Here is a 120,658-nt window from a genome sequence, read left to right on the forward strand (position 1 = left end):
AGAAAAGCCGAAAATATAGCACAAATCTACTTATTACTCCCATGTCTGAGTCAGAATTTCTTTCCTGACTCTTACTACTTGGTTCCATGTATCTTATGGTTTTCTTCCAAGTTCCTAAAAGTATACTTTTCCTTTCAAGGCACCTAGATGCCATCGATGTAATCTTTGTGCTTACATTCTAATCGCTAAGAAAATGGTTTTCTCCCGTTTGTTTTCCTGGTGACCTCTCCTATTTATTTTCCCTCTTCAATAAAGCCTTTCTTGTCCTCACTTACAGCTTTTCACATGTCAATTCTTACAAATCACATTGTATTATACTTGTATATTTGTCTGTGTTTGAAGCAACAGATGAGTATTTCCTTGTATATGGTTGGTATTTCAGCACTGTTCTCTGAATTAAGAAATTAAGTCAGATGGGTAAATTTCAGAACTTGATGAAAATTGTCTTTTTATTCTTTATCAGTAAAATTATTAGAAAACATTGGCTGTTTTATGGCTTTTTAATGGCTTTTTCTTTAAGGAGTGAACCTGGTTTACATAGGAAGAAGTTAAAGGAAGGTGAACATGAAAAAGGGACATCAAAAGGATCTGTGATCACACCAGTGTTGAAGAAGGCCGATTCCCTAACTGGTGGTCCACTACAAAAGAATGATGGCAGCCATTTCAGTGAAAAGGATCAGCATGAAAGCAGGTAAAATCTATAAATTCTTTATGTGCCTGTGAAGGCATTTTAGCAGTGATTACCTTTTGTGGAAATACGATGCTGTAGTGTAGGTAGGTCCAAGCTAAAGCAAGAAATACTCAACATACCAAACACACTGCTTGAAACGTTATGATGAGGGTAAGTGACTTTGTCAAGGAGCAGTTTCAGTAGTCACCATGGAAGCATGGAAGATGAGCAAGTGTCAACAACTCCTTAGAGCATTTTAATTGGGAAAGGTAATAGAGAAATGGATGATAACTGGAAAAGAATGTGAGTTGCAAAGGCATTTTCCTCCTCTTTTTATTTTAATATGGGAGCTTTTAGAGTATGTATGCTGTTGGAAATGATCAATAGAGATAGACATGGTTAGTTAATTTAACTTTGTTTGCGTTTCCAAATTAGGAAGTTTGTTGAGTGTATTACAGTATCTTTTAAAGATTATAGTCATTGTCTCTAGTACTCCTATTCATGTAATTTTGTGGAAGAAGTTGGTTTATTCAGAATTGGTTCCACAATGGGGTATTCTCCTGTAATTGAATGTGCAGATGTAAAATATATATATGTATGTATGCAAGTATGTATATATATATATATATATTTATACCCGTGTATAAATTCTATATGTGTATATAAAAGTATATGTGTGTGTATATATATACATTCACACTTAAAATAAATGTATGCAAACACTGAGGCCATTCTGAATAGAACTAATCCTTCCTTGATGATTTTAGATATTCAGTGCCTTTGATAGCGTCATGAATAGCTATGATTTTGTTAGGGACGTGAAAGTATCTGGTTATATCAAGTTAATATTTATTTATGTTCTGGGGAAAGGGGAAGATTTTGTTTATTTACAATTGGAAAATAAACTAGTAACCCATCACAGATTATTCCTTTTGGACTGGAAAGCTCTAAATTACAAACACCATGCTTCCTGTACCAGCAGTGTCACTGACACAGATTATATGTTCAATAAGTATGTGTTGAATGTGGGAATAAACAGTTGAATGAACGAATGAATGCCTGTTGATGAACTTCTCTAGAAGAAGCAAATCTGTAGTTTATTGAAAGTAGATTTCCAATATTGCCTAGGTATAAAGTCTCTTAAAAGAATGTGTAAGATTCAGAAATTGTTATGTACAGCTATGGCTAGAAATAGAATAATAATGTAGATTCATTTGCTATTATATTAGTTAGAAACACTTAAGTATTACTTTAACCACGTGTTATGAAACACATGCTTTGAAGGCACATTCCTGGGTTTGAATTCAGGGTCTGTTCTTGGCCAGCGATTAGGGCTTCTTGGGCAAGTCACTTCGAATTTCTGTGCCTCATTTTCTTCCTGTGTAAAATACCTACTATAATAACCTACTTCATAAGATTGTTGTGGGGCTTCAAATACCTTGAAGACATGTAAAGTGCTCATAGTAATGCCTAGAGAGTAGTTGCACAGTGAGTCGTCAACACGGTAATATCACGATTGTTAAAAAGGGGTCCTTTCATATAGGGACTTAACTTGCACTTTCCAAGTAGGTTTTAGTGCTAGGAAAAGTTTATTTTTAGTAAAAATGACAACAAAAACAATGGTATCATGCCTATCAAATAATGCAAGTCGCATTAGGATTTTCCTTTGCTTTTGTTAGTTTTTATCTAAATTTAGTACTTTGTTGTTCTCACTTCAGCAGCACATATATTACAACTGGATACCTCTAATCCTTTGTTAATATTAGTAATAGTATATTTTCTATGCTGTTTAATGTTACTCTATTGTTTAATCCCGTTTGTAGAAAATTAGTTTCAAATGCAGAGATTTTATATCAGAAACAATTGGGTTAAATATTCTTTGCATTTTAAGTATTTAATATTTGCCTGAAAAGAATTGTTGGGTTTTTTCAGGCCTGCAAAGAAAATTTCTAAGAAGAAGAACAAGGTAAGAGAAATAGACAATGTAATTTTATTTTATTTATTTATTTTATTTTTATTTTATTATATTATTTTGATAAATATTTATTAAAGATATTGTTCAGTGGTAAAAAAATACTTTATGAAAGATGTGAAAAAAAGGACAATCTTCCTTTGTTGTAGAGACATTTGCTGTGAAAAAGGTACTTAGAAATACTAGCTATTGATAACGGTGTCTTTTTGATAAAAATCCCTTCTTTTAAAAAGTCTCTGTGCTTGTACCCCAATGTTCATAGCAGCACTCTCAACAATAGCCAAATTATGGAAAGAGCCTAAATGTCCATCAACTGATGAATGGATAAAGAAATTGTGGTTTATATACACAATGGAATACTACGTGGCAATGAGAAAAAATGAAATAGGGCCTTTTGTAGCAACGTGGATGGAACTGGAAAGTGTGATGCTAAGTGAAATAAGCCATACAGAGAAAGACAGATACCATATGGTTTCACTCTTATGTGGATCCTGAGAAACTTAACAGGAACCCATGGGGGAGGGGAAGGAAAAAAAAAAAAAAAGAGGTTAGCGTGGGAGAGAGCCAAAGCATAAGAGACTGTTAAAAACTGAGAACAAACTGAGGGTTGATGGGGCGTGGGAGGGAGGAGAGGGTTGGTGATGGGTGTTGAGGAGGGCACCTTTTGGCATGAGCACTGGGTGTTGTATGGAAACCAATTTGTCAATAAATTTCATATATATATAAAAAAATAAAAAACATAAAAAGTCTCTGTGCTTTTGCTTTTAAATGTTTATTCACTTATTTTTAAAATGCATTTTGAGAGAGAGCACGCACAAGTGGGGGAGGGGCATGGGGAGAGGGGGAGAGAGAATCCCAAGCAGGCTCCATGCTGACATTGTGGAGGTCAACATGGGACTCAATCTCAGGAACCCTGAGGTCATGACCTGAGCCACAATGGAGTCGGATGCTCAACCGACTGAGCCACTCAGGTGCCCCTGTGTTTGCTTTTATAAAAAGATGGGTATTTATCACTTGTCTACACCTTGTATATTTTATAAATATTTGGGGGACATTTTGAAATGGTATTCTTTATTTGTAGGTCAAAAAGCAAATTACTTCTAAGGATGACCTTGTCGACCTCATTCAGTCATCTGAAACAGCCTCAGAGGATTGTGGGTTGCCTTACTCTAAGAATTTCATGTTGCTGATTGAACAACTTGGCATGGATTGTAAAGGTAGGAGGCCTTTTTACGTATATGGCTGTAGTCATATGTGCACACCTTGCCTAGTACTGCACCATAGAACACTGCTGTATTGTAGAGCTGCTCCTCTCAGAAATATGTTTTATATTAAAATCAAAGGAGAACTATTGTATCCTCTCAGCCAAAGAGTCATCATTTCTACTGTACCTTTCTTAGTGGGAATGGCACATCTAATGTGTTTGTTAACTCTGCTTGTCTTCTGTGCCTTCACCCAGGTCAGGTCATTATTTTTCTCCTAGATGACTGAGATAACCTCAGGACCGTTTTCCCTGCCGTTCAACCTCCCAGGACCTTGGTCTGCACTGCAACCATAATTAGTATATACTTAAAAAAATGTGTATTTCATCATGTTGCCTCCTTGCTTCAAGCTTAGCTGTTACTTCTCATTGCTATTAGGTTAAAGGCCACGGTCCTCTGGCTTCATCTTGTATTGTTTGACATCCTTCTTTCCGTCTGTGTCTTATCCACTGTTTTAGACGTTTCTTCCTGTGAAAGAGCTTGTCGTTTCCAACAGCTTTGGTTAGGTAAACTGCACATATATGAAATGTGTCATTTGATAGTTTTGACATATGTTTACACGTATGAAACGATAACCGCAATCCAGACAGTTAACATATTCATCACCCTGAAAAATCTCATGTCCCTTTCTATTCCCTTATTATGAAGCTGCCAAATCGTTTTCTAAAGGAGTTATACCGTTTTCCATTCCCACCAGCAGTCTGCGAGAGCACCAATTCCTACATACATATTCATGAACACTTAGTATTGTCAGCTTTTTAAATCCTAGCCATTCGGATGGATATTTTCTATATCATTATGGTTTGAATATACATTTTGCTAATAACTGACGATGTTGACCATATTTTCACATGCTTGCTTGCCATCTGTATATCTTCTTTGAATTGTCCAAATCTTTTTTTTTTTTTTTAATTTTTTTTTTCAACGTTTATTTATTTTTGGGACAGAGAGAGACAGAGCATGAACGGGGGAGGGGCAGAGAGAGAGGGAGACACAGAATCGGAAACAGGCTCCAGGCTCTGAGCCCTCAGCCCAGAGCCCGACGAGGGGCTCGAACCCACAGACCGCGAGATCGTGACCTGGCTGAAGTCGGACGCTTAACCGACTGCGCCACCCAGGCGCCCCCAAATCTTTTTTTTTTATTTTAAGAATTTGTTTGTTTTCTTACTTGTTGAGTTTTCAGAATTCTTTGTATATTCTAGACACAGTTCCTTCTTATTTCGTTTTCTTTTTGTCTTTTTGTGGTTGTTTTTGTTTTTGTTTTCCATTGAGGCATTTTATTTGCACATACGTATTACATCCCTAGAAAAAGAATCCCAGGATTTCCCCTTCTGTGTGTTTTCATCTTGCTTCTTCATGGTCCATGACTGTGGCTGAGGTGGTCAGTATAATGAAACCAAACTGAGCAGATTATTCTGCCACTTTTCTAGATCTTTGCATTGTCCATCAGTTCTGGGGCCAGTCACTCCATGCTTGCTTAACCTGCCTGTGAGGTTCACAACAATTTTCCCAACTCTGTGATCATCAATTTTTAAATTCACCAGTGTAACCATGCTTCATCATCACAGTTAGAAAGTGGACAATGTCTTTGGAGCACGGCCTAGTAAGAACCTGGCGTTTGCTTCTCTTTTCAGTATTGTGATGCTTTGGGGAGCATCTGCCACGACATTCACATGCATCATGATGGTGGCACAGAAAGATGGTGGAAAGAGCTAGATACAGTTCCTTTATCACCTCTCTCTTTTTTTTTTTTTTTTTTGCAAGGTTTTTCTTCTCCCAGTCTGTGACTTTTCCTTCTCTCAATAGTGTTTTTGAAGAGCAGTTTTTCTTTTTGGGGAAGTCCAGTTTATGCATTCATTTGTTCTTGTATGATTGTTGCTTTTGGTTTTCATATCGAAGAAATCTTTGCCTAGCACAAGGTCACAAAGTTTTTCTCTCATGCATTCTTTTAGAAGTGTTATAGTTTGAGGTCTCACATTTAGATCTATGGCCCATTTTATATTCTTTTTTTTATGATATAAAGTATGGATACAAGTTCATTCTTTTGCATATGGATATCCAGTTGTTCCAGCACCATTTATTGAAAAGGCTGTGTTTTCTCCACTTTATGCCATTGCTCCTTTGTCATAATCAGTTGGCCATATATGTGTGGGCTTAGTTATGGGCTCTATTCTGTCTCATTGATCTCTTTGGCCATCTTTGTACCAATATTATGCTGTTTTAATCACTGCCAGTTTATAAGAATTTTTGAAATTACATGGTGTTAGTCGTCCTGCTTGGTTCTTTTCAGTGTTCTTTTGCTACACTGGATCCTTTGCATTTCCACGTGAATTTTAGAATCAGTTTGTCAGTTTCTTAAAAAACAAACAAACAAAACCCCAACTCTGGTGGTCTTCTGGAAATGAAGTTTAGATTATGTTGAATCTACAGATTTATTTGGGGAGAACTGACTTCTTGACAATATTGAATTTTTTAACCCCTGAACAGAGGATATATCTCTCCCTTGATATAGGTCTTTTAAAATTTTTCTCAGTAATATTTTTTAGTTTTTAATGTATAGGTCTTTCTGTCTTTTATGATATTAACTGTGATTATTTTTTATTTTCAGTGCAGTTGTAAATAATATATCTTAAATTTAAATATTTTTTTGTAATGTTTACCCTTGAGAGAGAGACAGAGCATGGGTTGGGGAGGGACAGAGAGAGAGGGAGACAGAATCTGAAGCAAGGCTCCAGGCTCCAAGCTGTCAGTACAGAGCCGACATGGGGCTTGAACTCACCAACGTTGAGATCATGACCTTAGCCAGAGCCCAGCGCTTAACCAACTGAGGCACCCAGGTGCCCTGAAATTTTAATTTTTGATTCTTTATAGCAAGTATATAGAAATACAGTTGATTTTTGTGTAATGATTCTGTATCTTCCAACCTTGATAAATTTATATGTATACATATATTTAAATTTTTTTTAACGTTTTATTTATTTTTGTGACAGAGACAGGGCATGAACAGGGGAGGGGCAGAGAGAGAGGGAGACACAGAATCGGAAGCAGGCTGCAGGCTCTGAGCCATCAGCCCAGAGCCCGACGCGGGGCTCGAACTCACGGACCGCGAGATCGTGACCTGAGCTGAAGTCGGCCGCTTAACCGACTGAGCCACCCAGGCGCCCCTACATATATTTAATTTTAGAGAGAGTACATCAGCAGGGGAGAGGGGCAGAGAGAGAGAGAGAGAGAGAGATAGAAAGAGAGAGACAGGGAGAATCTTAAGCAGTCTCCATGCTCAGTGCGAGCCTGACATAGGGCTCCATCCCATGACTCTGGGATCATAGCCTGAGCTGAAATCAAGAGACACTCAACCGACTGAGTCATCCATGTGCCGCTATAAATTCATTAATTCTAGTAGCATTTTTCTTAATTCTGTCAGATTTTCTACATAAGCAAAGTTCATTAAAATTCATTTTTAATTACTATTTTACTAACAATGGTAAATATTGCAGACTTGTAGCCAATACATTCTCTGTCGCAACTAAACAGCTTTGCCATTGTACTATAAGGGCAGTCAATAGATACTGCATACATTAATGGACATGGCTGTATTTTGATAAAATTTAATTTACCAAAACAAGTAACGTGGCCCACAGGTGGGAGTCTGCCAACTTCTATTTTGTGACCATGTCATTGCTATAGAGACAGTTTCACTTCATTTTCTATTTGGATGTCCTTTGTAGCTTTTTCTTGTTTGCGTTGGCTAGAACTGCTAGTATAGTGCTGAAGAGAAGTCATTCAGTTGTGTTACGAGTCTTTTTGTTGTGATTCTTTTAGACAGAGTGTGAGTGGGGGAGAAGGGCAGAGGGAGAGAGGGACAACCTCAAGCAGGCTCCAAGCTCAGTGCCAAGCCTGATGCAGGACTCAGGCCCACAACCCTGGGATCATGACCTGAGCTGAAGTCAAGCGTCAGATGCTCAACTGACTAAGCCACCCAGGCTCCCCTCTTATGAGTCTTAATAGCAATTTTTATTACATGTTGGGGCCTAAGTGTTTGGTAAAACGTGATACTGATACTTCAGGAAAGATTTACATACAAATATTTGCTTTATGCACAACCAAAATACCCGTGGGCTATTGACTCAATTTGGCCCCTGGATGTGTTTAGTTTCCTCCATAAATTGAGTCAACGTTTAAAATGATGACACTCATGCAGAAATCTGGATTTCAGACTTTTCTTACAGAATCATACCGGGTACTTTGAGCCCATACTACTGTTTGGTATGCATTCCAGCGGCTGCCCTTTTTATATGAGGCGTGTGTGTCTCCAGTTTGCTACTGTCCCACTTAGGTTCTTCACTTACTCGAGTCACCTACTTTGCCTCCATAAGCATTGCGTTTGCAATTACTGTTTTATGATCTCTCTCTCTCTCTCTATATATATATACATATATGTATATGTATATATATACATATACACACACACATATAAATATATATACGTAAATACATACATGTGTATATACATATATATATTCTTAGACTGTGCTAATCAGATCTCTTTTGGGACACAAAGAAACCTTGGTAATTTTTTTTAAGTTAATTTTGAGAAAGAGAGAGAGAGAATCCCTAGGAGGCACTGGGTTTGAACTCATGAATCATGAGACCATGACTTGAGCCAAAGTCAGGAGTCAGATGCTTAACTGACTGAGCTACCCAGGCGCCTCTGTTTTATGGTCTATTTTGATAAAGTTTTCAAGGTTTTGAAGGCAATCCATATTGATTTATAATTATATTTTGTATTTTATGTTAATGTCTTTGGAATAGGTTTGAATTTTCCAAGTTAGACTTTCTAAGTTGTTTTTGTATTGTATGTATTTTTTTAATGTTTATTGATTTTGAAGGAGAGACAGCACCTGCATGAGTGTGGGAGGGGCAGAGAGAAAGGGAGACACAGAATCCCAAGCAGGCTCCAGGCTGAGCTGTCAGCATAGAGCCCAGTGCAGGGCCTGAACTCACAAACCATGAAATCATGACCTGAACCGAAGTCGGCCTTTTAACTGACTGAGCCACCCAGGTGCCCCATAAGTTAGTTTGAAAACAAGACACTTTTTCCTTCTGTGTACTATAAATCATCGTATTCCTGGGGCGCCTGGGTGGCTCAGTCGGTTGAGCGTCCGACTTCGGCTCAGGTCATGATCTCACGGTCTGTGAGTTCGAGCCCCGTGTGGGGCTCTGTGCTGACAGCTCAGAGCCTGTAGCCTGCTTTGGATTCTGTGTCTCCCTCTCTCTCTGCCTCTTGCCTGCTCATGCTCTGTCTCTCTCTCTCTCTCTGTCAAAAATAAATAAACATTAAAAGAAACAAAATTTGAATAATCCTATTCCTATTGGAATATTTGCAAACTGTATTAGATTAATCATGGTTACAGTTGAATAGGTTACGCCTATTGCAGACAATATTCTCTTTCTCCTCAGCATTGTTCCCCCAAAAATGCAAATAATGTAGTCACTTTCATTATGCTAAACATGATCTGTAGAAACCAGTGTTTGAATTTTTATTGATAAGCCATTATATTTTTATTTCCGATTTATATTTTGCCTAAAATATAAAGTAAGTAGCTATTCCAGTGGACACTGGAATACACCTAGAATACAAACAGATTGTTTTAGTAGTAGATATGCATTAGGGTCCCAGGATTATTATAATTGAGAATAAAATTTCATATTGAGCTTCCTAACAGTTAAGATAAAACTTTAGCATTTTATAATAGGAGAAAGCCCATGGGCTATTTAATATTAAGGAATCAAAGTTCATTTGAAGCTTATCTCTTGGAGTTCTGAGCCCATCTCCTTAGTGACCCATTTGGAGCAGGAATGCCTTATGTTGACATCTCGGATGTCAGTGGATCCTGATACCACTGACAGAAGACAAGCAAGTTTGTATAACTTGGGGAAAAGCTTCACCTTTATCGGAAAGCTCTCCAAACTATATCCCTGAAACTCTGATTCCTCAAATGTGAATGTTTGCCACAAAAAGGATGGTCAAATGGGGATTGAGCAGATTTAAATGGATTTCTGTAATGCCAGACATATAATGCAGTTTTATAATATTTCTCAAACATAGGTGATCACGAAATCTTTCCATTGGGACATAGTACTTACCTTCTGGCAAAGTACGTATTCTTTGGAAGATAATTTAAGAAACACTGCTCCAGAGATCATCATTTAAGTTATTAATTCAGTAAAAGTACTTAAAGCATTTACTGCTGTGTTTTGGAGTTTGGAGATATAGAGATAAGAAATAGCCCCTGCTCTCAAGAAGCTCTTGGTTTAGACAGGGAACAATAACTACAGTATACCATCATGAGTACTGTGATAGAAGCAACGATCTTGGAACCAGTGTTTGAATTGAGTTTGGGAGAATGACTGCATATAATCTGTTGAAGAAGGTGGAGGAGGGCTATTTTATTAAAAACAATTTTTAATGTGTATTTCTTTTTGAGAGAGAGAGAGAGAGCGAGGGCAGGGAGGGGGGAGACACAGAATCTGGAACAGGCTACAGGCTGTGCGCGGTCAGCATAGAGCACAATACAGGGATCAAACTCACAAACCCTGAGATCATGACCTGAGCTGCAGTTGGTCACTTAACCAACTGAGCCACCCAGGTGGCCCAGTGGAGGAGGGCTATTTTAAAGAGGAGCAGCAGCAGGTGAAAGCACAGGGGTGGGAAGGAAGAGGCCATTTTTTATTTACTCTTTGTATTATATGTTGAAGTTTAGAGGATTTTTTGTATGTTTTAAAATTCCGTATGGAAAGGTGTAATTTTGTAAATTCTGAATTGTTTTTGCTCTTTTACAGGATAAGTTCACCCCACTTCTAGTTGCTGTAAATGAAAACAAACAGCAAATAGTGGAGGTGTTAGTAGAAAAGGTGGCAAATATACATGCAGAGGATAAATTAAAAAGGTGCAGTAGTTTTCTTTTAAACCTTAGTATGGTTCTAGAGTGGTAATAATTATTCAAGTCAGGAATACTAACTTCAGAAGAAGAAGATTGATTTATAATTATATAGTGAAAAATGTCAACACATCACCAGTTAGGCAGAAAGCAATTAATCTGACTGGGCGACATGAAGAACAGGGGAAAGCAGAATTCATATTCCTTGATGATGTTGACTCATGTCATTTGCAGGGTTTATTTTTAAGTAGGTTCCATGCTCGGCCTGGAGTCCAACACTGGGCCTGAACTCATGACTCTGAGATCAAGACCCGAGCTGAGGTCAAGAGTCTGATGCTCAACCAACTGAGTCCCCCAGTTGCTCCTGCAGTGGGTTTTTTTGTTTGTGTGTTTGTTTTTTCTGCCACACGATTTTGTGTTAACTAAAGGGATTTCATATTAGTTTTATAAAGGGTGGACTCTCAGCTCTTAATTTACTTTATGACACAATATTGGTCTTCTTAACCCTTTTATGGTATTTTTTTAAACTTCTACTTCGTAGAGGCACCTAGGTGGCTCAGTTAGTTAAGCATCCGACTTTGGCTCATGTGATCATCTCATGATTCGTGGGCTGAACCCCACATCAGGCTCTGTGCTGACAGTGTAGAGCCTGCTTCAGATTCTCAATCTCTCTCTCTCTCTCTCTCACTCTGTCTGTGCCCGATGCCCACATTCTCGCGTACACTCTCTCTCTTTCTCAAAATAATCGTAAATAAACTTAAAACAAAAAGAACTTCTACTTCATATACATTTTTCCTTCAAAGAAGTATATTGGGGTGCCTGGGTGGCTCAGTTGGTTAAGTCTATGACCTTGGCTGTGGTCATGGTGTCATGGTTCGTGGGTTCGAGCCCCACGTCGGGCTCTGAGCTGACAACTCGGAGCCTGGAGCTGCTTTGGATTCTGTGTATCCCTCTCTCTCTCTCCCTCTCCCTTGCTTGAGCTCTGTCTCCCAAAAGCAAATAAATGTTTAAAAAAAGATGCATATTAAACATAAATAGGAGTTGTTTGGTCTTCTGGATGACACTTTTCTTGAAATTGCTTTTTTTTTCTTTTTTGAGGAATACTGATGTCGTTAGGTGATCGCTAAGTGATGATTAATTGCTATTACCAGGTCTCATCAGGTGTTACCCCTTTTCATGTCCAGTATATGTACTTTTGATTTTATTTTTAATTGGCAGGAGTAGAAAGATGAAAGATAACTTTAACTGAATAGACTTTTCCTTTCATGAGGATAAGTTATAGGTGGGTGATAAAGAAGGAAGAGATGTGCTTTAGATTCACACAAGACTAAGTTGATTCATAGCTTTCCTACTGGCTAGGTGTTGTGACCTTGGGAGAGTTACGTATCATCACTATGTTTCCTGATATGAAAAGTTTGATGATAATATATCCTTCAAGGGTGGTTGTGCGTAAATAATATTTTATATACATAGCATTTAATTTAGCGCCTACCGTAGGCTTATCAGCATCCTTAACTATAATTATGCCTATTTTGTTAGCATTCGCATTAAAATATTATCATTTTAAGCCTGCAGATAGTTTCTATAATTACTTGACCTCTAGATGGCTTTGAAGTGCACTGTATCAGATTAAGGAAGACATGGGGAATTCTTTTTTTAAATCTTTACCTATTCGGATAAGTGACCTCAGCATAGTTTCTTGTTTATCAAAGGACTTAAAATTAGCAACTCTATAATACATCACCCAAGTGGGACAAGAAGCTTCCTTTTTGTCCCTTCATTTTGGCCTTGGAGATCATTTACAAAGATGAACACTGAAACATGTGAATGGTCGATTCTGAACAGATAGGCAAGATATTAACCTGATACAGCGTATGAAATTAGCTGTTTCAATAACTCTAGATTCCTAAGAGTGAAGTTATCTCTGTTATTTTAGAACAGCCTTCATGCTTGCTGTAAATTATGACGCAACAAATGTAGTCAGGCTTCTTCTTCAGCAAGGTATTGACCCTTTTCCTCAAGATGTATATGGATGGGCTACAGATGAATATGCTTATATTAAGGGTTTTAATCTGTAAGTGTTTGTATTAAAATGCTAGTTATTACTAAACTGAGTTTTAAAATAATGTAACTGTTATCTTCGTATGGAACAGATGGGATTTCGTAGTTTGGTCAGGCAGTTTGGGAATGGCAGTCGGGTAGTCCACAACATGAGCCAGAAATCAAGCAAAGGACTAGACTAGTTGGAAGTAGGAATGTGTGCAGGATTCTTTATCTCTGGACTTTTGAGACCTTTATCGTCCAGGATTATGCATTTCATTTCAAGTATAACCCCTCTGCATGGGGCACAAATAATGTTACATCTCTGCGTTTTCTAACTAGTAACCTGGGTCCTGAAATGTTCAGTTTTGTAGAAGACCCTGTACTTTCCTTTGAGGGCTATCTCCTGTACTCTGTCCCTTGAATTTTACAAGAACCTAAGGAGCACCCTAAGACCAAAGAGACAGTCCTCTTTCACAAGTCATTTGGAGGGGACAAAAGGGCATCTGATCATTCTACAGTTTTCTTTGATTCTGTTTCTGTGGCATTGCTGTTGAAACTGGTGCTGCAGTCTGGTCGTGATTGACCTTTGCTCCCAGGATTCCCTTGCTGATCCAGATTTTTCAGTGTTCATGGTGATCCACACTTAGATTTCAAAGTTACAAAGTTTCTTTTGTTCACTGCACATGAACATATGCTCAGCAGCTATCCCAAAGCACCAGCACCCTGTTGGGGCAGCTGGGCCTCCTGGCTTTCGCCATCCACCCCTGTCCCTCCACGCTCAAAGACCTTATGTGGAACCCAGATCTTAGCCTAGACTTTCCTTATGAGTTACCCTTTGCGGATCTTGTTTGTCTTTTTTTTTGGCCAGAAGATGTTAGTTGGGACCATTCTAAGCTGTCAGAGAGGTTCAAATAATGCTGCAGGAAGAGATCGGACTTCCCTTTCTCCTTTGTTAGTAGATCTGTACCCCTGCCTTTTTTTTTTTTTAAGTAGGCTCCATGCCAGCGTGGAGTCCACCATGGGGCTCGAACTCATGAGCCTGAGATCAATACCCAAGATGAGATCAAGAGTTGGATGCCCAACGGACTGAGCCACCCAGGTGCCCCTGGACTACCACTTTAAATCCTGTGGAGCATCTTTTCTGAGGTCATGGAAGGTCTCATCTTGCCCTTCCCAGAGTAATGAGCATCACCTAAGAGGCCATGGCCTGAGAGGCCACGTTTTGGGTATAATATCTCATTAAATCCTCTTATCAACCTTGTAAACTAAGGCAGTAATTTCCCTTGTTTTATAGAGGGAGATTTTGAGCCAAAGAGAAGTGGCTTCTCCAAGAACAAATAGCTATAGGTTATAGAGCTAGGACTTCTGAGTTCCAAACCCTTTCCATTCTGGCAAGCGAATTCTAATGATTCTCATTACTATTTGATGTGTATTTACTTTTGATAGAGGGAGACAGAGTATGAGCTGGGGTGGGGGGTGGTTGCAGAGAGAGAGGGAGACACAGAATCCGAAGCAGGCTCCAGGCTCTGCGCTATCAGCACAGAGCCCGACGTGGGGCTCAAAGCCATAACCCGTGAGATCATGACCTGAGCTAAAGTTGGGCGCTTAACTACCCAGGTGCCCCGGGCCAGCTAGTTTTAATTGACTAAGCTAGAATGCCCTCAATTCATGACTGGTTCATCTTCCTGTTTTTTTCTTCTTTCAGTACAGATTTAATGAAAGGCTTCTAGAATGTACAAATTTGAAGTATATGGGGTAATTCAAGTTTTGATATTTGCTCTGATATTATTTGAATTACTCTAAGAATTTGATGTATTTGGTAAATGTTTTTCATATCAGCATTAAAATAGTAATATTATTTATCACCCTTTTTTATACATAGCAGTGACGAAATAATTTGCCACCATAAAGAAGAAATCATGCTTAAAAATTCTTTGCAAAATAGCAATCCAGGTAAGACTTTACATAGTGAATTGCTCTTGGTGGTCCTAACATAGGTAAAGTCAGAGTAAGGGTGTTTTGATAATGAAAGAACAATGGAGAAAAGAACACCAATGTGTAAATTGCATGTGTATTCATTTTCTTTCTTAATTTCTTTCTTTAGAGTCTAATGTTCAGAATGATTTAAGAAGTTAACTGTAGGTAATTGAAAATATGAGGCAGTATTATCTGAGAAGAAATTCATTATTTTAGTCATGACCCCTAAAATACCATGTGACATCTTTGTATAAAAAATACGAAAATGCTTGGTTAACTGTTTATTTAATTTTGAGAGAGAAAGAGAGAGAGAGAGAGACAGAGAGAGAGAGAGAGCAGGAGAGGGGGCAGAGGGAGGTAGACAGAAGATCCAAAGCAGGCTCCACCACTGACAGCAGAGAGACCAATGTGCAGCTCGAACTCGTGAGCTGCGAGATCACGACCTGAGCCAAGGTCAGATGCTTCACCAACGGAGCCATCCAGGTGCCCAGAGGAAAAAAGATTTTTAAGTTAGTAGGTTTTATGTTTCCTCCATAAACATATTATAACAAATTGCACTTGCTATAAAAATGGATCTTTTATAAAATGTTTACAAATGGATTATATTTAGTAAATATTGTTACCTAGTGATTTGTCTCATTAAAAAATTAACCAGCGAGGGGCGCCTGGGTGGCGCAGTCGGTTAAGCGGCTGACTTCAGCCAGGTCACGATCTCGTGGTCCGTGAGTTCAAGCCCCGCGTCAGGCTCTGGGCTGATGGCTCAGAGCCTGGAGCCTGTTTCCGATTCTGTGTCTCCCTCTCTCTCTGCCCCTCCCCTGTTTATGCTCTGTCTCTCTCTGTCCCAAAATAATAAATAAATGTTGAAAACAAAAATTAACCAGCACTAAAACTTGGAATTCTAGAGTACTTTCCTGGTCCCATAAACAAATGGCAAATCATAAGAACTGCAAAACTTAGCTAGTGTGCAGCAAGCCAATGAGATTGTTTTTTACAGATAGCTGCCAGTAGTACCGAAGAAAAGCAATGCCTTGTTGAGAGGCATAGTTTATTTCACATACTGTATCAAGGTCTCACCATTATCAACTTCACTCCTCATAAATCAAAACAGAAAGAGAGGGGTGCTTGGGTGGCTGCATCAGTTAAGTGTCCAACTCTTGATTTCAGCTCAGGTCGTCATCATCTCACAGTTGGTGAGTCGGAGTCCTGTGTCAGACTTCTCTGTCGGGCTCTTTGCTGACAGCTCAGAGCCTGTGTGGCATTTTCCCTTTTCTTTCTCTCTCTGCCCCTCCCCTGTACATGCATTCTCTGTCTCTCTCAAAATAAATAAACATTTAAAAACAACAACAACAACAAATCCAGAATGAGATATGTTGACTTCATTAGAACAATGTTTTCTTCTGTTTCTTGGAGAATTGTCACGACAGTGTAATTTTGTTAGAATAAGATACTCTGTTGCCATTAGTCAAAATTTTATCTTCATAAGTATTCAAATAGGGCAACTTGGGCTCCAGGAATTATAATAAAAGCACAAAGATGTTTCACAATCACACACACACACACACACTCACACAAAATGCTACTGTTGCTCCTGAGTTGTGGCACCTAGTGCACTGCACAATCTGAAAAGTAGGAAGAAAGCTTTAACCTGGTAGACTGTTACCAAAGACCTTCTGTAGGTTAGTTCTGGAAATTACAGCAAAAGCAAAGATTGAGCAGACAGCTTTTGGATCATGAAGGTGCTCATAAGAGAATAGAGCTGTCCCTGCGGTTTTTGAAACAGAAACGTTTCTGTGGTTTTTAAAAATAATTTTCAAAGGAATCATTTTTATTCACGTCCATTTGTTCACTTCACCAGTCACTCTTAAGTGCCTTTTAGCTACTAAGTGTTATCCTGTTGTAGAATACAAACATTCAAAAACCAGTCTCTGCACCCCAGGAGTTTGTTGTTATCCCTGTCATTTGTATTATTTACTCTCTTTAGTGCTTACTAGGTGCCAGAGTCTCGTAGAGTTTATAATTATCATTGTTATTTTGTATTGGCATTTGTTCCAGTTACCGTAAGTTCACGGTGAGGAGTTTTCAAAGACTGGTTAGAATCTACGGTAAGCATGCAGGGTGAGTAGTTGAGTTTGCCAGGTAGAGAGGCAGAATGACAATGTTTGGCAGGACCAACATTTGTATGTTTGACAATGTTTGTAAACTGTCACGATTACGTGTTTGGCGGAGTACACAGCAGTGCAGAGGCGAAGGTGTCCGAGTGAACTTAGCAGGATTTATGAGCAGTTGGGTTTTGCTGGTAGAAAACGTGTGCTATGGGAATGGTTGGGAATGAGGTGACTACGTAGGTAAGACAAGCTTATGGAAGTTTATCAGTGCTATAGAAAGGAGTAGATCTTACCCGATAGGCCTTGGGAAGTTTCTTTGGTAGAATGCTTTTAGCGGCAAATAATAGGTGACTTCTAACAGCGAGGAAAACAGTAGGAACCAGAAATGTTTTGATGGTTCGGTGATGTCATCAGGATCCCAGTCGTCTCTTGTTCAGTTTTGGAGTTGGTGGTGTTTTTATTTCTCCTTTCCGGGGTGGCTAATTAGCAACAGCTCCAGGTATCATACTCTCACATGGCAACATCCAGTGGGTGGGAAGGACTGCTTTTCTTTAGGTGTTTCTTTTCACTAGGAAGAGGCTTGCAGTAGACTTCCTCTAGCATTTTAAAGACTAGTTTACATCACATACTTACTCCTAAACTGGTCCCTGGTAAATCAGGTACTGTGATTAGCTTAGAATAATCCTTTCTCTTTTTGAAGCCAGGGTGAGGCCACCTTCTTTGTGTATGGAGACAGTAATATCCAAATAAAATTGTGATTCTCTAGCAAGAATGAAGAATATGGAAGGGCTCTTAGGGAGGGAGGCGGCAGTATTTGATGCAGGGAGTTTGGAGAATTTGAAGCCGAAGACTAAGAAGATTAGATTTGAGTTAGGACACTCTGGTTATGGCATAAAATACAGATCACCAAGCCTTTTTCCCTAAAGAGCCAGTGGATATTTTAGGTGATGTGGTCTCTCAGCTCTGCCCTTGTAGTGTGAAAGCAGCCGTTAGCAATATGTAAGTGAAGACCTGGGACTATGCCCCAATAAAACATTATTTACAGAACCAGATGGCAGGTTGGATTTGGCCTGTGGCCGTAGTTTTCCGAACCCTCATATGGAGGATAGGTTATAGGAAACCACATAAAGAGACTGGGAGGCAAAGGAAGCTCTTGTTTTCTTAGCCTGGTATTAGTCCATTGTGAAACTTTCAGCTGTGTAGATTGGAAACGTCAGGGGGTTCAGTTTATTCCATTAATTTTTTTTTTCTGGGCCTTGGGTCTTTCTCATTTGTTTTGCTGAAAATTTTTTATTCATTTAAGAAATAACAATAATCTTTGGTGGCTTTTTTTTTTCCCTGTGAAAATCATCAGTTAAGAACTCATGTTTGAGTAGGGCAGTAGCAGGGGAAAGATAAAGCAGAGACAGAAACAGTACAGTTAATATGAGTTTGTGATTCCTGAATATAAAAAGTTAGGGGGTGAGAGAGAACTCTCAGAAGATTCAGAGGTTTCCAGGTTGTGCACCAGCATTTAAATTGGACATGAAGAATGAGTAGGACTTTATCAGATGAACAGAGGAGAGCAGCAGGAATGAGGAAGACCAGTAGTTTTCTGTAGATGTTGACTTTGATGGAATATCCATGTAGGATATTCTCAGTATTTGGATAATTGAATAATAGGAGTTTCCAGCTGGAGATAGACCTTCAAGATTGGAGGTGCAGATTTGAAATAATCTGCTGAGAATTATTAGGCAGACTCATAGCTTGGATAAAGATTGAGCTTGTCCATGAAGGAGAACATGGAGAATGAGAAGGCCAGTGAACAAACCCTGGGGATACCATTTTAGAGAGCATGGATGGAAGAATGGCAGTAAAGAAGACTGAGGAGTGCTAGGAAAAAAGTAGGCGAGGAGTTAGAAGTGATGTGGAGAAAATTTTCAAAAACTTCAAGCAGGAGTATTTTATCAAATTACCACAAAGAAAGTTGGATTTAACTTTTAAAAGTTCTCTGGTGGTAACCTTTTCAAAAGAACAATTTGTGAGCTAAGGCCTTTTATTTACGTGGTTGGTGCTTTCGGTGTCCAAACGTGGACCAATAACATATCAACCAAGGTCCTATCTAACTTTTTGTAAATGCAACACCTACCCAGGCAGGGTCAAGGGAAAATGGTCTAGCCTGGTGAGTATACTTGCCCAGCATTTTTCCATAATTGTCAAAACCTAGGAGTCAAGTGTGAGGAAAAGTGTTGTCGTTCTTACCTGCTGCTTGTGGGAGTACTTGAGGTTTTCCTCAAGTCCTTGATGAACTCTTCTGGATGAATACTGGGACAAAAATCTGGCAGCAACAGCTGGAAGCCACTCTCAGGCCCTGTCTCTGGAATGGAATCCCGAGACAGCTGTATTTTTAATAGCTTTAAGTTTTGATCAGAAATAGTTTCTAGAGCAGCAGACTGGAGAAACCGACCTCGTGTCAATATGTTATTGCAGAAAACTAATATCATAACAAGGAGAAAATGTCAGGTGATGCGCTGAATCTACTAGTTCTCCGTAGTTTGGGAATTCTAGTGATGTCAGTAAAAAAGTCAATACGGGATTATTTTTGCTTGTGTCTTTTTTGTTATGTTTGAATACCTGTGTATTTTGTTAGTGCTGTCTCTCTTTATTTTCTTTTGATTGGCCTTCTTCTGATATCTCTCCTTTTAATCTGCCTTTCTGAATTTCATCCCTAAAGAAAGCTCTAAGGAAAATTGTCTTGGAATCTACTACTATTAGAATACATTTCCACCATATGCATGTTGACCATGCGTATATTTCCTTAGAAGGAATATGTATATTTCCTTCTAAGGCATTGGGCTACCTAATCTCAAGTTTGTGTCATCTTTATGAGTTTCTTAGGCAAAACGACTTTCTACCTGTACACACAGTGATAGTGATAGTGATAGTGATAGTGTCAGTGGTGATCTCCTGTCAAGATTGAAAGCATTTTCTGGATTGTCAGGTAGAAATTTTTGTAGGGTACAGTTTTAAAGTGAACTGCTTTAATATTTTTTCACAAATTGGTTAAGCTGTGACTTAACAAGAATATGTGGCCAATTGGAATACCAAGTTTTGAACCAATTATATAGAAGATAACACTTTGCCTTCCCCCAAATGGGTCCTATTGATCTTCAATGCTCAAATCTGCTGTTTTCAGGGTGGACTGGATAATTCCCCTGACAATTTGGACACAGTAATTATGACTTTTTGATTATTTTGGCAATAACTGCCTTTAATAGGTGAACTATATTTTTAATTTTCTAAGAAATTAAGGAAACGAAACAAAAAGAATATAATCGGTAGTATGTTTTTATACTGGGTCTGATAGTTCTGTTTTTTTCTAGAACGATCCCTGTTACTTCTTTGATTCCTATCTGCCAGAAAAATGAACTAAGTCCTAGTGAGTTGGAGAAAATGAACTGATTTTCCATATTTGAGAGGAACTTGTATATGGTAGAACATACTGGCAACCACCAGGATTCTCTCTTATTTTTCTGAGTAAAATAGGAGTGTTGCCTGTTTCACCCTTTCTGACATCATGATTTCATCTATTCCTTTGAAACCTTTCCTCAAATGGATATATAGGAATGGAGGAATTTTCTAGGCAAATACCAAGAAAAAGAGATTCGAGGACAGGTATTCTGTGACATAATCTTCTGACTGTAACCACGTGTAAGACATCAACCCAAATGATACAAATTTCATATAACGCAGTTGTGTTAGAGGCTCCCCAACGGCACCCAGATTTGATTATTCACTAGAAGAGCTCACAGGACTCAGCATATAGTTGTACTCATGCCTGTGGTTTGGTATGGGGACAGGCTAGGAAGGCCAATCAGCAGAGAAAAGGTGCATGGGGTGAATTCCAGAGGAGACCAAGCGCAGGCTTCCAGGAATCCTTTCTCGATGGAGTTAGCAGAATGTGCTTAATTCCTCCAGCATGAAATTAGGACAGCGCAAGTGAAATGTTGTCTGCCAGTACGAGGCTTATGGGTACTCGGTGCCCAAGGTTTTCATCAAACGCTAATCACATAGGCATCTTCTCCTTAGCATGTGCCAAAATCCCAGGTTTCCAGAAGGCAATCAAGTGTACGGCCTTAATCACACTGATTGTACCAGCACTTAGGCACAGTGAGCCACTCTTAACCAGCTAGGAAATGGTGGGAACCTTCCTTAAGTCCAAGATCCCAGGGAACAACCAAGGGCCAGTCATTCAAGGAGGATGTTCTGAGGGTAGCCATCTTTGGCCTGCTGGATGAAATCTGTTCTGCATAGGAATTATAGCCCTGACTTAATTTTGGGTGGTGTCTTAAAATTGTATTTTACTAGCAAGTAATATGATGGTTACCATGGTACTGGTTTCAGTTTCATCATCCGTATGAAGTAGGTATTTGTACAAAAAAGACTAGGGCCATATTAGGTCATTATAATCTTTTTGATGTGATTAAGCTTTCATTATGATTCTTAGATACGATCAACATAATTATTTTTGATTTATTTTAGAATAAAATCTCTTAATTATATGCAAAACCCAGGTTTGATTCCTATAGGGCTGGATTCCTGTTTATAGTTATATTTGATCATATTCACCAATTGTTTTCTTTCCTAAGTATACAAGTAACTTTTGTATTTTTGTATGTTGCCTTATGTATTTTCATATAATTCCATATGGGAGACAGTACCCCTACTGTGTTACTTTCATATCTATCTTAATGTTCAAGGTGACTGTATCTTGCATTAATATATGGTAAGAGTAGCTTCAGTGGATACCGTGTTCTGTTGTTGTTGTTGTCGTTGTTGTTGTTGTTTACATTTATTTTTATTTTTATTTATTTTTTTTTTATTTTATGATTTTTATCAGATTTAAGATGTTCCCTTTCTATTCCCAGTTTTCCCAATTTATGGGTTTGTTTTTAGATATGAAATTTATTGACAAAGTGGTTTCCATACAACACCCAGTGCTCATCCCAAAAGGTGCCCTCCTCAATACCCAGAACCCACCCTCTCCTCCCTCCCACCCCCATCAACCCTCAGTTTGTTCTCAGGTTTTTTTTGTGTATGTGTGTGTAATTTGTTTTTTTTTTATTTTTTTTATTTTTTATATATGAAATTTATTGACAAATTGGTTTCCATACAACACCCAGGGCTCATCCCAAAAGGTGCCCTCCTCAATACCCATCACCCACCCTCTCCTCCCTCCCACCCCCCATCAACCCTCAGTTTGTTCTCAGTTTTTAACAGTCTCTTATGCTTTGGCTCTCTCCCACTCTAACCTCTTTTTCTTTTTTTTCCTTCTCCTCCCCCATGGGTTCCTGTTAAGTTTCTCAGGATCCACATAAGAGTGAAACCATATGGTATCTGTCTTTCTCTGTATGGCTTATTTCACTCAGCATCACACTCTCCAGTTCCATCCACGTTGCTACAAAAGGCCCTATTTCATTTTTTCTCATTGCCACGTAGTATTCCATTGTTTATATAAACCACAATTTCTTTATCCATTCATCAGTTGATGGACATTTAGGCTCTTTCCATAATTTGGCTATTGTTGAGAGTGCTGCTATGAACATTGGGGTACAAGTGGCCCTATGCATCAGTACTCCTGTATCCTTTGGATAAATTCCTATGCTGGGTCATAGGGTAGGTCTATTTTTACTTTTCTGAGGAACCTCCACACTGCTTTCCAGAGCGGCTGCACCAATTTGCATTCCCACCAACAGTGCAAGAGGGTTCCCGTTTCTCCACATCCTCTCCAGCATCTATAGTCTCCTGATTTGTTCATTTTGGCCACTCTGGCGTGAGGTGATACCTGAGTGTGGTTGTGATTTGTATTTCCCTGATAAGGAGCGACGCTGAACATCTTTTCATGTGCCTGTTGGCCATACGGATGTCTTCTTTAGAGAAGTGTCTATTCATGTTTTCTGCCCATTTCTTCACTGGGTTATTTGTTTTTCGGGTGTGGAGTTTGGTGAGCTCTTTATAGATTTTGGATACTAGCCCTTTGTCTGATATGTCATTTGCGAATATCTTTTCCCATTCCGTTGGCTGCCTTTTAGTTTTGTTGGTTGTTTCCTCTGCTGTGCAGAAGCTTTTTATCTTCATAAGGTCCCAGTAATTCACTTTTGCTTTTAATTCCCTTGCCTTTGGGGATGTGTCGAGTAAGAGATTGCTACGGCTGAGGTCAGAGAGGTCTTTTCCTGCTTTTTCCTCTAAGGTTTTGATGGTTTCCTGTCTCACATTTAGGTCCTTTATCCATTTTGAGTTTATTTTTGTGAATGGTGTGAGAAAGTGGTCTAGTTTCAACCTTCTGCATGTTGCTGTCCAGTTCTCCCAGCACCATTTGTTAAAGAGGCTGTCTTTTTTCCATTGGATGTTCTTTCCTGCTTTGTCAAAGATGAGTTGGCCATACGTTTGTGGGTCTAGTTCTGGGGTTTCTATTCTATTCCATTGGTCTATGTGTCTGTTTTTGTGCCAATACCATGCTGTCTTGATGATGACAGCTTTGTAGTAGAGGCTAAAGTCTGGGATTGTGATACCTCCTGCTTTGGTCTTCTTCTTCAAAATTCCTTTGGCTATTCGGGGCCTTTTGTGGTTCCATATGAGTTTTAGGATTGCTTGTTCTAGTTTCGAGAAGAATGCTGGTGCGATTTTGATTGGGATTGCATTGAATGTGTAGATAGCTTTGGGTAGTATTGACATTTTGACAATATTTATTTTTCCAATCCATGAGCAGGGAATGTCTTTCTATTTCTTTAAATCTTCTTCAATTTCCTTCATAAGCTTTCTATAGTTTTTAGGATACAGATCCTTTACATCTTTGGTTAGATTTATTCCTAGGTATTTTATGCTTCTTGGTGCAATTGTGAATGGGATCAGTTTCTTTATTTGTCTTTCTGTTGCTTCATTGTTAGTGTATAAGAATGCAACTGATTTCTGTACATTGATTTTGTATTCTGTAACTTTGCTGAATTCCTGTATCAGTTCTAGCAGACTTTTGGTGGAGTCTATCGGATTTTCCATGTATAATATCATGTCATCTGCAAAAAGCGAAAGCTTGACTTCATCTTTGCCAATTTTGATGCCTTTGATTTCCTTTTGTTGTCTGATTGCTGATGCTAGAACTTCCAGCACTATGTTAAACAGCAGCGGTGAGAGTGGGCATCCTTGTCGTGTTCCTGATCTCAGGGAAAAAGCTCTCAGTTTTTCCCCATTGAGGATGATGTTAGTTGTGGGCTTTTCATAAATGGCTTTTATGATCTTTTATGATCTATTGACAGGATCATATGATCCTTTTTTTTTTTGTTAATGGGATGTATCACATTGATTGATTTGCGAATGTTGAACCAGCCCTGCATCCCAGGAATGAATCCCACTTGATCATGGTGAATAATTCTTTTTATATGCCGTTGAATTCGATTTGCTAGTATCTCATTGAGAATTTTTGCATCCATATTCATCAGGGATATTGGCCTGTAGTTCTCTTTTTTTACTGGGTCTCTGTCTGGTTTAGGAATCAAAGTAATACTGGCTTCATAGAATGAGTCTGGAAGTTTTCCTTCCCTTTCTATATCTTGGAATAGCTTGAGGAGGATAGGTATTATCTCTGCTTTAAACGTCTGGTAGAACTCCCCTGGGAAGCCATCTGGTCCTGGACTCTTATTTGTTGGGAGATTTTTGATAACCGATTCAATTTCTTCGCTGGTGATGGGTCTGTTCAAGCTTTCTATTTCCTCCTCATTGAGTTTTGGAAGAGTGTGGGTGTTCAGGAATTTGTCCATTTCTTCCAGGTTGTCCAATTTGTTGGCATATAATTTTTCATAGTATTCCCTGATAATTGTTTGTATCTCTGAGGGATTGGTTGTAATAATTCCATTTTCATTCATGATTTTATCTATTTGGGTCATCTCCCTTTTCTTTTTGAGAAGCCTGGCTAGAGGTTTGTCAATTTTGTTTATTTTTTCAAAAAACCAACTCTTGGTTTCGTTGATCTGCTCTACAGTTTTTTTAGATTCTATATTGTTTATTTCTGCTCTGATCTTTATTATTTCTCTTCTTCTGCTGGGTTTAGGCTGCCTTTGCTGTTCTGCTTCTAGTTCCTTTAGGTGTGCTGTTAGATTTTGTATTTGGGATTTTTCTTGTTTCTTGAGATAGGCCTGGATTGCAATGTATTTTCCTCTCAGGACTGCCTTCGCTGCATCCCAAAGCGTTTGGATTGTTGTATTTTCATTTTCGTTTGTTTCCATATATTTTTTAATTTCTTCTCTAATTGCCTGGTTGACCCACTCATTCGTGAGTAGAGTGTTCTTTAACCTCCATGCTTTTGGAGGTTTTCCAGACTTTTTCCTGTGGTTGATTTCAAGCTTCATAGCATTGTGGTCTGAAAGTAAGCATGGTATAATTTCAATTCTTGTAAACTTATGAAGGGCTGTTTTGTGACCCAGTATATGATCTATCTTGGAGAATATTCCATGTGTACTCGAGAAGAAAGTATATTCTGTTGCTTTGGGATGTAGAGTTCTAAATATATCTGTCAAGTCCATCTGATCCAATGTCTCGTTCAGGGCCCTTGTTTCTTTCTTGACCGTGTGTCTAGATGATCTATCCATTTCTGTAAGTGGGGTGTTAAAGCCCCCTGCAATTACCACATTCTTATCAATAAGGTTGCTTATGTTTATGAGCAATTGTTTTATATATTTGGGGGCTCCGGTATTCGGCACATAGACATTTATAATTGTTAGCTCTTCCTGATGGATAGACCCTGTAACTATTATTTAATGTCCTTCATCTCTTGTTACAGCCTTTAAAGTCGAGTTTGTCTGATATATGTATGGCTACTCCAGCTTTCTTTTGGCTTCCAGTCGCATGATAAATAGTTCTCCATCCCCTCACTCTCAAGCTAAAGGTGTCCTCAGGTCTAAAATGAGTCTCTTGTAGACAGCAAATAGATGGGCCTTGTTTTTTTTATCCATTCTGATACCCTATGTCTTTTGGTTAGCACATTTAATCCATTTACATTCAGTGTTATTATAGAAAGATACGGGTTTAGAGTCATTGTGAGGTCTGTATGTTTAATGCTTGTAGTGATGTCTCCGGTACTTTGTCTCACAGGGTCCCCCTTAGGATCTCTTGTAGGGCTGGTTTAGTGGTGACAAATTCCTTCAGTTTTTGTTTGTTTGGGAAGACCTTTATCTCTCCTTCTATTCTAAATGACAGACTTGCTGGGTAAAGGATTCTTGGCTGCATAGTTTTTCTGTCTAGCACCCTGAAATTCTCGTGCCAATTCTTTCTGGCCTGCCAAGTTTCAAAAGAGAGATCAGTCACGAGTCTTATAGGTCTCCCTTTATATGTGAGGGCACGTTTACCCCTTGCTGTTTTCAGAATTTTCTCTTTATCCTTGTATTTTGCCAGTTTCACTATGATATGTCGTGCAGAAGATCGATTCAAGTTACATCTGAAGGGAGTTCTCTGTGCCTCTTGGATTTCAATGACTCTTTCCTTCCCCAGTTCAGGGAAGTTCTCAGCTATTATTTCTTCAAGTACCCCTTCAGCACCTTTCCCTCTCTCTTCCTCCTCTGGGATACCAATTATGCGTATATTATTTCTTTTTAGTGTATCACTTAGTTCTCTAATTTTCCCCTCATACTCCTGGATTTTTTTATCTCTCTTTTTCTCAGCTTCCTCTTTTTCCATAACTTTATCTTCTAGTTCACCTATTCTCTCCTCTGCCTCTTCAAGCCGAGCCGTGGTGGTTTCCATTTTGTTATGCATTTCGTTTAAAGCGTTTTTCAGCTCCTCGTGACTGTTCTTTAGTCCCTTGCTCTCTGTATCAAGAGATTCTCTGCTGTCCTGTATACTGTTTTCAAGCCCAGCGATTAATTTGATGACTATTATTCTAAATTCACTTTCTGTTATATTATTTAAATCGTTTTTGATCAGCTCATTAGCTGTTGTTATTTCCTGGAGATTCTTCTGAGGGGAATTCTTCCGCTTGGTCATTTTGGATAGTCCCTGGCGTGGTGAGGACCTGCAGGGCACTTCCCCTGTGCTGTGGTGTATAACTGGAGTTGGTGGGCGGGGCCGCAGTCAGACCTGATGTCTGCCCCCAACCCTCCACTGGCGCCACAGTCAGACTGGTGTGTGCCTTCTCTTCCCCTCTCCTAGGGGCGGGATTCACTGTGGGGTGGTGTGGCCCGTCTGGGCTACTTGCACACTGCCAGGCTTGTGATGCTGGGGATCTGGCGTATTAGCTGGGGTGGGTAGGCAAGGTGCACAGGGGCAGGAGGGGCAGGCTTAGATCGCTTCTCCTTAGGTGATCCACTTCAGGAGGGGCCCTGTGGCAGCGGGAAGGTGTCAGATCCACTGCCGGAGGTTTGGCTCCGCAGAAGCACAGAGTTGGGTGTTTGCGCGGAGCGAGCAAGTTCCCTGGCAGGAACTGGTTCTCTTTGGGATTTTGGCTGGGGGATGGGCGGGGGAGATGGCGCTGGCGAGCGCCTTTGTTCCCCACCAAACTGAGCTCTGTCATCAGGGGGCTCAGCAGCTCTCCCCCCCCTTGTCCTCCAGCCTTCCCGCTTTCCGAGCAGAGCTGTTAACTTATGACCTCCCAGACGCTAAGTCGCGCTTGTTGTCGGAACACAGTCCGTCAGGCCCCTCCGCTTTTGCAAGCTAGACTCGGGGGCTCTGCTTGGCCGGCGAGCCGCCCCTCCGCTCCGGCTCCCTCCCGCCAGTCCGTGGAGCACGCACCGCCTTGCCACCCTTCCTACCCTCTTCCGTGGGCCTCTCGTCTGCGTTTGGCTCCGGCGACTCCATTCTGCTAATCCTCTGGCGGTTTTCTGGGTTATTTAGGCAGGTGTAGGTGGAATCTAAGTGATCAGCAGGACGTGCGGTGAGCCCAGCGTCCTCCTAAGCCGCCATCTTGCAAAAAAAACACTGTTGTTGTTTACATTTAATGAGCCTTATTGTTACAGCAGTTTTAAGTTCACAGCAAAACATAATAGAAAATACAGAGAGTCTCCATATACCATACCATGCTCCCGTACACGCCTAGCCTCCCCTGTTGTCAACATCTTGCACGACAGTGGTCCATTTTGAGTAGTATGTTTTCTTCAGTTCCTTTGTTTAGTTTTGAGTGAGAGAGCATGCATGCGTGTGAGCAGCAAAGGGGCAGAGAGAGAGAGGAGAAAGAATCGTGTGCTGTCAGCACAGAGCCTGAGGCAGGACTTGGTCCCATGAACTGTGAGATCATGACCTGAGCTCAGATCCAGACTTGGACGCTGAACCAACTGAGCCACCCAGGCACCCTGACAACAGTGGTGTGTTTTATACGCACACTAACTCATCATTTTCAGGCAAAGTCTCTAATTTGCGTTAGTGTTCAGCCTTGGTGTTATACATTCTATGAGTTCTAACAAATGTGTAATGATGTGAATCCACCTTTGTTGTATCATGTGAAAGAGTTTCACTGCCTTCAAGGTCCTCTCTGCTGTGCCCCTTTATCCCTACATTCACCCCAACCCTTACCTCCATAGTCTTGCTCTTTCCAGAGTGTCATATACTAAGAATCATACAGTGGGCATCTTGAATGTTTAGAAGATTAAAATTCCCCGGTAATTGAATGTAGGCATTCAAGATATTCTTTGCCCTTGGTTTTGTTTTGTTGCTCATCAGTAGAGGATCTGATGATACATGCCTTCCATGAAGAAAAGCATGATTTCTCTAGATGTGTGTCACCTAATGGGGAGGGTTGAGAAAAATGACATCATGAACCACTACATAGCATTCACATTGGGATCATCCTCCTCTGTGATGTGCGGTGGGACTAGATAGACTCTCTAGCAATGGAAGGAGACAGTCTCAAGAGGTTAGAACTTTATCAAACTGGAATGCCAAATCCTTCTTACTTACCTTGCCATTGGAAATAAGGCCAGGGAGAGTCTGTTTGCCATGGTTTGGCCATGCTGCAAAGTACAATAGCTATAGAGCACACTTTGTGAGGGGGTGTTTCATCCTAAAACTGAACAGTCTGTACTGAAGGGCTGGGGAAGTTCTGCCGTGTTACAGCAAAATAAATATACTCTCTTTTAACTCCTCTAGTAGTGGAAGTCCAGAAAAATCATGCTAGTTTCAGTTTGACATTGTCAGCTTAGGATAATCATTCTCCTAACGATACCACTTTCCTTCAGTGTCATAGAGTCAGTCAGTGATGGTCATTGTAGACATCAGTTTACCTGTAGGTGTCACATTCTGATAAAACCCATTCTTGCCTTTGGTCAATATAGAGGAGAAAGTAAGATTTCTTAGTGCTTTAAGCCTACCAATGGTATAATTACCATTCAGTGTAGTGTGGTTTCCAGGTGTGGTCCCAAACGAATACTTTTGAACAAATCATTAGCCATACACTTGTAAGTTCCTATATTTTTCCATTGTTGATTAAACATGTATTTTGCTTTTTTCTTTAGGAACAGATAAGAATTCCGAGGAAGACTCTATAACCAGGTAGGGTTTTTATGCATTTGTAATCATGACATTTATTGGGGCACCTGGGTGGCTCAGTCGGTTAAGGGTGTGACTCTTGATTTCAACTCGGGTTTGTGAGTTCAAGCCCCACGTCGGGTTTTGCGCTGACAGCCTCCTTGGGATATCTTTCCCTCTTTCTGTGTGCACTCATTCTCACAGTATAAAGGAATGGAATGAAATGAAACGGAAAATGGAAGGAAAGGAAAGGAAATGAATGAACTGAAAGTTATGTGTTTCCTAAGGGAACGCAGAGAACAAAAGCAGTTGTTGGGTCTTCTACCCTTGACTGGACATTATATCATATGCATAACATCTGTTAAGTTATATAGTCATTGCATAGCTTTTCAAGTAGCTGTGTTATTGTAGCCTACTTTTAATTACTCTGGCAACTGTGGTTCAGGGAGGTTGATTACTTGCTCCATGATTCCATAGTCAGCCTGTGTAGCTTCCACATCTATTCTCTGGTTCCTCAGCAGCACTGAGATGAAGATACAGATCCTAGGACAGATCAACTCAGAATGTCAAAGGTAATGGTGTCGGAACTCTATTTTAGGGTTTTCTTAAGAAACCAGGTTAGTCCAAGCATTTGCCCTTATATGTTTGACCACTAGCGCTAACAAAAGTAATCAGTGTAGTGGTAACTAGTCCCTTCTTTTTACCATCAGAGATTTTAGGGTGGATGTCAGCTATGGCCATGGTGTCACGCTTTATACATAATAAGCAAGATCTAGTCAGGCAGCTCCTTAGATGTGGTGATATCCCCTCTTCTTGAGACATGAGTTTTCTGTAAGGGAAGGATATCTAGTTGTAGACCATGTTACATTAATTAAATTCAGCCTCAATTTCGAGGATATTGCTCTATGATTCTCTGTTGCCTAGGTTCCCAGTCTGGTTTCCTTTTGGGCTAGTACCCTTGACTAGTTCTAGGAAACTTTCTTTTTTTCGAGATTTCTTTCCCCATGACTTTTCTGTACTGTGTTTTGGCCTTTTTACTTTCTTCTCTGGTTTTCTTGGTATTTCTTCCCCCCCCCCCCCATTAACTTTTCCACTTCTGCCAGCTAAGGACTCTCCATTTGTCCAGGCCAAATCAAAAGTACTTAGGATCTCAATATGTAGGTAACCTCAGAGATTACTTCATCAAAATACCCTCTGGTACTTCAACCTATGTTTAACCTCCTTGCCCAATGGTTGTTTACGTGGAGAGTTTGAAACTCAAAAGAGATTGAAGTGACCTATTTGGATATGATAAGTGACAGAAATGAGATTTAAATTCGGGTTTTGTTTTCTTTCTTTTCTTTCTTTCTTTCTTTCTCTCTTCCTTTCTTTGTTTTTTGTCTTCATCTTGCAGGCAAATGTCTTAATAGAAAGCTGGGGAGCGGGTCTAATGAATACAATGAAGGATGGTAAGAATCGAATTAGCAGAGGAGATCAGGTTTCAAGAAGAACAACACTGAGTTGGATAGGAATAAGAGTTTTGGAAAAGATGTCAGAAGATGGGGGTTTATGCCAAGTGACATAAAGATGAATGACAGGAATGAAGGACCCAGGATCAGGGGAGTTGTTTAGAAAGGCATATTCAAATAGAGAGTTCAAGAGGGTCGTGACCAGGTTTCTGCTTGTGTGTGTGTTGGTTTCATTGAAGGTGCGAGCATACCTCAGATTTTCTGATGAGAGAGATTAAAAATCATTTGAGCTGCTGGGAAGAGTCTGTTTACAGCAAAGAGAAATATGATATCCTCTACTTCCACCCCCACTTAGGGAGGAAGGCTTAGATCCCCTCAAGGAATTGCGGGTGGGGGGGTGGAGATTCTGAACTACAGAGATGTATGGCCCAAGACAAACTGTCCCCTCACTCCACCTCTTTTCCTAAATCTGTGATGCCCTTCCCATGTACCTGTAGGGCTAGGCAGGGGTCGGACTGACTTGTCAAATCAGTAGGGGAGCTTCATCTGGATAGGTGATAACATGCCTATGTTGAGGTGACTGTGTGGATGACTGAGACTCCCAATTAGCTTGTTCTCCAGGAGCAGGACATGGCTCCTACCCTCGGTCATTTGAGCCCATCCTTGTTGTAGGAGTCTGTGCCTTCATAGGCTAAAGATTGAAAGGTTGGAGAATGTCACTGAACCGTGCCAAAGAGTGATGGAGGAGTGGGAGCTCATAGGGAAGAAAGTATTCAGGCAGCATAGAGAGAAATGGAGGCACAACTACCAGGACCATTTTGATCGCAGTCTCTCTCCTTGGGTAGCTGAATGCCCCTGAAGGCTTGGAAGGTCTTGCTAGTTCTTATGGACCTCAATAAGGCAAGACCAGTGTAGGAACAAAGTTGGCCTTGGGAACTTTTAATCTTTTAATCTCCAGTTAGTACTTCCACTCATAACATAGAAACCTTCACTTTGGTATATTTACTTAAACGGAGGTCTCCCTGACACACAATGTAATGTGTGATGCAACAACTCTGGATGTTCCACCATGCTCGCCATGAGTGTCGCTCCCATCTGTTAATGTAGAATGCTATTACGATATCACTGACTAGATTCTCTATGGCGTACCTTTGAGCCTTGTGATTTATTTACTCTGTAACTGGAACCATGAACTTCCCTTTCCCCTTCACCCATTTTGTCCATCCCCCCTCTTCACCTCCCTCCTGGCAACAGTCAATTCTCTTTATTTATGGGTCTGTTTCTGCTTTTTCTCTGTTTGTTCATTTGTTCCCATTTTTAGATTCTACATAGAAGTGAAATCATATAGGATTTGTCTTTCTCTGTCTGACTTATTTCACTTAGCCTCATACCATCTAGGTATGTCCATGATGTTGCAGATGGCAACATCTCATTCTGGTTTATAGCTGCGTAATATTCCATTGTGTGTGTGTATGTGTTTGTGTGTGTGTGGTCTGTTCATGTATTGGCGGACACTTGGGTTGCTTCCATATCTTGTCTATTGTCAATAATGCTATAATAAAGATAGGGGTGCATATATCGTTTCAAATTAGTATTTCCATTTCCCTTGGGTAAATCAATACCCAGTAGTGGAATTACTGGATCCTATGGTATTTGTATTTTTAATTTGTTGAGGCCCCTCCATACTGGCTTTCGCTTTGGCGATACCAATTTGCATCCCATGACCAGTGCACAAGGGTTGTTTTGTTTTTCTCCACACCCTGAGCAACACTTGTTCTTTCCTGTGTGTTGAAACTGAGCCATTCTGACAGATGTGAGGTGAGAAGTCATTGTGGTAACTTTTATACATTTAATTTTCAACCATTTCAGGGAATTCCCTGCCTGTCACACTTGGTTATGGAAACTCAGACTGGGTCTTTCCTGGAGCTTTCACAGGTTAGGAAAGGTGGAGGCAAAATAGAGAACTGAAAGCTTTTTTAAAACAGGGTCCAAAGTATGAAAGACCTGTACCCTGGAAACCGTAAAACACTGATGAAAGAAATTGAAGATGACAGAAAGAAAGAGAAAGACATCCGATGCTCACAGATGGGAAGAATACATATTTTTAAAGTGTCGGCACTACCCAAAGCGGTCTACCGATGTAATGCAATCCCGGTCAACATACCAACAGCATTTGCCACAGAGCTAGACAAACAATCCTAAAGGTTGTATAGAACCACAAAAAACCTTGAATGGCCAAAGCAATATTGCAAAAGAGGAAAACTGGAGGTATCACAATCTCAGATTTCAAGTTTTATTCCAAAGCTGTAGTCCTCCAAACAGTATGGTGGGTACTGGTGTAAAAAATGGCCACACAGCTCAATGGAATAGAACCGAAAACCCAGAAAGAAATCCACAACTGTATGGTCAGTTAATCTTCCACAAACAGGAAAGACTATCCAGTGGGGAAAAGGCAGTCTCTTCACCAAATGGTGTTGGGAACACTGGACAAGCCACATGCCAAAGGATGAACCTGGACCAATTTCTTTACCATAGACAGAAATAAACTCAAAATGAATTAAAGACCTAAGTGTGAGACCTGAAACCATAAAAAATCCTTGAAGAGAGCACAGGCCGTCATTTCTCTGATGTTTGGCTGTAGCAACATTTTACTAGTTATGTCTCCTGAGCCAAGGGAAACGAAGCAAGAACAAACTATGGGGACTACATCAAACTACAAAGCTTTTGCACAGTGAAGGAAACTGTCAAAACTAAAAGGCAACCTCTGGGATGGGAGAACATATTTGCAAATGTTTTGCAAATCCTGTAAAGGGTTAGTATCCTCAATGTATAAAAACTTGATACAAGTCAACATCCCCCCTCCAAAAAAGCCCAGTTTAAAGATGAGCAGAAGACATAACCAGACATTTTCCCAAAGACAACATGCAGATGGTCAACAGACACATGAAAAGATGCTCCCCAAAACAACATCGAGAGACCACGTTCACACCTGTCAGAATGGCTAAACTCCAAGACACAAGAAGCAAGTGTTTGTGAGGATGTGGAGGCAAAGGAAACCTCTGGCACTGTTGGTGGAAATGCAAATGGGTGAGGCCCCTGTGGAAAACAGTATGGAGGTTCCTCAAACAAAAATTACAAACAGAACTATCCTATGATCCAGTAATTGCACTACTGGATACTACCCAGAAGAATACAAAAACTCGAATTCCATGGGACACATGCACCCCTGTGTTTATTGCAGCATTATTTCCAATAGGCAGCGCAAGCGTCCATGGACAGACGAGTGAACGAAGAAGAAGTCCTATATGTATGTATGTGTGTGTATATGTGTATACACACACACACACACACACACACACTGGAATATTACTCAACCATAAAACAAGGAAATCTTGTCATTTGCAATGACCTGGTTGGAGCCCGAGAGTAGTATGGTAAGCAAAGTCAGGGAAAGAAAAATACCATATGATTTTACTCATGTAGCACTTAAGAAACAACAAATGAGCAAAGGGAGAAAAAAAAAAGGGAGAGACAAACTAAGAAATAGGATCTTAACTGCAGAGAACAAACAGATGGTTCCCAGAGAAGAGGTGAGTGGTGGGAGGGGTGAAAGAGGTGATGGGGATGAAGGAGTGCCCTTGTCATGATGAGCACAGGGTGAGTATGGAGTTGGTGAATCGCTATATTCATAAACTCATATAACACTGGATGTTACTATTACTGGAATTAAAGTAAAACGTAATGAAAACAACAGAGGCCAACGTTTAATTATACCAAGAAACTTCGTTGAAGAAACAGATAGCTGACCTTTCCCTTAATTTTTGAAATTTTGTTTTTCAATAAATGAACGTGTTTTTGTTGCATATTTTTGCTCTAAAGGCTTTCCGACAAACCTGGTCCTGATGATTCATGGCCTACATCAGCTAGCCAAGACTTCGATTTTGGTACCGAGGTAAAGTACCCTCCTGTGAAACTCACTTTCCTGCTCTGAATTTAGTTTTCTTCCTTATTTACTCTGAAAATTTACACAGTAGCCTGTGTATCATCATTTTATGTGTGTAACGGAAAGTTAGCAAGAACAAACCACTTTACAGATACATGACGCGTTGAATGTTTTGTTTTGTTTTGTTTTCCTTTGGTAAATCCTAGAGGTGGAAGCTGATCAAAGAATGGGCTGGAAAATATATAATGACCGTGAAATTATATTGGGAAAAGCTTTCCCATAATGGAGGAAATATGACATTTGGTTAAGGGTAAGGATTCTCACTGTGATACTAACATGACTGATAATACTCCTGCCTAAATGAAATCTTATTGGATCCAAGTATCTATTGTAGGTTCCCCTCCGCCCCAGGCAATTTTTCTTTTGGTGAGATACAGGATTTTCTTTTGTCTCTATCCTTTGTTCTACATTTAGACTAAAATAATATTAGAAAATGTAGACATTTAGATGTTTACATTATTTCTCAACATTTACCTTACAAAAGTGTTCCCCTATATTTTTGAAATAACTCCACGAAGAGTAAGTGACAATCGTGCATCTCCCTGAAGAATACGTATTTTGCTGAAAAGAGTAGCTCTATGAGCAGAGGCTCTTCATAGCCAAGTTGTCAAATTTCTAATTTCAGAAATCTTTCCTATTCTAGCTTTTAAAACAATCTCCTCCTAGTCCTTGTGTCAGATTCTAAAATTTAAAGTTTCAGACATCTGATATTTATTTAAATATTCATTTCAAAGCCCCTAAATCATTATAAGCTACTGGAGGTTAGGAAGCATACTTGTTTGACTCCTGGAGCTCCTAGAATAAAGTCTTGCTTGGAAGAAGCAATGTCATAGTTTTTGAATGTGAATAAATGAGTAGGGAAATGGAATTCCGTAGAATGGAATTTGTAAGTGACGAAATACACATGATATGTCACAATTAAATATGTGAATTTAAAAAGTAAGGCTTCAGTTTATATTCCGTTTTGGTGTTTTATATGTAAAAACGCAAATGAATTATATTGAGGAAATCAGGAGTTGCATAAGAAAGAAGGTTACAGTATATTTTTAGTATCCTCTCGTTGTGAACTTAGAATTGCAGAGAAAAACTCCTCAGCCTTTGTTTTGTTAACCCCATCTGTGTCCCATTACATACATCCTTTGAAGGTTCACATTTCTTCCTAGAATTCTCATTCCCAATTCTTTCTCCATAGTGAAAGTTGATGTGTTAGGAACCTTTCTTGTTCTGTTCTTTTCTTAGTGTAGTATTAATTTGTAGCTCTTAGGAAGTGATAGATGCCAGTAATTGAACAATTTATTTTAGAGTGAAAAAAATTAAATTCTTCATTACAGTATTTATAACTAGATAGCTGTAGAGTGATAAAAGTCAGCATTATTAGGAGTATTCTGTGAATCAAAGACTGTTTTATGTACACATCATATATATATATGTATATATATATACATATACATATATGCATATATATACATATACATATACATATATGCATATATATACACACATATAACTTTAAAAGGGTTAAAAGAGACTATTGTCCATAGTATATTCCCAATCCTACCTATGTACCTGTTGAAAAATGTGTGTTGTTTCCACTTACCTTATTTTGCTCACATTTTTCCTTTTCTTCCTTGTCTTATCTCATGCTTGATTGATTGGTCATGTCTTATTTTTTTTTTCCTTTTTTCCTCTTCTCCCCCCATGCTTTTTAAGGTATTTTTTTTAATTTTTTAAGTTTATTTTTTGGAGAGAGAGAGAAAGAGAGAGAGAGAGAGAGAGAGCTAGCAGGGTAGGGGCAGGGACAAAGGGAGACACAGAATCCAAAGCACACTCAGGCTCTGAGCTGTCAACACAGAGCTCAATGTGGGGCTCAAACCCACAATCCATGAGAACATGACTCATGAGCTGAAGGTGGACGCTGAACTGACTGAGCCACCTACGTGTTCCCACCACCATGCTCTTTTTTAATCGTTTACCCCTAGCCTAATGTTTCCTTGCAGAAACCATTTCTTTCGTGTCTCTTCTTTTAGTACATCACTTTCTGCCAACTCCATTGTCAACATACTGGTTATGGAATTCTACTGTCTGTGTGTGGTTTTCGTCCATGACTCATTGCCCCACAAGGTTTCTTATTCTTTTTTTCTCTATCCTGGAAGGAGGTGAGCTAAATGTTTTTGTAATGTTTGTATTTCTCTTAGAAAGGGAGGGAGAGAGGGAAAGAATGAGCAAGTGCTCGTTGTTGTGATCTGAAAATATGCAAGGTATGATCTCAGTCCTTTTATATTTGTGGAGGGCTGTTTTGTGACCCAGGATGTCATTGATATTGGAGAATGTTCTATGTGCACTTAAGAAGAATGTGCATTCTACTGCTGTTAAATGAAAAGATCTCACTACATCTGTATTGATATCCATGTATATACATGTATATGTTAAGTCCAATATATATCTGTGTATATCTGAATACATCTGGTCCAATGACACATTGGATCTGTGTTTCCTTACTGATTTTCTACCTTGGTGATCCGCCTATTGCCATGCGTGGAGTCTTAAAGTCGGCTACAATCATGGTATTTGTGTGTATACATTTATTCATGTTTGTGATGAATGGATTCATCTATGTGGGCCTTTCACTTTGGGGACATAAACATTTGCAATTGTTAGCTCCTCTTGATGGATAGACCCCTTAATTATGATAAAATGCCCTTCTGAATCTGTTACTACAGTCTTTGGCTTAAAATCTAGTCTGTCTGGTGGAAGTATGGCAACTCCAGCTTTCTTTCGACTTCTAGTAGCATGATAGGTGGCTCCCATTACCTTCACTTTGAATCTGGAGGTGTCCTGGGGTCTAAAATCAGTGTCTTGTTGACAGCATATAGATGGATCTTGTTCTTTGGTTTTGTTTTGTGTTTTATCCATTCTGATTCCCTGTGTCTTTTGATTGGGGCATTGAGTGTGTTCACATTCAGAGTGATTAGTGAAAGATACGGATTTAGTGTCATTGTGTTATCTGAAGGTTTCATGCTTTAGGTGAGGCCTCTGGTCCTTTGTAGTCTCTGCTGCTTTCCACTCACAGAGTGGCCCCTTAGGATCTCCTGCAGGGCTGGTTTAGTGGTCATGAACTCCATTAGGTTTTGTCTGTCTGGGAAAGCCTTTGTCTCCCTTTCTATTCTAAATGACAGCCTTGCTGGGGAAAGGATTCTTCGCTGCATATGTTCCCATTCAGCACATTGACCGTTTCCTACCCCTCCCTTCTGCCCTGCCAAGTTTCATGGGACAGGTCTGCTGCTACCCTTATGTGTCTTCCCTTGTAGGTAAGTAAGACCCGTTTGTCCCTAGCTGCTTTCAAAATTCTCTCTTTATCTTTGTAGTTTTCCGGTTTCGCTATGACATGTCGTGGTGTTGACCTGGTTTTGTTGATTTGGAAGGGAATTCTCTGTGCCTCCAGGACTTGGATGCCTGTTTCCTTCCCCAGATGAGGGAAGTTCTCAGCTCTAAGTTGTTCAAATAAACCTTCTGCCCCTTTCTCTCACTCTTCTTCTTCTGGGACTCCTGTGATGTGGCTATTATTTCATCTCACCGAATCACTTAGGTCTCTGGTACCTGCCTCATAGTCTAGTAATTTCCTTTCTTTCTTTTCTCTGCTTCATCTTTGTCCATAATTGTATCTTCTATTTCACCTATTCTGTCTGCTGCTTCTCCCATCCTTGCTGTCACTGCATCTAGTTTATTTTGTATCTCCTTTACAACATTTCATTTTCAGCATTCATCGTGATGATTCGTTCGTTCCTTGATCTCTGAAGCAGCTTGGTTTCAAGCCCAGCTATGAGTCTTCTGAGTGTTATTCCAAAACCTTGATGAGATATATGGTTTCTGTCTCTTTCGAGCACTTCTCTGGCTGTCTTTCTTCCTGTAATTTTTTTTTTTGAGGAGAATTCTTCTGATTTGTCGTTTTGGCTAGTTTCCTGTCCTTTATGTGTTTTACTAGCTTGTTCTGTGTCCCATACCTGCGAGTACTACCATATTACAAAGGGGTCCTACACTCTCCAGGGCCTGACAGTTGAACACGTGTTTTTGGAGGGTGTCGTGTGCACTCTGTTGGTGCGTCTTTGGCTGCTTTTCTCGCTACTTGGAGTGGTGGTTTGGGCCTTCCACCAGGTGTGCTTTGATTTGTTTGTTGAAGTAATCCTGGAAAAAAGGAGAAGAGGGTGGTGAAGAATCCTTAGCCCAAACAAGAGAGAAATGACAGGAGTGGGGAAAAAAGACCAGGCAGTGACTCAAAGGAGCTGTAGGGCTTAATCAAGAAAGAGAGGGATGAAAATGAAGAAGGAGACCTGGAAAAGTATAGAGAATGTGCCCGATGAAACCAACAAACAAAGAACCGAACAGAAGAACAAAGGGAAAATATAAATATATATAAATAGCTTTGACCCAAAGTCAACCCGAGACTACTGGGTTGATTCCCAAGGGAGAAGAGGAAAGAGGAGAGTAGAAAGAGAAAAAAGGGAAAAGAGAAGAAAGGGAAAGAAAAGGAAAGAAAAGATGGGCGCCTGGGTGGCTCAGTTGGTGAAGCCTCTGACTCTTGAATTTGGCCCAGGTCATGTTGTCGCTGTAGGTGAGTTCGAAACACCCATCAGGCTCTGCAGTGAGAGCATGGATCCTGCTCGGATTCTCTCTCTCTCCCTCTGTCGGCACCTCTCCTGCTTGATCACTGTCTCTCTCTCTCTCTCTCAAAATAAAGAAATAAGCATTAAAAATGAAAAGAAAGAAAGAATAATAATTCAAATGAAGACAAACAAACAAACAAACAAAGATAGAAAACGAGAGGAGCATTGTCTATTGGTGCCTGGGACTGGTGGCTGTGCTGGTCTAGGGGAGGGGCTGTCTGGTCCCATTAGTGTCAGTCTCACTCCCATAGAGAAGCAGTTACCAAGCACAGAGAGGCAGGGTTTGGTGTAATGGGCCTGGCTCCACTGAGGCTCACTGTCCGTTCCCTGAAGCCCCACGATATTGGTCATGGGGAGAGAAATGGCGACACCCCAATCTCTCCTGCCCACACGAGGTGTCTCAAAACTCACTGTTCAGGCCATCCTCACAGAATAGCCTGGGGGGCCAGCTTGCCTTGCTGCACAGTCTCCTGTGCTCCCTGAGCGCTGAGCTGGGATTCAAAACCCTGTAGGATCCCGCTTTGCTCAGACCTGGTTCTGGAGTAGCGCCACTCTGCGCAGTGGACAAAGGGCCTCTGGCTCGTGCCTGCAGGTTCTTTTTCCCTTGGGGAGGACAATACCTCCTCTTTCCACCATACTCAAGGTGTTCTCTCCCAGTGTTGCCCTGAGAGCCTAGGGGCGGCTCCCTCCCCACCAGGCATGGGAGGTGGCAGCTCTGGTCTAGAGAAAGTCTGGCAACCTTGAAAATTCTGTTTTTTAGCTCCTCAGGCTGTTTTGCAAAGTGGAAACTGGCTCTCTGGACATCTCCTTGTCTGTGGTCCGGACAGGTTTTCTCATATCCAAATACACTTCCCACAGCCTCTCTCTCTCTTCCTTTTGTTTCTCCACCAAAGGGCTTCCCCCACTCCATGCCTGCGCTGCCCATTTTATTTCTCCCAACTCGCATACACACCCTTCTGTCCTGCCAAGCTGTCTCTTTGCACCTGTGGAGATTTTCCTGTCCCTCTGCAGCCTGTGTTGCTGGTATTCCAAGTGTTGTGACCTCAATACTGCTGTGTTTGAGGGACAAGGGAAACGCTGATCCCCCTCCTCTGCCATCTTAACTCCTCCCGCCTCCTTTTACTTTCCTTTTCACAATTTCACAGTTCTGTGTAGGATTGCATTATTCTATCAGTTTAATATGTTTTATAGATATTTACGATGGCCTTTTCTTACTTGAACTTCATTGATCTCAATTTTCTTTTTGTTTTTTTAAAGTTTATTCATTTATTAATTGGAGAGAGAGAGACAGAGAGAGCACACGTGGGGAGGGGTAGAGAGACAGAGGGTGAGAGAGAAAATCCCAAGCAGACCCTGCACTGTCAGTGCGGAACCAGACGGGGGGCTTGAACCCTTGAACTCTGAGATCATGACTGGAGCCAAAATCAAGAGTCAGGTGCTAACTGAATGAGGCATTCAGGCGGCCCTAACATTTTCTTTGGAAGTCCCCTGGGCACTTTAAATTTAATATGCCCTAGTTTCAAGACATTGTTTCTGACTCTTTCCCTTTCCTCTTTCCTGACTGTAATCTGCTCTGTCCTTTTGTTCCCTAGCCTCAAAAATAGCAGCCCTGAAACAGGAAAAGTCCTGGACTCCGAACTCCCCTGAAATGACCGCATCCAGTCACTCACCACATTCGATATTTTGTACCTGCTTACCATTTTTCATATGTTATTCCCGTAATTCACTCGCTCACCTATAATTTTGCAGTTCTCTTCTGGTTTTGCTTCCTTTATGTTCATCCTACATTGCTGCCAGAGTGACCTTTCTAAAATATACTTGGCACGATGTCACTCCTCTGCTTATTCAATGGATCCCCATTACCTGAAGGAGAAAATTCATGTTCTAGCATAACACTGCTCTTTTTTCTTTCTTTCTTTTTTTTTTTTTTTTTTGGTTTCGTCCTGATGTTCCAGTAATATCTCTCTATCTATCCCATTCCCAATAACTCTGTTCCAATTTTGCCATATTGCATAGGTGTTGTCACTGACTATATTATTTCATACTTGATCCTTTTGCTCATTCTAGAATGCCCTTCACACCCTCCCTGTGTACTTTTTGTTTCTTTTAAGATACAGCCCTATCTTCCCAGCATTTGCTGACCTTCCCAAATGTAAGTGTTTTCTCCTTTGTGCGTTCACTGTACGTTATTTACTTCCCTTGCAGAACTAGTGGATGGTATTTTCCTGTCCTTACCTGTTTTCATGCATCTCTACCGCTACTAGCATATAGAACAGACTCTGTCTTTTATTTATATTTCCATCTCGTCCCCGGATCGTGGCTATGACTTGACAGATACAGTATGTGCTTGTCTTTCTGAGTGGGTGAGTGCGTGACCAAAGGAATTAATGTGATGTTTTTCTGAAGTTGGGTTTTTGTTTTGTGCTGTTTTTCTAGGAAGGAACAGCAAAGTCAGCAATGGAAGCAAAGCAAGATGGTGTTGGTATTATTGAAAATGTGCCACCGGAGCAAACACTTAATGACAGTTTGACTTCTGCTGGTGGAGTGCATAAAAATTACAGAAGTGGTAAGCTAGTGAATCTCTGTGAGTTGTTTTCCTATGATTAAGTGCCAGTATGAGAAAACTCTGGAAGTATGTAGATGCAAATATATTATCCTTTTTACGTGAAGATGTTTTTCTGTTGCTATCTTTCTTTATAAGTATCCCAAGTACTGCCCCCTTTTGCTTCCGGAAAAATCTTGAACCCCCTGAACATCTTTTCTGCTATTGCTTTTATTTTATTGAAATAGTCATGAACGGAGATAGACTTGTGTCTGTGTTTACAATTCATAGTAACACATGTTTTATCTGTAACACATTAATTTATCTGTGACCGTATCCTATAGATATGATGTCAGCATTAGAATTGGGAGAAGAGGAAGATGTAGAATCACCTTCTCTTCCTGAGGTACTGTCTTCTTCTTATTTTTAAGTATAAGCATGGAGGAGTGATGTTAAAACGTCCACGAGGTGCTTTCACTTTGACTTTTGGATAATTAAAATAACATCGCAGTCATACTTGTAGTAATAGAAGTAAAGTAATGATGACCTATTCTAAGGTGACAACTAGGGAAGGAGGTAAAAAGGTCCTGATCTCTTAGGCTCAGGCAGCTGCTGCATAATGCTCCAAGCGCTGTATTTGAAGTCAAAAGACATGCTAGCATCTTGGTTCCGTCACCTCCTAGCCGAGGGACCTTGGAAAAACTTGCTTGAATGCCAATGACCTCGTTCCTAAAAATGGCACTAATACCCACCTCTTGGTTATGTGTAATGAACAAATGTGGCAACGTTTTGTAACCTGTAAAGGGTGCTATAGAAATAGAAGACAAAATGATCACAGTGGCATGTATTGACTTAGTAAATATTGAGGACGCTTTTTTTTTGGTGAATGTTTGTTTATTGTTGAGAGGGGGTGGGGGGACAGAAGATCCGAAGCAGGCTCTGCACTGAGAGCAAGGAGCCCAATGCAGGACTTGAACTCATGAACTGTGAGAACATGAGCTGAGCCAAAGTTGGGCGCCTAATTGACTAAGTCACCCAGGTCCCCCAAGAATACTTGTTTTAAATGTGAAGATGTCTGAAGGCCAATAAAATGGCAGTAGTGTCCAGAAAAGAATGGGAAAGTAGGAATGGGTGTTTGGTTTTCTAATCTGGGGCTATGTGAAGTTCCTGTAATCTCTTAGTGGAGACATCATATAGGTAAACAGTTGACCCTTGAACCAGATGGGTTTGGACTGTGGGAGTCCACTTACACACAGATATTTTTCAGTAAATAGAGTACCATCCTGTAAATGTATTTTCTGTTCCTTATGATTTCTTTTTCTTTTCCTTATTTCTTTTGAGAGAGAGAGTGAGGACAGAGCATGTGGGTAGGTGAGGGCAGGGTGAGAGAGAGAATCTTAAGCCGATTCACACAGCCAGCGCATTTCTTTCTCTTTGATATTAATTGATTTGGCTGCTAATAATTTAAAGTTATCCAATTCTCTAGTTATTAATCTTTAAAAAGTACTCAAATGCACGTGAGTGCTCGTTATAAGGGATGGTCAGCTAAATAGTTTTTAAGGTTTGTAACATTAAAAATCATCTAACTTAATTTCCTGGTCGATTTAACATGTAATGAATTGTTTAGTTCCAAGAACTGAGAAGCTTAAGTTTATGAGTTCATATTTTCCTTCTGTCTTAGGCTAAGGCAAGTTAGTTTTCACTTCTTTTTTAAAAAATTTTTTTTCAACGTTTATTTATTTTTGGGACAGAGAGAGAGACAGAGCATGAACAGGGGAGGGGCAGAGAGAGAGGGAGACACAGAATCGGAAACAGGCTCCAGACTCTGAGCCATCAGCCCAGAGCCTGACGCGGGGCTCGAACTCACGGACCGCGAGTTCGTGACCTGGCTGAAGTCGGACGCTTAACCGACTGCGCCACCCAGGCGCCCCAGTTTTCACTTCTTACAAGAAGTTACAATCCAGTGACTTGGGAACAACTAAACATAGATTGAGAAAGTTAACAGTAAAACTGTAATTATTTTCTCATTTTTCTTTGTCCGTACTTGATTACTTAAGGATAAGGTGTTTTTACAAACATGTATCCTGGCAGAAAATTCATGTGCAAATCCAAACAAGGAAATTAACCATCCGTTTTTGCAACTGCAAAAAGTGACTCAAGAACCAGCAATGGATAAGGAATGTGATAGGGAGCATGATATATCTGTATATTCAAGACACGCTTCTATGCAAAACTTTGAGGAAATGTGGATCAAATAAGGCAAATTGCACTGGAAAAAGAGCTTAAAACTCATGACCAGTGAGTGAAAGCAGAAGTTTGGTGAAATTTGTTAACCATACAGCATTCCTACTCATCTTGAAGAAGAACCACCACAGGGTCACTCTAACAAGGAACCAACTGAAAGGAAATACCTTCGAATTGGACAAATACGGAAGAAGATGCATTTGGAGTGTCTGTCTCCGTAGTATTTCAGGCATTTCCTGAACAAAAAGAGCCTAGTCTTGAAAATGTCCTTCTCTCTCATTCATACTCTGGGTCCCCAGAATATGCTTGCCAGTCATCTTCTAAGCTTTCTTTAAATGAAAGCAAATCATCAGGGACATATAAATCAAAACCACACTGAAATATCACCTCACACCGGTCAAGAGTGGCTAAATGAACAAATCGGGAGACTATGGACGCTGGCGAGGATTGTGGAGAAACAAGAACCCTCTTGCATTGTTGGTGGGAATGCAAACTGGTGCAGCCACTCTGGAAAACAGTGTGGAGGTTTCTCAAAAAATGAAAACTAGATCTACCCTATGACCCAGCAATAACACTGCTAGGAATTTGCCCAAGGAATACAGGAGTGCTGATGCGTAGGGGCACTTGTAACCGTGTGTTTATAGCAGCACTTCCTTTTTTTCTTTTTTTTTAACGTTTTTATTTATTTTAGAGACAGAGAGAGACAGAGCATGAGCAGGGGAGGGGCAGAGAGAGAGGGAGACACAGAATCCGAAGCAGGCTTGAGGCTCTGAGCTGTTGGCACAGAGCCTGACGTGGGGCTCGAACCCACAGACTGTGAGATCATGACCTGAGCTGATGTCAGACGTTTAACCGACTGAGCCACCCAGGTGCCCCAATAGCAGCACTTTCAACAATCGCCAAATTATGGAAAGAGCCTAAATGTCCATCACCCGACGAATGGATAAAGAAATTGTGGTTTATAAACACAGTGGAATACTACTTGGCCATGAGAAAGAATGAAATATGGTCTTTTGTAGCAACGTGGATGGAACTGGAGAGGGTGACGCTAAGTGAAATAAGTCATACAGAGAAAGACTGATACCATATGTTTTCACTCTTTTGTGGTTCCTGAGAAACTTAACAGAAGACCATGGGGGAGGGGAAGTGAAAAAAAAAAAAAACAACAAAAACTACCTTGGAGAGGGAGACAGCCAAACCATAAGAGACTCTTACAAACTGAGAATAAAGTGAGGATTGATGGGGGATGGGAGGAAAGGAAGGGTGGGTGATGGGCACTGAGGAGGGCACCTGTTGGGATGAACACTGGGTATTGTATGGAAACCAATTTGACAATAAATTTCATATTATAAAAGAAAGAAAGAAAGAAAAGAAAGAAAGAAAGAAAAAGAAAGAACATCAGACTATGAAAATGAGAACAAACCAGACATTGAGCATCTTTTTAACAACAATGAGGATTTTTAAAATGATATAGAAACTTAAAAAAGCAAGGATCCCACTAGTTACATTTAAAGTGAAAGAAGACCAAGAGTTTGACATTCAAATGGCAATAAATATGGACCAAAATACCACCGATTGTAAATTAGACCTCAGTCTAGTGATTCAGAGAGCCTTTTTGATTTGTGGCTTGCCTGCTGCGATGTGATGAAACGCACGGTTCAAACAAAAGGGGATGAGATTTCTGCTGTCACAAACACTTATGAGAAAACAAAGCAGTACAAGACTTTTTTCCAGAAGCCATTATATGCAGATAATGCCAGTACTCATAAGTATAAAAGTATTGACTCTGAATTAGAAATCGTGAGTTCTTCAGCATCTAGTTCTCCAGCATCTGAAGTATATCTAAGTGAAGACTTAATCAAGATATGCAAAGGTTTAAGAATGAGATAGGCATGTCACAAGTAGAGTTCCTGTCTTTGGAAAGAGAGAAAGTTCAACCTGCAAAAGAGATAGAGGTCCACCTTGCTGTTACTCTTGTTTTTTCTCTTTAGCAATTATCGAATCCATTTTGATTTTCCACTCAAGAGAACAAGAGTGTGCATACAATGGAATTGTCTCAATAAGTACTTGTGTCTGGAAATAGATTATTTCTGTTATCTAACAAATAGGAGTTCAGGAAAACATTCTTATGATTTGTTTTCCTTGAAGTTTCTGTGTCAGTCTTCCAAGTAGTATATGAACTGGGAAACTAACTTAGCTATGTAAGTACCATGTGACCTCATGAACCAGAATAACCATGAAGAAACTGCTTAAGAAACATAATAATCTCCAGGTTTTTTAAAAAAAACATATTGGCGTAAATATAAATTGCATTTCCATAAACAATAAAATGGGAAAGAAGCAATAACTAAGAGAAGGAAGATACACAAATGTTCCCAGCTAAGGCAATCTATTTATTGCTTCAGTATGTGTCTGTAGACCCTGGGTCTAGGGTTCTTGCTTGTCTAGCTAGACAGCAGCGGGATGCAGGATTACAATGGGAGAGACGGCTAATGTCCCGGAGAACACAGGAGCCCAGATTAAGGGTCCTTGCTCTGTTTTTATTAGGATCAGAAGGCTTCCAAACGTGGTGATGGACGTGTCCAAAGACACAATCTGTGAACATGAACTCATGGGCATGAGGGAAAGGGGGTTTGAAGATATAGGGTGTTAGGGGGTTGGGTCCATATAAAACAAAATCCTGGCGCCTGGCAGATGGTTGTTAACAGCAGACCTGAGGCAGCTTCTCTGTTTATCTTAGCTAGTCTAGGGGAGAAGAAGGATGCTACCTCAGGATCCACAAGGCACCTTTCTTTTGCTAATTAGCTCCCCTCTGGGCATCTTCACCCTGCAGCCTACCGCCTATAGCCCTATTTACCTGTTTACCTAATTTGGTCCTTCCTTCCTGTGAAAGCAGCTTTCTGCCATAGTACTAAATTGGGGAGTGTGTCCTCCTGCATATCTAATCTGGTTTCCCTCACACACCTTTGTCTTGGAGCCTTTGCCCCGCCCTCTCTCTACTTAGTTACCTAATCTTGTTTACCCAAACTTGGGTGTGAGCATCCTATGGCTTTGTAATTTTTTATGCCTGGTTAACCCATCAGTGCAGGCTCAGGGAATTCCTAAGCTTATTGCCCACAAATATATGCAGTCTCGTCTCCTTTACTCACAATCTTGGAACTTAGAATTTCAGCATGACCCCTTTGACATAGGCTTAATACCAGCTATTTGTATGATCACCGCGTTTTTCCCCACATTTTTTAAATCATCATTCTCAGATGTCTCTGTTGAGTCAAACCTTCACTTTATGTTCAATAAAGTATGATACCTTTTGGCCTGTATGATTTTTACCCTGTAGGTAGCATAAACCTTCAGCAAAGCTTCAGTATTGAACTCCAAGGGAGAAAACTGAGTTTTGAGATGTGTGGAGTTTAGAAATAGACAAAACCTAGAGATACCCTCCTTTAGAATAAGTAGCTAATCCCCTCGTCCCCTATCAAGGTATTAATTTACTGTGCCAAAGTCACACTCTTCATGCATCTGATTAACTTAATGAATTTGTGGTCATTTCTCTGAGTCAGCATTCAAGAATTGTATCATCTCTTTTGGTGCCATAAAATGCTAGGTAATGCCACTTTAGGAACTTGGGACCAATCATTTAACCTTTTTGAGTTTTACTCGCGTTATCAGTAGCAAATGGAATTAAAGGTGATCATTACGTTTATACCCTCTCCTTATAAAATGTTATGGTTATTGAATGTGAGATTCGGAGAGCATTACTAATTTCCCAGAATGGCACCCTAACATCCATTTCACTTTGTTCCTTTTGTGTTGTGGCAAACTTTGGTTCATAAATTTTAGGGGACACTGTCACTTTTTTTGAGAACCTTAGGATCCCAAAGAAAAAGAATTGTAAAAGGCAGTCAGGGAAAGAATAGCTCCGTGCAGACAGAGGAAAGCTCCCTGTTTTTGTTACTGGAGCACCTCCATGTCCCATGTTTTAAATCTGGCTGTTGTGTAAAACCCAGGTGGTAAGGAGAGAAAAGGACAAATTTTGTCTTTTGTCTTTTTATTTCTTTGTATCTCTTGGTCAGATGGGGTGGGGGTGGGTGGGGAATTCTCGGTAGCAAAGTGTGGATATGAATAAGAGTACAAAATTAAGAAAGCCCTTTTAGAAATACTGGTAACTTCTGCTTTTGTTAATTTCAACAGAAATGAAGCAGAGTTTATAAAAATTACAGTTACTTGTAATGATAAAGTAAACACAAAATATTTTCCTCCATTGAATTTATGACAAACTAAGTGTCAGCTGATAAAATTAATGAAAAAAACTTCTTTTTATTGACTAAAGTAACAATTACCTTTAGTATCCAGTTCCATTAAAGGTTGAAGAGAAAAAGAAGCACAGAGGAAGTGACATGGAAGTATCAGAAAACATACATGATGCTGCGGTTGCTGGATTAATTCCACAAAGACAGAATGGAAAAGCTGATAACCATCAATTGCTTATTACAGAAAAAAAAGATTCTGATAGGTAAGCCTATAGCAATATTTAAATAGTAGGTAATTGTTATTTTCCTATGCAACAAAATTTTCTAGTTTGAGCTAATGTTCACGATGAACAAATTTCGTATTTTTCGTGGAGATATTTCATCCTACGTGCTAATGAGAAAAATGTAAATACCAACGAGATACCATTTTTTGCGGTCATAGTATTTTATTGAAATAAATAAATATTTATTTTTGCGGTCATAAATATTTTATTGAAAAAAAAATCAAAGTTAGGAAATGTGAGGAAAATGACATTCTTAGACACTGTGGCTGGATGAAATTGGTAACTCCTTTTTGAAAGGTGATTTAATTGTGTATTTCAAAATTTCAAATATGTCAGGGCACCTGGGTGGCTCAGTTGGTTAAGCATCCAACTTCGGCTCAGGTCATGATCTTGCACTTCACGAGCTTGAGCCTTGTGTCAGGCTCTGTGCTAACAGCTCAGAGCCTGGAGCCTGCTACAGATTCTGTGTCTCCCTCTCTCTCTGCCCCTCCCCTGCTTGTGCTCTGTCTCTGTCACTGTCAAAAATAAATAATATAACATGAGAAAAATATTTCAGGTAGGTCATCCCTTTATTCCAATGGTTTCGTTGCCATGAATGGGTCCTTCTGAAATACGTGACTTCTATAAGCAAGCGCGTGTACCTGTGTGTGCAAACACACACACACACACGCACACCCTGTAAGGGCATTTATTTGTTTCCCAGTGCATGAGTGCTCCCATGTTGGACCCTCAGCTTCATCTGAATATTGCCAAGAGGTTTCACGTGGCAACATGTCTCATATTCTATATAAACATTTCATGACCCCTGTGCTATAAACCAAGATGCTGATAATGCAATGAATCGTTTTCATAAAGGTACCTTGCTTGCATGCCATTATCCTGCCTTTTTAGAGAATATATTTCAACATGCACCACACCAAATTTTTCAACGGTGCCTTCATGTTATATAATTGAGGACAATTCAGTTTATAAAGTAGGACTATTTTCTGCATTCCCACCCCCTTTTACTTCTGTGTATAAAATTTTAATGTGACTAATTACTTTGGATAATATATAATAGCCTGGAGTTAGGTGACTTTTTAAAAGTGTTTATTTTGAGAGAGAGAGCGAGCGAGCATGCACACATGAGTGGGGGAGGGGCAAAGAGAGAGAGGGAGAGAGACAATCCCAAGGAGGCTCCGTGCTGTCAGTGCACAGCTCGATGCTAGAGATCCTAGAGATCATGATCTGAGCCGAAATCAAGAGCTGGATGCTTCATGGACTGGGCCACCCAGGTGCCCTTAGAGTTCAATAATTTTTATCAAGCACAAAATACTGCCCTTGAAACTTAGTTTTTCCGTGGTCTTTCTAAGCATGAGAAAAATGGTAATCAGCTTATATAATATTATATATCTAGAAAAAGGTTATGGAGGCTTCTCATTGTATAATTTTGTGAGTTATTTAGTACCTTGGTGTGGCATTTAAAAATAGCAAAAAAAAAAAACCCAAAAAAACTAGTGTTACATATATGCAATTTTTAAGACTTCCAAGTATTACAAATTACTACCTAATCATTATGTAACAATTGAAAACTACAGCAATAATAGAAAATTAGATCAACCATGACCATTTCACTTAGCTATGAAATCCTTCAAGAGCCTTCTTCACTCTTTGATCCTGATTTCCCTCCCTCCCATCCACTCTTGAATTCATTGTAGCAATTTTCCCTCTCCCTCCTCCAGAATTGTTTTTTCAAGGTTACCACCGATTTTCACTTTACTACATCTAAGCATAATTTCATACATCTCATTTGACTTAACCTTTCAGCAATATTTGACCCAATGGAAAACTCTCTCCTCCCAAATTCTGTCTCCATGTTGCTTGTAGGATATCACTCACTCACCTGATTTTGCCGCTGCCTTTCTAGTCTGTACACCTCAGCCTGGTTTGCTTGTTTCTCCTCGTCTCCCACCTTTTAACCCATTGATGTCTTCCAGGAATTGGCCTTTGATTTTCCTTCTCTTGACTTTTACTATCTTGTATATTCTAATGATCCTCGAGTTTATATCTCCAGCCCGGATCTCTCTCCATAATTCCAGGCCCGCATATCAAACTGCCTACTTGATACCACTTTCTGGATAGCTATTGCAAACTTAACATGTCCCAAATTGAACTCCTGATATTCTTTCTTAATATTTGCCTTTCATGTCTTTCCTAATTGGTTTAATAACAGTTCTATGAGTTGCTCTGCTAAAAAACTTGGTATCATCCTTGAGTCCTGTCTTTTTCTTTTTCTTTTTCTTTTTCTTTCTCTTTTTCTTTCTCTTTCTCTTTTCTTTTTCTTTTTCATACACATCACATCTCATCTGTCAGTGAAACTTGTCTGGTCTTCCTTCAAATATATCCAGAATCCAAACACATCTTCCATGACCAAGAGACTATCATCTGTTGTTTATATTGGAGTGCTAGGTAACTAACTGGTCTTCCTGTTTGTTTCTTCTTTTGTTTTTCCTGTTTCCGTTAATTCTAAACACATTAGATCTAGTAAACCGTAAGTCAGATTGTGTCCTTCCTCTGCTCAAAGCCTAAAAGCCTCCCATTTCACTCAGAGTGCATGCCAAAACTCTTCCTAATGCCGACAGGGCCTATATATGATCAGGTGTCTCCTCCTCTCTCTCTCTGATTTGAACTCTTTTCTACCCCTTTCATTCTGTCCAGCCATACTGAATTTCTCACTACTCTTTCAGGACTTCGGACATACTTCTGTACTTGCTGTTGACTCTATCTGGAATGCTTTCCCTCAGATACCTCATGGCTTACTTTTTCCTTTTTGGTTTGTTTTTTTCTTTCAGGTTTGTGCTTAACAGTCACTTTCTCAGCAAGGTCTTTCTTGGCCATCCTGACTAGTACTTCAACTACCCTTTTCCCTATAACACCTCAAAATGTGATTTCTCTGCTTTAGTTTTTCTCCTCTAATACTGTATGTTTGGCCTGTGTAGCTTATTGTTATTGTAGGTTTACTTCACTCATGAGTAGGATTGTTATCTGTTCATTGCCATGTCCTTAGTGCTTAGAAAATGTTCTAGTCTATATAGTACTTATTCAGTAATGTTTATTGAGTGAACGGAGTTTAACCTGTGTGTATTGTTTTTAACATAATACTAGTCCTCACTTTTACAAAGTTTGGCGTGGGCTCATTCTGACAACTAAACCTGCCAGTTATATACATTTTTTGGATTTTGGGGGGCCCAATATTGTGTTTACTTGCTACTTATTCTTTTAGTTGTATTTATATTAGTTTTAATTATGGTGAAATGTATCAAAGGCATAGCAAACTTCCTTTATATTTAGTAAGAAAACTAAAATAGGGTGGCAAATTATTATACGACTTTAAAGATTCTTGCCAAAGGATTATGAGCCCTCAAGATCTGAAATAAAAAGATGATGTTGGAATTTATCGCTTACAAATAAGAGCGAGCTATGCTGGTTAGGTATAGTCTTCTCTAACAGAGGAGTCTGCTATTCTTATACAGGGTTTGGGGAAGAGTAGAGTTTAAGGATTGGGGGACTTTCAGAAAATTAAATGGTTTGTCATCATTTGAAGCACCATGCTTGTTCGGGTGCTTGGAGACTGTTGTGGATTGGTTGGCACGCTGAAGAATGTGTATTGGAGTGATTTTTGTCCTTTATTGGCTGTCTTTCAGAAGGAAGGAGCTGAAATGGATTGGTTGGTGAGTAGGGCTGGTGGGCATTGATTAACACATTTAAAACTGCTTCTGGTGGCTTCTTGTTACCATGGCTACGTGTTAGGGGGTTTTTGTTTTGTTCTGTTTTGTTTTGTTTTGTTGTGTTGTGTTCTGTTTTGTTTTGTTGTGTTTTGTTTTGTTTTGTTTTGTTTTGTTTTGTTTTTTCTAAGTTTAAGGTGGCTTTCACCAGATGTTTTCTACTTAAAAGTTGCTTCTATTGACTGGTTTCAAAATAAAAGCTATTTGGAATTCTATAATTACAGATTCATTTTTGAAGTTTGGGTCGAGAGGAATTGTTTGATAATAGCTTTCTGAAAGATTCTTCTTTTCTTGGATGTTATTTCAACAAGAAAACTTATCTGTATAACAGTTTTTTGAAAAAAAAATGGTAGATTTGTTTTTGTTTTTGGTGCTCTTTGGGGCTCATGTTTAAGTCCTAAATAATCTGTGGGAAATTTCATTCTTTTTGGAAATGTGCGTAGCTATATGGTAATAATATTCTGTTGCAAGCATTTAGTCCATGAAAAATGAATAATTTTCTTTTTGGTGAATCTCCCAGTATTTTCTATCAGGACTAGATATTAGGCTAAAAGGATACAAAAGTTACCAAATCATTTTTTTTAATTTTTTTAAACGTTTATTCATTTGGAGAGACAAAAAGTGAGAGTGGGGGAGGGGCAGAGAGAGGGGGAGACAAAGATTCCGAAGCAGGCTCCAGGCTCTGGGCTGTCAGCACACAGCCTGATGTGGGGCTCGAAGCCACAAACCCTTAGATCACAAACTGAGCCTAAGTCATACACTTAATGGACTGAGTCATCCAGGTGCCACAAACTATTTTTTTTTAAACAAAAGGATAACTACTCAGATGATTGCTATTTTTGAGTGATAGATAATGACATAGGAGTACTTTTGAATTTTTGAAGTTTTTCCAGATTTATGAGATATAAGTAACATACATCTTTGTAACTGTAAGGTATACCTGTATTAATTTGATACACTTTTATATTGTCAAATGATTACCACAATAGCGTTAATACTTCCATCACCTCACATAATTATCCTTTCTTGTTTGTGATGATCTACTCTTGTAGCAACTCTCAAATGATATGATACAGTATTGTTCACTGTAATCACCATCCTGCACATTAAATCCCCAGAATTTATTAATCTTGAAACAGGTAGTTTGTACCCTTTGACCAATATCTACCCATTTCTCACAGCCTCCTAACCCTGGCAACACCAGTCTGTTCTGTCTTCCGTGCAATTTTTTTTTTTAATTCCACATATAAGTCAGATCATACAGTATTTGTCTTCCTGCGTCTGACTTCTTTTCACTAAGCATAAAGCCCTCAAGTTTCACTCATGTTGTCACAAATGGCAGGATTTCCTTCTTGCTTGTGGCTGAAAATATTCCATTGTAAATATAATACCATATTTTTAAATCCATGGATCCATTGATGGATGCTTAGGTTGTTTCTTGACTATTGTAAATAATGCTGCAATAAACAGAGGGCTGCAGCTATCTCTCCAAGGTAAGGATGTCATGTCTTAAGGTATATACCCAGAAATGGGATTATTGGCTCCTATGGAGGTTCTATTTTTAGTGTGTTGAGGAGCCACCATACTGTTTTACATAGTGGCTGTCCCAATTTACAGTCCTACAGCAGTACAAGGAATTCCTTTCCTGTACATCCTTGCCAACGATATCTCTTGTCTTTTTGATAATAGCCATTTTGATAGGTCAAAGTGATATCTATATACTGCAGTTTTGATTTGCATTGCCCTGATGAATAGTGATATCGAGCACCTTCTTGTGTACCCTTGGCCATCTGAATATGTTCTGAGGAGAGACGTCTATGAAGGTGCCTTGCCCAGTTTTTAATTATATTTGTTTTTAGCTGCTGAGGTGTACGAATTCCTTACACATTTTAGATATTGACGTTTTTCATATTTGTAGCTTGTGAATGTTTTCATCCTTTCCATAGGTTGCCTTTCCGTCATGTTGCTTGTTTCTTTTGCTGTGCGGAAACATTGTTGATTGCATTGGTTGTTTTTGCTTTTATTGCTTGTACTTTGGATGTCCTATCCTAAATCATTCGTAAGATCTATGCCAAGGAGCTTTTATCCTGTGTTTTCTTCTAGGAGTTTTATGATTTAAGATTTTATATGGAAGTCGTTATTTGAGTTTGGGTTAAATTTTGTGAGTGGTGTAAGGTAGAGGCAGAGTTTTATTCTGTTGCATGTTAATATCCACTTTTCTCAGCATCATGTATTGAAGAGATTACCTTTTCTCTTTTGAGTATTCTCGGGTCTCTTAACAAAGAGACTTTAGGCATGGGTTTTTAGTTGACTTTATGCATGGGTTTATTTCTGGGTTCTTGATTCTGTTTCCTTCATCTTTGTGTTTGTTTCTGTGCAACTTCATATGCTTTTTATTACCATAACTTTGTAATAGTTTGACACCAGCAAGTGTGATGCTTCCAGCTTTGTTCTTCTTTCTTAGGATTACTTTGGCTATTTGGGGTCTTTTTGGTTCCTTACACATTTGAGGAATGCTTTTCCTATTTCTGTGAAAAAGGTCATTGGAATTTTCACAAGGATTGCATTGACTCTGTAGGTGGTTTCAGGTAATGTGAATATTTAATGGTACTAATTTTTCTAATCCATAAACAACGGGGTATCTTCCCATTTGTTTGTGTCTCTGCTGTTTCTTTTACAATGTCTTGTAGTCTTTACTGTACCTATCTTTCAGAAAGTCCTTGATTAAATTTATTCCAAAGTATTTTGTTCTTTTTGATGTTTGGGGGGAAGGGGATTTTTTCCTTATATTTCTTTTTCAGCTATTTCATTGTTGTGTAGAAATGCAACTGATTTCTTGATGTTGATTTTGTAATTTTGTTTTACTAAATATAATCTATTGTCAAATTGGTTTCCATACAACACCCACTGCTCATCCCAACAGGTGCCCTTCTCAATGCCCATCACCCACTTTCCCCTCTCCCCCATCTCCTATCAACCCTTAGTTGATTCTCAGTGTTTGGGGGTCTCTTATTGTTTGCCTCCCTCCCTCTCTGTAACTTTTTCCCCCCGCGCCCCCCCCCATGGTCTCCTGTTAAGTTTCTCAGGACCCACATATAAGTGAAAACATTTGGTATTTTTCTCTGCCTGACTTATTTCACTTCGCATACTACCCTCCAGTTCCATCCACGTTGTTGCAAACGGTCATATTTCACTGTTTCTCATTGCCAGGTAGTATTCCACTGTGTATATAAACCACATCTTCTTTCTCCATTTGTCGGGTGATGGACATTTAGGCTCTTTCCATAATTTGGCAATTGTTGCAAGTGCTGCTGTAAAATTGGGGTACATGTGCCCCTATGCATCAGCACTCCTTATCCCTTGGGTAAATTCCCAGCAGTGCTATTGCTGGGTCATAGGGTAGTTCTATTTTTAATTATTTGAGGGACCTCCACATTGTTTCCCACAGTGGCTGCACCAGTTTGCATTGCCACCAACAGTGCAAGAGGGTTCCTGTTTCTCCACATCTTCGCCAGCATCTATAGTCTCCTGATTTGTTCATTTTAGCCGCTCTGACCAGCGTGAGGTGGTATCTCAGTGTGGTTTTGATTTGTATTTCCCTGATGAAGAGTGACATTGAGCATCTTTCCATGTGTCTGTTTTCCATCTGGATGTCTTCTTTGGAAAAGTGTCTATTCATGTCTTCTGCCCGTTTCTTCCCTGGATTATTTGTTTTGTGGGTGTGGAGTTTGCTGAGTTCTTTACAGATTCTGGACATTAGCCCTTCCTTTATCCGATATGTCATTTGCAAATATCTTCTCCCATTCTGTCGGTTGCCCTTTGGTTTTGTTGATTGATTCCTTTGCAGTGAAGTTTTTTATCTTGACGAGGTCCCAATAGTTCATGTTTGCTTTTAATTCCCTTACCTTTGGAGATGTGTCAAGTAAGAAATTGCTGCGGGGGAGGTCAAAGAGGTTTTATCCTGCTTTCTCCTCTAGGGTTTTGATGGTTTCCTGTCTCACATTCAGGTCCTTCATCCATTTTGAGTTTATTTGTGTGTATGGTGTAAGAAAGTGGTCTAGTTCCATTCTTCTGCAGGTTACTGTCCAGTTCTCCCAGAAGAAAGAGACTGCCTTTTTTTTTTCCATTGGATACTCTTTCCTGCTTTGTCAGTGCTTAGTTAGCCATACATTTGTGGGTCTACTTCTGGGGTCTCTATTCTATTCCATTGGTCTATGTGTCTGTTTTTGTGCCAATACCATACTCTCTTGATGATCACAGCTTCGTAGTAGAGGCTAAAGAGACAGAGTATGGACAGGGGAGGGGCAGAGAGAGACAGAGAGAGTCCAAAGCAGGCTCCAGGCTCTGAGCTGTCGGCACAGAGCCCAATAGAGGGCTTGAACCGCAAACCACAAGATCATGGCCTTAGCCGAAGTCAGAAGCTTAACTGACTGAGCCACCCAGGCACCCCTGCATCTTTATGTTCATTTTGTATCCTTCATCCTTTGAACAGCTTTTTGGTGGTATCTTCAGGATTTTCTATATATAAGAACATATCATCTGCAAGCAAAGATGGTTTTATGTCTTCTTTTCTGATTTGGATGCCTGTCATTTCCTTTTCTTGCCTGACTGCTTTGGCTAGGACTTCCCATATCCTGTTGAATAGGAGTGGTCAAGTGGGCAACTTTGCCTTGTTCTTGAACTTAGAGTAAAAGCTTTCAGTTTTTTACCACTGCATATGATGTTGGCCGTGGGCTTATCATATTGGACTTCACTATGTCCAGGTGTGATAATTCAGTACCCACTTTATTGAGAGTTTTTAATCCTGAAAAGATGTTGAATTTTGTCAAATGCTTTTTCCTCACATGCTGGGATGATCATATGATTTTTTTTTATCCTGTGAATGCGGTGTATCAAATGTATTTATTTGACTTGATTTCCGAAGGGTAATTTTGCTGAGTAAAGCATTCTTGATTGGTAGTCTTTTTTCTCTTAGCACTTTGAATATGTATAATCCCACTGCCTCCTGGTATGTAAGGTTTCTGCTGAGAAATTGCTAATAGCCTCATGAGGGTTCACTTGTAGTCATATAGTCTTTCCTCACTCTTTTTCTTTCTTTTTACTTTGTTGTCTGCTGACTGGATAATTTGATAGTTCCTGTCTTTAAATTCACACTTTTATTTTTTGCTTGATCCATTTCCTGTCAGTGATCACTCTTGCTTTTTTCATCTCCTTCATTATACACTTCAGCTCCAGGATTTTTGTTTAGTCAGTTTTTACTATTTCCAGCTCTTTGTTAAGCTTCTCATTTTATTCATAGAGTGTGTTTCTGATTTTAATGAGTTGGCTTTTTGTATTTTTCTTGTAACTCACTGAGTTTCCTTAAAACTGCTGGTTTTGCATTCTCTTTTGAATAAATTACAGATCTCCATGTGTTTCCGATTGATTACTGGAAGATTATTGTGATCCTTTGATGGTATCATATTTCCTTGATATTTTATATTCTTTGCAGTTTTGCATTGCTGTCTTTGCACTTGAAGTAGCAGTCACCTCCTCCAGTCTTTAATGACCACCTCTTCAGTGTGTCCAACACTGATTTTTTTGCTCCAGTGGTATGCTGCAAATTCTCTGCAGGACACCTGGTTTTCCAAAAGGCTCTCTCATCCACGGGTGATTATCCTAGACAGTGTTTTCTAGGGAGGGACTCCCAGATGTGGCTGAGAGGGAGGGAATGGAGGCACTCTATGGGCTATTGCTAGGTCCACAGGTTAGACTGTAGTATGTATGCCTGTTACCTGATGCACGGGTAGGCAAGGCTTTTCCTCGTTCCCTTGGACGATGGTGCTGGATTCCCACAGCTCCCGCAAAGGTAGGTTTGCCCTTGGGTGGACAAGATGCCAGTTTGTTGTAGGTGGGGAGACGCAATAAGGTACATCTTACCCAGCTATGATACTGATATCGCTCTGACATATGGGTATTTTAAAAGTAGTTTTGCTCCCCTGACCTCTTCTTTCATGTTATATGGACCTCATGCTATTTTAAAACTTTGTTGAAATGATGCATTTTTATATTTAAAAGAAAAGCCGAAAATTTAGCACAAATCTACTTAATACTCCCATGCCTGAGTCAGAATTTCTTTCCTGAATCTTACTACTTGGTTCCATGTATCTTATGGTTTTCTTCCAAGTTCCTAAAAGTATATTTTCCTTTCAAGGCACCTAGATGCCATCGATGTAATCTTTGTGCTTACATTCTTTGTGTAATCTTTGTGCTTACAAAGGAAGGTGAAAATGAAAAAGGGACATCGAAAGGATCTGTGATCACACCAGTGTTGAAGAAGGCCGATTCCCTAACAGGTGGTCCACTACAAAAGAATGATGGCAGCCATTTCAGTGAAAAGGATCAGCATGAAAGCAGGTAAAATCTATAAATTTTTATGTGCCTGTGAAGGCATTTTAGCAGTGATTACCTTTTGTGGAAATACGATGCTGTAGTGTAGGTAGGTCCAAGCTAAAGCAAGAAATACTCAACATACCAAACACACTGCTTGAAACGTTATGATGAGGGTAAGTGACTTTGTCAAGGAGCAGTCTCATTAGTCACCACGGAAGCATGGAAGATGAGTGTCAACAATTCCTTAGAGCATTTTAATTGGGAAAGGTAATAGAGAAATGGATGATAACTGGAAAAGAATGTGAGTTGCAAAGGCATTTTCCTCCTTTTTATTTTAATATGGGAGCTTTTAGAGTATGTTTGCTGTTGGAAATGATCAATGAGATAGACATGGTTAGTTAATTTAACTTTTTTTGCGTTTCCAAACATTAGGAAGTTTGTTGAGTGTATTACAGTATCTTTTAAAGATTATAGTCATTGTCTTTAGTACTCCTATTCATGTAAATTTGTGGAAGAAGTTGCTTTATTCAGAATTGGTTCCACAATGGGGTATTCTCCTGTAATTGAATGTGAGGATTTAAAAATATACATATGTATGTATGCAAGTATGTATATATATGTGTATAAATTCTATATGTATATATAAATATATGTGTGTGTGTATATATATACATTAACACTTATAATAAATGTATGCAAACACTGAGGCCATTCTGAATAGAACTAATCCTTCCTTGATGATTTTAGATATTCAGTGCCTTTGATAGCGTCATGAACAGCTATGATTTTGTTAAGGACGTGAAAGTATCTGGTTATATCAAGTTAATATTTATTTATGTTCTGGGGAAAGGGGAAGATTTTGTTTATTTACAATTGGAAAATAAACTAGTAACCCATCACAGATTATTCCTTTTGGACTGGAAAGCTCTAAATTACAAACACCATGCTTCCTGTACCAGCAGTGTCACTGACACAGATTATATGTTCAATAAGTATGTGTTGAATGTTGGAATAAACAGTTGAATGAACGAATGAATGCCTGTTGATGAACTTCTCTAGAAGAAGCAAATCTGTAGTTTATTGAAAGTAGATTTCCAATATTGCCTAGGTATAAAGTCTCTTAAAAGAATGTGTAAGATTCAGAAATTGTTATGTACAGCTATGGCTAAAAATAGAATAATAATGTAGATTCATTTGTTATTATATTAGTTAGAAACACTTAAGTATTACTTTAACCACGTGTTATGAAACACATGCTTTGAAGGCACATTCCTGGGTTTGAATTCAGGGTCTGTTCTTGGCCAGCGATTAGGGCTTCTTGGGCAAGTCACTTCGACTTTCTGTGCCTCATTTTCTTCCTGTGTAAAATACCTACTATAATAACCTACTTCAAAAGATTGTTGTGGGGCTTCAAATACCTTGAAGACATGTAAAGTGCTCATAGTAATGCCTAGAGAGTAGTTGCACAGTGAGTCGTCAACACGGTAATATCACGATTGTTAAAAAGGGGTCCTTTCATATAGGGACTTAACTTGCACTTTCCAAGTAGGTTTTAGTGCTAGGAAAAGTTTATTTTTAGTAAAAATGACAACAACAAAAACAATGGTATCATGCCTATCAAATAATGCAAGTCGCATTAGGATTTTCCTTTGCTTTTGTTAGTTTTTATCTAAATTTAGTACTTTGTTGTTCTCACCTCAGCAGCACATATATTACAACTGGATACGTCTAATCCTTCGTTAATATTAGTAATAGTATATTTTCTATGCTGTTTAATGTTACTCTATTGTTTAATCCCCTTTGTAGAAAATTAGTTTCAAATGCAGAGATTTTATATCAGAAACAATTGGGTTAAATATTCTTTGTATTTTTAGTATTTAATATTTGCCTGAAAAGAATTGTTGGGTTTTTTCAGGCCTGCAAAGAAAATTTCTAAGAAGAAGAACAAGGTAAGAGAAATAGACAATGTAATTTTATTTCATTTATTTATTTTATTTTTATTTTATTATATTATTTTGATAAATATTTATTAAAGATATTTTTCAGTGGTAAAAAAATACTTTATGAAAGATGTAGTGAAAAAATAGACAATCTTCCTTTGTTGTAGAGACATTTGCTGTGAAAAGATACTTAGAAATACTAGTTATTGATAATGGTGTCTTTTTGATAAAAATCCCTTCTTTTAAAAAGTCTCTGTGCTTGTACCCCAATGTTCATAGCAGCACTCTCAACAATAGCCAAATTATGGAAAGAGCCTAAATGTCCATCAACTGATGAATGGATAAAGAAATTGTGGTTTATATACACAATGGAATACTACGTGGCAATGAGAAAAAATGAAATAGGGCCTTTTGTAGCAACGTGGATGGAACTGGAAAGTGTGATGCTAAGTGAAATAAGCCATACAAAGACAGATACCATATGGTTTCACTCTTATGTGGATCCTGAGAAACTTAACAGGAACCCATGGGGGAGGGGAAGGAAAAAAAAAAAGAGGTTAGACTGGGAGAGAGCCAAAGCATAAGAGACTGTTAAAAACTGAGAACAAACTGAGGGTTGATGGGGTGTGGGAGGGAGGAGAGGGTGGGTGATGGGTATTGAGGAGGGCACCTTTTGGCATGAGCACTGGGTGTTGTATGGAAACCAATTTGTCAATAAATTTCATATATATATAAAAAATAAAAAACATAAAAAGTCTCTGTGCTTTCGCTTTTAAATGTTTGTTCACTTATTTTTAAAATGTATTTTGAGAGAGAGCACGCACAAGTGGGGGAGGGGCAGGGGGAGAGGGGGAGAGAGAATCCCAAGCAGGCTCCATGCTGACATTGTGGAGGTCAACATGGGACTCAAACTCAGGAACCCTGAGGTCATGACCTGAGCCACAATGGAGTCGGATGCTCAACCGACTGAGCCACTCAGGTGCCCCTGTGTTTGCTTTTATAAAATGATGGGTATTTATCACTTGTCTACACCTGTATATTTTATAAATATTTGGGGGACATTTTGAAATGGTATTCTTTATTTGTAGGTCAAAAAGCAAATTACTTCTAAGGATGACCTTGTCGACCTCATTCAGTCATCTGAAACAGCCTCAGAGGATTGTGGGTTGCCTTACTCTAAGAATTTCATGTTGCTGATTGAACAACTTGGCATGGATTGTAAAGGTAGGAGGCCTTTTTACGTATATGGCTGTAGTCATATGTGCACACCTTGCCTAGTACTGCACCATAGAACACTGCTGTATTGTGGAGCTGCTCCTCTCAGAAATATGTTTTATATTAAAATCAAAGGAGAACTATTGTATCCTCTCAGCCAAAGAGTCATCATTTCTACTGTACCTTTCTTAGTGGGAATGGCACATCTAACGTGTTTGTTAACTCTGCTTGTCTTCTGTGCCTTCACCCAGGTCAGGTCATTATTTTTCTCCTAGATGACTGAGATAACCTCAGGACCGTTTTCCCTGCCGTTCAACCTCCCAGGACCTTGGTCTGCACTGCAACCATAATTAGTATATACTTAAAAAAATGTGTATTTCATCATGTTGCCTCCTTGCTTCAAGCTTAGCTGTTACTTCTCATTGCTATTAGGTTAAAGGCCACGGTCCTCTGGCTTCATCTTGTATTGTTTGACATCCTTCTTTCCGTCTGTGTCTTATCCACTGTTTTAGACGTTTCTTCCTGTGAAAGAGCTTGCCGTTTCCAACAGCTTTGGTTAGGTAAACTGCACATATATGAAGTGTGTCATTTGATAGTTTTGACATATGTTTACACGTATGAAACGATAACCGCAATCCAGACAGTTAACATATTCATCACCCTGAAAAATCTCATGTCCCTTTCTATTCCCTTATTATGAAGCTGCCAAATCGTTTTCTAAAGGAGTTATACCGTTTTCCATTCCCACCAGCAGTCTGCGAGAGCACCAATTCCTACATACATATTCATGAACACTTAGTATTGTCAGCTTTTTAAATCCTAGCCATTCGGATGGATATTTTCTATATCATTATGGTTTGAATATACATTTTGCTAATAACTGACGATGTTGACCATATTTTCACATGCTTGCTTGCCATCTGTATATCTTCTTTGAATTGTCCAAATCTTTTTTTTTTTTTTAATTTTTTTTTTTCAACGTTTATTTATTTTTGGGACAGAGAGAGACAGAGCATGAACGGGGGAGGGTCAGAGAGAGAGGGAGACACAGAATCGGAAACAGGCTCCAGGCTCTGAGCCCTCAGCCCAGAGCCCGACGAGGGGCTCGAACCCACAGACCGCGAGATCGTGACCTGGCTGAAGTCGGACGCTTAACCGACTGCGCCACCCAGGCGCCCCCAAATCTTTTTTTTTTATTTTAAGAATTTGTTTGTTTTCTTACTTGTTGAGTTTTCAGAATTCTTTGTATATTCTAGACACAGTTCCTTCTTATTTCGTTTTCTTTTTGTCTTTTTGTGGTTGTTTTTGTTTTTGTTTTCCATTGAGGCATTTTATTTGCACATACGTATTACATCCCTAGAAAAAGAATCCCAGGATTTCCCCTTCTGTGTGTTTTCATCTTGCTTCTTCATGGTCCATGACTGTGGCTGAGGTGGTCAGTATAATGAAACCAAACTGAGCAGATTATTCTGCCACTTTTCTAGATCTTTGCATTGTCCATCAGTTCTGGGGCCAGTCACTCCATGCTTGCTTAACCTGCCTGTGAGGTTCACAACAATTTTCCCAACTCTGTGATCATCAATTTTTAAATTCACCAGTGTAACCATGCTTCATCATCACAGTTAGAAAGTGGACAATGTCTTTGGAGCACGGCCTAGTAAGAACCTGGCGTTTGCTTCTCTTTTCAGTATTGTGATGCTTTGGGGAGCATCTGCCACGACATTCACATGCATCATGATGGTGGCACAGAAAGATGGTGGAAAGAGCTAGATACAGTTCCTTTATCACCTCTCTCTCTCTTTTTTTTTTTTTGCAAGGTTTTTCTTCTCCCAGTCTGTGACTTTTCCTTCTCTCAATAGTGTTTTTGAAGAGCAGTTTTTCTTTTTGGGGAAGTCCAGTTTATGCATTCATTTGTTCTTGTATGATTGTTGCTTTTGGTTTTCATATCGAAGAAATCTTTGCCTAGCACAAGGTCACAAAGTTTTTCTCTCATGCATTCTTTTAGAAGTGTTATAGTTTGAGGTCTCACATTTAGATCTATGGCCCATTTTATATTCTTTTTTTTATGATATAAAGTATGGATACAAGTTCATTCTTTTGCATATGGATATCCAGTTGTTCCAGCACCATTTATTGAAAAGGCTGTGTTTTCTCCACTTTATGCCATTGCTCCTTTGTCATAATCAGTTGGCCATATATGTGTGGGCTTAGTTATGGGCTCTATTCTGTCTCATTGATCTCTTTGGCCATCTTTGTACCAATATTATGCTGTTTTAATCACTGCCAGTTTATAAGAATTTTTGAAATTACATGGTGTTAGTCGTCCTGCTTGGTTCTTTTCAGTGTTCTTTTGCTACACTGGATCCTTTGCATTTCCACGTGAATTTTAGAATCAGTTTGTCAGTTTCTTAAAAAACAAACAAACAAAACCCCAACTCTGGTGGTCTTCTGGAAATGAAGTTTAGATTATGTTGAATCTACAGATTTATTTGGGGAGAACTGACTTCTTGACAATATTGAATTTTTTAACCCCTGAACAGAGGATATATCTCTCCCTTGATATAGGTCTTTTAAAATTTTCTCAGTAATATTTTTTAGTTTTTAATGTATAGGTCTTTCTGTCTTTTATGATATTAACTGTGATTATTTTTTATTTTCAGTGCAGTTGTAAATAATATATCTTAAATTTAAATATTTTTTTGTAATGATTGCCCTTGAGAGAGAGACAGAGCATGGGTTGGGGAGGGACAGAGAGAGAGGGAGACAGAATCTGAAGCAGGCTCCAGGCTCCAAGCTGTCAGTACAGAGCCGACATGGGGCTTGAACTCACCAACGTTGAGATCATGACCTTAGCCAGAGCCCAGCGCTTATCCAACTGAGGCACCCAGGTGCCCTGAAATTTTAATTTTTGATTCTTTATAGCAAGTATATAGAAATACAGTTGATTTTTGTGTAATGATTCTGTATCTTCCAACCTTGATAAATTTATATGTATACATATATTTAAATTTTTTTTAACGTTTTATTTATTTTTGTGACAGAGAGAGACAGGGCATGAACAGGGGAGGGGCAGAGAGAGAGGGAGACACAGAATCGGAAGCAGGCTGCAGGCTCTGAGCCATCAGCCCAGAGCCCGACGCGGGGCTCGAACTCACGGACCGCGAGATCGTGACCTGAGCTGAAGTCGGCCGCTTAACCGACTGAGCCACCCAGGCGCCCCTACGTATATTTAATTTTAGAGAGAGTACATCAGCAGGGGAGAGGGGCAGAGAGAGAGAGAGAGAGAGATAGAAAGAGAGAGACAGGGAGAATCTTAAGCAGTCTCCATGCTCAGTGCGAGCCTGACATAGGGCTCCATCCCATGACTCTGGGATCATAGCCTGAGCTGAAATCAAGAGACACTCAACCGAGTCATCCATGTGCCGCTATAAATTCATTAATTCTAGTAGCATTTTTCTTAATTCTGTCAGATTTTCTACATAAGCAAAGTTCATTAAAATTCATTTTTAATTACTATTTTACTAACAATGGTAAATATTGCAGACTTGTAGCCAATACATTCTCTGTCGCAACTAAACAGCTTTGCCATTGTACTATAAGGGCAGTCAATAGATACTGCATACATTAATGGACATGGCTGTATTTTGATAAAATTTAATTTACCAAAACAAGTAACGTGGCCCACAGGTGGGAGTTTGCCAACTTCTATTTTGTGACCATGTCATTGCTATAGAGACAGTTTCACTTCATTTTCTATTTGGATGTCCTTTGTAGCTTTTTCTTGTTTGATTGCGTTGGCTAGAACTGCTAGTATAGTGCTGAAGAGAAGAAGTCATTCAGTGAATGGCCTACTTGTCTTCTTCCTGATCTTCTAGGAAATGCATTCAGTGTTTTACCATTACATGTAACGTTAGCTGTAGAGTTATCAGGACTTGTTTTGTTTTGTTTTGTTTTAAGTCGTATTGAAGTTCCCTTGTATTCCAGGATTGCTGAAAGTTTTTATCTGGAATGGGATGTTGAATTTTGACAAGGGCCTTATTTTACCTACGGAGATGATCATATAATTTTCCTCTTTTAAAAGTTTGTTAATATGGTGAATAACACTAATTGGTTTTCGAATCTTAAACCAACTCTGCATTTCTTGGATAAACACCATTTGGTCATAACAAATTATCCCTTAGTGTATTGCTAGATTCCACCACCCACCCCGCACACACACACACATGGCTATAGTTTAATTAACTAATTAATTAAATATAATTTATTGTCAAGTTAGCTAGCATACAGTGTATATATTGTGCTCTTGGCTTTGGGAGTATATTCCCAACATTCATTACTTATATACAACACCCAGTGCTCATCCCAACAAGTGCCCTCCTCAATGCCCATCGCCCATTCTCCCCTTTCCCCCACCCCTCCATGAACCTTCAGTTTGTTCTCTGCATTTAAAAGTTTCTCATGGTTTGCCTCCCTGTCTGAAAAGATTTTTCCCTCTTCTGTTCCCCCATGTTCTTCTGTTACGTTTTTCAAAATCCACATATGAGTGAAAACATGATATCTGTTTTTCTCTGACTGCCTTATTTCACTTCACATACTACCCTCCAATTCCATCCATGTTGTTGCAAATGGCACGATTTCATTCTTTCTCACTGCCAAGTAATAGCCATCGTATATATAAACCATATCTTCTTTACCCATTCATCAGTTGGTGGACATTTGGGCTCTTTCCATAATATGGCAATTGTTGATAGTGCTGCTATACACGTTGGGGTACACGTGCCCCTATGAATCAGCACTCCTGTATCCCTTGGGTAAATGCCTAGTAGTGCAATTCCTGGGTTGTAGTGTAATTCTATTTTAATTTTTTGAGGAACCAACCTCCACACTGTTTTCCAGAGCAGCTGCACCAACCCTGCATTCCCACTGACAGTGCAAGAGAGTTCCCATTTCTGCACATCCTCACCAACATCTGTTGTTTCCTGTGTTGTTAATTTGATCAACTCTGACCGGTGTGAGGTGGTATCTCAATGTGGTTTTGATTTGTATTTCCCTGATGATGAGCGACCTTGAACATCCTTTCATGTGCCTGTTGGCCATCTGGATGTCTTCTTTGGAAAAGTGTCTATTCGTGTCTTCTGCCCATTCTTTCCCTGGATTATTTGTTTTTCAGGTGTTGAGTTTGGTAAATTCTTTATAGAGTATGGATGCTAATCCTTTATGTCATTTGCAAATATCTTCTCCCGTTCCATTGGTGCCTTTTAATTTTGTGGATTGTCTCCTTTGCAGTGCAGAGGCTTTTTACCTTGATGAGGTCCCAATAGCCCAATTTTGCTTTTATGTCCCTTGCCTTCAGAGATGTGTTGAGTAGAAGTTGCTGTGGCCAAGGTCAAAGAGGATGTGGCCTGTGTTCTCCTCTAGGGTTTTGATGGTTTCCTCTCTCACATTGAGGTCTTTCATCCATTTTGAGTTGATGTATGGTGTAAGAAACTGGTCCAGTTTCATTCTTCCGCATGGTGCTGTCCAGCTCTCCCAGCACCATTTGCTAAAGAGCCTATCTTGTTTCCATTGGATACTCTTTCCTGCTTTGCCAAGGTTTAGTTGGCCATACATTTGTGGGTCCATTTCTGGATTCTCTGTTCTATTCCATTCGCCTTTGTGTCTCTTTTTGTGCCGATAGTATACTCTCTTGATGATTGCAGCTTTGTAGTAGAGGCTCAAGTCTGTGATTGTGACACCTCCAGCTTTGGTTTTCTTTTTTAACATTACTTTGGCTATCTGGGATCTTTTGTGGTTCCATACAAATTTTAGGATTGTTTGTTCTAGCTCTGAGAAGAGTGCCAGTGCAATGTTGGTTGGGATTGCACTGATTGTGTCGATTGCTTTGGGTCGTATCGACATTTTCATAATATTTCTTCTTCCAGTCCGTGAGCATGGAATGTTTTTCCATTTCTTTGTGTCTTCTTCAATTTCTTTGATATTTTTTCTATAGTTTTCAGGATACAAATCTCTTATATCTTTGGTTAGGTTGATTTCTAGGTATTTTATGGTTCTTGGTGTAATTGTAAATGAGCTCAGTTTCTTGATTTCTCTTTCTGTGGCTTCATTATTGGTATATAGAAGTGCAATCAATTTCTGTGTGTTGATTTTTGTATCCTGTGACTTTGCTGAATTCATGTATCAGTTCGAGCAGCTTTTTGGTGGAGTCTTTCGGGTTTTCCATGTGGAGTATCATGTCATCTGCGAAAAGTGAAAGTGTAACTTCTTCTTTGCCAATTTGGATGAGTTTTATTTCATTTTGTTGTGATTGCTGAGGCTAGGACTTCCAACACTATGGTAAACAACACTGGTGAGAGTGGACATCCCTTTCATGTTCCTTATCTCCTGTGGTGGGGGGGGGCGGGAAGTTCTCTGTTTCTCCCCATTGAGGATGCTATTAGCAGCGAGCTTCTCATATATGGCTTTTATGATGTTAAGGTATGTTCCTTCTATCCCAACTTTCTTGAAGGTTTTTCTAGCAAAGGATGCCGTAGTTTATCAAATGTTTTTTTCCTGCTTTTATTGACAGGATCATATGGATGATCGTATCCTTTCTTCTATTAATGTGATGTATCATTTTGATTGATTTGCGAATATTGAACCAGCCCTGTAGCCCAGGAATGAATCCCACTTGATCATGGTGAAGAATTCTTTCATACACTGCCGAATTGGATTTGCTAGTATCTTGTTAAGAATTTTGGCATCTATGTTCATCAGGAACATTGGCCTGTCATTCTCCTTTATAATGGGGTCTCTATCTGTTTTGGGAATCAAGGGAATGCTAGCTTCACAGAATGAGTCCGGAAGCTTTTCTTCCATTTCTTTGTTCAACAGCTTGAAAAGTATAGGTATTAACTCGGCTTTCAATGTCTTGTAGAATTCCCCTGGGAAGACTTCTGGCCCAGGACTCCTATTTGTTGGGAGATTTTTGATAATTGATTGAATTTCTTCGCTGGTTATGGGTCTGTTCAAATTTTCTATTTCTTCCCATTTGAGTTTGGGTAGTGTGTGGTTGTCTAGGTATTTGTCCATTTCTTCCAGGTTGTCCAGTTTGTTGGCATATAAATTTTCATAGTATTCTCTAATAATTGAATTCCTGTGGTGTTGACTGTGATCTCTTTCATTCATGATTTCATCTCTTTGGATTCTCATTTCTTTCTGAGAAAGCTGGCTAGGGGGTTATCAAGTTTATTTATTCGTTAAAAAAAAAGCAGCTCTTAGATTCACCGATCTGTTCTTTGCATTCTTGTGTTTTGCGTTTTGTTTTTTGGTTGTTTTTTTTTTTGTTTTGTTTTGGTTTTTTTTGGATTCTATGGTGTTTATTTCTGCTCTAATCTTTATTATTTCTTCTAATGGCTGTAGGGTTTCTTTGCTCTTCTTCTTGTAGTTTCTTTAGGTGTGAGGTTCGATTTTGTATTTTGGATTGTTCTATTTCTTGAGAAATGCCTGGATTGCAATGTGTTTTCCTTTTAGGGCTGCCTTGCTGCATCCCAAAGGGTTTGGACTGTCATGTTTTCATTTTCGTTTGCCTCCATATTTTTTTAATTTCTCTTTTCATCGTCTGGTTGACCCATTCTTTCTCCAATAGGATGTTCTTTAACCTCCATGCATTCAGAAGCTTTCCAAACTTTTTCTTTTGTTTGATTTCAAGTTTCATAGTGTTGTGATCTGAAAATATGCATGGTATGATCTCAGTTCTTTTATATTTATTGAGGGCTGTTTTGTGACCCACTGTGTGATCTGTTTTGGAGAATGTTCCACGTGTACTCGAGAAGAATGTGTATTCTGCTGCTGTTGGATGAAAAGTTCTGAATAGGTCTGTCAAATCCCTCTGGTCCAGTGTATCATTCAAAGCCTTTGTTTCTTTATTGATTTTCTGCCTAGATGATCTGTCCATTGTTGCAAGGGAGTACTAAAGTCACCTACAATTTCCATATGATTATCAATAAGATTGCTTATGTTTGTGATTAGTCAATGTATATATTTGTGGGGTCTCTAGTTGGGGCCACCAACATTTACAATTGTTAGCTCTTCTTGATGGATAGATCCCTTAACTATGACGTATTGCCCTTCTTCATCTCTTGTTAGAGTCTGTGGTTTGAAATCTCATCTACGTATGGCTACTCCAGCTTTCTTTTGACTTCCAGTAGCATAATACATGGTACTCCATCCCCTAACCTTCAATCTAATGGTGTGCTCATGTCTAAAATAAGTCTCTTGTAGACAGCATATAGATGGATTTTGTTGTTGTTTTTAATCCATCGCGATACCCTGTGTGTTTCGATAGGGGCATTTAGTCCATTCACATTCAGAGTGATTATTTAAAGATATGGATTTAGTGTCATTGTGTTGTCGGTAGGTTTCATGCTTGTGGTGATGTTTCTGGTCCTTTGTAGACTTGGCAACATTCCATTCACATAGTCTTCCTGAGGATCTCCTGCAGGGCTGGTTTAGTGGTCATGAGCCCTTTTAGTTTTTGTTGTTCTGGGAAAGCTTATCTCTCCTATTCTGAATGACAGCCTTGCTGGAGAAAGGATTCTTAGCTGCATATTTTCCTATTCAGCACATGGACTTTCTCCTACCATCCCCTCCTGGCCTGCCAAGTTTCAGTGGACAGGTCTGCTACTACCCATATGTGTCTACCCTTGTAGGTTAAGGCCCGTTTGTCCCTTCCTGCTTTCAGAATTCCCTCTTTCTCTTTGTAACTTGTCAGTTTCACTATGATATGCTGTGGAGAAGACCTATTCCTGTTGAATCTGAAGGGAGTTGTCTGTGCCTGCTGGATTTGGATGTCTGCTTCCTTCTCCAGATTAAGTAAGTTGTCACCTATAATTTGTTCAAGTAAACCTTCTGCCCTTTTCTCTCTCTCTTATGCTGGAACTTTGATGATATGGATATTATTACATTGCATTGAATCACTTAGTTTTCTAATACTCCCTTCATGGTCTAATATTTTCTTATCACCCTTTTTCTTGGCTTCATCATTTTCCATAATTTCATCTTCTATATCACTTATTCTCCCCTCTGTTTCCTCCATCCTTGCTATTACTGCATCTAGTTTATATTGCATCTTATTTACAATATTTCTTCATTGTTGTGACTATTTCTCAGTTCCTTCATCCCTGCAGCAATAGATTCTCTCCTGTCTTCTATGCTTTTTTTGTAAGCTCAGCTGTTAATCTTACAACTGTTATTCTAAATTCTTGAACCGGTATATTTATTGTTTATATCTGTTTTGAGCAGTTCTCTAGCTGTCATTTCTTCCTGGAGTTCCTTTTGAGGAGAATTCTTCCATTTCATCAGTGTTCAGTACTTTATGTGTTTTCCTAGCTGTCATGTGTCCTGCACCTGAGAGCACTACTATTTTTAAAAGGGGTCATATGCTGTCCAGGGCCTGGCCCTTCAACAGGTATTTTTGGAGTGTGTTTCATGCTCTCTGTTGTGACTCTGGTTGCTTTATTTCCCTACTCCTATTGGTGGGTTGGCCATTCCACTAGGTGTGCTTAGATTTGTTCATAATGTAACCTTGGAAACAAATGTAAACAGTGTGGGGGGTGGTGGTGATGGAAGATGTCTTATCCCATACAAAGGGAGAAATGACAGGGGCAAGGGAAAAGAGAAGAGACAAAAAATTGACCAGGCAGAGAATCAGAGATACTATACAACTTAATCCAAGGAGGGAAAAGAGAGAGAGAAAGAGAGAGAGAGAGGAAAATGAAGAAGAAGAAGATACAGAAGAGGTGCAGAAAAAATAGATTAAAAATCTCCATGACCTGGCAAGTTGTCCTCCTGGGCCCCTGGAGATGTTTATGTCACTCTGTAGCCTGGATTCCTAGATTTCCACGTCTTCTTGCCTCACTTCTGTGTTTGAGGGACGCGGTAATTTCACGTCCCACTCCTTCTCTGTCATGTTGACTCACCCTCTCTTTAATGTAGTGTTAGATTTGATGTGTGGATGGTTTCTTCAGAAATTTTGCTCCCATGCTTATGACAGAATTTTCTTTCTTATAGTATCTTTGTCTAGTTTTGGTTTCAGGTAATGTTAGCATTATAGAATGAGGGGAGAAATATTTCTCCTCTCCACTTTTGGGGGAGACTTTGTGTAGAATAGATGACAACTGCCACAGGAGCAGGGTGGGGAGGGGCGCCTGGGAAGCAGGGGAGGAGCCACAAAGGCAGCAAGGAGCATCGCACTTCCCTCTTCTTTTTTAATGTATACATTCAGTGCCATCAGTCTTCATGTGAGTGCTACTAAAGCAGGACTCTACAAATTCTACTGTGGTTTCATTTTCATACAGCTCAGAATCGTTTCTAATTTTTTTCTCTTTTCATTAGTTCTTTGACCCAGGGGATATTTTGATGTGTTCTGTAGTTCGCAAATAGTTGAGTGTTTTCCAGAGATATTTTTGTTCTTGATTTCTGATTTGATTGCTTTGTGGTCAGGGGACACACTTTTATGACTTCAGGCCTCTTGACTTCTTCCTTTTATTAAGAGTTATTTTATGACCCAGAGTATCATCTTTTTTGGTAAGTGTTCCATGGATCCTTGGGAAGAATAGTGGTGGTCAAGTCTACTGTGTCCTTGCTGATGTTGTGCCTATTGAAATATCAGACTATAATTGTGAATTTGCCTATTTCTCTTTTCGGTTCTATCAATTTTTGCTTCAGGTACTTTGAAGCTATTAACGGATCCATGAACATTTAAGATTGCTATTAATTGACCCTTTTATGATTATACAATGACCTGTTGTTTATTGCTGGTAATAATTTTTTGTTTTGAAACTGTGTTGTCTGGTATTCATATAGCCACTCTAGCTCAGCCTTCTTTGGTCAAGTGTTAGTGTGCTATATCATATTTCTGTCTTTTGAACAAATTTCTGTCTTGACATTTTAAGTGCATTTTGCATAGGTAGCATATAGCTGAGTCTTCCTTTTTTATCCATTCTGACACTCTGCGTCTTAGTTGAGGCTTTTAGACCGTTTTCATTTGCTGTGATTATTGATAGAGTTGATTTGAATCTGTCATCATGCTGTTTGATTTGCATTTGTCCTATCTGCTCCTTGTTCCTGTTCTCTTCTTTTTCCGCTTTCTTTTAATTGAGTCATTTTTATGATTCAGTTTTATCCATTTATTATGTATTTATTTATTCACTTATTCACTTATTCATTTAGGCTTCCTAGCTAGAACTTTTCAGTTTTGCTATTGTGGTGGTTGGTTTAGGTTTTATAGTCTGTGGGTTAAACATCACAGTCTAGCTTCCATTAATGTTATACCACATCGTATATAGTTTAGGAAAATTACAATAGTTGACTTCCATCTCTTCTTTCCTAGACAGATCCTTCCTGCGTCGGTGGGATTATAGTTTTCATGAAGTTTAGGAAGATTTGGACCATTTTTTCCCCCTCCCTTTCCCCTGCTTCTTTGGGCAATTGTGTATTTCCCCCTTGAAGTTGTCTCCCAGGTTGCCAATGTTAAACTTCAGTCTTTTGTTTTGTGATGTCTCATATGTGTTTATTCCTGTCCATCGTATTGTTCATGTCTAACATAATTTACATCTCTGTAAGTGCTATTTGGTTTTTAAAACAATAGCTTCTATGCCTCTAGTTGTCTTTTCATGCTTTGTTTGGAGATATCGTTAGGTTACTTACAAACAGATGGATCCTTTAGTGTTGCTATTACGAATTATTGGATGAGTCCAGAATGGTGATCAGCCTAAAGCAAATTATGAGTTTTTCTATCCTAGCTAACGTGAATAGATACTGTCCCTTGTGCTGTGGGAGCACCAGGCAGTGTTTCCTCTATCTTTTCAGATTTTTTTTCCCTTGATGACTTCCTTCCATGTATGCATTGGTTGTTACTCTGCTGAGTAGCCAACGGGGACCCTCTGCAGATGTCCAGGGTTCTTTCTGTGTTCTGCTTTCTCCTCTCCTGGATGCTGACCTGTCATCTCTATGTGCCTTGAATTCACCAGACTCTCAGTTTCGTCACCTCGACTCAAGGAATCTGGAGGAGTCTATTTAAATCATTTATGTCTGCTGGGTCATAGCCTGAAAACTCTCTCAAGGCAGTGAGCTTGGGCATGTGTTAGGCTAACGTGGTTTGTTTCCAGGGATCATTGTCCTTCATTGTCTGAAGTTCTGTGTCTTGAAAATCATGTTAAAATTGTAATTTGTCTGTTTTGGTTTTGCCTGCTTCAGGTAGGAAGATCAATCAGTACGTGTTACTCCATGTTGGCCAGAAGCAGATTACAGTGGAACTTCGGCACACGCTCTAGACCGTCGAGAGTGCTTGTCTTACTCCTTTGCTTAATTGCCTCCTGCTCATCCTTCATTCCTCAGTAGAGTTACCTCTTCCTCAGGGAAATCTATCTTTCCTGGGCCCAATCTGGATCAAGTTATGATCACAGAACTCCGTTTTCTGATACGAACTATCTGAATTTAGACTTAGCGTTTGAGTTGTCTTTCTCCTTCACCAAACTTGAAGCTAATCGCGAACCAGGGGTCTTCTCTAGTGTATCTGTAGAGCTGAGTATAATGTCTTACATTGAAGGTATATATTTATTCAATGTGTGGATGAGTGAATTGAAGATGCACAGTCCTGTATATGCAAGAAGTACTCATATATTTTATTTCTGTTTCTGTTTCTTCTCTGATGCAGATTCTGCTGGCTTCTTAAAAATCCAAAATATACTTGTTTCTTATAAAAGATTAAGGAAACTTAACAAAAATCACTGTAAACGAGTTACGGGAAAAATTAAAAAAATGGAAAAAACGGTTAGTGCACTACAAAACGAGCTACGAGAAGCCAAAGACGTGACATCACGGTTAGAGCATCAAAAAGTGGAATGGGAACATGAAGTATGCTGTTTGAGGTATAGCATCTCGGTTTCAAAGAAATATTTGAACTCTTTACTTTTGGATGACAGATGTGTAGGGGCAGTTTTGTAACTGCAAACTTAACCTTATAGGATTTTCCAGGAAAGAAAACTTCTTTAGTGTTGTGAAGTGTGAGATTCTTGGAAATAACAGAGCACGTTCTTAACAGTGAATACTTCTAAGAATTTAATGTCTATTCCAAATCGCAATTTTAATGGCCGTGTAAAAGTCCACCATAGTCCAAGAAACATCATTATTTAACAGATTGAATTCTGCTTGTTTTTCATCTTTCTGTATTTTAATTAGTGCTGTCAAGAATGTCTTTTATATAAATCTGTTCCTACATTTCTGGTTACTTGGAACAAATTCTTCAATATAATATAATTTGGTTAAAGTATAACAAATTTAAAAAAAGGTCTTTGATCCATATTTTTAAATTGCTCTCAGGAAAGCTTATATTAATTTCTGTACCTACCACCAGAGTATAAAATGGTCATTTTTCTCAAGACAGTAAAATCCCCCCAAATTGATTCCATTTGATCCTTAACAGGCAGGGGTTAAAAGGTAAAGTGGGGGTGCCTGGGTGGCTCAGTTGGTTAAGCATCTGGCTTCGGCTCAGGGGATGATCTCGTGAGTTTGAGCCCGGCTTTGGGTGAGCTCAAGCCCTGCTTTGGGTGAGCACGAGCCCCACTTCGGGTGAGCCCCTCTTCTCTCTCTCTCTGTCTCTCCCTCGCTCTCTGCCCCTCGTGGGATTCTGTCTTTCTCTCTCTCCGCCCTCATTCACTTGTGTCATCTCTCCCTCAATAAAAAATTTAAACAAAGGAAAATGGGGGTGCCTGGGTGGCTCAGTCATTCAAGCGTCTGACTTTGGCTCAGGTCATGATCTCAGGGTTCCTGAGTTCGAGCCCCGCATTGAGGACTCTGCTGTCAGTGCAGAGCCCACTTCGGATTTTCTGTCTCCCTCTCTCTCTCTCTCTGCCCCTCCTTTGTTTGCATGGGCTCTCCCTTTCTCTCTCAAAAATGAATAAACATTTAAAAAAAAGTGATACGGAAAGTGATTGCTGATAAGTTTTTCCAACATCTCTGTCATAGGTAGATAAAATTAATTCAAAAGTGTATACTGAAAGCTCAGATCACTCTCTATTGTTTACTTAATTGATATGTATCCTGTGTTGTTCTAGAAGGGATTTTTAAGTGATTCATAAAGTAGGTAATCATCAACAAGGTAAGTTGCAAGTGTTGTGGAAGAAGAAACAAAAAGTATAGGGCAACAGATATTAGACTTGCTAGTCTAGTCTTGGATGACAGTAATCTGCACGCGTGTGTTGTGTAAACAGCATCCGCAGATGCTGTCTTACACTGCACATCATTTTTGGAGGTACCTGTAATGTTTCGTCAAGTGGAAATTGTATTTCCAGTGAATTGACAAACTTTTTTCTAAACAGCAACTTCTCTTTTTAATGAGAAACTGAATTATCTGTCCTGTGGAGGAATAATTATACCTGTGGGAAAAGGGGTAATATTCAACTCTCACTTCCTTGAATAATTTCAAACTTCTTTCCTAAAACATCTACCAGAGTTATTACTGACTAAAAGTAACTAAGTTGCATAACGCTTTGTCCTTGCTTCTTTTCAATGATATATATGTTTTGGAAGAGATTGAAGTGACAAATTAAAAACATGAGCCCTAGAAAGAAAAAAAAAAAACTTGAGAACATAAAAATTTCATTTGGACGGTAAGCCAACATATGTGGAACCAGATCATAAGAGGAACTTTTTATTTCTAACAAAACAAATTTTAAAATAAGCACATTAAATTGCAGATTTGCTTTAAAACAAGAGGAAGTAAAAAGAAGAAATGCTGATCTGTTATATGAAAAAAGTAGGGAGAAGTTAAGAAGAATAGAAGACCAATATAAGAAAGAAGTTGAAACAAAACAAGAATTTGAACTCGCTCTTAGAACACGAAACATGGAATTGAAGGCCGCAAAAGATAATTTGAATCAGGTAAATTACTTTTTGAGAAAAAATTGTATATTTCCATCAGTATTATGTAGTGTATTATATATATATATTTTATGGTATCCCTTTGATTCAATATATATTATTTAGGTTTAAAATACATTAAAACATGGGATCATGTTCCTTGGAACATTTGTTTAAAGTTTTCCTCTTCAGCTTTTGACTTTTTTTTTTTAACGGTATGAGACCAAAATCGTGATGAAATGTATCTCCAGGTTGTAGAAAAGCGCAGTGACAGTGGCAACTTTCTCCAGAACAGAAGGCCAGAGTATTCCAAGATGGAAGTCTAAACAATCACTTTTACAAGCAAAATGTGCTAGAAATGGCTCATAAGAAAACGAATTCTGAAATATCTTCTTTAGTCATTTTGAAGTACATGTGTGTATGTATTTGTATACATTCTCTCTTTTAATTATTATTACTTTTTCTCCATGTCGGTATATATAAATTTTAAAAACCCAACGCTGTACATCACGGAAACTATAGAGGGTTTTAACAGCACATATATTTTGGGGGAGGGGCATGGGGGACGGTGGCATTTTTGTTTCATCGGATAAAATAATATTCTTGATTAAATGCATTTGTCTGCAACAACTAGTGACATTCATAATGTCCTCATCCAAAGGAGAGGCTTGTATTACTTTCTGTAAGAATCGATGAGCTTTCCCTAATCTCAAAACTATTGCTACTAGCAACATGTGTTTTGGTTTTGAACAGTTACTTCACTGCCTTGATATATTAATAGATCAGTTGAACACTTATGCTAATGGACAGGAGGACGACTATAGCCAGTTCCCAGATCATATTTTCGGTATCAATTCTCCTGCTTTTGAGAAAAGTAACAGTTTGCTTCAAGTAGCGTCCTCTTTCATTACAAGGAACTTTTGAAAACAACGGTATGCTATGGTATACACTTAATGACAATTTATTGATAGGTATTTTATTCCTAATAAAATGGTGGAGTGTCTTTCCCCTCTTTTATATTTAATACTATTTTCAACATGAAGAGGAAATACAAGGTATTGCAGCAGTAATTTCATGATTTTCTAAGAGATGTATACATTTCACCTTATTTCCTATCAGCAGTTTGAAATCCAAGACTTCTTTCATATTTGTGTATTTACACTAGAGAAGTAGCAGTGGTTGGTGCAAGAGCACTAGTTGTGGAGTGAGAAGACCTGGGGAGAGTCCTGCAGCTCACCGTTTTAATGTCTCCATTCTAGAATTGTGATAACGAAATGAGTTCTTTGATATATGGAGAAGTGTTTCTATTATAATACATTGCCTAGATTTCTCAGTTATCAATAGATCTATTCTTATAACTGACTATAGACATGTTAGCAAAGTAGATATCTATGAAATATCCTCAGAAAGAAAAGCATTTTAGGAAATTTAATCTGTCCAAGTAGATGCAGAGCTAACGATTTTACTGTGGGGTAGCTGTGTTTTTGATATCTACTGTAAACTCAATTTTTAAGTGTAGTCAGAGTTATTACTCTTTTATTTCAGGCCTTCTGGTTTGTTGTAAATCAGAGAAAGGCTTTTCCAATTCTGAGATTCTGAAAACTTCTCACGAATTCTTTTTTACTTTCATGCCTTCATTATCTTCAAAGTTCTGAACTTTTGGGAACTTATGCTTGTATAAAATTTGATATTTGGAGCCAGCTTCATTTTTTTCCAGTTGGATATTCACTTAGTGTAATCTTTCTTTCTTTCTTTCTTCTATGTTCCTTTATTCATTAGAGAGAGAGAGAACACAAGCAGAGGAGGGGCAGGGAGAGGGAGCGTGAGAATCCTGAGCAGGCTCCTGACTGTCAGCACAGAGCCTGATGTGGGGCTCAAACCCACAGAATGTGAGATCATTCCCTGAGCCAAAATCAAGAGTCAGACACTTAACCAACTGAGCCACCCTGGCACCTTCTGTAACCTTTTCATTGTTTAAACATAGGTTATGCTTTAATTTCAAAGAAAAGCATGATAATGTCATTTTATTGAATGCGATCTGAAAATGTCCTTTGTTTTACTTAGCTTTCTGATAGTCGTGAGGAAATACAAGATCTGTTGCATAAAAACCACATGTTGCAGGATGAAATCGCCATGCTAAGACTGGAAAGAGACACCATAAAAAATCAGAACCAGAGAAAGGAAACGAAATATTGTGAAGACATTGAAAGTGTAAAGGAAAAGAATGACAATCTTCAAAAGACCATAAAGCAGAATGAGGAAACATTATCAAAAACAATATTCCGATATAGTGGACAGCTTAATGTTCTGACTGCTGAGATTACGAGGCTAAAGTCTAAACTGGAGAATGAAAAACAAAATAAAGAGAGCCTGGAAGCAGAAGTTGAATCGTACCGTGCTAGACTGGCTACTGCTGTACACAATCATGATGAGAGTCAGACATCAAGAAGAGACCTAGAACTTGCTTTCCAGAGAGCAAGAGATGAAGATGGTCACTTACAGGACCAGATGAATTTTGATGTGTCTAAACTACAAGATAACAATGAAGTTCTTTCTCGGCAACTTTCTCAAGATGAAAGTAAATTCAACGCCCTGGAAATTGAGCTCCATCACACAAAAGATGCTCTCAGAGAAAAGACTTTGGTTTTAGAATGTGTACAAAGGGACCTAAGCCAAACACAATGCCAGAAGATGGAAATTGAACACATGTATCAGAAGGAACAAAGTAACGTGAATAAATACATTGCAAAGCAGGAATCCTTCGAGGAAAGGTTATCTCAACTACAAAGTGAAAATATGTTGCTTAGACAGCAACTAGATGCTGCTCACAACCAAGCTGACAGTGAAGAAAAGCTAGTGATTAATATGCAAGACCAGTTTCAGAATATCCAAAAATACCTTAAAGCTAAACGTGAAGAACAAGGTCTTATGCTGGGAGAAAGAAATAAGGAGTTAATCGATGAATGTAAACATATAAAAGAAAGAATGTATAAGTATAAAAATGAGAAAGGGAAATTAGAAGTAAGTATCCAGAAAGATAACAATGTTTCAGATTTCCAGAAAGAAAACTCAGGTAATATTTGATTATGGCTGACTTGTGAATCTAGTTGAATATTAAAAAAAAAAAAGACTATAAATCAACCAAAAGCATAACTCGTATGCAGCAAATAAAAATTAGACCTGAGAGGTGTTTTGATTTGAGTACAGATACTATGTCACCTATGAAACTTTAAGAGGTTAAGTTATAAACTGTTACTAGATGATAGTCTTATACTGCTATAATAATATTTTTTTTAAGTTTATTTTGAGAGAGAGTCGGAGAGAGAACATGAGCTGGGGAGGGGCAGAGAGAGAGAGAATGCCAAGGAGGCTCTGCACTGCCAGCGTGGAGCCCGACACAGGACTCTCAAAGTCAGGAGCTGTGAGATTCATGACCTGAGCCGAAATCAAGAGTTGCTTGCTTAACCGAGAAAGCCACCCAGGCCCCCCCTACAATAATAATTGTCATCTTTGCCACCGCATTTTATTACTGTGGTGAGCTGGTAAATGAAAATGCTCAAAGGTAAAATGAGTATTTTGAAACTTAGATCCAATTAATTGAGTTAACTGGACAGTCACTTCAGATTTCCCAGATGAAATGAAGTATAGGTGCTCTTTCTGGTAGTACTTTCCCTTTGGTAGCTTTTTATGCATTTTAAGTTGGTATGATTTTATTTTTATTCACATAAATTTCAATTTTCAGTCTCAAATCATGTGTTCCTACAACCTCTTAATTCTTTAAAGGTATCTACTTTACACTACATCATAATTTGGGACAACTGTGGTGAGTGTCAGGAAAGCCATGTTTGAGTAATCTTCCCACTGCTGTTTATAACTTATTTTAAATATTTTTACAAATAATTTGCTCATTTCGAAGCTCAGTTACTGTCATGTGGGCATAAGTTTGTCCAGTACAAAGAGAAGTGTATCTCTCTGTGATTTATTAAGTTGGCATTGGATCTCCATTTTCAGACCAAGGAGGGGTTGCAGGATTCTTGTTTAGCAGGAATGGAGTGAGTAGGGGAGAGAGCTGTAGGAGCTGAGGTCAGGGGAGGGGGGTGGAAGCAGGGGCCACTGGAATGACTTGACTTTACTCCGAGATAGGAGTCTATTAGAAGGATAAGAGGAGAGGATTGGATATGTGAGGAATTCTGACGGTAACTTAAGCCTGCAATAAAAAAAAAGAGAGAAAACCTTTCATAATATAGAATTTACGACTGCTGTGCCCACTATGTCCCCATTTCTTTTTGAGACTTCTGTAGGTTATGAAGCTTTGCAAATTCACCAGTGGAGAATGGATAGTGAGGTTGAATTCATTATCTAAGTGACATCATCCTGACTAGGCAGGGAGATAACACCTTTTGTTCTTTAACTGAATTCAGTGAACAGGAATGTGTATGTGTTGCTAAAAGAAGGTGAATTGGGGCACCTGGGTGGCTTGGTCGCTAGGCGTCCGACTTCGGCTCAGGCCATGATTTCACGGTCCGTGAGTTCGAGCCCCGCGTCGGGCTCTGTGCTGACGGCTCAGAGCCTGGAGCCTGTTTCAGATTCGGTGTCTCCCTCTCTCTCTGCCCCTCCCCTCTTCATGCACTGTCTCTCTCTGTCTCAAGAATAAATAAACGATAAAAAAAAATTTAAAAAAAGGAAAAGAAGGTGAATTGATGTATGTGGTGATATTTCTCAAAGTACGCATGTTAGAGTTGTCTATTATTAACATAATTAAATAATAAGATGATTTGGAAAATCAGTAACAGAAATGTCTTATTAGGTAGTGGTGAGAGAACTTCAACAAAAACTGGCTGATACTCTGAAGAAACAGTCTATGTCACATGCTTCCCCGGAGGTTATATCACATCTTCATCTGGAAGATGAGACACGGGATCTCAAGAAGAAATTAGGTCGAATCAGAAGTCAAGTATGTAGTAAATGTAACCTGTCAACAGTTAACTTATAGCTGGTTAAATAATATAAGGTGTTTCAGGATACCAACTTCCATGGACCGCTTTCTTTTGTATTTTCATTATAATTAATTGATTATGATTTTAGTATCTTTACAATACATTTATTTCGTAAACTCTGACTTTCATTCTACTATTTGCGTTATACGTTTTTTTTTCTTGTAATAGGAAAGTTGAGGCTTTTGTCTCCTTCCTCACAGAAATTGAGAAACTTTTTTCTTTCTTAATGTAAAACTTATTTTACAGTTGATTTATTTATTTTGAGAGAGAAAGAGCAAGAGAGAGTGTGTGCGTGCATGTTAACAGGGGAGGGGCAGAGAGAGGAGAGAGGGAGAATCGCAAGCAGCCTCCATGCTGTCAGTGTAGAGCCAACGTGGGCTCAGTCTCATGAACCGTGAGATCATGACCTGAGCTGAAAGCAAGAATTGGACGCTTGACTGACGTAGCCACCCAGGTGCCCCAAGAGACTTTTGTCCCCTGCTAAACAATGTTTTTTAATGATATCTCTATTACCATGATGAGGCAAGCTGGATAAAATCAGAAGATAACGTTTAATGGAATGTTTCAGATAATTGTCTTAGTTCTCATCTTCACTTTCGAGAAGAATCTGTATTGATTTCAGGATGACTTGTACAGAAAGATCACTTAACAAACCACTTGAACTTAGGCATTTCCTTCATTTTCTTTGCCTTTTAGACATGTTGGCAAAGCACATGATCTGAAATATTCAGATCATGTATAGTATGTACGCCCAAAAGCGAGAATTGAGAACATTATCTGTGTCCTGCCATTGGGTTTTTTTTAAAGCCTTTTTGAGGTACAATACACATCCCATAAAAGTCACCCATTTGACACGCACAGTTCACTGTCTCTGTGTACGCTCATGCAACCATCACTGCCATCAAGTAGAATGCTTTCCTGACCCTGAAAGGAAACCCTTACCCGTTGCCCCCAGCCTCAGGCAACCACCAGTCTACTACTTGGTCTCTCACTGGAGTTGCCTCTTGCGAATATTTCATATAAATGGAGTCACACAACGTGTGGTCCCTTGGGACTAGATAGCTTCACTTAATGTTTTCCGGGTTCATCTGTGTTGGTTACAGCTTATATCAGTGCTTCATTTCTTCTTATTGTCCAACAGTACTCCATCGTGGGCTAAGGCCCTTGTTCATTCATCAGTTGATGGACCTTTGGGTTGTGTCCACTTTTTGCCTGTTAATACTGCTGCTTATGAACATTCATGTAGTTCTTGTGTGGACACCTGTTTTTAATGTCTCTGCCATCAGATTTTATCCTCTGAGTTAATTGGGTTGATTTTACCATCTCTCCGCCGTTACTCATGCTGTCTTTTTAGTTTCTGTTCCTCTTGCCTGAACCTATGTTATTCAGACTTGTCTCACAGTCTCCTTTCCTATGAACTTTCTCTGACTGTTGTAACTCCCATTAGCCTTAACCCTCTTGACACTTGTCATCTAGCCTGCGCAGAACAATATAGTTCTTTATTTGACGTTTTTATTTTTTTAATGACAGGTAATTTCGCCTTCCTAAGTATAAATTTAAGGGATAATAATATTTGATACGTGTGGTACTTATCCTTGTATAAATTGAAAATATTTTAACTTAACAGTTTTTCCGATAAAATTAAGTGCTTGATGCCGTATCAATAAATTCTTCTTGGAAACATTGGTATAACAAAGCTTTGATTCTAAATGTATGCTAAGAAATTAAATACAAAATTGAGGGGTGCCTGGCTGTCTCCAGTCTTATCAGAGTCTGCCTTTGGCTCAGGTCATGATCTCCACGTTCTTGAGACTGAGCCCTGCATCAGATTCTCTGCTGTCAGCAGAGCCTGTTGGATCCGTTTTGTCCCTCACGTTCTGCGTCACTCAGACTCGTGCTCTCTATCAAAAAATAAATGTTAAAAAAATGTGTGTATATCTATACACACACACACACACTTATATAAATAAAACTATTAATGAAAGCACTTAATCAAATAGAGGAGAAATGTTCAATCAAATGTTTGGTTTTTTTTTTCCCTCTCACTATGAAAAAGCTCTCTAAATTTGTCTTTCTTCCTTACACAGCCAGAACTGGGATTTACAGATTTATAACACTTTACCAACTGCAAAGATCTGGGGACAGCTTCTCTGATATGCTTTTACCACAAAGCCTTAATCTCTTCATCAGAGTACATGTTAAAGCAGCCTAACCTAAACAGTATGGACGTGAAATGATTGAGGAAATTTAGTTTAGCAAGACTCGATTATTTCCATGTCAGTGGCTTTCCCTTGCCTCTGATGGTCATGTAAAGGATCTACTACTCAGTCAAGGAGGTGCTCTTTGTACCTTGGTCTGTGAGCATTGTCCACTGAGTGGTATAGAGAGGAAGTAAGTTAAAAGGATTATAAATGGAAAAAGTACTGTTGGCTAGTGGCATTGGCGAAAGTTGTGTGAAGTACTGAGGAGAGATTCTGGGCCTCATGCTCCCCATTTGCTGCCACTTGTGGTGGAATGAAGAATAACTTCAGTATAATTTGTATAGGGGAACACTTGTATTGGCAGGCCACCTGCCTAAACTATCACATTGTATTGGAATGCAAAATACAGCAACAGTAATCATGCTAAATGCAGACGCTTAGAGCTATGTGCCACGTACCCTTCTAAGTTGTTCATCTCTTATTTCCTCATTTAATCTTCCCAACATCCCAGTGGGGTAGATACTTTTATTTTGAGATCACTTTTTTAAGGACCTTTATTTTGAGAGAGAAAGAGAGAGAGGGGGAGAGAGAGAGGAGATTGTGGGGAAGGGCATGTAGGGAGAGAGAGCAAAGGGGAGAGAGAGAGAGAGAGAGAGAGAGAGAGAGAATCCCAAGCAAGCTCCTCGCTGTCCATGCAGAGCTCGATGTGGGGCTCAGTTACATGACCCTGAGATCATGTCCTGAGATGACATCAAGAGCCAGACACTGAACCGACTGAGCCACTCAGGTGTCCTAGTAGGTGCTGTTATTACCTTCATTTTACAGATGCAGAGACTGAGACATGGAAGTTTTAGGTAGTGTGCTCAAGGTCATACAGCTCATAACGAGCAGAACTGGGAATTCAGACCCAGGCATTCTATTCTGGCCCCTACTAGGATATTGCTTCTCAAATTCTTCCATGAAATATCTTGTCACTGAAAACAGCATGTTCAGTTTTATAATCATGAGAATAGCAACGTCATTCGCCTATGTGAATATGTAAAATCATAGTTGATGTGGTGCTTGGAATATGAAAATAGAAATGTTTACCATAAGGTAAATTCCTATATTTCCTCCATTTGACCAATAGATACATTTGTATGTTTATCTGATCATATATAATTTAAAAACATTAACAATGTTATGTTTTGTAGGAGATTAAGGTTGGTAAGCTATTCTGTCAGAGTATAGAAACATTTCGTTTTGTCGGCCATAGTCTCTGTTGTAGCAGCTCAACTCTCCTGTTATGACCTCAAAGTAGCCATCAATCAGCATGTAGAGGAGAGTGTGGCTGGCTCCAAAAAGATTTTAGTTACAGGGGCACTTGGGCGGCTTAGTTGTTTGAGCGTCCTGACTCTTAATTTCCACTCAGGTCATGATCCCAAACCCCACATCATGAGACCGGTCATGAGACCGAGCCCCACATCAGGCTTCACCCTGAGCTTGCAGCCTGCTTACCATTTTCTCTGTCTCTCCCTCTGCCTCTCTTCCCCACTTCTGCATGCTCTCTCTCTGTCTCTCTCTCAAGTCAAGTAAAAAAAACAAAACAAAACAAAAACGTTTAGTTACAGAAAAGGGTGATGGTGTTCTACTAGATTTTCAGTAGTTAAAATTATTTTTTTCTTTTTCTTTCTTTCTTTTTTCAACGTTTTTATTTATTTTTGGGACAGAGAGAGACAGAGCATGAACGGGGGAGGGGCAGAGAGAGAGGGAGACACAGAATCGGAAACAGGCTCCAGGCTCCGAGCTGTCAGCACAGAGCCCGATGTGGGGCTCGAACCCACGAACAGTGAGATCATGACCTGAGCCCAAGTCAGAAGCTTAACTGACTGAGCCACCCAGGCACCCCGAACATGTCCCTTTGAACGTGATTATTATCCATTTCTATGTCGTCTTTAAAGAACTAATCCATTCTTTTGCCCGTTTTTATATTGGATTGTCTTTTCATTATTGGAAGAGTTACTTAAATAGCCTACATACAAATCCCTTAGCAGACATGGGATTTTCAGGTATTTTCTCCTATTTAGTCACTTGCCTTTTCACGTTCTTGATGGTGATATTTGAAGCATAGAAGTTTTTAATTTTGATGAAGTAAACTTAATGTGCTTTTGTCTATTGGTGTCGTGTCTAACAAATCATTGCCAAATCCAGTCACAAACATATACACGTCAGCTTTTGTCTAGGAGGTTTATCATTTAGCTCTTAGATTTTAAGTGAATTTTGTATATATGCTATGGGGTAGAGGTCTGATTTTATTACTTTGCATGTGGCTATCCATTTGTCCCAGTACCGTTTGTTACAAAGACTATTCTCATTCCATTTAATTGTCTGGCACCCTTGTGGAAAATCAGTTCACTATAATGTGAGAGTTTATTTTTAGATTCTCAATGTTAATACATTGATCTATATGTCTGTCCTTATGCCAGTACCGTATCAAATTTTATGAAAATGTTTTCCTAGTTATCTTGCAAATTACCAGTCACTTATGTAATAATAAAAAGTCAATGTAGTAGAACTTAACTTTGCTCCTATAGAGATTTTTGCTTCCTGAAGGACCTTTCACCAGCCTATGCCTTGCTGACCCCATGACTCGATGTGAAGTCAGGCTCAAAAAGATAAAATGGTCTTTCTTTAGTGTGTTCAGACTTTATTTATTTATTTATTTATATTTTTATTTTATTTATTTTTTTATTTTTAGAGTATACACAAGCAGGATGTGGGTGTGTGTGTGTGTGTGGGAGAGAGAGAGAGAGAGAGAGAAGAGAGAGAATTTTTAGCAGGCTTCACACTTAGTGTGGATGCTGACAGGGGTCTTGATCCCATGACCCTGGGATCATGACCTGAGAGGTTGAGGCTCAACTGACTGAGCCACCCATGTTCCCCGCCTGTGCAAACTTTTACTCTCTCAGTCAGTGCTGCCCACTTTCACTGCCATCAAATCTTGGCCATAGGATGTCTTGACTCAGTCTACCGTTTACTTCATTATATTTTATTCTCTCATTATAACGCATAGACTCACCCATACTTTTCACCATCTAGGAAAGAAAAGATTAACTCTGGGGTATTCCTCTTTCCTGTTAAGCAATCTTGCTAATCCATCATCTTGCAATTCACAATGAGATCCTCTTCTGACCTGGTTCTTGTGTGTAACACTGGTGTTAATCTTGTTCTTGGCACAGATCCTACATTCTTGGAAAACACAGTAGCCTCTATCGCTTTCTTTCACTTAAATAGAAAGATATGCATAGCTATGCATTATAGCTCAGCGTATAATGAATGGAATAAACATTACATCATTCAAATAATACAGCTGTACAAAGTGAGGTAGTATTAAGTTGATTTATCAGAGACAAGTAGTAGATTGGTAATTTGAATGACAAAATATTTTTGAAGCCAACTTGTACGATACGGAGAAGCATTGTGGGACAACACAAAGACGAAATGGTCTTACCTCCCTCCACAAACAAGGTTGGAGTAAGGTAAAGGAGAATGTGCAGTTAATTGAAGTCGTGCTAAAGGACAGTACATTTGTTGTGCTACTGAGAAGATGAACAATGATTTCATAACATTCTCTTTATTTCCTCACTGAGGGAAGGAGAATGAAGATTGAGTATTCAATGGATGAAAAATACTCAAAGCTGCGTATTTCCTTTACTTGAAATCAGATCAAAGGCCCAATTTTGGTTATGATTGACTCTTTCTGGTTTTTCAACTTTTGTACTTCAAATCATATGTCTCTGTGCTTCTACCTTAACTTGAGGGGAGATTCTAAAGAGGCATTCCTGCCTACTTGTAAGAATTGTAATTGAAGGGAATCTTAGGAAACTATCTTAGACACAGGAAGATGGCAGAGGAGTAGGAGGACTCTAGGCTTGCCTCATCCCACCAATACAACTAGATAACAATCAGCTCACCCTGAATACCCCAGAAATCGACCTGAAGACGGACAGAACAAACTCCACAACAAAAGGGAGAGAAGAGGCCACATCAAAGAAGGTCCTTGATGCAGAAATGTTGTCTAGAAGAGAAATAGATCCTGGCTGCTGCAGAAGGGAGGGAGTCGAGGTTGTGGATAAGGGTGAGAGAGAGGAACGCACAGGGGAACGCACAAAAAGAACATTTCCCCATACCCACTGGCTTGGAAAACAAGAGGGGCTGCATTGCGTGAGTTCTTGCAACCAGTAGTGCTTAAAGTCTGGAGTTTTAAAGGGCATCCGGTTTAGCTGGGTTGCAGCCCTGAGGTACTGCACTGCTCTTGGACAGAGGGCAGGCAGACAACGTGGGAGCATACAGCATGGCTACAGTGATCTGAAGAGTGCCTGGGGCACACAGTGGGGAGATTATTTGCTCGTCTCAGAGCACGTCCCTCAGAGGCAAAGTTCAGAGAGACCTGTGTGTAGGAACAAAGCCACTGGCTGCCACCATCTCCTTCTCCTGCCCCTCACCACAAACATAAAGCCACCTGCAGGAAGCAGTGCATTAGTAACACTGGCTACCTAACTTGCTTACACCAAGCACCACCGCCTTGCACTCTGGTGGAACTACCCTTCTCAATCACTCTTGCTTGAGTTCCAGCACAGCAGACCCCTCCCCCAGAAGACCAGGACAAACGCCTGCCCACACCACATCTCCCAACCAGAGAGTTTCCTAGTTAAAACTCGCCACATTCAGGCCAGGGACCAAACACACACCAGACCAGGCAAGGAGAGCCTCTGCAGACGACTGGCCTGAAGGATAGCATAGCCAGGACACATGCAGCACACACTGGTGACACTCCCTGAAGTGCTAGACCCTAGGCATTCCATGACGTCTTTTCCCTACGTCCATTACTTTGGGAGCAGGTGACATAGTTACCTGGCTTCTCTAACACACAGAAGCTGGCAGATACCTAGACAAAGTGAAAACACAGAGGCATTTATCCCAAATGAAAGAACAGGATAAGACCATGGCCAGAGACCGAAATGGGACAGATGTAAATAACACGCCTAATGGAGAATTTAAAACCATGATCATAAGGATACTCAGTGGACTTGAGAAAAGAATGGAAGACATCAGTGAGACCCTTACCACAGACATAAAAGAGTTCAAGGATCAGAGATGAAGAGTGCAGTAAAATGAACAGCAAGCTGGAAGAAGCAGAGGAACAAATTAATGACCTAGAAGACAAAGTAATGATAAACAATGAAGCTGAAGAAGACAAAGAATTATCCAATGCAAGAATAGACTTAAGGAACTCGGTGACTCCGTCAAATGTAAAAACATTCATATGATAGGAGTCCCAGAAGAAGAAGACAGAGAGAAGGGGACAGATAATTGATTTGAAGACACAATAACTGAAAAATTCCCTAATGTGGAGAAGAAAACAGACATCGAGATCCAGGAGACACAGAGAACTTCCATCAAAATCAACACCCAAGACATGTTGTAATTAAATTTGCAAAATATACTGCTAACAACTTTTTGTTTTAGTGTTTTGTTCTTTTGTTTTGTTTTGTTTTTGCTTTTGATTTTTCTGTGACAGAATGCAGACACAAGCAGGGGAGGGGCAGAGAGAGAGAGAGAGGATCCCAAGCACTCTGTGCTGTCAGTGCAGAGCCCACTGGAGGCTTGAACCCACGAACTGCGAAGTCATGACTAGAGCTAAGATCAAGTCATGCTTAACCAACTGAGCCACGCAGGCGCCCCACTGCTACAAATCTTAAAAGCAGCAAAACACGTCATTAACTTCCAAGGAGAAACCCACAAGGCTAGCAGGAGATTTTTCAACAGAAACTTTGCAAAGCATAAGGAAAAGGCATGATATATTCAAAGTGCTGGATGAGAAAAATCTGCAGCCAAAAATACTCTATCCAGTAAGGCTATCATTCATAATAGAAGGAGAGATAAAGAATTTCTCAGACAAACAATAATGGAAGGAGTTTGTGACCACTAAATCAGCCTGTAAGAAATATTATCGGGGACTCTGAGTGGAAAGGAGAGATCAGAAGTGACAGTATCAAGGCAGAAAATGTAAAAGCAGTAAAAATGTATATTTTTGTAAAAAAAATCAGTCAAGGAATGCCCCAAAACAGGATATACAATAAAATAGCTTATCTAAACCATGGGGAGGAGAAAAAAAAATGAGTTCTAACTTCATTGACCATCAACTTAATATAGACTGCTACACGCAGAGCAGGTGATATACAAATTAATGCTTATCATATACCAAAACCAACTAATAAACACGTCAAGAATAAAGAGAAAGAAATCCAAATATATCATTAAAGCAAATTAGAAAGACATCAAGGCGAGAAAAACAATAAAGGATTTGAGAAAATCTCCAGAAACAACCGCAAAACAAGTAGTAAAATGACAATAAATACATACCTGTCAATAATTACTTTGTATATAAATGGAATAAACACTCCAACCAAAAGACCTAGGGTGACAGGATGGATCAAAAAACACGACCCATCTGTATGCTGCCTATAAAAACCTCATTTTAGACATAAAGACACCTGCAGATTAAAAGTGAGGGGATGCTCGCACTGTTGGTGGTAATGCAACCTGGTGCAGCCGCTCTGGGAAACAGTGTGGAGGTTCCTCAAAACAATTGAAAATAGAACTACCCTATGGCCCCTCAATAGCACTACTGGGGATTTATGCAAAGGATACAGGAGTGCTGATTCCTAGGGGCACATGTACTCCAATGTTTATAGCAGTGCTTTCAACAATAGCCAAATTGTGGAAAGAGCCTAAAAGCCCATCAACTGATGAATGGATAAAGAGGTGTGGTTTACATATAGACTGGAATATTACCTGGCAAGGAGAAAGAGTGAAATCGTGCTATCTGTTGCAATGTGGATGGAACTGGAAGATAATATGCTACATGAAATAAGTCACAGAAAGACAGATATCATATGTTGTCACTCATATGTGGAATTTGAGAAACTTAACAGAAGACCGTGGGGGAAGGGAAGGGGAAAAATAGTTACAAACAGAGAAGGAGACGGGCAAACCATAGGAGACTCTTGAATGCAGAGAACAAATAGAGGGTTGATGGGGGGGGGCGGTGGCTGAGAAAGGAAAGTGGGTGGTGGGCATTGAGGAGGGCACTTGTTGGGATGAGCCCTGGGTGTTGTCTATAAGTGATGAACCACAGGAATCTACCCCCAAAACGAAGAGCACACTGTACACGCTGTATGTTAGCCAAGTTGACAATAAATTCTATTAAAAAAAAAAATGAAAACGAGGGGATGGAGAAAAAATTTATCACGTTAAAAGAAAATGTAGCGATACTTTTGTTAGACAAAAAGAGTCCTTAAAACAAACACTGTGGGGCACCTGTGTGCCTCAGTCATTTGAGCAACCGACTAGGTCTTGGCTCAGGTCATGATCTTATGGCTGGTGGCTTTGAGCCCCATGTTGGGCTCCAGGCTGACAGCATGGAGGCTGCTTGAAATTTTCTCACCCCCTTTCTCTGTCCCTCCCCTACTCTGTCTCTCTCAAAATAAATAAACTTAACCAAAAACAAAGACTGTAGCAAGAGCCAAAGAATGCTACTATATCATAATAAAGGGTACAATGCAATAGGAAGATCTAACGATTGCAAATATTTATGCACCCACCATGAGAGCACTCAAGTACATAAAACAATAACCAACATAAAAGAACTAATTGATAATAACACAGTAATAGGGCAATTTAACACCCCATTTACATCAATAGATCTTAATTTAAAAAATCACCAAAAAATACATCTTAACAGAAAATCATCAAAGAAACAGTGGCTTTGAGCCATACAAAGACAGTTACAATATGTGTTCACTCGTATGTGGATCCTGAGAAACTTAACAGGAACCCATGGGGGAGGGGAAGGAAAAAAAAAGAGGTTAGAGTGGGAGAGAGCCAAAGCATAAGACACTCTTAAAAACTGAGAACAAACTGAGGGCTGATGGGGGGTGGGAGGGAGCGGAGGGTGGGTGATGGGTATTGAGGAGGGCACCTGTTGGGATGGGCACTGGGTGTTGTATGGAAACCAATGTGACAATAAATTTCATATATTAAAAAAAAGAAAAAAAAGAAACAATGGCTTTGAATGGCAGAGCGGACCAGATTGGACTTAAGAGATTTTTTTCAGAACGTTCCATCCTAAAACAGAATACACGTTGTTTTCAAGTGTACATGGAATATTCTCAAGAATGGATCACAAACAAAAAACAGGCCTTAGTTATTAAAAAACAATACATGCAGGTTAAATAACGTGCTGCTACACTGGAATGGGTTAAGCAGGAAATACAAGAAGAAATTTTAAAAAATACATGTATACAAATGGAAATGAGAAAACAATGGTCTGAAACCTTTGAGATGCTGCAAAAGTAGTCCTAAGAGGGAAGTACAAAGCAATATAAGCCTACTTCAAGAAGCAAGAAAAGTTTCAAACAACCTAACTTTACCCCTAAAGGAGCTAGAAAAAGAACAACAAATGAAGCCTGAAGCCAGCAGAAGAAAGCAAGTAATAATGATCAGAGCAGGGGGCCCTTGGGTGGCTTCACTGGTTAAGTGTCTGACTCCATTTTGGCTCAGGTCATGATCTCACAGTAGTGAGATCGAGCCCCGTGTTAGGCTCTGTGCTGGCAGCATGGAACCTGTCTGGGAGTCTCTCTCTCCCTCTCTCTCCCTCTCTCTCTCTGCCCATCCCCCACTCCTGTGTGGTCTCTCTCAACATAAAATTAAAAAAAGAGATTAAGGCAGAAATGAATGATAGACAAACAAAAAACAGATAAAACTAGAACAGATCAATGAAACCTCGAGCTGGTTCTTTGTAAAAATTAATAAAACTGATAAGGCGTTAGCGAGAGTCATCAACAAAAAACAGAAAAGACCGAAATAAATAAAACCACAAATGTGAGAGTAGAAATAAGAACCAACACCACAGAGATACAAACATTTATGAGAGAATATTATGAAAAAATGTATGCCAACAAATTGGACAACTTAGAAGAAATGAAAAAATTCCTAGAAACGTATAACTTACCAAACTAAAACAAGAAGAAATAGAAAATTTGAAAAAAAAATCAATAACCAGCAAGGAAACTGAATCAGGAATCAAAAACCTCTCAACAAACACAAGTCTAGGGGCAGATGACTTCAGATGTAAATTTTAACATGTAAAGAAGAGCTAATACGAAAGAAGAAAGAAAGAAAGAAAGAAAGAAAAGAAAAGGAAAGAAAAGAAAAAGTTTAACCTGTCCTTTTCAAATTGTTCCAGAAAAACATAAAAGGAAGGGAAATTTCCAAATTCATTCTATGCCAACTTTACCCTGATACCCAAACCAGATAAAGACACCACAAAGAGAATTACAGGCCATCATCTCTGATGAACATGCAAAATTCTTGAAGAAAATAAGCAAACTGAATCCAACAATACATTACAAAATCATTCACCAGGAGCAGGGGCAGCTGGGTGGCTTCGTCAGGTAAGCAGCCAACTTCAGCTCAGGTTACGATCTCAAGGTCCTTCGGTTTGAGCCCAGTTTCAGGCTCTGTTGACAGCTTGGACCCTGGAGCCTATTTCAGATTCTGTGTTTCCCTCTCTCTCTGTCCCTCCCTTGCTTGTGCTCTTTCTCAAAAATAAATAAACATTACAAAAAATCGTTCACTATAACCAGATGGGATTTATCCCTGGTGTGCAGGGGTGGTTCAATATTTGCAAATCAATGAATGTGCTACCTCATATTAATTTTCAAAAAAGCATAAAATCATATCATTGCAATAGATGCAGAAAAAGAATTTAACAAACTATAACATCCATTCATGATGGATTTTTTTAAATTTTATTTATTTTTATTTTTTTTCAATATATGAAATTTATTGTCAAAATGGTTTCCATACAACACCCAGTGCTCATCCCAAAAGGTGCCCTCCCCAATACCCATCACCCACCCTCCCCTTCCTCCCACCCCCCCATCAACCCTCAGTTTGTTCTCAGTTTTTAAGAGCCTCTCATGTTTGGCTCTCTCCCAGTCTAACCTCTTTTTTTTTTTTTCCTTCCCCTCCCCCATGGGTTTCTGTCAAGTTTCTCAGGATCCACATACGAGTGAACACATATGGTATCTGTCTTTCTATGTATGGCTTATTTCACTTAGCATCACACTCTCCAGCTCCATCCACGTTGCCACAAAGGGCCATATTTCATTCTTTCTCATTGTCCTGTAGTACTCCATTGTGTATATAAACCACAATTTCTTTATCCATTCATCAGTTGATGGACATTTAGGCTCTTCCCATAATTTGGCTATTGTTGAGAGTGCTGCTATAAACATTGGGGTACAAGTGTCCCTATGCCTCAGTACTCCTGTATCTCTTAGGGAAATTCCTAGCAGTGCTATTGCTGGGTCATAGGGTAGGTCTATTTTTACTTTTCTGAGGAACCTCCACACTGCTTTCCAGAGAGGCTGCACCAATTTGCATTCCCACCAACAGTGCAAGAGGGTTCCCGTTTCTCCACATCCTCTCCAGCATCTATAGTCTCCTGATTTGTTCATTTTGGCCACTCTGACTGGCGTGAGGTGATATCTGAGTGTGGTTTTGATTTGTATTTCCCTGATAAGGAGCGACGTTGACCACCTTTTCATGTGCCTGTTGGCCATCCAGATGTCTTCTTGAGAGAAGTGTCTATTCATGTTTTCTGCCCATTTCTTCACTGGGTTATTTGTGTTTCGGGTGTGGAGTTTGGTGAGCTCTTTATAGATTTTGGATACTAGCCCTTTGTCCGATATGTCATTTGCAAATATCTTTTCCCATTCCGCTGGTTGCCTTTTCATTTTGTTGGTTGTTTCCTTTGCTGTGCAGAAGCTTTTTATCTTCATAAGGTCCCAGTAATTCATTTTTGCTTTTAATTCCCTTGCCTTTGGGGATGTGTCGAGTAAGAGCTGAGGTCAGAGAGGTCTTTTCCTCCTTTCTCCTCTAGGGTTTGGATGGTTTCCTGTCTCACATTCAGGTCCTTTATCCATTTTGAGTTTACTTTTGTGAATGGTGTGAGAAAGTGGTCTAGTTTCAACCTTCTGCATGTTGCTGTCCAGTTCTCCCAGCACCATTTGTTAAAGAGACTGTCTTTTTTCCATTGGATGTTCTTTCCTGCTTTGTCAAAGATGAGTTGGCCATACGTTTGTGGGTCTAGTTCTGGGGTTTCTATTCTATTCCATTGGTCTATGTGTCTGTTTTGGTGCCAATACCATGCTGTCTTGATGATGACAGCTTTGTAGTAGAGGCTAAAGTCTGGGATTGTGATGCCTCCTGCTTTGGTCTTCTTCTTCAAAATTCCTTTGGCTATTCGGGGCCTTTGGTGGTTCCATATGAGTTTTAGGATTGCTTGTTCTAGATTCGAGAAGAATGCTGGTGCGATTTTGATTGGGATTGCATTGAATGTGTAGATAGCTTTGGGTAGTATTGACATTTTGTCAATATTTACTCTTCCAAACCATGAGCAGGAATGTCTTTCCATTTCTTTATATCTTCTTCAATTACCTTCATAAGCTTTCTATAGTTTTCAGCATACAGATCTTTTACATCTTTGGTTAGATTTATCCCTAGGTATTTTATGCCTCTTGGTGCAATTGTGAATGGCATCAGTTTCTTTATTTGTCTTTCTGTTGCTTCATTGTTAGTGTATAAGAATGCAACTGATTTCTGTACATTGATTTTGTATCCTGCAACTTTGCTAAATTCATGTATCAGTTCTAGCAGACTTTTGGTGGAGTCTATCGGATTTTCCACCTATAGTATCATGTCATCTTCAAAAAGCGAAAGCTTGACTTCATCTTTGCCAATTTTGATGCCTTTGATTTCCTTTTGTTGTCCGATTGCTGATGCTAGAACTTCCAACACTATGTCAAACAGCAGCGGTGAGAGTGGGCATCCCTGTCGTGTTCCTGATCTCAGGGAAAAAGCTCTCAGTTTTTCCCCATTGAGGATGATGTTAGCTGTGGGCTCGTCATAAATGGCTTTTATGATCTTTAAGTATGTTCCTTCTATCCCGACTTTCTCAAGGGTTTTTATTAAGAAAGGGTGCTGAATTTTGTCAAAGGCCTTTTCTGCATCGATTGACAAGATCATATGGTCATGATGGATGTTTTGAAGAGCAGCACACCTCAACAAAGTAGGCTTAGGGGAACCATACCTCGACAGAATAAAGGCCATATATGGAAAATGAACAGCTAATATGATCCTAACTGGGGAAAAACTGAGAGAAAAACTTCTTAGATCTTGCTTCTAGTTATCTGCTTCTCATTAGCACTGTTGGTTGTTAAGAAATTAATCTTAACATTTATTACATCCTACTTTAATGGAGACCAACTTCTCCTATACAAGTTTATGTGTCATCTCTTTTTTTTTTCACCCACTGCTCCATTTATCATTTTTGTTTCTTTCTTAACTAAATCCCCAAAGGTTAGATTTTTTTGTTCACAAATGTGTTAGGAAAAGCGTGGTCGGGACAGCTAGTGTCTGCCCCGCTCAGCTTCAGGTGGGGCAACTGAAAGGTTTGGGGCTGGATCCATTTGAAGACTTGTTCACTAACGTCTGGTTGTTGATGCTGGCTGTTGCCTGGGACTTCAGTTCAGGAGGCAGCAGAAACACTTAAACTGACACACCTGGACCCTCTTTGTGGCCTAGACTTCCTCACTAGATGGGGAGCTAGATTCCAAGTAAGCAGCCTGAGATACAGAGCAAGGCAGAATCTGTATCGCCTTTTGTCACCTAGGCTTGGAATACACACAGCATCATAGTCACATATTCTGTTCATTAGGAGCAAGCCACTAAGGTTGTTCCATGGTCTTTTTTTTTTTTATTGAATTAATATTTGAAACCTATGGACACCTTTAAAAAGCAGTATAATTTACCCACTGGCCACAAATGTTTGTATTCCTCCCACCTGAAAAATGCATTCACTCCCCTCCCCCTCCAATACCTCCTGCAAGTCTCAGTTATCATGGCATCAGGTTCAGGGCTTGAGTCCAAGATCTTACCATCTTAATCAGGTGCAGTGGGGATAAGCTGCCTGGGTTATGGTATCTAAAGTATAGCCCCTTGAGTGCAAGTGTTCTCAATATGAGGACTTGAGAACGAAAGAGACAGTTATTTACCACTCACAAATGCAACATTCTAGTCAACTGCTGAAGACTCTCCCATTCAGAAAAAGAAGATGGGAAGCACCCTAGTCCATAAGAGTTTTGAAATATAGCCTGATGCATGCTGTCAATTCTTAGGATAGGGTTTAGTCCTAACCACGGGAATACTTTCTCCATGTCTCTTCCCTTTCTTTACTCTTTGAGTTCTTGGTTCCTTCCTTTTCATAAGGAATGACCCGTATTTGCAGCTGTTTTTTCATCCTGCTTCCTCCCTGTGGGACTTCTAAGACCCAAAGGCCTCTTCTCCTTTTGCAAGATTTGGTCTCTTGTAGTCCAAGCTAGCAAATAGTATGTTTGCTACTATAAATCTCTTACCTTTTTTAGTTTTCTATAAATAGTACTGGATTTCATGCCGTGTTGTAGCAAAGCGACCCTCCCAAGTCCTTTTGAGATCAGCTTTTCATTTCAGGTTTCCTGTGAAGCTCTTTTATGACAATGCCTTTAAAATTCGTCTACTCTTGGGGCTCCTGGCTGGCTCAGTTGGTAGAGCATGTGACACTTGATCTCTGGGTGCTGAGTTTAAGCCCCATGTCGGGTGTGGAACCTACTTAAAAAAAATCTTATAGTCTTAAGATTCCCTAAAGAAATTGGAGGCATACCTTAAATCTTTCTGTTTTCCTGGTAGCACCCTGGATTTTCTCGTCACCCAAAAGCCATTTCTTCATGTTGGCATTATTTGCCAGTTCCACATGTAGAGAGGCTGTAAATGAGAAACAGATACTTGAACCCAGTAAGTCCTGGTTCCTTTCAGTTGCATAGTCTTTCTTTAGTTTCTCTTTCCTATCCGTTTTACTTTCAGGTATTTTGTAGCATGACTTCCCTTTCCTCCAGTGCCATTTTCTTCACTTGCTTAGAAACCCTTGCTGTCAGCCTCTTCACAGGCCATCAGGCTTCCACTAAGAGTCTTGTGGAGGCCCTGTTTGGGTCTCATTCTTATGCTTTTCTACATCTTTCCAGGTTCCACCTACCTCCCAGTTCAAAGGAAGTTTAGTTTTAGGTTTTTTTCAATAGCAGCACACCGGTTTTAGTATCAGTATCTGTGGTAGTAATTGACTGCTGCATAATAAGCCACCTCAAAGCCTAGTAGTTCAAAACAGCATTTATCTTGTTCACCAATCTTTAGTTTAGGCAAAGCAGAGTAGGGCAACTCATTTCTTCTTCATTTGGCATCAGCTGGCATAACTGGAAGCTGGAGACTAGAATCATCTAAAGGCTTGTTCATGCACGTGTTTGGCTGTTGAGGCTGGCCTTTGGCTAGGACGTTGGCTAGTCTCAGCTGGAGTATCTACATGAAGACTCACTAGGTAGCCTGGGATTCCTCACAACGTGGTGGCTGGGTTCTAAGGGTGAGCTTCCCTAGACAAAGAAAGTCAGATGGAAGCTGTATCACATTTTCCAAGCTGGCCTTAAAAATCACAGCAGTTCTGCATATTCTGTTCACTAGAAACCAGTTACTGAAGCTAGCATATATTTAAGGGGAGGGATTTTCACAGAAGTATCAACAAATTTATAAAACGACCACATCCACTCACCTTGTCTTACCAATCATATGTAATGGATGGAAGACCTTTCCAACTCAGCATCACTGAAACTCCAGCCAGTTTTGTTGTTGTGGTTGTTGTTGTTGTGTAGTATGATCTCTTATTTTCTAGAGTGTAACAAAGGATTACAAGATAACAGTATTGAAATAAGTTTTTATTTTGCCTCAAAAAAATATGTGGATTATCCAATTAAAGTTTTACCCTGGGAGATATGATTTCTTAACCTGGAGAATCATTTCTCCTGGGAATGCAGTTCAAATTAGCATTACAACATTTGCAGCTCAGAAAAAGGCCGTGGCATTAGAATCATTACCTATAGATTCACGAATTACAGTCTTATTTTCAGAGTCTTATCTTGGGACGTATTTTTGGACGCGCGCAAACATAAGTCAATATGATATTGCTAAAACTTCTTTAAAGATGATGGAGTGTGAAGATGGGGGAAGGGCTAAGAGACTTTCTCCTAAGAGGGGACTTATTTTATGAAAGAAAGATATGAAAGAATGATAGAAAAATAAAAGTATAGAATCAAGTGCAAATGTTGTGTAGTAAAGACAATGATAGCAAAGATCTATTTCAGTAACACCTGATGGCTTTAAGTTTGCTCTTGATTTTCTGAGTTGTTTAAGGTTCCACATTCTAAGACAGGTAACATTTTATTGCAAATGAGTTTATTTAAAATTTTGAATGCCTGGCTGGCTCAGTTACTCTTGATCTTGAGATTGTGAGTTCAAGCCTCACACTGGGCTTAGAGATTACTTAAAATCTGAAAAAAAATTTTGATCGTAGTTTTGAGTTAGACTCTTTTCACTCCACTTCCAAACTATAGTGTTTTATTCATGCAGGCTGATGTCCTTACAACAGATCTGGAAACTACATCTTCAAAAGGTCTACACCTGGATGCAAAAAATCAAATTCTTCAACAAGAGTTATTATCAATGAAAGCTTTCGAAGAAGAACGTGAAAAACTAGAGAGCAATAACAAGAAGTTACAACGAGAAGTAGTAAAATTGAAACAATTTATGGAAATGAATATGGTAGAACGCAGTCAAGTGGAACAGTATAAACGGGAGATTGAAGAAAGAGCACGACTGGACACAGTACAAAAATTACACGAAGTCAACCTGTTTTTACAGGTTAATTGATCTGTAATGTGCTTTCGTTCATTTCACTGCAAATTACATTTTGGATAGATGTATTGTACGGGTTTCCTCTACTTGCTTTATGGAAATTTGTAGATTTCTGGAGGCATTTGTTCCTCCCTTTAAAGATTTCAGTTTTCATCATTGTTCCTACTAAATCGAGAGGATAAGAAAAAACGATGATTTAAACAACTAGTCTCACTATGAAGAGGAAAAGAAAAATTATGATTTAAAAATTGCACTCTACTTGGATTATTCTTAAGTTTATTGTTGACTTTTAAAATTTTGTCATTGATTCTATTATTTGAATTATCAGATTGCGTGAATACTAATACAGGAATGATTGAACTTTAATTTTATAAATCATATTTAATTCAGTTGACATTGATGATAAATATTTTACACTCGGGCTTTTTTTTTTTTTCCTTTAAAATTGCTCTCTGAATCATTGACTCAGAACTAAAGGAAACAGGTATAATTAATTATTCAGATTATAGCTATTTAAAAACTCTCCTGTTAATTTGCTTTAGGCACAAGCAGCAGCTCAAGAAAACTTGGACCAGTTAAGAGAAAATGCTCATGCTTCAACGAGAAGTCAAATGGAACTTAGAATTAAAGATCTGGAATCTCAGGTCTCTACAATGAAGACGTCTCAAGAAGATTCTACTAAAACAGAGTTGGAAACCTACAGGCAACTCTACCTAGAAGAATTAAAAGTTAGAAAGTCCTTGAGAAGTGAACTGAACAGGTAAGCCAAAACAGAATCATAGACAAGAAATTTAGCTTATTCATTTGCCTCTAAAGCATAATTTCTGTGGAGCCAAGATCATGAGATGAGTAGGAAGTGAAAGCCAACTACATCGTGTAATTTTGGAAAATGATGTTTCTAAGTGAACTTACCTTTGAAATGTTAGTCCAGGACAGTTTGCATCCCTCCTATTCTTTTTGGTTTTACAGGACCTCTTCTCCCACCCCCCGCCCCCACCCCACCCCCCGCCCTGTATATTTTCCATTGATCGGATCTGCTAGTCTTTAAGTGCATTGTTTGAAGCTTTCTCATTTAGAAGCATATTATTATAAAATTGCTTGTCAGAAGTACCCTAAATAGAAATGTCGATGAGTTCATTTTTGGAAGATGACATCTTTAACCTAAAAGGTCAAGTACTACTACTACTCATCCTGGCAGCTTGGTACATTTATTCTCTTGATTGTGAACTTTGGTATTATTACTAGAGTGGGCCTTGAGACAAACTGTCCTTTATGGTTTTTCTACTTTACATAATGGCATACATGTGAAATACAGAAAGACTCAGGGCTGAAGGGGAGTAGCGTTCCCAAAGTGGCTAAAAAGAGCACCGTGGTGGGAGGGAGGTATGTGGAAGACTGAAGACAGAAAGGGCAGATTCTGCCTCCAGTGCCTTGGTAACTGTTATAAGCTAATTGCCTCTGTAGCTGTTTTAATTCTTTCTGATCACACATCTGCCATCTACTATCTCCCCTAGAGATTGTTGGTCTCAGTGATTCCTCGGTGTCAGATGCTCAGTTTCTTTGAGATAGTAAGTGAAATGTACAAGAGTGGTGAAAGCAAACGCTTGAAAATGTCTTTGAGGGATGGTTTATTTTTAGATCTGTAAACAGGTTTACTAAATATAAGTGTGTATATATACTGGCATCCTGAAGGGTGTTGTCAGTACAGCCATTCCAGAAGACAGCAAGTATTATTCGTTAAGCCATGTACATCACTGATAGCCACTTCTCTCCCTTCCCTAACTTGAATTGTTAGTTAGGGATCCCCCTGGAAACATAAGTATTTCTTTAGAACAATTTTAAAAGTATAATGTTAGATAGTAGGTGTGCTCTGTCACATGTTCAGTGTTAAAACACTGTTCAATGGCAAATGCTATTGACTATTATGGAAACTTAAAAAGATGTAAGTCATTTAGGAATGATTTAGGGAAAAAGAAAATGTATTTGTGTTTTTTAATCTTCACAGGACTAATGAGAGACTGTCAGAGAGTAATACAAGACTTCTTGCGGAGAGACAGCAGCATCAAACTTCACTCAGGACTCTTACTATGAGCCTAGGCCTGGAAACACCTTATTGTGGACATTTTGGAAATAATTCAGTGTTCAATGGAAACCTTACTCCAAGAAGAAACTTAGGGATTCCTACCTTAAACCCACGGCCGTCATATGCCTACTGGGAGACTTCCTTGTGGAAGGTTAGTTATATTATCTAGTTTTACTTTGGGTTTCAGATATCTGATATAATTGTTGCTTTTACTTTGGTGGAATTCTGAGTTGTTTAAGTATCTAATACGAAGTAAAAGTCATAATTATATATGCTAAGAAAGAACTGAGGTAAATTTTATATATATATAAATTTTACATATGTGAATATATATATATATATTAGTCCCTTGATCTCTCATTTCCAAGAGATACTTATTTTTATTTTATTTTAGCGAGAGAATGAGTGAGTGCATGCAGGGGAGGGGCAAAAGGAGAGGGAGAAAGAGAATCCCAAGCAGGTTTCATGCTCAGCACTGAGCCGAATGTGGGGCTCAGTCTCAAAACCATGAGATCATGACCTGAATCAAAATCAAGATTTGGACACTGAAAACAACTGAGCCACCCAGGTGTGCCACAAGAGACACCTAGTATTAACTGTATTCAATAAATATAACTAAACTGACCCATGTTAAATTTCTTGAAAAGCTTTCATTTAAATTTGATTTTAGAAAGTAAATGTTATTGCCTGTTGACCACAGGTACACTTAGATGCTTGGACTTATTTTCGGTTGGCAGTGGTTCATAAACATTTGAAGGTTTTGCTATCATCCAGTTTTTGCACCCCTGTATGTCAGTGAATGATCGTCCTCCACTTAACGACATATGAATGTTTACTATTTAAAAGAATCCCAGGGGGTTCCTGGGTGGCTCAGTCATTTCAGCGTCTAACTCTTGATCTCAGCTCAGGTTTTGATCTCAGGGTCATGAGTTCAAGTCCTGCATTGGGCTCTACACTAAGCGTGGAGGCTACTTTAAACAAAAAAAAGAACCCATGGTAAGTCCTTTTTCATGAATTAAATCAATTTGTAACACTAAAAAGTTTAATTTCTCTTTTAAGTTAAATTTTTGCTATTTTCTTACATGAGAATACATCTTTAATTGCTCTCTTACTTATGGCACTCTTTTTTCTTTTTCCTTTTTTTTGACGAATAGCACCTCTTTCAGTTTTTATAAAATATCTTGCTGAGCGATTGTAGAGCATTTTATAAATAGCTAAATCAAGCAAATATGTGAATTTTTAAAATGAAGCTTTTATTTCTTCAAATGAGTTCTTTGCCCGTTTCTCTTTTCTTTTTCTGGAACCCCTTGAATGCAAGTATTATTACACTGGATGTTGTCCCACAGGTCCCTTAACCTAGTCTCATTTTTAAAGTTCTTTTTTCTTTTTTCTTTTTTCTTTGTCAGCTTGGATGATTTCTACTACCCTGTCTTGCAAATTGTTGATCTGTTCTTCTGCATCTTCTTATCTGCTGTTGATTCCCCCTAGTGTATTTGTCATTTCTGTTATTGTATCCTTCAGCTCTGATTGGTTCTTTTTTATATCTTCTATCTCTTTGTAGATGTTATCACTGGATCCATTCATTCCCCTCCCAAGTTCACTGAGCATCTTTATGACCTTTACCTTGAACTCATCACTTCTCTCTGTTTTTTTTTCTTAGTTTTTTTTCTTAGTTTTGTTAGTTTTTTTTTTCCTTAGGTTTTGTCATGTTCTTTCATTTGGAAGGTATTCCTCTGTGTCCTCAGTTTGTCTGACTTTCTATGTTTGTTTCTAAAATGGTTTCTTTCAACTTTTTCTCTCTTTTGAGTGGGCGTTGCTTTTGAACAATGTACATTAGTTATGAAGTCAAGGAAGAAGAGAATGTTTCTGTAAGTGTTGTCTAGTCATTTTTCTTGGTGGAGCTGTGACAGGTGACACTGGGTAGGCGACAAGTAACACTGCTCTTCTCTTTCTAAATTCAGAACACAGGAGACAGGGAGATGGAGAGAAACTTAGCTTTATTACTAATACACACTAACGAATTGGAGGATATGATTTAGGTTATGTTAGCCACACTGGGCTTCCTCCCAAATTGGGCACTTCCCCACACAGTTGTCAATTGAGGAAACAAATGCTTGACACCCACCCTGGGGGCAGGGTGCTTACCACAGAGCTGAGAGCAGACCCAAATTCATGTTACTGTGGGCAGGCACATCTTTTCAAAGAGGAGACTCAGAAACACATAAGCACTGCCTAGCTCCTTCTCCCAAATTCACCTGTTAGGTAAGTCTCCCTTCCTGTCGGGAGGGAGAGAGAGAGAAGTCCAAATGTGAGAAGTGAAGGTTCACCTATTATTTCTGACTGGATTTCAATTATAAATAAAGTGAATTGTGTCTTTTGTACATACCAACTAATGATGAGAGGTTAGACAGAAGCATGCTAGATGGGAAAGAGAAATCTGTTGGGTTTTAAATTTTGCTGTAAATAACCACACCATGGGTTCACTCATTTGTTGATTGAGTTTGATAAACCAAATTTCTTTGGAAGAAATAAATCATTCTTTCAGGAAGAATTTCCTCAGTTTCAGCTTGCTTGCTTCACCTGAAGATTTTCTCTCTCAAGTTCTCTGTCCTGTGGTTTCAAACAGTTGTACTTAAAAATTGACTGCTACTAAAAGGAGTTAACATAATTTCTGTTCCTTTATTTTTATTCACGACTTTAAAATTTGTAATTTAGTTAGAGAGCAACTATCGTGTGCCTCATACCTAAACATTATTGAGCCACATGACAAAGTTTTATGTATTCATTTTCTCTGAGTTATACTTAAAATATACATATTTTTCCTGACTATGAGGAAGTAACTGGCATAGAACTCTAGCCTTGGTAAGACCGGAAGTGTATTCCTGGTCTGCATCTAGTTGGCTTCATGATCTCAGGCAAAGAACACTCTCTCTGAGCCCTTTTTGTCTATGACGCAAAATTCGGGATTTTGACTAAATTAGTGACTTTTATACCTTCAACATAATTTTTTTTCAAAGAATAGAACGTAATTTTTTTTGCATTAAACTGTATTGTGTAAAACAGAGAGAAGTAGAGCTGTCTAACAAAAGGAGAGATGGAGGCTATGGCTGTGACTTCCTTGTCCCTCAATCCTGCGGTGGGTGTCCCCATCCGAACCTTAGATTTCTATGGGCCATATTTGAATGCTAACAGTAATGAGAAAATCCTTCTAATTAAAAATTCTTTAAAAGTGTTCTTTGAATTAAAATTTGCTGATATATAGTTTTTCTGTGTATAATTTTCTCACCCTCTTATATTTCTGATAAATGGAAAGGTATACATAAAAGTACACATGTGTCCTTATTCATGGACTTGAAAGCTATTTTCACCATCGAAACACAGTTTTTACCTAGAAATAAACATAAAGGTCACAGAGGTAAATATTTAGGAAAAGAGCTTTTGGGGAAAAGATGCAACATTACCTTGGTAGTTCCTTAAGTCATGTCATGTAAAAAACGTGGTTTCTATTTTATATCGATATTATTAATAGTAATATAAAATTGTTTGAATAAAGCCTTCCCCCATCATCTGGTATTGAGTTATTAATTTTATAAGTCTGGTATAGTAATGTTGTCCCATTCATTTTATAAGGCCTGAATATAATGCTATTGTCAAAAAAGTGTTATGGTTCCTCAAAAACTTAAAAATAGATATTCATTAATTCCACTACTGCGTATTTACCCAAAGAAAATGAAAACACTACTTTGAAAAGTTGTGTGCATCCCTATGTTTATTGAAACATTGTTTGCAATAACCAAAATATGGAAGCAACCTAAGTGTCCACCGATAGATGAATGGATAAAGAAGATGTGTAATATGTATACAATGAAATATACCTCAGCTATCAAAAAGAATGAGATCTTGCCATTTGTGACAACATTGATAGACCTAGAAGGTATGCGAGGTGAAATAAATCGGAGAAAGACAAATAAATACCATCTGATTTCACTTACATGTGGAATATAAAAAAACCAAACAAGTCAACAAACAGAATCATAAGTACAGAGGACACATTGGTGGTTGGTAGAGGGGAGGTGGGTAGAGAGTAAGGACAAAATAGGTGAAGAGGAGGAAGAGGTACAAATTCCAGTTATAAAATAGGTAAGTCACAGGAATGAAGAATACAGCATATGAAGTATCGTCAATAATATTGTATTAATGTTGTATGGTGACAGAGGGTAACTACACGTACGGTAGTGAGCATAGCATAGTGTCTACAATTGTCCAATCTGAATTTGTATACTGAAATGAGTGTAACATTGTCTGTCAACTATCCTTCAATTAAAAAAAGGTATTAGGGAAAACAGTCTCTGAAAATATTGGGAAACATGTCAGCCAAAACATTTGTCCTCACACCTACATTTGTAAAGACATTGGAATCCTTATCACCAGTGTTGATTATGTTCAGTACGCTATTTTGGAGCCCGTTTGGGGCATTCAGGGAGAGGCTACCTTGTATAAGAAAGATCTAAATAAGAACATTCTAGATAGGAACAGTTGTAATATACAGTTGACCCTTGACCAACACGGTTTCGAACTGTGTGGGTCTACTTTACTTACACATGGATTATTTTTGGATACTGTATAGTACTGTAAGTGTATTTCCTCTTCCTTCTGTTTTTCTCAATGTCATTTTTTTTTGCCCTGGCTTATTCTACTGTACAAAACATGTACGAATCGACTGTTTATGTTACCGGTAAGGCTTCCGGTCAACAGTAGGTGATTAGTAATTAAGTTTTGGGGGGATGAAAAAATTATATGCAGGTTTTTGACTGCACCGCAACCCCTGTGTTATTCAAGGGTCACCTGTAGTTGGAAATATTCGTACACCTTTCATAAGTAAGTAGATAGCCATCACTTTAATAAGTCAAGTGTTTCCAAACTTGGTCCTAATTTGGAGAAAGGAAACAAAGTTACAATTGAAAATTGTATATTGTTTCCTTATCTCTAATTGAGAAAGTTATAAATCAGAAGCTAAATTTGAAAACTGTTGCAACCCTCTATTTTTCCTTTCTTCAAAGAGATTTTCTGAAATCTTTGTGTGCATATGAAAAGAAATAAGTGTTTTAGTCATAATACAGATAGCACTCAATTTTTTGCCAGTAGAATTTTCCACATGACAGCATGACAGTCCCACTTTCTTCATTTTATATGTATTTAAGAGTCGGTCTTGAAAAATTAACAGCAAAAGCATTCCTTCAAACTTTGTGTTTCTAAAAGTGAAAGAATGGAAAGCCCATTTTAAGGAACAATTCATTCAGGTAAAAAACTGATTAAACTTTCTTAAAGGGCAGGTTTTCTAATCATTTCCAAGTAATAATTCAGTATACTATATGATTCTTGTTTAAACTTTTTTGTACCAGTAAGATCAAACATCACCTTTCAGAGATTATACACATTCAATAGATCAATATTAATTGTGCTTTTTATCAGATTCACTTAAATAGCATTATACATACATATATATATATACACACACACATATATATATAATATACACATATTATATATACGTATACACACACACACACATATATACACACATATATACGTGTGTGTGTGTCTGTATGTATCTGTTCTCCATTACCTACAACTAACATAAAATAGGTAGGAATTTATTTTACTCATGTGATTGTCTTTCTATGGAAGTAATCCCTAACTTTGGTTTAATCTCTACAAGTATTGTTTCAAGACCACATGTCGTAAGCTATATATAATTCCTACAATGCCTTTTGTTTACCTTACACATTCTAAATAATATTTGACTTATCTCAGATGCAGCGCGAGTTGGAGAAAGGAGTAACCAGAGCACTAGAAGAAGGTATGTTGCCAAAAATGTATGAAGTTAGATATCATTGATTTCTGAAATAAACTATAAATAGTAAATGGCATCCCTTTCCATTGTTTGGATAATGGATACTGCATTCACATTTTTTTTGTACATATCTAATAAAAAATGTAAAAGCATGAGCATAATGAAGAACACACTTCCTCATTTAGTCCTCATGTTCCATAGCTCTTTTAAAATCTCCCAAAAGTCTAGGGGCACCCAGGTGGCTCAGTCGGTTGGGCGACTGATTTCAGCTCAGGTGGGTTCAGACCCTACAGAGGGCTCTGTGCTGAAAGCTCGGAGCCTGGAGCCTGCTTCAGATTCTGGGTCTCCCTCTCTCTGTGCCCCTGCCCGCTTGTGGTTTGTCTCTCTCTCAAAACTAAACGTTAAAGAAGTTTTTTCAATCTCCCTAAGTCTGTATATCTGTTATTATTTCTGGCGATAATCTTCCTTCACTGGTGCCATCCCTATGGAGCTGTCAACCTGCACAAGTCTCAAAAAAGGTGTGCTTTATCAAATTGTTGTTTCCGCTAGTGATAGAAGACCCAAAAAGCCAAAGTCGTTTTAGTAATGCTTGGTTAAGTAAGTAGAGGTCATGTAGCTGTCACTTGACAGGTAACGGGTTTCAATCTTCACTCATTGACTTTGTCATTGCTTTTGCCCTTGGGTGAAACTTCAAATTCCTTAGCATGGAATGAAAACACCCAAATCAGTTTGCTTCTTGCCAGATTATTCAGCCTTGTCTCACTATTTGCCCTACTCCGCTGCTTTGCTCTAGCACCTTGTCAAACTAAACTACTCATAATTGCACAAGTGTTCTTCCTCACATCTAGCTCTTTCTATGTGCTTCTTCCCTCTACCTAGCATACATTTTCTTGTCCTTCAGGTGTCAGCTTACATATCACCTTCACCAAAAAGCAGACAATATTGATGCAAAACTGGGATGTCCCTTCTGTATGTTCCAGTAGTGCTGTGTTTTATACCTGTCACTTACATCTGTATATCAAGGAAGGTGCTGTTCAGAAATGTTTGGAAATGCTTGTTTGATTTTTCAGTTTATCGTTTATGATTGTTCAGGGTGGACTGTGTCCTCATCTTGTAATTTCATCTTGTAATGAAAAAACCAGAAACTCTGATATTTATCCACAATAGCAATTTATTCAGTGTGCAACCCTGAGCAAAATATATTGAATACTAATCTTGGGTTTCATAATGCAGTTGTACATAGTTACTTTTCAATTTTCTTGACACCTTTTCATAAAGGCCCCAACTTTCTTTTTTTTCTTTTTCTTTTCTTATCTTTTCTTTCTTTTTTTTTTTAATTTTTTTTAACGTTTATTTATTTTTGAGACAGAGACAGAGCATGAACGGGGGAGGGTCAGAGAGAGGGAGACACAGAATCTGAAACAGGCTCCAGGTTCTGAGCTGTCAGCACAGAGCCTGACGCGGGGCTCGAACTCACGGACCGCGAGATCATGACCTGAGCCGAAGTCGGCCGCTTAACCGACTGAGCCACCCAGACGCCCCATCTTTCTTTTTTTTTTTTAAGGACTTGTAGTGAAAAGTATTTTGGAGACAGAAGATAATTCTTTCTTTTCCTCTTCAGTTGCTCCCGAGTTTGAACGAGGATCCTGTAGAACTCCTTTAGTATCCACTGATGATTCAATTCTAAATCAAGATCCAGTATGGAAAGCGTCACGAGAATATGTACAGACTTTGAACAAAAATTATATGATTTGAAAAATAAATAGAAAAAATTTACTGGGTGCTTACAAAACATTTTCATTGTTTCCCAAGTGAACACACTATATGGAAAAATCTTGATTAAAGGAAAATGTTTTTGTGTCATATGTGTGTAATGAAAATCTGTATAATATTTTAAACTATGTTTCTTGGCATCTCATTAACTTTTAAGCACATTTTGTACGTGGAAACCAGCACTAGAGGGTTTGACATACATCAGACTGTTCCATTCCCTGCTGTTTGAACAGCACCCAGACAACCAAGTTGTCATTAATACTTCAGTAGTGTCCATGGATGACTTTTTTGTATTTTCCAATTTTTACCACTATATGTGGGCCTAAAGATTTAGATGTTAGTTTGATGTATTCCTGCTATGGCTATTGCCAATGTTTGCACATACTAGAATTTTTTATAGAGCCATAAAACCTATTTATAATTTTAATTGTAAACACTGATTCATAGCTCTTTCCACATGGAGAAATGAGATTTGCCTAAGGCTTTTCACCTTTTCTATTTAGTTAGTTAGTTAGTTATTTTTGATTTGCTTTTTGGAAACAAAGTTAGAGAAAAGAAAAAATAGAGAAACAAAAAAAAAAGAACTCCCCCCCACCCCCGCTCCAGAGCCATTTGCAAGTAAATTACTAATGGGATGCCTGATTCCTGTAGCATTTAAAGCCTACAAGTCAGTACATTCCACATAACTACCATACAACCTTCACAATCAGAACATTAACTCTAATACACTTGTCGCTTGAACAATGGGGTTAAGGGCTCCGAGCCCTGCCCCCCACAGTCAAAAAGCCAGGAACTTTTGACCCCCAAAGACTTAACCACTGCTACTACCAATGATCTTTTGTATATGATATGTATCGTACTATATTCTTAAAATAAAGTAAGCTACAGAAAAAAATACCGTGAAGAAAATTATAAAAGAAACTACATTTCCAGTACTGAAAAAAAATCTGTGTGTAGTCAGTGCACCCATTAGAACTCTTTTGTTCAAGGTTCGGTATAATTCTATCATTTATTCCTCATAATTCTTTAAAGTTTGCTCACTTATCTGTAGTATACGTAATACCAAGGAAGGTCCTGTTCAGAGCCATGTATTGAAGTCAGTTGTGTGTCTTAGTCTCTTTCACTCTAGAACAGTTCCTTTGCCTTTCCTTGACTTTCATGACTTTTAACCTTTTTGACGAGTAAATTCCAGTAATGTGGAATGTCTTTCAATGTGGATTTTTCTTAGGTTTCCTTATGGTAAAATTCAGATCATACATTTTTAGCAAGAGGATCACTACAACCTACTCTTTTCCTTGCATCCTATCATGAGACCTACAATTCTGATTTGTCCCAACACTGGGATATTAATGTTGGCCACCGGAGGTAGTATCTGCCAGGTTTCTCCCCTGGAATGTCAACTTTCCACTTTCCAATTATTTAGTATTTTGTGGGGAAGTACTTTGAGACACGTACATATCTCCTTTCGCAGGCCACCTCTTCTGCAGACGGTTTGCCCCCCTGCAGGTTCTGAAAACCCATGCTGGACTATTCTTCCCCTGTGCAGATGCCTCCCCACCCTGTCCAGTCTGTGATACTTCATTATTCTATATCATTCACTTTTCAGGGATGCTCTCACTTGAGCTCCAACACTGTGCAGGGTGACTGTCCCACACATAATGCCTTCCCCATTCTGTCTAAGCTCCAGCACCTCACTCTGGACCCCCACAACTCCATGCCTCTGTTTCTAGGACTGGGAACTAAACTGTTGGGGATGAGAAAGAAGAAAGGAAGGAAGGGCTCCACAGGTCTTCTTTAATCAACTTAGCAAGTTCTCCAAAGCCGTTTCTCATTGGAATTGCATTGAATCTGCCAAGAGTTTGTCAGGAAAGACATTTCTTATACTGATTTTTCCAAACAACTAGTCTTTTAATTGTCTAAGCTTATTCCCCACAATATATTGTTTCTCACTCGAGTGTCTTATCTGCAGATTGCTTTGGATTTGGGCATGCAGCGACATATCATCTATAAATAGTGGCATTTTCGTTTCTTTCCAATTCCTAGAGCTTTCATTTTTTTTCTTTCCTACTACAAGAATGACGTGGAGTAAATGTGAGGATAGTGAGTGTTCATGTCTTCTTGAAATTGCAACATGTAAAACTAGTTGTCTAGAACTATGTAGATAGTGGGGTTTTTTAAAGTGTATATCTTTTATCAGTCTCTTAGTTTGCTCTTGCTGTTTACAACAGATCACCATCAACACAGTGTCTTACAGCCACACACATGTATCTCACATTTGTATGGGTCAGAAGCTGAGCAATGGCTTAGCTGGGTCCTTTGTTCAGGTTCTCACAAGGCTGTACCCAAGGTGTCCGCTAGACGGCGCTTCCCCATTTGGGTGCTTCGATGGGGAAGAATCTGCTTCCAAGCCCATTGCGTTTGTTTTTAAGAGAATCTCCTGGTCACTGTATGACTGGACTCATTTCCACAGCTCTTTGCTAGTTGTTGGCTAGTTGGAGGCTTAGGTCCGAAGCATTCCCAGACACTTGTCTTACTGCTTTTGGGCTGCTCTAACAAAATACCATCAGCTTATGAAAAAAAGTTTTATTTTTCACAGTTCTGGAGGCTGGGGAGTCCAAAATGAATGCACTGGCAGATTCAGTGTCCAGCGACAGCCTGCTTCCTGGTTCATGGACGCTGGTCTTCCTGCTTGGCGCAGGGCCACGGTAGCTCTCACAGCCCTCCTTTATAAGGGCACTAATCCCATTCATGAGGGCTCCACCTTCATGACTTAATCACTTCCCAAATCTCCCACTTCTTTTTTTTTTTAATTTTTTTTCAACGTTTATTTATTTTTGGGACAGAGAGAGACAGAGCATGAACGGGCGAGGGGCAGACAGAGAGGGAGACACAGAATCGGAAACAGGCTCCAGGCTCTGAGCCATCAGCCCAGAGCCTGATGCGGGGCTCGAACTCACGGACCGCAAGATCGTGACCTGGCTGAAGACGGACGCTTAACCGACTGCGCCCCCCAGGCGCCCCCCAAATCTCCCACTTCTAAATACTATCACGTTGAACATGAAGACTTAACACATGAGTTTCGGCGAGTGGGTACACAAATATTCAGCCTAGAGCAAGGCCGTTCCTCGTTTGTGGCCACGTAGACTTCCTCCATATGGCCGCTTAGTTTAGGAGGCCAGCAAGGAGAATGTCACTTCAGAGAAGGCTCAGTCCTCCTTGAAGGGTGTTCACGTGATCAGATCAGGTTTGCCTAGCATAATCCTCCTTTTGGTTGACTCTGAATTAACTGAAATAATTAGGTCCGCAACATTCCTTTATCTTTGTCATATTATCATAGCTAGAGTCAAGTCATAGATCTTAAGAGAAAAGAATTATACACAAAAGGCGACCACACTAAAGGGCAGATATTACGGAGTCACTTAGGGTCTTTCTGCTACAAGTATATTGAGGAAGTTCCCTTATAATACTAGTTTTCTAAGTTTTGTCATGAATGAATATTGAATGCTAACAGATGTTTATTTCACATCTATTGAGATAGGTTTTTTTAACTGTTTATTTTTGAGAGAGACCAAGCAAGCTCTGCGCTGACCGTGGCAAGCCCAATGCGAGCCCCACGTGGGGCTGAAACTCACACACTGTGAGATCATGACCTGAGCCTAAGTTGGATGCTTAACCGACTGAGCTACCCAGGCACCCTGAGATGTGTTTTTAAAATATTTGTGAATGGGGGAGGGGCCAAGATGGCGGAACAGCATGGAAGTTTTGTGTGTGTCTCGCATCCATGAAATACAGCCAGGCCAACACGAAACCATCCTGCACACCTAGAACACTGATTGGAGGACTAACACAACAATCTGCACAACCTGAGCCACAGAATTCAGCAGGAATTTACCCCAAAGGAAAGAGCATGAAGAAACGACAGCCAGGGATTTAACCCACACAGATAGAGGCAAGATGTCTGACCCAGAATTTAGAATCACGATAATAAGAATATTAGCTGGGGTCCAGAATACATTAGAACCCCTTTGTGCAGAGATAAAAGGAGTAAAAAATAGCCAGAATGAAATTAAAAATACTATAACTGAGCTGCAATCACGGATGGATGCAGTGGCGGCAAGGATGGACAAGGCAGAACAGAGATTCCGTGATATAGAGGACAAAATTATAGGGAATAACGAAGCAGAAAAAAAAAGAGGGAGATTAAGGCAAAAGAGCACGATTTAAGCATTAGAGAAACCATTGACTCATTAAAAAGGAACAACATCAGAATCACAGGGGTCCCAGAAGCGGAAGAGAGAGAAATAGGGGTATTAGGGTAATGTGAGCAAATCATAATGGAAAACATGTACGAAAGCTGGGGAAAGACACAGACGTCAAAATCCAAGAAGCACAGAGGACACCCATTAGATTCAACAAAAACTGACCATCAACAAGGCATATCATAGTCAAATTCACAAAATACTCAGGCAAGGAAGGAATCATGAAAGCAGCAAGGGGAAAAAAAAAAAAAGTTCCCGAACCTCAAAGGGAAGACAGATCAGGTTTGCAGCAGACCTACCCACAAGAACTTGGCAGGCCAGAAAGCAGTGGCGGGATATATTCAGTGTGCTGAATCAGAAAAATATGCGGGGGAGCCTGGGTGGCTAAGTCGGTTAGGCGTCCGATTTCGGCTCTGGTCGTGATCTCGCGGTCTGTGAGTTTGAGCCCCTCGTCGGGCTCTGTGCTGACAGCTCAGAGCCTGGAGCCTGCTTCGGATTCTGTGTCTCCCTCTCTCTCTGCCGCTCCTCTGCTCATGCTCTGTCTCTGTCTCTGTCTCTCTCTGTCAAAAATAAATAAACATTAAATAATTAAAATAAAAAATTAATGCAGCCAAGAACTCTTTATCCAGCAAGGCTGTCACTCAAAATAGGAGAGAGAAAAAGTTTCCCAGACAAACAAAAATTAAAGGAATTTGTGACCACTAAACCAGCCCTGCAAGCATTTTTAAGGGGGACTTTCTGAGGCAAGATGAAAAAAATTACATATACATACATACATACATAAATATACATACACACACATATATACATATACATATATATGTGTATATATGTATATATATATATATCAAAAGCAACAAAGATTAGAAAGGACCAGAGAACACCACCAGAAACTCCACATCTACAAGCATCATAATGGCAATAAATTCATATCTTTCAGTACTCACTCTAAATGTCAATGGACTCAATGCTCCAATCAAAAGGCATAGGGTAACAGAATGGATAAGAAAACAAGGTCCATCTATATGGTGTTTACAGGAGACCCAGTTTAGACCTAAAGACACCTTCGGACTGACAATAAGGGGATGGAGAACCATCTATCATGCTAATGGTCAACAAAAGAAAGCTAGAGTAGCCATACTTATATCAGACAATCTAGACTTTAAAATAAAGACTGTATCAAGCGATACAGAAGGGCATTATGGCATAATCAAGGGGTCTATCCACCAAGAAGACCTAACAATTGTAAACATTTATGCGCCAAATGTGACAGCACCCACATATGTAAATCCATTAATCACAAGCATAAAGAAACTCATCGATAGTAATACCATAATAGTAGGAGACTTCAACACCCCACTCACAGCAATGGACAGATCATCTAATCAAAAGAATCAACAAGGAAACAATGGCTTTGAATGACACACTGGACCAGATGGACTTAACAGATATATTCAGAACATTTCATCCTAAACCAGCAGAATATACATCCTTCTCCAGTGCACATGGAACGTTCTCCAGAATAGACCATATACTGGGACATAAATCAGCCCTAAGTGAGTACAAAAAGATCGAGATCATACTGTGTGTATTTTCAGACCACAACACTATGAAACTCGAAATCAACCACAAGAAACAATTGGGAAAGGTAACACATTCTTGGAGACTGAAGAACATCCTACTAAAGAATGAATGGGCCAACCAAGCAGTGAAAGAGGAAACTGAAAAGTATATGGAAGTCAATGAAAGGGATAACACCACAACCCAAAACCTCTGGGACGCAGCAAAGGTGGTTATAAGAGGAAAATAGATAGCAATCCAGGCCTTCCTAAAGAAGGAAGAGAGATCTCAGATACACAACCTAACCTTATGCCTTAAGGAGCTAGAAAAAGAACAGCAATTAAACCCCAAATCAGCAGAAGAGAGGAAATAATAAGGATTACAGCAGAAATTAATGCTATAGAAACAAACAAACAAACAAACAAAAAACCCCACAAAAATACCAGTTGAACAGATCAATCAAGCCAGAATCTGGTGCCTTGAAAGAATGAACAAAATTGATAAACCACTAGCCAGTCTGGTCAAAAAAGAAAAAAAGGAAAGGACCGAAATAAATAAAATCAAGAATGAAAGAGGAGAGATCACAACCAACACAGCAGAAATAAAAACAATAATCAGAGAATAGTATGAGCAATTCTATGCCAATCAAATGGGTAATCTGAAAGAAATGGACAAATTCCTAGAAACATATACACTACCAACACTGAAACAGGAAGAAATAGAACATTTGAGCAGACCCATAACCAGTCAGGAAATCGACTTAGTAATCAAAACGCTGCCAAAAAACAAGAGTCCAGGGCCAGAGGGCTTTCCAGGGGGAATTCTCCCAAACATTTAAGGAAGAGTTAGCACCTATTCTCTTGAAACTGTTCCAAAACATAGAAATGGAAGGAAAACTTGCAAACTCTTTCCATGAAGCCAGCATTACCTTGATTCCAAAACCAGTCAGAGACCCCACTAAAAAGGAGAACTATAGACCACTTTCCCTGAGGAACATGGATGCAAAAATTCTCAACAAGATATTAGCCAACCGGATCCAACAATACATGAAAAGTATTACTCACCACGACCAAGTGGGATTTATACCTGGGATGTGGGGTGGGCTCAATATCCGCAAAACAATTAACGTGATTCATCACATCAAGAAAAGAAAGGGCAAGAACCATAGGACCCTCTCAATAGATGCAGAGAAAGCATTTGACAAAACACAGCATCCTTTCTTGATAAAACCCTCAAGAAAGTAGGCAGAGAAGGAGCATACCTCGAGATCCTAAAAGCCATATATGAACAACCCGACGCTAATATCATCCTCAGTGGGGACAAATGGGAGAGTTTCCCCCCTGAGGTCAGGAACAAGACAGGGATGTCCACTCTCGCCACTGTTACTCAACATAGTATTGGAAGTCTTAGCCTCTGCAATCACACAACACAAAGAAATAAAAGGCATCCACATCGGCCTGGAGGAAGTCAAACTTTCCCTCTTCACAGATGACACGACACTCTATACAGAAAACCCCAAAGATGCCACCACAAAACGGCTAGAATGGACTCATGAATTCGGCAAAGTTACAGGATATAAAATCGATGCGCAGAAATCGGTTGCATTCCTATACACCAACAATGAAGCAACAGAAAAAGAAATCAAGGAATCGATCCCATTTACAGTTGCACAAAAAGCCACAAAATACGTAGGAATAAATCTAACCAAAGGGGTGGAAAATGTATGTACTGAAAACTATAGAAAGCTTATGAAAGAAATGGAAGAAGACACAAAACAATGGAAAAAGAGTCCATGTTCCTGGATAGGAAGAACAAATATTGTTGAAAGGTCAATACTACCCAAAGCAATCTACATGTTCAATGCAATCCCTATCAAAGTAACACCAGCATTCTTCACAGAGCTAGAACCTATACTCCTAAAATGTGTATGGAACACGAAAAGGACCCGAAGAGCCAAAGCAATCTTGAAAAAGAAAACCAAAGCAGGAGGCATCACAACCCCAGACTTCAAGCTATACTACAAAGCTGTAATCATCAAGACAGTATGGTACTGGCACTAGAACAGACACTCAGATCAATGGAACAGAATACAGAACCCAGACATGGACCCACAAACCTATGGCCAACTAATCTTTCACAGATCAGGAAAGAATATCCAATGGTGTAAAGACAGTCTCTCCAGCAAGCGGTGCTGGGAAAACTGGACAGCGACATGCAGAAGAATGAACCTGGACCAAGTTCTTACACCATACACAAAAATAAACTCAAAATGGATGGAAGATCTCAATGCAAGACAGGAAGCCATCAAAATCCTCGAGTTGAAAGCAGGCAAAAACCTCTTGGATCCTGGCCGCAGCAACTTCTTATTCAACACGTCTCCGGAGGCAAGGGAAACAAAAGCAAAAATGAACTACTGGGACCTCATCAGACTAAAAGGCTTCTGCACAGCGAAGGAAACAATCAGCAAAATGAAAAGGCAACTGACAGAAGGGGAGAAGGTATTTGCAAATGACATATCAGATAAAGGGTTACTATCCAAAATCTACAAAGAACGTCTCACACTCAACACCCAAACAACAAATAATCCAGTGAAGAAATGGGCAAAAGCCATGAGTAGACACTTCTCCAAAGAAGACATCCAGATGGCCAACCGACACATGAAAAAATGCTCCACATCACGCATCATCAGGGAAATACAAATCAAAACCACACTGAGCTACCACCTTACGCCTGTCAGAGTGGCTCACATTAACAACTCAGGCAACAACAGATGTTGGCAAGGATGTGGAGAAGGAGGATCTCTTTTGCATTGTTGGTGGCAATGCAAGCTGGTGCAGCCACTCTGGAAAACAGTATGGAGTTTCCTCCAAACACGAAAAATAGAACTACCCAACGACCGAGCAATTGCACTACTAGGCATTTATCCACGAGATACAGGTGTGCTGTTTCGAAGGGACCCATGCACCCCATGTCTATAGCAGCACTATCAACAATAGCCAAAGTATGCAAAGGAGCCCAAATGTCCATCGATGGATGAAAGGATACAGAAGATGTGGTATCTAGATACAATGGAGTATTCCTCGGCAATCAAAAAGAATGAAATCTTGCCATATGCAACTACATGGATGGAACTGGAGGGTATGATGCTAAGTGAAATTAGTCAGTCAGAGAAAGACAAAAATAATATGACTTCACTTGTATGAGGACTGTAAGAGACAAAACAGATGCACATAAGGGAAGGCAAACAAACATAATATAAAAACAGGGAGGGGGACAAAACAGAAGAGACTCACCAATATGGAGAACAAACTGAGGGTTGCTGGAGGAGTAGTGGGAGGGGGGATGGGCTAAACGGGCAAGGGGCACTAAGGAATCTACTCCTAAAATCATTATTTCACTCTATGCTAACTAATTTGCATGTAAATTCTAAAAAATAAAAAATTAAATTCAAGAAGTAAAAATAAAAAAAAAAACAAAATAAAGTATTTGTTACTGTGGGGAATTACATTATTTGCTCATGTTACACCAACTTTGCATTTCTCTGACTAACTGAATATAGTTGTGATTTCATTCGGTTTTTATCATTATTTTATTTTATTTTTTTATGTTTATTTTTGAGAGAGAGAGAGACCGAGCATGAGCAGGGGAGGGGCAGAGAGAGAGGGAAATGCGGACTCTGAAGCAGGCTCCAGGCTCTGAGCTGTCAGCACAGAGCCCGACGCAGAGCTCAAACTCACCAACTTCGATATCATGACCTGAGCAGAAGTGGTCACCCAAATGAGCCAACCAGGTGCCCCTATTTTATTTTATTTGGGAGAGAGAGAGAGAGAGAGAGAGAGAGAGAGACAGAGCACAGAAGAGTGGGGGAGGGGGGCAGAGGGAGAGAGAGAGAGAGAGAGAGAGAGATACTGAAGCAAGCTCCAGGCTCGATGCGGAGCCAGACGCAGGGCTCAATCCCGTAACCCTGGACTCCTGACCTGAGCAGAAATCAAGAGTCGCATGCTTAACCCATTGAGACACCCAGGCGCCCCTCGGGGCCTACATTTTCATTTGGCACTGGGCCCCACAAATTCTGTCACTGCAAAGTCCCCACCAGGCCACGTCCCCGATGCCCTTGACCCCACCCACACACTAGTCTCCCACAGAATGAAATGCAAACTCCTCTCTGGGCCCACAGACCCCACCAAACTGGTCCTCGAATCTTTGCTGCCCTCGCCGCCCTCGTCCACTGGGCTCCAGTCACAGTCCCCACCTTTCCGTCGCAGGGTGCTCCCACTGGCTACTCCTTGGCCTGGAATGTGGCTGCCTGCTCAGAGGGGCCTTCCTGGGCCTCCAGCTATAGTGGCTGTCCCCTGCCCGGGTCTTCTGCTCCCCAGCACTCACAGCGGACGCTAGCCGGCTCCTTGTTTACCTCTTCCTGGTCTGTCTTCCCCACCCACACCCTGGCGCTCAGAATGTCCACAGGAGAGCAGGGTCATCTTAAGCCTGTAAGCCTCACTCACAGGTCACTGGTCGAGGTGGCGACCCACCCCCTAGGACAAAGCCTGGCCGGGAGCAGTACTCCCTAAACAACTGTTGTGTGACAACACACCTTGCCTGAGAAGTGATGACAGACTCTGAATGACAAGTACCTTCTAGTGTGGGGCGGCAGGCCCAGCCAGTGCGAGCCCAACCTGGCAGGGTGTTCTCCCCTGATCCCAAGCCCAGAGAACCCACCCCCCCGCCCCCCCCCCCACTCCCCACCTGGATCCTCAGTGCCACTGAGATCAGCAAAGGGTGTTGGGCAGTGCTAGCCCCTCCCACCAGGCTCCCCCCTCCCCCAGGGGGACAATGTACAAAGGGCCACTTCAGCAAGGAGCTTCAGCTCCATCTCTAGCCCACAGGCCTGAGGTGGGGGAGGGGGGGGAGGGTGTGCCCCAGCCATCCTCTGTCCTCAGGGAGCCTGCTCTAGCACAGGGCCAGGAGGGTGAGAGATTCAAGC

The 120,658-nt window shown here is 39.5% G+C and overlaps 1 protein-coding gene and 1 long non-coding RNA gene across 2 annotated transcripts; one reads left to right on the forward strand and one right to left on the reverse strand.

Moving 5' to 3' along the window:
• The first annotated feature begins 503 nt into the window (after nucleotides 1-503).
• On the forward strand, nucleotides 504-108,230 carry LOC125149402 (ankyrin repeat domain-containing protein 26-like). The gene is given in 23 exon segments (XM_047828302.1): nucleotides 504-691; nucleotides 2,603-2,636; nucleotides 3,724-3,859; nucleotides 5,473-5,507; nucleotides 10,745-10,851; nucleotides 14,768-14,838; nucleotides 29,438-29,474; nucleotides 29,969-30,022; nucleotides 34,778-34,850; nucleotides 41,999-42,128; nucleotides 42,449-42,510; nucleotides 48,695-48,865; nucleotides 58,840-59,042; nucleotides 60,934-60,967; nucleotides 62,047-62,182; nucleotides 74,868-75,081; nucleotides 76,909-77,092; nucleotides 79,136-80,092; nucleotides 81,879-82,025; nucleotides 99,864-100,154; nucleotides 100,691-100,908; nucleotides 102,154-102,382; nucleotides 108,046-108,230. Coding segments are annotated over 23 exon segments (3,795 nt in total). The 3' UTR covers nucleotides 108,130-108,230.
• LOC125149415 (uncharacterized) lies at nucleotides 103,408-105,945 on the reverse strand. Its single transcript, XR_007145909.1, has 3 exons — nucleotides 105,518-105,945; nucleotides 104,377-104,841; nucleotides 103,408-104,182 (listed from the first exon to the last, which is right to left on the reverse strand). It is a non-coding gene; the product is annotated as an uncharacterized LOC125149415 (long non-coding RNA).
• Nucleotides 108,231-120,658: the final 12,428 nt, after the last annotated feature.

Source organism: Prionailurus viverrinus, chromosome D3 (assembly GCF_022837055.1).
Source record: "Prionailurus viverrinus isolate Anna chromosome D3, UM_Priviv_1.0, whole genome shotgun sequence".
Classification (NCBI taxonomy): domain Eukaryota; kingdom Metazoa; phylum Chordata; class Mammalia; order Carnivora; family Felidae; genus Prionailurus; species Prionailurus viverrinus.